The sequence below is a fragment of the Leuciscus leuciscus genome (genome assembly GCF_965113295.1).
Source record: "Leuciscus leuciscus genome assembly, chromosome: 19".
Taxonomy (NCBI): Eukaryota; Metazoa; Chordata; class Actinopteri; order Cypriniformes; family Leuciscidae; genus Leuciscus; species Leuciscus leuciscus.
The window spans coordinates 17,512,099-17,633,889 of record NC_138743.1 but is presented as its reverse complement, the minus strand read 5'-3'; the positions used below and the strand labels follow the sequence as shown (position 1 = coordinate 17,633,889).

The 121,791-nt window shown below is 38.3% G+C and overlaps 3 protein-coding genes and 1 long non-coding RNA gene across 12 annotated transcripts; 2 read left to right on the top strand and 2 right to left on the bottom strand.

Moving 5' to 3' along the window:
- Positions 1–1,257: 1,257 nt before the first annotated feature.
- Positions 1,258–26,729, bottom strand: zdhhc14 (zDHHC palmitoyltransferase 14). Of its 3 annotated transcripts, XR_014200416.1 has the most exons (10): positions 26,466–26,729; positions 18,743–18,903; positions 15,360–15,518; positions 15,115–15,252; positions 11,740–11,788; positions 9,535–9,637; positions 8,108–8,217; positions 6,281–6,383; positions 3,139–4,052; positions 1,258–3,099 (listed from the first exon to the last, which is right to left on the bottom strand). XR_014200416.1 is itself a non-coding variant. In XM_082148491.1 (9 exons), exons 1-9 carry the CDS (start codon positions 26,717–26,719, stop codon positions 3,636–3,638), a joined length of 1,494 nt encoding a protein of 497 aa, XP_082004617.1. In that variant the 5' UTR covers positions 26,720–26,729; the 3' UTR covers positions 1,258–3,635. The 3 variants fall into 3 exon arrangements, 2 of the variants coding, with proteins under 2 accessions (XP_082004617.1, XP_082004618.1); XM_082148491.1 differs by having other exon boundaries at positions 1,258–4,052; XM_082148492.1 differs by having other exon boundaries at positions 1,258–4,007.
- A 228-nt stretch (positions 26,730–26,957) lies between these two features.
- On the top strand, positions 26,958–36,461 carry tmem242 (transmembrane protein 242). Of its 2 annotated transcripts, none has more exons than XM_082148537.1 (4): positions 26,958–27,090; positions 29,280–29,380; positions 35,231–35,368; positions 35,477–36,461. In XM_082148537.1, the coding sequence occupies exons 1-4, from the start codon at positions 27,018–27,020 to the stop codon at positions 35,582–35,584; spliced, it is 420 nt and encodes a 139-aa protein (XP_082004663.1). In that variant the 5' UTR covers positions 26,958–27,017; the 3' UTR covers positions 35,585–36,461. The 2 variants fall into 2 exon arrangements, with proteins under 2 accessions (XP_082004663.1, XP_082004662.1); XM_082148536.1 differs by lacking the exon at positions 26,958–27,090 and adding an exon at positions 28,146–28,274.
- A 2-nt stretch (positions 36,462–36,463) lies between these two features.
- On the bottom strand, positions 36,464–116,682 carry arid1b (AT-rich interactive domain 1B). 6 transcript variants are annotated; one of them, XM_082148431.1, is made up of 22 exons: positions 115,457–116,682; positions 109,702–109,890; positions 100,432–100,569; positions 90,784–90,882; positions 70,138–70,381; positions 68,058–68,147; positions 66,622–66,792; positions 59,891–60,233; positions 58,695–58,835; positions 56,862–56,989; positions 55,806–55,912; positions 51,122–51,262; positions 47,987–48,193; positions 45,877–46,090; positions 43,255–43,393; positions 42,335–42,474; positions 41,940–42,072; positions 41,723–41,842; positions 41,560–41,638; positions 40,212–40,971; positions 39,992–40,122; positions 36,464–39,818 (listed from the first exon to the last, which is right to left on the bottom strand). In XM_082148431.1, exons 1-22 carry the CDS (start codon positions 116,468–116,470, stop codon positions 38,070–38,072), a joined length of 6,477 nt encoding a protein of 2,158 aa, XP_082004557.1. In that variant the 5' UTR covers positions 116,471–116,682; the 3' UTR covers positions 36,464–38,069. The 6 variants fall into 6 exon arrangements, with proteins under 6 accessions (XP_082004557.1, XP_082004556.1, XP_082004558.1 ...); XM_082148430.1 differs by having other exon boundaries at positions 47,987–48,196; positions 115,457–116,681; XM_082148432.1 differs by lacking the exon at positions 90,784–90,882 and having other exon boundaries at positions 47,987–48,196.
- LOC309482935 lies at positions 74,930–90,620 on the top strand. Its single transcript, XR_014200445.1, has 2 exons — positions 74,930–88,053; positions 88,088–90,620. It is a non-coding gene; the product is annotated as an uncharacterized lncRNA (long non-coding RNA).
- Positions 116,683–121,791: the final 5,109 nt, after the last annotated feature.

Genomic DNA, 121,791 nt, shown 5'->3' with positions numbered 1-121,791 from the left:
GAGCGGACTAATCCCTTTTGACCTTAAAGTCCCCCTGTAGTCAATAAATGAAACTGAGAGTTCCCTATCCCTTTAAAACGTATTCTTTGATCACCAAAATTAAATTAAATAAAAATTGAAAAAAAATTCTTCATGCCTTAAAATAGCTTGAATGTAACTCTACACCCTTGCCTCATTTAGTATGCGCGGTTCTATGAATATGCAAACTAGCCCCGCCTCCACTCACCCACACCAGCTCAGAGATCCACTCGTTGACGATCACTCATTGAACTGATTGGTTACAAGGTAGTTTGTGACGTCAGAAACACCAGCTTTGGTTCACTGCAGTTTTAAGGAGAAAATACTATTTGTACATGATTTGTCTTAAAGCACATCAAACACACCACATAGACATATAAACAACATTAAAAGGTTGATTTTCACCACAGGGGGACTTTAAATTTAACTCTATACAGCCTCTTCTGCACACACATATAACTCAGCAACACTCTCCAGCAAAACACTTATACTGGGTGAATACTTTAACACTTCATACAAATGTTATATTCATTGTATTATGAATAAAAGACCTATGTATCAGGTATATCATTGCCCATATAAGGCCTTTCCAGGAAATAAACAAAATAATAAACTATTATCAAAATATATTAACTAAATATGTCAAATAATGAAGCAGGGTAATTGTATTCTTACGCAAATTACACAACCTATATATATATAAATAGTTTTTTTTTTTTTGAGTATCATATTTGATACATCAGGCTTTTATTTATGGATCATACAGTATGATATAGTTAGATTTTTCACCTCAATTTTATTCAAAAGCAAAATATGCAATTTGGTGCATTTGCTGATATTTATTTGGCCAAAAGTATATCCGACAAAATTCTGATAGCTCGCAATATAAAATCAACGAGTTCTTTATAGCAGACAACTTAAAATACATTTAATATCAGTTGTTACTCTATGTCTTGGTAAGATGAAATTGAAAAAGCTTAGTTTTATGATTTTTAAACACAATGTTTAAACAATACAATGATAACTGAGAAATGTACAAATAAATGTTCCTCAAAAGCCTGATATTTGATACTCACATTTAACATTATACAACATTTAAACGATGTACGGATAATCAAGTAAACCTAAAATGCTTCAGTCCAGTAAGTTTTCATATTGAAATCTTCAATTTTACATTTACTTAATAACAATCAGTAAAGATTGCACAAAGCACAAGTAAATAAAGACCAATCAGAGCTCTTTTTGAAAAAAGTTGTGAATTTATTAACATCCACAATAATCCACTTTTGTAGCTGAAAACCAGTAAACTGCATTTTGGCACATAATCACATGACCATATTGTGGTGACACCTGGTTTAAATGTGATGCAATATATAACCAAATATATAACCAAAGCATAATTATCATAGATAATACCACTAATATTGTCGACAGAACCCCCGAGAGAGATAAAGGCAGTGACGTCGCATTAAAGTTTGTCTGTCTCTATCACTGTATGACCAAACGTGTCAGACTTTGGGACAGATGGGTTTGTGTGAGTCTGAATCACAGGCTGTACAAACAGACGAAAACCGAACTGATTCTCTGTCGTCTCACCAGTTCAGGGAATACTTGACCACAAATGAACTGATCACGAAATGATCCCGCTTATGGGCTGACTGACACCTCAAGAACACAACAATCAGCTTCCAAAAGTAAAACTCCCATTTATTTTCTCCATAGAGGAAGTGAATTCTAACCCTAATAGCACAAAAACCTTTTAAGAGCCTTTCAAATGTCAAGACATGCTGCTGTAGGAGCCATTAGTCTGTGATTTCAATGTCTTTTTAAAAGATATTTTTAATAGCCGAATCCCACTACACTGTAATCTTGAATAGAAAGAAACCAACCAGAGGAGTCATTGTTACTATGGAAACGTAAATCACTGCAAAAGAGCTCAGCAACGATCGGTCACTGCAATGCAGCATTGTGAATTACAACAGAGTCAGAATATTTTGCATTGAGCTTAAAAGGTGTTGTTTTATATTATACCGTAGTTTATTTTTTTATTGTGTTGTTCACTATGCTTCATGCTCTCTTGTACCTTTCCATTTTTTCTTCAAATCTAAATTTGTAATGATTCATGTCAGAGCTGGTTGGTTTGGTTTAAGGCTTATTTATTTATTTAAATCTTAATGGAGAAATGAATGGGAAAAATACTTGAAAAAGGTTATGTCAATAGCAGCCACTTAAGGGTGGCTGCTATTGAAAAAAACATGGAAGCTTATTTCTGCCACTGAATATAAATAAGGTTATCGTGACTTTCTCATAATTATGACTTTTTTTATGAGTTCACACCTCTCAATTTAGACTTTTCTCGGAATTCTCAGACTTTTTTTCTTGGAATTAGGAGTTTACATCTCTCAATTTAGACTTTTCTCGGAATTCTAAGTTTACATCACGCAATTTAGATTTTTTCTCGAATTCTGAGTTTACATCTCGCAATTCAGACTTTTTTTCACAGAATTCTGAGTTTACATCACGCAGTTCAGACTTTTTTCCTCGGAATTCTGAGTTTACATCTCGCAGTTCAGACTTTTTTTCTCGGAATTCTGAGTTTACATCTCGCAATTCACACTTTTTTCCCCTCAGAATTCTGTTTACATCTCTCAATTCTGACTTTCTCGGAATTCTGAGTTTACATCTCGTAATTCAGACTTTCTTTGGAATTCTGAGTTTACATCTGGCAGTTCAGACTTTTTTCTTGGAATTATGAGTTTACATCTCTCAATTCAGACTTTTCTCTGAATTCTGAGTTTACATCTCGCAGTTCAGATTTTTTTTTCCCTCAGAATTACGAGTTTACATCTCGCAATTCAGACTTTTCTCGGAATTCTGAGTTTACATCTCTCAATTTAGACTTTCTTGGAATTATGAGTTTACATCTCGCAATTCAGACTTTTCTCGGAATTCTGAGTTTAAATCTCGCAATTCAGATTTTTTCCCCTCAGAATTCTGTTTATATCTTGCAGTTCAGACTTTTGGAATTCTAAGTTTACATCTCGCACATCAGACTTTTTCCTCTGAATTCTGAGTTTACATCTCGCAATTCAGACGTTTTTCTTGGAATTCTGAGTTTACATCTCAATTCAGACGTTTTTCTTGGAATTCTGAGTTTACATCTCGCAATTCAAACTTTTTTCTTGGAATTCTGAGTTTACATATCGCAATTCTTACTTTTTCCTTGAAATTCTGAGTTTCCATCTCCCAATTAAAAAAAAAAATTCTTGGAATTCTGAGATTACATCTCGCAAAGCTGAATTTTTTTCCGAATTTTGAGTTTACATCTCGCAATTCAAAAAAGTCTGAATTGTGAGAAAGTTGCAATTACCTTTTTTTATATTTTTATTCTGTGGCGGAAATAAGCTTCCATTACAAAAAAACAAACAAAAAAAACAGCTCAGTTGAGTAATAATACAGCTGGAAGACTAGCTTTGGTCCTCACTTGTAACTCAGGAAGTTGTTCGGGGCGGCCTGCCTCCATTAAAGTATCAGAAACGTCCAGTAGAAGCTGTTGTTCGTGTGTGAAGTACCGTATGGCTTGTGGTCCAGTTCAGCAGGACGGCATTAAAAACAGCTCACACTGAACTCAGCTTCACCAAACCCCGCACTGAGTCTTCATGAAGTGAGTCCTGGCTGACCGGGTTGAAGAGCTGTGCCGGGTGAACATGGTGACCCAGATGGGTGGCGCAGGGCAGAGCTGCGGGTGGGGAGGGCGTCTCCTCCGGGCTGATGAAATGTTGATGGTGTAGGTGATGGTGACAGTGGATCTCAGAGTCCCGCAGGGCCAACAGCTCTCCTCCACAGCTGAGGCCAGGGATAGAGGAGGGCAGCGAGGGCTGAGAGGGGGTCAGAGTGGAGCACGGGCCGCCCAGAGAGCTCTTGGCCTGCAGGGTCGGGCCGCCGCCCAGAATGATGGGCTGACTGTGGAGCAGCGGGTTGGTGGCGGCCTGCAAAACGAATTTGGTACTCTGAATGCACTGGTCTTGAGCACACTAGGAGGAAGGATGAAGGACAGAGAGAGAAAAGGGAAAGCCAGGAGGAAGTCAGACCCAACAAAGAATAATTTTTTTTTTACAGAAAAACAAGTCACAGGGTTCCAAACTGTTATGTATATGAATGGTACCTCAAATTGTGCATATTGTTGAGAAGAGGTGTGTGATTACTATGGTTTCACCTGGCAGATGATAGAGTTTCATAAAGACTTCCCTGTTTAGCATATGTTGTGTTTTAGATGCTGGTGTCATTTTGTTCATGGTCAACCAGTCAAGCAACCAGTCCATTTTGGCATTGTGTATTTTGGATACCCTCTACTTAGTAACGAATGTATGTGTGCAAAAATACCATTTGTATTTTTTTATATAGGTATTTTGTTGTTTTGGAGCCCTGGGTCAGATAAGACTAGTTACAACAAAATAATTATTAGAAGGTCAAGATTTAAAAGGTTAGAGAGTGTGCTGACCAAAAGTAGAAAGAAAGACAGAAAAAGAATATAGAAGTTAAGTTAGTAATATCTGGGAGAATAAGAACATGTTGAGGTCATATTTCACCTCAATCAAAAGTAAGAAGACAGACATAATATTTTTCTTAATGGAAAAAGCCTATTTTTGGACCATTAAAGACAAGGTTTTTTTTTTTTTCATGAAAATGAAGCATGGAAATTCTATCAAGATTTTTTTGTGTGTTTTGGTGCTTGTTTTTGAAGTTTCTTATGCTCACCAAAAAAAAAAACCTATCAATATGATTAAATAACATTATGATCAAAAATCAGGATCCTTCAATGAATAGAAAGTTCGAAAGAACAGAATTTATTAGAATTTTAAATACCCCAAAACTTTTGAATAGTGTGTGTGTGTGTGTGTGTGTCTAACTGTCATGTAAAGCCACAGTGGGGAAAAAAGGTCCATAAAAGTCCATAAAATAGGCTTTATTTTCTTCATTGATTAAGGTGAAATGTGACCAGGATCCATTTTTGTGAGATACACCCACCTAATCTTCTCTACAGATGATGGATGAATCTTTCCATAGATACAAGTATTATTTTTGAAAATGTCACACAGATTTATGCTATAAAAATAAATTTTCAAACCTAAAATTGAAAGCTTACACGACGCAAACACTGGATCCCTCAAGGGATTGAATAATTGCCATCAAATCAGTGGCTGATTTGATATGGCTGATGAAACTGAATCCAGACAGTGAGCCATCAGTATTCATAAGCGCTGATCTGTTCACACCAGCCCACACTGTCTCCAAATCACATTAATGCTGCTGTCAATGCATGTATAAATGGATCAGAGAATTACGTCACTGATCACCTCTGTGCCAAAAACACGGGTGTTTCATGATCAGTGCGTTATGTTGAGCAGATTCAAGTCTCCCAACCACTGAGGTTGCGCAACTAGTGCAACCTGTCCGGGAGGGTTACATCAGGGAGGGCATCTGGCGTAAACCTGTGCCAAATAAACTTTGATTTCATGAGAGATTCATGTCCGAATACACAGTTTGGGTTGAGCAAACCAGTTGGGTCCATAAATCTGAGACCACTAATGAAAATGCTTGTATTTAGCATTTTTAAATTAAAACATTTATTTCATAATGTCAAAATTAAACCGACGTAATGTTACTTGAAGGCATTATAGCCTACTATTCCTGCCAAACTTCCATGGTTGCAGTTAGTGTTACTACAGTAAATCCATGGTGAATGTTGCTGATCTGTGGACACTGTTCATTCATAGCACAATGTTTCTTCCTGGTTTCCACGTCAGCGCTGTTTGATCCGTTAATAACGGAGAAATGTGAATGTTTCTCACTAGATCTCGCAGCGATGTTATTATTTCTGTGGCGAATTCAAATGCTTTCTTTACTGGATCTCTTATTAGCGCTGTGTAGTAACAGTGTCGCATGATTACGATCGGCGTCTCTTACATTATGAGCGCGCTTGCCACGCGCCTACATTTGAAATAACGAAATTTTGGTCGGCAGGAAAAAATGGAACGAACCGTTCGGTTTGAAAATGCGTACCGAACCGAAAGCCTCGTACCGAACGGTTCAATACGAATACGTGTATCGTTACACCCCTAAATATATATATATATATATTATGTAAACTCAGTATATTAAAATTTGGAATATATGAAGTACAACAGACTGGACGCACACGCGTGCACACACACACACACACACACACACACACACACAGGTCAGAGTACGGCCGGCCTACCATGTGACTCTGGACCTGATTGGGGGGGCAGGCGCCAGTGCCGTTTGTCTGGGCCGCGGGCTGCGGGGTGTCTGGTTGTACAAAACCTCTTCTGTCAATCAAACTGCAAAGAGAAAGGAAGTGGATGATACATTCCAACTGTGAGTCAGGGAACGTGGGTAAAGGAGGCGGAGAGAAGAGAATCTGCGTGTGTGTGTGTGGAGTCCTCCTCCAACTCAACATGCCCACACACACAGAGCAGATGGCAGCCAGTGATGCTGTGCCCACTTCATGAGAAACTCATTAATGGCGTGCAGAACTGTGGGTGAGTGAGCAGGTTTCGACGTCAGCAGGCCTCCTCACGCACCATCTGAACCCATTCAGGAACGTTTCTCGGTTATCTAAGATATTCGCATTTCCTGGAGCGGGAATGCTGATTGGTTTTTACCTCTCATATTTAAATGAATGAGTGAGAAACCTGCTGAGTTCACCAATCTTTTTACAAGATCAGCAGGAATCGCATGACTGATATCTTGCCTGCATAATGATTTTCTAAGGAAGTTGATGACTCTCTTATTTGAAATGAGTTTTTCTGTCGACTGGCAATTAAATTCTCTGATACAGAGATATGAATGATGTAAAGAACACAAAGCTTTGTAGGGATGTAGAAAGAACAACGTAGCAGATCGGATAAGAACGTACAAATGAGATTGTACAAATTACCCACCAATTCACTAGTACCTAAAGTAGTTATGAACTTCCATTAGATTGTGTTGGAATTGAGCTGTTTAACCTCACTGGTTCTTGCGTGTCAAGCACTCTGAACCAAATGTAAAAGACTATAGTCTTCACTGTATAAATTAAATATAATTAATGTAATTAATACAATTTATCTGTGTTAAAGCTATACAAGTGATTTTCTCTTTCTCTTTTGTTGTTTGATTAACATTGGATTAACAAACAGCTGCAGTTATATTAAGCTGCTATCATTTTATGACAAATGCACAGATCCAATGATATGCATCCGGTTTTCTTTCTCAATTGTTTACAGCACATAACCGACTGTGTTTATGAGGATACTAGGCCAAGACAGGCATTTTGACTTAATTTTGTGTGCACGTGTCTGTTCAAGCCAAGGTTCAAGCTCAAAAGAAGCAAAAGAGGCCAGAATTTAGCATTCATGTGCTGTCTGCGTGGCTCTGTGTGCACATACAAAACAGCGCGCGAGTTCCAGTCCTGTTCTTGCACTTAAAGTTTAAACTGACAGGACTTTAAAAACACATGCAAATGATAAACTTTAACTCTATGATGGGTAAACATGCGTTCCGAACCGAAACTGATCAACTAAGATCCCTATACGTGCATGACATCCTGCGATGTGACTATTTTGCGGATACGCACATCGCGATCGATGCTAAAACGTTCTGCTAACTGCTAAAACGTTCTAAAACGCTCTATCGTGCTGCCCTAATCATGATTGCTATCTTCCCAGAGATGGAGAAAAATCCTACTCCGGCAAGTAAACGTGTCCGTGTCCCCAAAAATGCTGGTACTCAAAAGCGCTTCCCTCAATGTTTTCTGGTGCGCATCGTTCATTTTTACCAAGCATGCGCACCAGGCTTTTAAAAAAAATCCCTATCATAGAATTAATGAAAAATATACTTCCAGAATTAACAATTGAAAAAGTGGAAGGGCACTGTTAGTGTAGTGGCACTACATAGCATACTACTTTTAGAAAAGTTGGTCACTGCATACTGTCAAAAAAAAAAAAAAAAAACTGTGTACAGTATATGCTGTGCAGTATGAAGTAAACAGTATACTATAAAATAGCCTAGTTGATGTATTCACCTTGGCGGTAGAGGTCCGCACAGTGCAGCGCAGCAGTTGGTGATGAAGTTTCCGTAGCTGTAGGGGTTGTAGTTGCCTTTGCCTCGTTTGGATGACCATGAACCTTTGATCTGAAACAGTGATGTGACCGTTGAGAACTACAGTAGCTGAGAGGGACAAGCTGCCAACATCAGAGCAGACAGCGAGACACTGAGAGAGACGACAGGCAGCCTTAATGAACTCAGGGATGAACCGGGGTGAGGATGGAAAGGAGGATCTTTTGCTACGGTGAGAAATACCCACTGATCTTCAAAACCAAGTCTTTTGAAGTGCTCATTAATTGTCTTCCCTTTAACTTTCCCAGTGTCTCGTTTGATCTGGGTTTATATCCAGAGGGACAGATTTAAATAAACTTTATATTCAGGGTCCAAAATTAACCTGCCGGTGGGTAAGTGAGAAAATGTACAGGACATAAATATTTCCCTAGTGAAAAATAAATATACTAAAATGTATTTGAAATACATTTACTTTATGCTAAGTCTACTACAAATACATTTACATATTTATGTACTTAATATAAATACCCTGCAATTGCAGTTTTGGTATACTAAACTGCTATACTTAAAGTCTGCTAAATTGGAACAACTTAAGATATACTTGATATAAGTATATTTGATTGTGTTAAAATGAAAATATTGCAAGTATATTTTAGGTACACTTTAAATATCTTTCATTTAAAGACTGATATTATACAGAGAGGCACAGTGTAATGAAGAGTTTGCAAATAAACTTTCAAAAATGTGTTGAAAGATGAAGCAGCCGACTGTATTGGATCGGACAGCAGCTGCATCACAAACCATAATCAAATGATTTCATAATGCTTTGTCTGTAAATTACAGTTTTATATGGATAATGTTTTTAAAACATTTACTCGCGTGCGATAGCGAGTGGGCGTTGATACTGTTTCCTATGCAATGACGTTAGCCAATCATAACAGTGGCCGTTTACTGACCAGTCTTAAAGAAGCCACCTCTTAAAAAAGATCATTTCAGACAGAGAATGAGGGTTGAAAATAATTGTTTTTCCATATATATATATATATATTTTAGTTTATTTTTTATTTTTTTTATAAAAAATCTATTGTAGTAAATTTTAACCGCGATTGGTTCAAGGACACCTCAGTCATTTCCTGCCGGTGTTGAGAATCGAATCCGCGACCTTTGGGTTACCAGTGTGACTCTCTAACCATTAGGCCATGACTGCCCAATACACTTTTGCAGGCTTGGCAGGTGTTAATTTTGGATCCTGTTTGTATGACTGGTTTTGTCTACTGTCAGGTCATTATGATCAATGCAGTTTTGGGTGTATTGTTATGAAATGGACTATCACAGCGACATGTTTATTTCATTAATGAATACTGGAGATAAAGCATAAAGAGAGGTACTCACATCTTCGTTGGTGGTCTGATTGGAGCTGATCAGGTAGGTATGGAAACCTGACAGTCCCACGATGGACCAGACGGAGAAAAAGCACACCACCACTTCCAGAACAGTACAGCCGTCAAGGAAAACACAAATCTACACATGCATTACAACAACCACTGATTATAAACACTGACTGACAGCTTCAGAAATGGACTCGCATTAAAGGCCTCAAGTATGCTGGATATACTGGGTCTGTATAGCATCATTCAACCACTGCACTTCTGGATAGATGCCCGGGTATAAGCTCTTTTCTTTGTCATTTGATGAATTTCTATTGATCAGCAGCAGTATATGTACACAAAAGTTTTATAGAAAAAAAAGTTATGTTAAGCACCTGCTTTCCGCAATAAGGCGCATCTGTGATGAGCTTAATATACACCAGCATTCAAAAGTTTGGGGTCGGTAAGATTTTTAATGTTTCTGAAATATAAATGTTCTTATGCTCACCAAGGCTGCATTTATTGGATCAAAAAGACAGTAAAACAGTAAAATATTAGACAACTGTTTTCTATTTCAGTATATTTTATAATGCAATTTATTCCTGTGATACAAAGCTGAACTTTCAGCATCATTACTCCAGTCTTCAGTGTCACACGATCCTTCAGAGACTTCAATGCTCAAGAAACATTTATTGAAGAAACAAGCTGAACAAGAAACAAGTTGAACATGTAACTAGCATGAATAAGCACCTGGCTAACATGTTTCTAACATGATTTAACACTTTGCTAGCAAATATTAGTATGTTGCTATCATGTTCCTTGCATGTTTTAACATGTTGCGAGCATGAATTACTACATTGCTAATGTTTTAACATGTTTGCTTACATGTTTTAACACATGACTAGCATGTTTTAGTATGTTTTCTTAGGCTAGTTTTTAAGCTTTGCTAGAGACAGACAGCTTAAATACTCTATAAAGGCCCATTCACACCAAGAACGATAACTATAAAGCTATATATAACTATATTTGCATCCACTCTAGCGGATGATATCGTTTTGTTTATTCTAGGCGTGTGCTTTTCTGTCACTTTAAATGCTCGAGCTCGTTACAGCAGGATGGATTCTGATTGGCTGTCAATGTTTTTATCGTTCATCAGCTGGATTAAAAACTGATGAAAGTGATTCCAACTATATTGTTTCTCTGTGGCGTTATCATTATAGCTCTGGTGTGGACTCTACTTTTCTTTAATATTGAGAACGATTTTTAAAACTATATCTTTATCTTTATAGTTATCATCATTGGTGTGAACAGGCCTTTAGAGTTATTGTAAAAGTTTTGACCCCCTCAATAAAAGTCAATGGGAATTTGGGATTGTTCGGAAGTCTGATATGGGAATTCCCAAAGTCGGATCAGTTAGAAAAGATATAGTAAGGCAAGTCAGAGAAGTCTAAAGGTCTCACCCGACTTTGGTAGTTTTAGCATGAAAGCTCTAGGACGAGCAAGAAGTCTGAGTAGAAGAAAAGCTTAACTAGCATTTCAGTATTTTAGCTTTCTCAAGAAAACAATTAAATTGATTAGCAAAAAAATACTTAGATTATTTTGCTTGAAGCATAAATCTCACAAAATGTATATGCTTAAAACAAGGGAAAAAGAAACTCAGAATATATTCCTGAAAATAATTATTTACTTAACAACTAAATCTAGTTAAACTACATTTAGATATTTTACTGGAAAAATAGACAAAAATAGGCTACTTAAGATAACAATTAGCAGTTGTACCCTGCAATGGTTGTTTTTGCTAGCACTAGCATGTGTTGACATTCTTGCTTATGAGTGAGTCTATCATGAAGCAGTAAATGATGCATGACCAGCTAATAATTGACCGTGAGCAGGAAGCAGGTCTCGCTAATGAAGACGACAGCGAGACCATGTCCCCTCGCTAATTCAAATCACTGTTCTCTTCGGTTTCGCAGTTTTCCTTCTCAAGCTAATCGCAGATATGAAAAGACTTCCCACTGACCGTATTTAATAACACATTTCTTTCCATTGAAAAGAGAGAGGTGCAGACGCATAGCAATGAAGATGTGGAGAAAGTCAGTGTGGGCTGCTTTTCTGCAATTGTGTTCTAGAGGTGTGAAAACCAGAAATAGACTCCTATTGCACAGCCTCTTCCCACACACACACACACACACACACACACACGAACGCACACACTTTAGTGAAAGGATATCTAGCAGGGCTGTCTTTGAGAGCACTAAGAAAGCCAGTCCTGTTGGATCCTGCAGGAAAAGCACTGGTTATGTAACAAAGAAAAGCTGTCACAGGAACATGAAACACGTCTCGAATGAAAAAGCAGGCGGCATATTGAGAGCAGAGTCACTGCAATAAGAAATTATCCAGCTGCTGTCTTCCAGACGTCTGCAGACACACTAAATCCTACAGTTTTGTGGAATACCTACATGCCACATTAGCAATTATCGCTAATTAAAGCAATGTGGCAAAGCATTCCTTGTCCCCTCTTTTAACTCTTTCCCCGACATTGACGGAAATTTCCGCGTTTTCATTGTTATACTGTACGCTGTAGGGGGTGCTATTACACATCTTCTGAAAAAAGTACAGAATCTCCTGATCAAAACATGCGAAGCAGCAGCAGAAACAAGTGATAGCATATGCATATGTAAAATAACAGGATCATCAACATTAAATAGCATATAAATCAAAACTGCCTAATGTTACTGAAATGTGGACCCAGACGAGCTATAGGACTGTGAAGCTTTGGGGTGTTGATAGACTCAATCTACTCCATCTGTGTTTTTTGATCATCGTTCTGAATCCGATCTGGATGTAGTCTTCGACAAAAACGAGATTTTCTCAGCTTTTTGCTCAAAATTAGCTTTTTTAGGAAACTTTCCAACATTCGAGTATTGATATAAAAGGAATGCATGAAGATAGAATAAAACTTTTTTTTGTTAGTTTTTTTGTAATTTTTGTGAAAATGATCAAATGCTGGTGCTGGCTAGCAACTTTTCTTTTTTTTTTTTTTACGCTGGCGGGGAAAGAGTTAAGAGTACTTATTATGAAAATAATATACTTTAATAGATTATACTTAAGTGTGAACTGAATGTAAGGTTTTTGGACAATTGTATGTTATTTATAATTAAATGAAATTGTATTATAGTTTAAATTCTTATCGAATACAATTAATTAACTGTGCCTTTTGGCTTTTGATGATATTAATCATGTCATATAATAAAACATCATATTTATTTGTTTTAACTATAAAGCTTTATGAAATATTATGGAATCTCATTCAATGATTTCAGAATCTTTTCTTTTTTTCTGTATTTTTAAAATGAACAATTTAATGAGTAAAGTAAACAGAATTTATTGAACAAAAATGAATTCTTTTATTTATCAAAATAAACCGAAAATAGTACAAACTCTGCTAAAGTGATTGTTCTGAACAAGTATTAACTTAGCTAAAATAATGTTTTTAATAATCTAAGTATTTGTGTAAATACTGTGTGCCTTTTACCCCGTGCTGGTTTTACAAAGTATGTGGGGTAAAAGGCCAACCTTGCCATCTCATACATTCATAAGATTTTTAAACAAAACACCACGTCTTCTTCTAAATCTGTTGCTCAATCAATGTTTAATAAAAGCGTATTTTTTCCCTGCAATCATACGCTATGGGAATAGTGAAAAGCAAATTTTTCTTAGGGTGTGCCTTTAGCCCCATTGTACCCTACATAATAATACCATGTTTTCTGAACTACCTTGGAGAACCACAGTATATGGATATGTAATATGAGTATCTGTAAGTATATGAAAATCCTTCAGTATCACTCTAATTTCACAGTACGGTGATATCCCAATTTAATGTCATCACTGGTGCACCAGAGAGACTAAAACAATCCCTACGCCACTGTCCTGACACTCCCAATGCAATCACTTTCTGGACCGCTTCAAAGTCAGTCACTGTGTTTAATGCTAATGGTTTCCAGAGGGCATCTGAGGAGAGATTTCGTTGGTAAATAAAGCAGCACTGAGTGCGCCCTGTCCAATAAACATCTTACAGGAGCCATTTGTCACTCCGGTGTCCCTGCCCTCACGGCCTGATTGATCAGTTGTGTGCAGTAAACAGCGCTGAGCTCAGGCTTACAGTCTCTCCATCACTTCACCCAGGGAAGAAACTGCACTGTCAGCAGACTCACGCTTTCCTCCCGCCAGTCAACAGCCCAGATCAGAGCCGATCGATAGGCATATATATTACAGTGATGAAGCACCAGTACTACAGGCATTTTGGTGCAAATAATTCACCAAAAATAAAATTCTGAAATGTTTTGAATATGACTGGTATTCAACGCCTCTGCACTCTCAAGTTTTATGCCCCCAACTTCCCGGGAAATAATCAACATATTTAATCATTTAACCCTCTGGTGCACTTTATTCACGTGTCGGTCAAAAATGACCAATTTGTATTTTTTTTTTTGGTCAATGAAATGAATGTACTATATTTTAGTTTTGTTTTTTATTAATTTTTTAGGGGATTTTTTTATACTAAATTATATTTACTCTATATTTATAATCCATTTATTCACTTTTTGAGCATTGACCTGAAAATAACATTTCCAACTTAAACTGTCGTAAATCTTGAAAATCTTGTCGTAAAAGTTTGATCCCTTTTCAAAGACGACACTTGGCAGATTATTGCTGAAGTGAAAAAAAGTGAACAAAAAGAGTAACAGAATTTTATGTGTATTAGTCTGAAAAATGCACAAAAAAACTATTTTCAATTTTTATATGAAATATATATTTTCTAAATCATATTTTACTCTAAAACTTGAAGAAAATCAAAGCCATAAATCTAAACAAGTTGTGTTCCAAATTTGGGCTGGATATCTAAAAAAAATGAGCTTTCAGTAAGATTTTGTTTGTCTGCAGTACCAAGAGTTATCACTTGTTAAAATTCGTCTCTCATTCATTTCCAATACGGTCATTTTGTCAAGTGTGACTATTTTTTACAGGACCATTTAACCTGTTCGAATCATGCCCATGACTTATTTATTTATTTTTTGTTACCATAGCAAGTGCCAAAACCTTTACCAAGTTTCGTACCATTCCAATGAGGTAAAAAATTAGAGCACACTAAAAAAAATTTGCAGGGTTCATTCTGCTTAATCGCGAGGAAAAAACTAAACTTGTTTCTGCGATACAATAAAAATGTTTTAACCCTGTCATTTATTTGCATAACCATCTACTATCACTGAAAAGTAATTAGGCTTGTCACTACACAAAATTGTTATAAATTGAACACAACCTCACAGACTTCATAATTCTCAATATCACCACATAATTAATCTATAACTAATTATACCACTACTATAAGTCTACAAACTAAGTTCTTGAGATTTGCTATATCGCTCTGCGCAAGTAAGCAGAAAAAGTTACACACTTATATTTCCAACTGCATATGAAGCGCCTGCTAAGTCACGGGTTTGTTCTGCTGAACACTGCTAAATGAATAAGGTAAGATAAGATCGGTCATGTGTTCTGGCTCTGAAGGCTGAAGTTATATAAGGAAGTAGGCGGTCGGCACTCTTACTCAGTATTACGTGCGTGATGACAAAGGCGAAGATGAAGAGAGTGAGGAAGGAGAGTGAGAGGATGAACAGGTAGAAGAAGCGATAGTTCCTCCTCCCCACACAGTTGCCCACCCACGGGCAGTGGTGATCGAATCTCTCTGAGGAGAAACGCACAATGTTAGCACTTCTTTACATGATGCTGACTATTATATAAAGATATTTGCAGACACATACAGTACATACACACACACACACGCACGCTTACCCACGCAGTTGTCACACAGGCTGCAGTGTGAGGCCCGCGGCGGGCGGAAGATCTTGCAGGTGAAACAGTATTTGAGCTTGACTGTCTGACCGTTGATGAGCACCTCTCTGGTTCGGGGGGGCGGTCTGTAGCCTGGGCCGCTCGGGCCGTTGGTCGCATCTGTGAAACCAGAACAGACCCGAGACCCATTCAGAGATCCATTCTGGCAGAAAAGATGAGGAAGTCCTCTATGGTGTGTCAGTATAAAGGAAAGAACTCAACTTCTGTGTCATGCTGTTGGTCACCACTACTAAGTCTATGGGACAAGGTGTTTTGGAGCATGAATTATCTAAATCACATTATTTATTGTAAATATGTGTAATGCTTATGCAATCTTTTGTATAATGACTAGTGGCTGTACTTTCCAAATTGTGTTTAAAAAAAAAAAATGTTTTATCCATTGGTCATTTTGTCTTGCACCATAGATGTCCAACATGCAAGTAGAGATGCACGATATATCGGTCAGCATATCGGTATCGGCCGATATATGTAAATTTTTTATGTTATCGTTATCAGCCCGATATAAAAATTTGGCCGATATATCAAAGATATTTTTTTTTTTGTTGAATTGCTTGAAATATGATTAGAATCACTTCTGTCATATAGGCTACATTCAATTATAATGAGAACGTTATAATTGTGTGCTTGGGTCATGGCTTTTAATGGTGAGACTTTTGTCTTTGTGATCAGGCGCTCAAAAATTATTAAAAAATTTGGATTTAGATTTATCGGGCAATATATCGGTTATCGGCTTTTAAATGTAAAAAAAATTATCGGTATCGGCCATTATTCCTATCGGTGAATCCCTACATGCAGGCATTACTGTACATTCATATATTTACAAAATGAAGGGCGTTATCAAAAATCTAAATTATTGCCTGATGCCTATGGTAATCGACCGCATGTCACAGATGCTGAATCTGAGCAATTAGTCATCCTAAAATTAAGATCTTTTTTTTTTTTTTTTTTTTACCCTTTATTCAAAACCTTTATATGAAAGTGAAAGGTGCTAATATCACACACACACTAATGTACATTAATGTACAAACACCATTAATGTTAAACTAAATGATCAAAATTATAATTTATATTATATAAGTTAAACAACTTACATTGAGTGTTAAGCCAAGTCACATTTATTTATATAGCGCTTTTTACAATACAGATTGTTTCAAAGCAGCTTTACAGAGATAACAGGAAAAATAATGCAACAAAGTTTGTTTCCAGAAGAAAATAGCGCTTAAGCCAAATGATAGCTTTGTGAGAGAAAATGTCTGAGATTGAAACCGTTATTCACTGAAAATGTTTCTCAGCACTTAAGCCCTCAAATCATATACACTGCCGTAAAAGTTTTTTTTTTTTTTTTTTTGGAAAACATTAATACTCGTTTTGTGTTAAGCAGGGATTCTTTAATTGATCAAAAATTACAAAAAGTAAAGACTTTTACCTTATTACAAAAGAAATTCATTTCAAATAAATGAAAAAGTGAGGAGATTCCTCCTTCCATATGTAAAGCGCTTTGAGTACCAAGAAAAGCGCTATATACATGTAACTGATTATTATTAAATGTTGTCCTGATCAATCCTGTAAAAAAATTTGTTTTCACAAAAATATTAAAGTCCCCCTGTGGTTAATATCAAGCTTTTAATGTTGTTTATGTGTCTATGTGGTGTTATTAATCTGCTTTAAGACAAACCATGTGTAAATTCATAAGTCAGCACCATTGCTGAGTATTTTCTCCTTAAATCTGCAGTGAACCAAAGACAGTCTCAAAAACGCAGTTTGAAATCGCTGGTGTTTGTGACATCACAAACTACCTTGTAACCAATCAGGTCAACGTGTGATCGTCAACGACTGGTGTGAGTGAGTGGAGGCGGGGCTCATTTGCATATTCATAGAACCGCGTATACTAAATGAGGCAAGGGAGTTGCATTCAAGCTATTTTAAGGCATGAAGTTTTTTTTTTTTCAAGGAAAAACGTTTATATGTAATTTTGGTGATCAAACATGAGTTTTAAGGGATAAAATTATTGACTACAGGGGGACTTTAAGAAGCACAACCGTTTCTTGAGCACAAAATGATTCTGAAGTGACAATGAAGACTGGAGTACTGATGCTGAAAATTCAGCTTTGATCACAGGAATAAATTACATTTTAACATGTATTAATAGAAATCAGTTATTTTAAATGGTAATCATTTTTCACAGTCTTACTGTTTTTACTTGATACTTGATTAAATAAATGCAGCTCATAGGAGACTTCTTTTCAAAACATTAAAATCAATGTCAATGATGTTTGGTCACAAGATAGACACATATGTCATCAGTGGTGTCAGCTAGTCCATTTCAGAGCTTCAGTGGAAGAAGAAGAAGCAGCTAATAACTTCATTTTCAGTCAGTCTCTCCCTCACACAAAGCTATCACATGACTTCAGAATCCTGCACTACTTTTATGGAGCTTTTATTATCATTTCGCAGCTCGACGGACATTCTTCAAAACTTCCCATTTGTGTTCCATAGAAGAAGAAGAATCGCTTGGATTTTAAAGGGGTGAGAAGATTGTGACTGAAATGTCATCTTTGAGCAAACTATTGCTTTAATGGCGTCACATCTTATGTGACCCTCAACACGCTATGCATCTTCTGAGCAGCACACAGCGCCACCGGGGCTCACAGCAGTGTTTACTTCCTACTGTATTATTCATACGAACAGCATGGACACATAACTCAATATCCCGAGATAACAAACCTGAGCTAAAGTGCACTTCCTGGCTCAGCCCAGTGATTTCAGTTCCTCACCACTGGGGTCTCAACGAAAGACCAGATAACTCATTATAGCAGTGACTGCATTCAATTATAACCAGCGATTCATATGCAAGCGAATTAAATCAATCCAGTAATTTATGTTATGGCATAAAAATGGCTTGGCCTGCAGTGATTCCATGTACAATTCTGAATACAGTAAGAAATTAATGTTCAATCTTCCAGTGCGGTCCTTTCTGGCCCTTTACCCAAAGCAACTTATGAACCACCATTAACTCGTGACTGATTAAACTATCAGACTGAATAACATGAACAAATACTTTAAGGGAGCATGAATCTTTGCTAGGGATGAATATTTCAGCAGATTTCATATTACTCTGAGTGTGCTGACAGCAAACCTGAGAGCGAGCAGCATGCATTATTCATATTAAATGAGAAAAGAGAATAACATCAAATGTCTTCTGTCTCCTTTAACCGAGAGCATTCCCTCAGACCTGCAACCGGCATCTGCAAACTCAGCTCAGTGTGAAAAGAACAGAACCAGGAAAGACAGAGGAAGAGTGATGATCTTGTCTTTCCTCGCACCTATCTGCCTCTCGATGTCTGCCGCCTCCTCCGGTGTGGCCCGGGGCAGGACGCCCGGGTCGCTGAAGCTCGCCCGCAGGAGCATCCCCATCACAAACACGAACAGCACTCCTCCGATGGCCGGGATGGCAGGAGTCAGGTTTGATGCCAGGAATGGGCAGCTGGAAGAGGGAATGGAAAAACTGGCTGTGAGTTTTTTTATGCGGTGTTGCTAGTAAATCCCACCAGTAGTAAATACATGAGATATGAAGGGGCCACAGCAATTAAACCCCAAAGTTACAGACCGCCCGTATGCTCATGACCGTGCAAAAGTGTCAAGGTCCTGTTTTTTGGCTATAGCAAAATGCAAAACCACTTAGTAGGTTGACTGTATCTAATAACATTATAACTGTGTTATTACAATGTAATTAATACTTAAGTTGTGTAATAACGTGATTAATTGTGAATATAGTTATGTTGGTAGGCATTAGCGTCAACAAAACAGCACTGCAAAAATAAAGACTGGTTCAAAAAACGGTGCCGTTTACACGACAACGTTTTCAAAGTTTTGGCCGTTCATTTACATTACAAACGTGCAAGTTTTTGCAAACGGTCTCCGTGTAAACAACAAAAACGCAAATCTCTGAAGACGATGACGTCATGCACATGCGTATTACGTGTTCAGTCTATAGTGTTTCATCGCCATCTAATGGCCTGGCAGCAGAATACAGCGTTTTTAACCGTTTCCGCGGATCTGTGTGAACATCGTTTTGACGATGGACTGTACGCGGAAAACTCAAAGGAAAAACTTCTCAGTTTTAAGCACATCGTTGTCGTGCAAACATACCCATAGACTAATGCAATTTATTAAAGCAGTCGAGACTGTTATTTCTTCTGTTATAGACTTCTGATATTGAACTTTTTTTTTTTTGTATTACAGAATATTTTATGAAAATGTAAAAAAAATATATATATATTTGACACACAAATTGTGCATTATTATTTTATAGGGATATTAGTATATTCTGGAGCCAAATATGGGCTGATTTATTGCCAATCTATCTTATTTTATTTAGTCATTTTATGTTTCCTCTAGAAATATAGTTCCTGATGCCTACAATTTTTTTTATAGTTGTGCAGGGGTGCTGTGCAGTTATGCGGTAAAAAGGTGTTTTACTTTTTTGTATTTATTTTGTATTTAAGCACTGCTGGAATGCAGTTGACTATAATAAGCATAGACATCCTGTTTTATCATAAATAATAGACAAGAATCAGAACACAGGACTGTTCAAATAAAATCTGAACCTCATCAATGAATAATCTAAATGAGAATAACCTGAATCTAATGTGTTCTTTGTGACAAAAAATAAATCCAATCTAGCTTCTTTGTACACTTAGAAGTTAAATGAAATGTACCACCATCTGTTTCAAAGCATTAGCAAATGGTCTGTGGTACAATGCCCAAAAAATTGCCTGCCATAATATATAATGGTATTCAGACTCCAGGACACAAACATTTTAAATGACTTGCACTGCAATCTGATGGCTGCTAAATTGGCTAAGCACAACTAGGCATCGCAACTGAATTAGCCAAATTGGTCAGATGCTATCGACTAGCATGTTAAAATAGCAATCCCCTAAGGGACCCTTTAAGAACGCCATATTGTGTTTACCACTGATTCTAGAAGTCACTGTCAGCTTTACAGCTCTGAAGATTACTTGTCTCAAAGGAGCAGTTCTGAGGTTGTTGTGACGGACAGAAAGGTTGTACAGGGTCACTACATCTCAACACACAAGGACTTGCACTGTGGCAAGAGTTGAAGTCCATTATCAAGTTACACTTTCTACATGGAGATTAAAGTTGCTGAACTCAAAAGTCTAAAGTCTAGACTATAGAAACAGTGCTGTTGTGCTGAATTTGGAGTCAATACTAAAAATAGAAAAACTACTGCAGTCTATGTTTTTTCATGTGTATTTTCATCGGCCCATTTATCAAGAGAAAAATTATTAGAGAATTTTCCTTTAAAGGAATCTTCGAGTATTTGTGATGATTACTAGTGGTGCAACGGATCATCATCGATCCGTGATCCGTTCGGATCAATATCTTCGGTTCGGCACTCACGTGATCCGCGGATTGATTGATGAAAAAAAAGTTGTGCGCATGTTCAGTCCACACACAGCGTGGTCATGGCAAGCGTTATGAACCGCAGAGAGCGTGACGCCTCATTCGCGCCTCAAAACCTCCAGACGTGCGTAAACGCGTCTTTACATTGACTTCACATTGAAATCACTCGCGCCAGACGCTCTATTCGCGTTTGGTGTGAACGCAGCATGGGTGACGGCGAGAGAGAGAGAGAAAGAGTGCCTGCGAGTGCGAGCGAGCAAGGTAATACGTTGTCAAATATGTTTAAACTTAAATGAACTACACAAGTAGTTTTGTCTCTTTGTATTAATTTGTCCTGTTATTGACATAGGCCTAATGCGCGTCATTGACAAAATGCGCAACCAGATGTTCGAATAATTCGAATATGTGTTTTTTAGAGGGAATATTCGAACGTAATTTTTGAGCAATTTTGACAGCCCTATATGACAGTGGAAACACATAAAGCATTGGTCCATGTTTAAAGGAAGGAGATGCCTTTTTATGTTGCACTTTAAGTTGTTTTTCATTAATTATGTTAAAAAGAAGATATTATGCCTTGTGCACTTTAAGTTGATTTTATATATTTTAATTTAACAATTTAAAAGTGTTAATAAAAAAATAAAATAAAATTTTGCTGATCCGAAAAATGATCCGATCCGTGACTCTGATCCGAGAAACGATCCGAACCGTGAGTTTTTTGATCCGTTGCACCCCTAATGATTACCACAGACAAACCTTTTGAAAAATAAATATACCAAAATGTGTTTGAAATGCAATTATTTTATGCCAAGACTACCACAAATACATTTACATATTTATGTACTTAATATAAATACCCTGCAGTTGTACTGTTGGTATACTAAACTGATACATTTAAAATGTGCTAAATTGGATCTACTAATTTTGTACTTGCACTTAGTTATCCCGAAATAGTGATGAGGTCCAACTAAAGATATACTTAAGTACTTGATTATGCTAAAATAGAAATATTGCAAGTATATTTTAGGTACACTTTACATATCTTGCATTTAAAGACTGATATTATATAGAGATTATACTATTGTCACTTGGTGGTTGCTTGGTGGTCTTTATTATAATCCACCAACTAAGAACGCAGGACAAGAACAGAACAATCACCTTCACAATGACCATAGCGGACAACTAAACTTAGACTTAAAGGGCTTATACATGGAACAAACAAAGGGCACTAATTAGGAAACAGTTGAACAGAATGACTAATCAATGAGTAACCAAGGAGACTAATGAGAAATCAGGCAGGCAAGAAACAGAGACAAAGAGCAAACTAGACGTAAACTGAACATCACTGGTTTACAACTATTCTTACTGATAGTGATATTAAAACACATTTTAGGCTTAATATTAAGAAATGTGCTCTGTGCAAAAAAGAAATACTCCAAATAAAGACTAATTATAATATTTATATCAGCAAGTCTCAAGCGATATGTCAGTAAATACGTTAATGGATTTGTAGTATACTGAGTATGAAATAAATGTGTTGTGATTGGCACCGCGTAGCACGTGTTTGGGAAATGTCCCGCCCCTCCATAACTGCGAGTTCTTCACTAGCGTAAATATTAATGATGGCATCAATTGCAAACTATTTCAAACCCGATTCAGACCCTGACAATGTTAACAAACAAGAGGATAGTGCAGAACGGATTTCAAGCACAGACTTAGCAAGCACGGATTTCACAGGACGTTTCAGAGTGGTATGTTTTTTTGTAATTTTATTATACATTATAAATATGATATTATCCACCATTTAATCGTGATATTTGTTGGAAAACTATGGTTATACAAACAGTAATCGAACACAAAACCATGGTTCATTTTCCTAAGGAGCGGTGAACAGCCTTACAAAAATGAAAACAAACTGTTCTCCATAAAATTTGCAGCACAAAGATAAACATTTGGGTTTTAATGTTCAGGAGCAGTGTTTCAAATAAATTAACCACTCTAAATTCGTCAGCATTAGGAAGGTCAAACAAATGAGTTTAGGAAACTTTGTGGGGGGAAAAAAAGTAGTGTCTCTTTGACATAACGACAACACTGTCTTCCAATGCAGCTCAACCAGGCCTCGTTCCTTCTTTCTGCACCTTGGTCGGGGATTATTTAAACGAGTAACATTGTGACTTCATAAGATCCAGAAAAATCACATTGTAGTCCAAATGAGCCGTTCATTGTAGTTCTTGAAAAGTGGATTCTGTTAAATAAAATATCTTCCTTTTGAGAGGAATTTAGCTTTGTAACCTTGCAGATCTTTTTAATGCTCAAACAGCAACATTACACACTAACTAAAGTTGAAAAAGTGAAAAAGCATAATAGGACCCCTTTAGTTAAAACAGCTCAAACATGCATTTTAGTCTGGGACTAGGCATTAAATCTCCAGTCCAAAGCATGGAAAATTAAATCTGTAACTTATTCAGTTTGAGTTATGCTTAATTTGATCAGTTACTGATTTAACTTTCTTCTACAAGTACAATGTAGGCTACTTGTTTTCAGTAGTACTTGAGTAAAATGAACTTGTTTCATTTAGTAAATTAGGCAACACTTTACAACAAGGTCTCATTTGTTAACATTAGTTAATGCATTGCCTAACATGAACAATACATTTGTTACAGTATTTATTAATATTTGTAAATGTTAATCAATAAAAATCTAGCTGTTCATTGTTTGCTCGTGTTACTTCACAGTGTATTAACTAATGTTAACAAATACAACTTTTGATTTCAATAATGTAGTAAATGCTGAAATTAATATTAACAAAGATTAATAAATGCTGTAGAAGTATTGTTCATTCTTAGTTCAAAATCAACTTTTGATTTTAATAATGTAAATGCTGAAACTAATATTAACAAAGAAATAAATGCTGTAGAAGTATTGTTCATTCTTAGTTCATGTTAAAGTTAACTAATGAAACCTAATTGTAAAGTGTTACCATAAATTTAGACTGTAATATTTTATAGTTTTCATTTTCACATGATCCTACAGAAATCATTCTAACGTAGTTTTTTTTTTTTTACTAACATTAACAAAGATTAATAAATGCTGAAACAAATGTATTGCTCATGGTTAGTTCATGTTAGTTAATACATTAACTAATGTTAACTAATGAGACCTTATTGTAAAGTGTCACCAAATTTTCTTTCAAAACACTGAACTGTAGTTGTATGTGTTCACATATAAGGCTAGTTTGATAAAATCGCTTAGCCATGCAAAGCTCTACAAGTTACATATCAAACTTCATTACAAAGTTAAGCTGGTAAACATGAAAGTACAGTTTAGAGTATTGACTGGGCAAACTGTGCCCAGTCAAAAGTATTGTTGGTAGCACATAACCAGACTTTCATCTGGCAAAAAAAGTAGTTCAAATACATTTCTGTACTGAAGAATTAATGTGTGTTTTAACAAAAATACAAGCTGCACATTTCTGTTCTTAAACACTCTGGAATGTCTTGCCCCACAAAGTTATTTCCTGTGGTAAAAATGTCAAGGACGCTAGTGTTAATAGATCGTAACTGGTGGTTTTAAACTGAATATTGCTTTAATTTTAGTTATTTTTACTGCTTGCCCTACACTGATCCATCCTGTCCGTTGTCAACAAGTCTGACTGAATACTATTTCCTGTTTTTATTCCTGCCCATGACACAACCTAACCATTATTAACTGCTTAAAATGATTTACGAGTAAACGGCTTGCTTTGAACTGCGCAACAGACCAATGCAACTGCCTTTCACCAACATTTTCATCTGTAGCTTCAGCTAACTGGGTTAAATGGCTCACAAAAACATCTGTAATGACTTTATAATCGTTTCAAAAAAGCATGACAGGACTAACCCTAAAGCACAGAACATACAACCGTGGGCTGGGCCGTCCTGTTGTTTCCTAGGAGACACGGGGCTGCTCCAAAAGCACACAAAGATCGGGAAAAGGGAAACCGTTGCCATGGAAACAGGACCGCACCACGTCTGTGTTTTGGAAGTTGTGGTATGGAATGTATGGGCTTGGAGAGGTGGGGGATGGGACTGGAAAATCTCTGCTCCACACATCTCTCATCCACAGGATCCCACTGAGAGAGTCTTTAACACCCGTCCGAGGGTTACAGGCAAACATGCTTCGAGTGTGCAGGAAAAAAATTGCATTTTCATACCACCTGATATAGGTTTTTAACTGCAAACTCCCCCAAATACTCTGAGGAAAAGGCTCTCTTGTCTAAAAATCTTCATAAAATGTCAGGAATCCAAATGTCATACGTCAATAGTTTCTACTCTAGGTTGGTTAAGCTTCATACAAGGAGTTCCTCACAGCCTGCAGTGTGTTTGGAAGTTACGTGGACTGAAGTAATTTAATTACACTATATTTTCCTCTTGTAAATGTGTGAATTACTGCACTGGCTTGAGTGGAGCTGCACTTCAGAATAACAGACCACATACAATTCTGCTGAAATGCCCAGGAATAAATGAAGCCCAGAACTCACTTCATCAAGAGTAATGGAGAAAAATACAACAGAAGGGACTAGGCTATACTACTGATCTGTTTACATAAAGTCTACTTCCATGAATGTGGAAGTCTACACGTTTTGAAAGCACAGCCTATTTTTGGACTTAATCGACGAAAATCATAATGATCACCTCAAACTCAAATACTGAGTGATTTCCATATTCATATACCATGGTATTTACGTACTGCGCTGAGGTCCTTCAAAGAACCCTATGGAAGATTCAAAAAGGCCATTAAAGAATCTTTCATGTTTTTAACAATTTTTCTTAGTGTGAAGAACTTAATTTGAAGAACATTTCTCTGAACATTGTGTGCATTAAAAAGGTTATATGGATGTTTAAAGAGATAGTTCACCCCAAAATGATATACAGTTCATTAATACTCACCCTCATGTCGTTCCAAACCCATAAGACTTTTGTTCATCTTTGGAACACCAATGAAGATCTTTTTGATGAAATCTGAGAGCTTTCTGTCCCTCCATGACAGTCACAACTACCACTTTGACACGTCAAAAAGTTGTAAAACGAATCCATATGAATCGAGTGGTTTAGTCCAAATTTTCTGAAGAGACTCAATCGCTTTATATGATGAGCAGACTGAATTTAGGCTTTTATTCACATAAAACATTCATCAACTCACACATCAGTTGTGGTAAACAGAAGCTCGAGCATTCATTCTCGTGTTACGCAGCACGTTTGAGCTTCAGCAAGAGGTTTGTTCTCACGCGTCAAGCAGGTTCGGTTCTGTTTATGTTCACTGATCAATGTTTATATGTGAATGTAGTATGCAATGTACATATCTGTTAATGGAGGGACAGAAAGCTCTTAGATTTCATCAAAAAAGATTTTCATTTGTATTCAGATGATGAACGAAAGTCTTAAGGGTTTGGGACGACATGAGGGTGAGTAAATAATGACAGAATTTTCATTTTTGGGTGAACTATCCCTTTAAGGTTCCTTATGAAACTATACATGCCAATAACAAACCTTTATTTTTAAGAGTGTACGTGGCCTACAAACATTTTGGTAGCGTCTGGGGAAGAGAAAAGATATGAGAACTCCAGTGGGTCAAAGTACTTACTCAAAGGCAAAGAAGAGGCCACTGGTCACCAAAATGAGAACCATGGTAAGGTAGAAGACCCCGGTCTGCTTGGCCATCATGATCCGCCCGTTGCAGTAAAACCTATTTCGACCAGGAAAAACCTGCCATTTCCTTTTGCTCTTCCTCTTCTTGGTGTGTGGGGTGTCCATTGGTGAGGAGTTGTGTGTGCAGATCTGGTTGTACTGGCACTCACGGATGGGCTCCTCAACCCCAAGATGCATGTTGCCTGTCATTTAGCTACACACCAGTAATAAAACAAAACTTTAAAACAACACAAGTGAATCAGTAATTGAAATGTCCTCAAGGAACTAACGAGACAGCTGGGTCTTTAAGAAACATCTCTGATCTGATGGAGGAAGCATTAGCCTAGACAACCCAGTCAAGGAAAAGCGTGGGACTGGAATCAAGGAACCATTTTCGCAGCTCCATGTTTTATTGAGATCTTCAATTATTGAATTGCATTACATTAAAAATGCTAATATTTACATCCGAAACGATGGGCATGAAATAAGATCCGAGTGTTTGGTTCGCATGTTTGTTTGGATAACTCCTTCATTGCAGATGTCTATCCTCAACACAACAGGATGCGCTCCAGGACACAGAGGCATGTGGACATCATGCCCAGAAATGCAGCTTTGTCAAAGATTGTTACTCCTTTGATGCGGTTCTAAATCCACTCAAAAGATTTGGAAAATAACGTCAGAAAAACGTCCTTCCGATGTCCTCGTAATCCCGTTCGCGAGAGGGTCTTTATTGCATGAACGCAATCTAAATATCTAGTTCTGCCGCCGCGCGCTTGATATTACAACAGCAAACAAGCAAAGGTGGGCGTTTAATAATCTATATCCATAACGATGAAGGAGAGAGAGACTATCGCAGGATGTGGATGGAGTAGATCACCGCGTGAACTGCATGAGCTCACGGCACACGATGACCCTATAAACAGCGGCGCGTCTCAAATCATAACGAGCTGTCTATGTAGGCAGCATATTCGCGTGCACTCGCTCACAACCAAGTGAGCTGCCTTTATACAGTATTTGAGGGTAGGTCTCAAAACCTTTTGATCTACACCGCATTTTTGAGTACGTGTCTTAAAATCTACAAAAATCAACAACAAAAAAACAAACTACATTCATACCTACAGCATTTTATTTATTTATTTTTTATTTTTATTTTTTTGCAATCATATGCAGGTTTCGAATGTATCCAGCTTGTAGTATCAATAAAAACTATGTAAGCAAAATAAATATGTACTGTAACAAGACATTACTAGACAGCTCTCTGTCCGCGATGCCCCGAATGCTGTCTAGGTAGGCAGCTCACTCAGTTTTGAAACAGCCGATCTGATCCGCAGAATCTCAGTCCTCCTCTCACAGAAACATCTAGTTCCATAACATTATGTTATATTTTGATTATATATTATTTATATACACACAAATAAACACACACAACTGTATCTACATCAGCACAACACAACCGTTGGTCATTCATACATTTCTGAAGCATTATTGTTACCCTGCCTTTATTTTTATTTTTATTTATTCTTGTTTAAGTGAATAATCAGAATGTAACAGTGCGCGCGTTTATAAGGACATTTTTGTCCAGTGAAATGCTGTAAATCAAATCAACTTTTTAATGCTAGTCGCTGTAATGTGAAAGGTTCCGCCTGACGTGTTTCCACCGGACTCGTGTGTGAGTCGCACCCGTTCAAGATGTCAGTGGAGCAGGCGAGCGCGAGCGGGAGTGTCAATGACACTCTTGAAGACGACAAATCACAATTGATTAAAGGTTTGATATATTGATATTGATAGCATATGCGAGCATTGTTATGAACACGCAGATGCTTTATGAATTATTCGTTGACTTCACTCATGAAGTAGCAATTTGGTTAACTTATCTTAGTCTGATAAGTCACATAATATTAAATCAAAAACTTAGATATACATGTTAAATGTCGTATGATGTATGACGACGGTAATGGTCCATATATTCGCTACATTCTGCATTTCTGGCACTTTTGATTCGCAAAATGATTCGTGATGTAGGATTCGTGAACAAATCTTTCTTTGAATCGATTCTTTTCAATGAACTGGTTAACGAGCCATGTTTTTTATTTATTTTATTTTTTATGAAACATTACAAAGCATTAAATCAATACAGATAAACATGAAAAAATAAAAAGATAAACAGACGCAAATAAGTTGCCAGGGTGAGCCATGTCCTAACGGTTCGTTCACGAATCGAACTGAATCGGTCCGAGCGATTCTCGAGTCAACAACTCATTGAACTGAGAACCGTCTGTTTCAAGCCGAACCGTTGATTGTCCGAATGAAAAGATGATTAATAGACAAACAGCAGAAATGTTACAAATTACAAACTACTGGAAATATGCTTAATGACCAGGGTTAAGCGAGAATTTTATTAAACATTTGTATCAATCTTTTACACAGATGTCATTTTTTTATGTTGTTTAATGTAAATGCAAACTATATTTTTGGATTTGGCACATTAAATTAATATTTAATTAACACCATTAAACATTTGATCAAATAATAGTAATAATACAATTCAGAGGCATTTCTGTAATCATAAAAAACAAAAATGTATCAGCATTTATGTCTTAAATTATTAAATTCCTACATATTTCAAAATTATGGCAAATTTGAAAATTTTTATTTTCAGTGCTTTTTTACGCAAATGTTTGGTTAATTTGTTATTATTATTATTATTATTATTATTATTATTAGATTGACTACACTATTATTATTATTAATCTGAGTGTGTTGCGTTCAGGTGGTGTGTTCCTGGCTAGCGTCGGCACAGCGGGTGTGATCGCAGGCTTCGGCTCCAGTCTGGCCATGGCTAAGAAGAAGTGTCCGGAGTGGTTCAGTAAGGTATCGGGATTTCTCAACTGGAAAAACTTCCTTCACTTTTACACCAGAATGCCATATAAAAAGTGGAAAAATATTAATTAAATATATTTCTGTCGTAAGATTTTATTATTATTGTTATCAACAGTAATGTTCATGATTAAGGGGAATATTTTTTTTAAATCATATAATTATTTATCATTCTATTATTAGTATCAGCAATAATTTAATACAACCGTGTTCCAAAAAAGTGTAAATAAAAAATGACTCTGTCATAATTAAGTGGAATAAAAAAATTATATTATTATTATTAATCATATTATTGTTTTTATTAATATTATTGTTCTTAACAATAACAACAACTATAATATTCAACTAAACATTGTTCCAACAAAAGTGTACCCTGTTATAATTAGGTGGGATAAAAAATCCTATTATTATTATTAATCATGTTATTATTGTTGTTATTAAAATTATTGTTATTAACAATAACATCAACTATAATATTCAACTCAACAGTGTTCCAACAAAAGTGTAAATGAAAAAGGACCCTGTCATAATTAAGTAGAATAAAATATCATTATTATTATTAATAATAATATTTATTATAATTATTAACAACAACTATAATATTTTACTCGACAGTGTTCCAACAAAAATGAAAAGTGACCCTGTCATAATAAAAAAAAAAATATTCTTGTTATTGTAATTATTACTTTTAACAATAATATTATACTCAAGCCTGTCACAATTAAGTAGACTAAAATTCACTTTTAAGTGCAGATTCAATGTGAATGCAAAGAAAACTGAGATCTTAGTTCAGCAGAGTGGGCAAAACATGAGATGCTAATCATACAATATCCATATTTCATAAAACAATCACAGGATGGTTCAAAATAATCACAATTGGATTTTTGGCCAAATTGTTGGGTCCCATTTAATATTGTGTTATATTCAGTCATAATTCTGAAATATTTTGAAAATGTGCCATCATAGTGCTCCTCTGTTTCCAGTGAAATCTAGTTCTTTGAAAGCTGTTTTGTGCTCTGGTTATTCCTGGAATCAGCAGAGCACGCCAGGCTCACGTCGGTTAACTTAACACAATTAGACATTGCGTAAATGCTGACATCAATTCCGTTTTATCACTTGTTTTGAGCATATACCTCGAAATGAACAGACTCTTTTTGTCTGCTTTTTGCATTCCTATTTTTAGGCCATTATCCCACATCAGTAAACACGCGTCTTGCCAAAAATGTTTTTTAAGTGGCTAAATCCAATATAAGGGCGGTGAGGAGACCGATCATATGTCTTGTCCAGTTGCATTAATGACAGATCACTTGACTAGATCTGTCCTGCTCTATAGCTCTGGTTCCAGGGCAGTGTCAGCATGGATGAAATCTCAAAATATGCAGCTTGTTGAGGATAAATGTGGTATTACTTTATATTAGATTTCCAGTTTTCACCAGGCAGACAATAAAAGGGTGAAAGATCTCACATATAAATATAAATATATATATATATATATATATAAAATGTGTGTATACATATATATATATATATATATAGGGGCCAGAATATAATTTGAGGGTGGGCATAGTAGCACCATATCATTGTACTACTCATTTTCTTCAGGAAGTGAAAAGAAAATTATATTAACATTTATTAAGAATAATTTCATTACAAATAATTTAAAATGGCTATAAGGATTTTATCCATATCTATCAAATCTGTATTACATTATTATAATAAAAAAACAACAACTGTAAAATACGACTGCATATTCTCAGTCGTAAAGCGCGTTCCTCGATGGCTGCAACATGCAAAGCTCTAATAACAGCTTATGTAATATGTAGAGCAGTAAAAACACTCAGTTACATTAAAGCAGTCATTGTAGTTAACGATGACTGTCGGAAACATCAGTTTTGTTTTGTGTACACAAACTAGTTAGCTGTTACAGCCAACATGAAATAAAAAAATTAACCCCATTTAATTTCTTAAAATATGTTCCTGATCTTATGCACAATTCATAAATACATGTCTAAAAAGTCTTTGTAATATTTCGTCAAAATATAATAACTTGCTTTTTGAAACGACTCCCCATTTCGGTTGGAAGATAGCTAAAAATAGCTAAAGATGCTTCAATCACTACCAGTCTGTTGCTTGCTGTGACCATCAACTCCCAAAAGAAATATTAGAGCAGTTGTAGTTGTCAACTGGGTTTGGTGAAGCTCAGTCCTTGAAATCAAAATTGACCCTATTTTGCACGTTTTAATACTGGTTTGGTTGTGAAAAATCAATCAGCGTCTGCTATTCCTAAGAAAGTGTTTACCAAAACACAGCAGCGTGTTCTTCCTCTGAAATGACTTCCGGATGTTGTTATGAATCAATTATCGCTGTTTCCATGATCCATTTATTGCCTGATAGATAAAACTGAGGCCCTTATTACTTTTGTAATCTGATTCATTATGAATGAAACAGGAAAAAGTCAAATGGGTTGTGAACAGTTTTACATGTCGTACTTTGTGGTAGCATACTAGGGCTGCGCGATATTGAAGAGAAAATGCAATAACACATTAAATAATGCTATATTCGATATGCGATACGATAATGCTTTAATATACTCAACATGCATGTTTCACATTCTTTTTTGTGAGAAGAAAGCATCCCTACAACTTCTGAGACTGAACATCAGTGTTTTACTGTAGCATTACATAAAACGCAAGTGTCATTTAAACATCAGTGTGATCCAGGGGTTCATGTAGACAATCATGTAAAAATTAAGTACCGCTTAGTCTTCACTGTATGAATTAAATGTATAATAATTCTTATTAAAGCTACAAAAGTTATTCAGTTAAGAGCCGTGATTGATTTTCTTTCTTTTAATTAATAAAGCACACAGATGCAAGCAGGTTTATTAGGCTGCTGTCACTTTAAGATCTACACAGATCCAATATATTGTTACACATGCACTTTCTTTCTCAACTGTTTAGTCCACATAACTGAATGTGTTGAGGTGAATACTCACCAAGAATATTTTAACTTAATTTAGTGTGTATAATATTGGCCATATATCTGCGGAAGAGAACTGAATTCGGGATCACTTGCTGTGCGAGAGGCGGCTTTCTGTGCGCATGAGTACTTCACTTATTGCATTCAATAACCTTAATGGGACAGTTTAACCAAAAATGAAAATTCTGTCATTAATCACTCACCTTCATGCCATTCCAAACCTGTAAGACTTGCGTTTATCTTCTGAACACAAATGAAGTTTTTAATGAAATCTGAGAACTTTCTGTCCCTCCATTGACAGCTACACAACTGACCCTTTGATGCTTCAAAAAGTTAATGAGATCGTAAAACTAATCCATATTGAGCGGTTTAGTCCACATTTTCTGAAGAGACTCGATCGCTTTATATGATGAACAGACTGAATTTAGGCTTTTATTCACATATAAACATTGTAAGTATGTAATGCCTGGCTCACACTACAGGAGTTTTAAAATCCTAACCGATTTTGAAATCTGGTTGCAGCACACACTTAAGGAGAATCTTTGCAGATTTTCGTCCCTCAAATCTTAAACATGCTCACACTACAAGGTTTGAAAATCGCGGTGCACCACACACTACAAAATGTTATTAAGATTATCGTGCCAGAGGAAGCGCCTCACGTGATCTCAAGCAGCAGATCTGAAGTGGAAAAGCATGGAAACATATGGGACATGCATTGCCATGAGACACACACACACACACACACACGCACAAAGAACCTACCGGTACTTTGAGTTAAGAGCTTAGATCGGGCCCAAAAAAATCAAGCCCGACCCTACCCGAGCCCATATTACAAAAATTGGCCACTTAATATTTAATATTCAATTATTTTAATTGTCACAATTAAAGTATTAATTTTATTAAATTGACCAAAGCACAGCATTCAGCATTCAATCAAATATTGATTAAAGATTTATTATTATTAGGCTAATAATGTTATTTCAACATAATATCTCGTTATTTCGACAACAAGCGTGCAACAAGCTAGATGTGCATTTGTAAATCCGGTGACGCGTGCATTGATTTTATTAATAAACTAGTGTTTTCTGTCGGCTGCAAAGATGAAGTTGACGATCGCCATCTCCGTAGTGAACGCGCCTATATAGAGAGAAATGCACATGGATTACATAATCAGAGAGTAGCCTATTTCTTTTCGTTTTGAATTGTTTCTTTTAAAGACATTTAAAGATTCGATGTATTTCTCATGTCTGTGAGGCATACACTGAGTTTCGGTAAATTTATGATGAGATGCGCTCCAGTTCACGAGCAATGCAAGTGACAGCGCAGGCGCCTCTATGTCATGTTGCATGATTATTGTCTGCTATATTTGCTTCCAGGCAATTGGCAATTGGTTGATAAAAAAATTATATAAATTAAGAAACAATTTATACAAAACGAAATTCACTTTAAAGAAAGGCTTTCTACAAAGCAAAACGTAATGAAGTGGTCAAAATCATGTCTGACCCACTCTATGTCTCCCGATACATTGCACATCATATCTTACTCGTGCTGTTCACTTTTCATAATCAACATGGAAAAAAATAACATTATAATATTTTAACAAATAGCACAAAAAAACACAAGCATTTTTGGGGGCGGCCACAGCCCCCTGGCCGCCCAAAACGACGGGTGTGCCTTCATATCAAGTCATATTGGTGAAAAGGTAGCCCTGACCAAGGAAAGCGAAATCTTTCAAAAATCATCCTTTTAAGGATATTTCTCATGAATGGCGTCAGCGCTGGTCAATACAATAAATCAATGCCGGCGTTGATCATGGAGTGACGCATCAGCTTTAGCGTTGTCCTGCTCAGAGTCTTGTAAAGTGGAGCTCAAAGTTTAAATTAAATATTAAAATAATTAACAGCTTGTTTCATTACATCTAGCACCTATCTGTGAATGCATCCGCATTTTTACATTTCCGTTGAAAGAACAGTTTAATGACTGAGTGACAGTCTCTAATGCGCAGAGACTTTCAATGTCAATACTGGTAAAAATATCAGCAGAAAGCCTCTCGTAAAGTGAGATTCAAGGAATTAACTGTTATATAACAATGGTCTAACAAGCTCATTGTCATGTTTATGTTGTGTTTATTATATTATGTGGACCCCCGACCCTTATTTTGACGTGTTGTATCTTCATTTTAATCCACTTCGTTTTAACGCGCTTTTTACTTTCGGTTTCATGAACATGTACTCGTCTTTGTGCCTGCTGACCACAGTGTAACACTCATTTATTTAGCAATAAATAAATGGAGATAAAAACGCATATCGAGTTGAGTCACTCAAAATGATCTCAAGGGAAATTCCTTCAGCACAACAGCCCTACTTGTTTCCTGGCTATTTTGACAGCACTGACGTAATCACAGACTTGCTCATCCCGATTTAAAATCTTAAATATCAAACATGTTTGATATGATCGGGGCGAGCCCGATTTGTGTGAGAGCAGATCGGGAGGTGCAAGATTCGATCTGTGAACACCTCACATTACCAGATAATCTGCGCCGAACATCGGAACCGATCAAGGTCCTCGACAAGATTTTTTCTCCGATTCTCGGGAGGGGGAAATCGGGCATAAATCGGCCTAAAACTCCTGTAGTGTGAGCCAGGCATAACAGTCATGTGTCCAGTCTACTCTCAGCATCAACCTAAAACTTTTGGAGTATTAAAATCATGCAGTTATCTAAAGCTGTTGCGATATGCAAATCGTGATATGTACATTTGCGATATTTTGATCAATTGTGCAAAGCATACTGAACAAAATATTTGAGTACAATGCGACAACAGATCTCTGGCGTAAATGCGGCTCTTTTGCTGTGGATGTTCTCAGGGTGTAGCGGGAACTGCTGCGGTGCCGGAGAGTGGAGCGTCGCTAGCGCTGCGGGCGTTGGGATGGGGTTCGCTTTACGCCTGGTGTGGAGTCGGCCTCCTCAGCCTCACCATTTGGAAGGCCCTGGGTGTCCACAGTGTACGTACCTGATAAAAGTGATGGCTTTAAATGCCATGTGCCCACTTTCATTTATTTCCCACTATAATCTGCAACCTTTGTTTGATGTATATAATTTCTCTATTGCAGCTGAAAGATTTTCGCCAGAAAATGCAATCCATTTTCCCCACTATCCCCAAAAATGAAGAGACGAATTCTGCTCCATTTGACTGGAATTCCATCTTCAAGTCAAAATGAGTAGAAATTGCAGTGTATTATCAAGAATGCGCAGCCTTAGCTGACTGTCTGGAAATACCGTTTATCAGATGGTCAGTCCTGGTCAAGTGTGAGGCAACGAGTCAGTTCAATCAGACATTTTTGACCCAGCAACTGGAGAACGCCTCTCTGAAGGCCTGAAGGACTCGGCGTGGTTGTGTTTGCCTTTGTTTCTTGTGCCACACTGGATTTACAAGACCTGAGCCAAAAGATTTGGTAGTATTATGTTTGTACATACTGCAATCCCAATTATGAGTTATTTAATTCACATCTGCCTGGTCAATTGTTTGCAGTCCAACTTAAAAGCGTTGGCCTTGTCTTTTTTGTTTTGGTAACCATACTTTTGAAGCATTTGTGTGGTCCTTGCAAATAACATTACTGTCCTTTGGCTGGTGGTGTTTATACTTTAAACGTATCGAATTAAAGCAGCTATTGTGTTAAATTGGGGTCATGTGATTGCAAGGTCTAATAAAAGCATCTCTTAATAATCTTTGAAAGATGTTTCCAGGCTGTCCCTGAAAAAGCAAATTTTTCTAGAAAAGAGAGGCAAAGGACAAAAACATGTGCCCTGCAGCGACTAAAGAAAAGCTACAAAACGGCCCTCCCTTAGAGTACGCCAATGTAAGAGTGTTTTGTGCTGCTGCTTTTTTTAGGGCATGTAATCTGGTTAAAATGTGGATGTGACAAATGCAGCATTGAGCACGGGGTTGGTAGACCGGCCAAAAATATACCCATCAACCTTAACTGCCAGGAATTTCGTTTTTTGCTTCTAAATAGTACAATATTGATGATGTACATACTTGTGACTTTTTTGGCCTCTCTGTGACACGAAAAAAATAAAAACAACACTGAAGAACAACGTTCACAGTGCTCGACCAAATTTCATGTACATTTACTTTTAACATGTGGAACATGTATAAAGACTTTATACTGAATAAACAATGGTCATCAAATCATATGGAGCAAAAAGAGCTTACATAAAGAGTTGTACATATTTTTTGTTAAAATCATTAAGTAATTTTGGGGTAACTTTCACATTGAATTACATTTATGCCATCAGACCTCTTTCAGTTAGCCTGTAATTTAAAAAATCTAAGGCCATTAGAGGGAGCCATTGCTATCTCTTGTCACACAGCACTTCATTATAGGACATACAGGAAAGTCTTTGGGGGCGTTCACACAGAATACATTCTTGAATTAAAAACTGAACTGAACAAGTGCGTTTACAGGCGCATTAAATCCCATACACAATTGCTAATGTACATGCTTTAATCCACTGGAAATGCTTTTCCAGCCCCCAAATTCATCTGATTGGTCCATTGTTGTAAAACCGACATTGATCTGCTGTGTACCCATTCAAAATACTATTTTCAACTTGAAAATAGCCGAAAACAACAAGGTGCAGCACAATGACCAAATGTGTCTGTTTGGCATGTGCACATATGACCAACAATTCAAAAAACGGCGCAGATCGAATGCAAGAACTCACCCTGTGTGAACGGCCCCTTACATGTTTGAAGACTATCCTCACCTGAAAACAATGACTTAATATTCATTTGCAAATGTCAATAGCATGTAGCATTAACTACTCACTTTGTATAATACCACATCTCTTGGAGGAAACAAAAATGTGAAAGGGGGCCCATTTAATGTACAGTTTCTATATACAAATTGACCCGTGGATATAGTATAGAGAAGAGGGGTAACCGAAGCACTTTTGAGTTTGCCGTCAGGGAGAGGAGCCTCTGCGGCTGCACTTATATGGAAGCAAGTCAGTTTAGAAACCAACACTCGCTTGACCCTCAGATACTGGTGTGGTGAAACAGTGCAACACTGGTGGTCAGATCAGAACATTGCCTGTGGTCATTCACATTTCATCATCTCCCCTCTGAGCCAGCTAAATCTATTGCACAATGCTTTTTTCAGAGCTGTATACATGTATGTCTTAAAATCAGTGTGTTTTTTTTTTCCTTTTTTGTTTTCCTTTATCGCAACACTTTGCAAGAGAAGTTCTATCTACAACATGTCTCACAATTTAAATAAATCTGCATTCCCCGAATAAACAAAGTCCCACAAGAAAACAAACAAAACACTGCATCAAAACAATTAAAAACATTCTGAGAGCAAAATACTCTAAAAACGTGTATCAGATGCCAACTTTGGTTAAAACAAATGAAAGAAAATACACAGATGAAACGAAACAAAACAAATAAAAAAAGAATAGAAAAAACAAAAAGACCAAGTATTAAATATCTGTATTAAAATCATTTAAAAATCCAAAATGAAAACTGGGAAATGGGGCAGAGGAGCTATATATATTCTCTATATATTCATTTGTATGTAAAAACAATTTTTGTTTGTGTTCTTTTCCTTAAATAAAAATATAACACCAACAGTTGTGTGTGATCTCTGTGGCTCAGCTCAGCCGCGCGTTCCCATGATGGCACTCTAGGCTCCTTTGTGCGTGTCACGAGCGGCCAAGCTTAAACAGTACCTCACACAGGATGGCCGCCACGCCAGAGTTCAGCACGGAGGACAGCGAGATATCAAGAAGCCTGCTCTCGAAGAGCACAAACTCAGGCCTGTTCTCCTCCACTTGGGCCATGGCCAGCAGGGCTTTGGCGGCTCGGCACATCATGTTGATGCTGGGCGGCTCAGGATGGGTGGAGTGTCCCATGTGCAAGAGACTGTGAGAGCTCTGCTGATACTGTGCCATGGAAACACTGTCCTCTAGGAAGCCTATCAAGGCTCCCACGCTGCCCTTCTGCAGGGCTACGGCTCGGGCAGCTGTCGGGTCACCCTGTGCAAGATTGGAGAGAACAGCTACGGCCATCTCACGGCACACCTGACTCTTTCGCTCGCCGACATGCCGCACTAACGTGGCAAAGAGGCGCTCCTGTCTGCTAAAAGGAGGAGTGGCAAGCAGAAGGTCAACATTAGAGTCTTGGATGCTCAGTTTGCACAGGCACTCCAGCACAAGCCTCTGCGGCGTAAGCGAGGAGAAGCCGTTCGCCGTGCAAAAGGGGTCCTGGGCCTCTGCTGAAGGGCACACCATCCAGTGGAGCAGCCCGTCCAGAATCGGAAGGCAGATACTTTCTGGATAAATAGACAGGTCTAGCTGTCCGGAAATGTTGGCAAGGGTGACCAAGGTGTTCTCACGCAAGGCACCAAGGCAGTCCCACCACCATTCATCCTTGCTGCAAGCCAGACCTCGCTCTTCCTCTCTCTGGTAGGTAGGCGCCATCCTTTTTCTTTTAGGGTGCTCATGGTGCAGAAGCACAAGTTTTCCAAGAATGAGCACTAAACCTGGGTGCCGAGCCATTTCGCTGTCATTGCCAGGGACAAAGGAGAGTCCACGAATGATATTGGACACACAGATGCAGCGCTTGGCCAACTCATCTTGCCAGCCCTCGGCTACTGAAAGAGGGGCTTCATCCCAGCATCGGGGCTCATCTTCCAGTAAAGTAATGCTGCTGTTGTTCTCTCTGTTGCGGAAGAGGAATGTCTGAGTTTCACCTCCTGATAGCAACCCTGGACGAGAACTTAGCATGTCATCTACAGTGGCTGTCAAGTTTTCCTCTGAAGGGCCTGGAAGTTCTCTTTTCAGTTCCTCTTTCCTTCTGGGCTCCTCTTCAACCGTTTCCTGCACTCCTTCCTGATTCTCTAAGGGCTTCTGTTCTTCCTCTTCCCCACGACTCTCTAAATGGGTCTGGATGTGGGCAGTGGAGTCCCCTCCACCTGCTTTCCAATGTAGCAGACCACTGGTGAACTCCCCGGCCAGGCCTAGCAGCTCTGATCGATCCTCCACAGAATCAGCCACAGCCTCTCTCTCCTCAACTTTCACTGGGAGCTTGTCAAACTTACTGGCTTGCTTAGGTCTGGGCTCCACTGGAGGACATGGCTCTGTACCAATTTTGTTCTCTTCTTCATCAGCCTTACCCTCTGCCAACTCTTCCTTTTTCTCTATAATGAGTGCTGCCGAGCTGCTGGGCTGAGGTTTCTCAGGCTCTGTATCTAATTGCTTCTCCACTTGTTCTGTAAGGGATTGGCTTTTTAGGTCTTGATTCGAAGGTTGCTCTTTTTCTGTAGCTTCTGAACATGAGCCGAGGAGAGTTTTCTGACCCTCTGATCCAACTTCGTATTCCTCAAGGATCCCAAAGATCTCTATTAAGCACCTTCTGAAATATTCAACAATGAGCTCCAAGAAACCGGGCATCTAGAAAAGCAAAAGACACAAAATCTATTACATTATTATAACCTATTATTTATCATAAAGTGCTATTAAATATTACCACAAAATTGCAAAAAGGGATACAAGACTTCTGCAATAATTTCCTACCCTTTTTACTTTTAAGCCTAAAAACCCAACAGTGCCTGGTCCATACTTACCTGAGATAGGCCAAAGGAAGACACAGTGTTGTCATCATAGAGCAATATGTTTATAGTATCTAGAGCCCATGTACTCTCTGCAAGCAACCCAGACTTCAGGGACATCATCACACGCCAAGCCTCTGGTGTGCCTACAAGATTTACAAGCATGTTTAAGAACATTGCCATAACCAGGCCAATTAAATAAAAAAAATATTATCATTGGAAAAGGATTTCATACCAATGTCTTTGGAAGTTAACCTTCGGCGGGGTTTAAGCTGTGGCTGTGTGGCCTCCACAGAGTCCAATGGGTAATCCCGATGGATTGTTGGGAAGCCTTGCCCAGGAATACCACCACTTTGAGTACTTGGCATGGACCCTGGGCCACCCGGCTTTTGCATCTGCTTCATAGAGGCCATCATGTGAGCCTTATTGGGTGACATAGAGCCACCCACAGACCGAGGGAATGGTGCAGGGCTTGGGACACGAGAGATGTGGTTTGGCATTGCTGGAGGAGACTGGTAGGAGGAAGATGGTTGCCGGCTAACCATGGGGGGCATGGAGCTGGAAGCGGATGAAGAGTGTGGTGGGTATGGTGATTGACGCTGACCAGGCCACTGACTGTCCTGACTAGCCCTGACTTCTGGATCATCTCCACGGCTCATGGAGGGATAGGGGGCCCCATGACCCTGCCGGCCGGGGTAAGGATAGCTCATGTCATGCCTGGTGTGCCACATGTTCCCCTGATGCCCACCGCTGGAGTTAGAGGATGGGGGTGGTCCACCACTCATCATGCTATGCTGAGGAGGTCCCTGTCCACCTGGCTGCATGCGATCACGTCCATATGGATAGGGGAACGGGCTTTGCATGGGCCTACGTTCTGGGTAACCATATTGGTTATACATGTCAGGCTGCTGGCCCCCGTACTGCATACCATAAGCTTCACTCTCATGCCGCTTAGGTGGAGGGCCATACATCCCTTCTCCAGGCCGCTTATAACCCTGCAACAGCCAATAAACAAAGTGTCAAAATAAAGTATTAATATAGCATAAATAATTACCACATTTAGGGGTGGGAATCACAGGGTTCCTCACCGATAAAATCATGAAAAAGCAATTCTGCGATAATCAATATATTGGTAGACAAACCTATAATGATACATCACGATATCTGTCTAACTATGAAAACAAAATGCAAGTGAAAAGGTTAAGTGCAAGTTTTCTAGACTCTGGACTTAAACGTGGCAGGAGCATCTATTATTTTACTCACACTGCTGTCCGGCTAGTTAACTTATGTTCTAGTTTCCCTCATTCATGTGTTGAGTGCCACCTCGGGGAGCCATGAAGTAGCGACGCTGGGAGCAGGGGAATCTATTTAGAGCGCCTTATTTTATTAATGAAAATATCGATATTTGGCGCCAGCGTATCAATTCTCGTATAGCACGGAGAAGGACAACGATATATTTCCCTATCGATATTTTGTCCCAGCCCAAACCACAATGAAATGAAAAATCATAAAGACTTATCACAAACTCTCTCTAACTCTCAGCATAAAAGAGGGATCAATTCTGATCACATTTGATGGCTGACCTGCTGTTGGGGGTAAATCCCATGTGCACCATATGGCATGCTGTGAGGGTACTGCTGCCCATAGCCGTCATGTCCATGTCTACAGTAAAACATATAATAATAAACTACAGCTCTATACACCATATGCATTCATATAAACTAGTCAACAATAGCCACTTCTTACCTCTGATGAGAGGCATATCTACTGCCAGAGAACATGCTGGGATCACTGTTGGAATGTACCAGGTTGTTCTGGTTTCCAGGGGGGGCAATTCCCCCATCTTGTCCCATGATATGGTCTGGCCTGTGAACATAAACATAAAATAAAGTTGGCATATTGATTTTGATGTTTGCATTGTTTTTATGCAGTTATGAACTGACACCAAGGTGTTCTGTCTTACCTCCTCTCAAAAGCAGGGTTGTAGGAGTACTGGGGTCGTGGACCCATACCCATTCCTGAGGGCGGGCCACGTGGATACATATCTTGCATGCCGCTGCCTGGCATCTGCCCTGGCATGAAGGACTCAGAGCCACCTGAAAACAAATTAACACTTTTTAACTGCAAGGAAGATAAAGAACATGAAAGAGTATTTACATATCTAAAGAATATTCTATGAAACGTAATATTCAGGTCATTTTTAATTTCATGCTGGCTTTAACCTGCAGACACTAGATGGCAGCAATGTCCAAGAAAATAATGAATATGCAGCTCTAGTAAATGGAGCACAGGGAGGCAGCAGTGAGCAGAAATGTGAAACCAGCCCCATGCGCAGTAATTACAGCAGCAACAACACACCTTTCCTGGGAGCTCCATAGGGATCCTTACTGGTGTCAAACTGCATTCTAGAGGTGGCATCTCCATGCATGGGGACTCGCTTTTGGAAGGCTGGGTCACTGCCTTCGGAGAACGGATCTTGCACACTAACACCACTGTTTCTAAAGAAGTGTGGGTGAAACAAGGACAACAAATCAATACATGCACATACTTGAGTATCAAACACCAGTGTTGGGCAGTAGCGTTGCTAAAAGTAGTTTAACTACATTTCTCAGTAGCGTGGTGGTAGCTCTTTTTGTTGATCAAGTAGTGCGGTAGCGTCCACACAAGCTACATTTCCCCCAAGCATTTCTGAAGCTCAAGCTCAAATAGCTCTAAGGATCACTGATCCTGGATCAGTAAGTGACGCCACCGCCATACACAGATGTGTGCTCCGGACGGTGACATCACGTACCAATCCTTGGGCTGACGCAAGAAATGTACTTGATGGAAAGATGCACACACTCTCGACACCTGGTTTTGTTATAGTTATGGTTTTCTATAGTTATCTGGTTTTCTATAGTTATGGTTTTGTTATTGTTCTTGTTTTCAAATTGGTTTGGAACAGTTTTTGAATAAACAATTGAACTGAAAAATGATTCCTGCCTATCTGTTTGCCTGAGTTTTATTGATCACTGAGATAGCATTGACTTGGAATGGTTGGTTTAATATAAACATTTTAATAACAAAAAAACTTTTTAAATGTAGTCTATAGTTTATCTATATGTGGTAAAATAGTTTATACTTTTGCCATGGAGCTTATCTTGCTACATTTCCCAGGGGGGTTGCTTCAGTGTAGAGAGGCTTCATTTAATGTAGAGTAACTGCTAGCTTAGCTCACTACATTTTCCAAGTGCCCAACACTGACAGACACTAAAATATAATACATCAATTTAGCCCACCTGGCAGTTGGTAGTGGGGTCACCTGTCCATGGGGGGTGGTGGCCGGTGTTGGTGGCTTTAGGTCCCCTGGCATCTCTGTCATGGTGCTGCTGCCTGTAGATTGAGGAGTCTGTGGCCCTTGAAGAGAGCCTGAGTTTGCTGTTGAACAGAGTAGAAAAGGGCTACGTTATGTGAAAGAATTATTGTACGCAAAAATGAGTGTCCTCTATTGATCACTTTCATTTGTTTAGGGAGTGAAAAGTAAGGCTTGGAAACTTTTTTATACACATTTCAATGCTCTCAAACTATTTTACAAAGATGCAATTTTGCGATACGATTTTTAAATGTATTTATAGAATGATAAATGGTGTTCATAACAACATAGTGATTCCCTGAATCAAAATTGTTTCCCACCATCGTGAAACAAAGATCTACATATTACCAAAATTTAAATAATATGAAAGCCTCATTAAAATAAATATTTTATTATTATAATATTCTGATTGTGCTTTAATGGTATTTTACAAATCTACAAGCAAATGACAATGTCCTAATCAGTTCCTCCAAGCTCCAGGGAAAGAAACCCAAATCTTACAATCCCCAGACTGCATTTCCATAATCCAATAACATTTGAATACACTAGTTATTAATTTCCATAGAAATGCAATGGCATAAAAGGACACCGTCCTAATAACGTCTGAAATGTCTACGGTTCAGTTGATGCAAAGTAATAAAACCAATTTGCATTTTCCTCCGCAGCTCAGAGCAGTAAAATGTACTTCAAAAGATTTCAGCGCAGGGAACTAAAAGAATTGGGTTAGAATGAAAAAACGAGGGAATGAAAGAGTGTCTGCTTTACATGTCCTTGATCTGCTGCCAGCCACAAAACCATCTTTCAGCACTGAAAGTAAACAATACATGGTGCTATGCTGTAACACTTCCAGTCTGTGTGACCGCCAATGACCTTACGCATATTCCGGGAGTCGGAGAGGGCGGGAGAAAGAGGGAGAGAGATGGAAAAAAGCGCTGGCTCACTGGTCTGCATTGAGCGAGGGGTCAGGCTGAGGTCACTTTTGTTTTTATCCCACACTCCTCCCCCATTAATCTACTTGGAGGGAATCCCTCCCCTGCTGTTTGACAGCTCTCTCTCTCTCTTTCTCTTTTCCTGTGACGTCATCAGTCATTAGCCTCAGGAAGAGGGGGAACGGGAATCCTTAAGCCAGCAGCTTGGCAGCTCTCTTTCTTTCTCACCCCTTCCGCCCCTCCGTCTCAGTTTGACTCAATCACCTGTCAGATATTTATAGCTCTGTCTAGAGCTGCTCTGAATTCATTATGTGAATTCATTATATATCACATCACATGTGAGTGATGCAGATGAATCTAAGAATTTAATGAAGATTATAGTGGACTCCAATAACATCACTATCACAGCTAAGTAATAGCTAAAAAAATGGAAAAACTTTTAATGAAAAATTGGCCACTAAGTTGCTAGGATGGTTGATATTTGGGTTGTTGTTTTTAATCAGTGAATTGTCCTTCAAGATTACAGTAAGGTTTTCAGTCAAGAAATGACTGAAAAAAAAACAACATTTGTTCACAAATCTAGCTTTTCCATGGATTGCAAGCATGTAGCTTTACATGCGTTTCCACCACAGGAAACCGGGTCTAAATGAAGTTGCAGGTAAAAATGTCCCCCTCAGAAAGTCCCTGCTCACGAGGTAGTACTTTATCAAAGTTCAGGAACTTTCAAGGGTGGGACTTTGGCGCTGAACATGCTGATTGGTTGAGTTCAGGTAATTTCGGTGGAAACGCGGCTTTTGAATGTTCTTCAACAAGATTGTTACTGACAACTTTGATGGGTTAAATGCCTAGAACAAATACTCTACAAAATACTCCCCAATACTCCCATACTCAGCTTTCACATGTAACTTTTTTTTCACTTTCACGTTCTCAAACACTAATGATTGAGTTTCTAATCAAATAATCTCAAACAAAAAGGCTAAATAAAGGGTTACACCTGAATAAACGACATACAGTCAAACCAAAATTTGGTCAGACACCTTCATTTCTCACATTATCAGTTTATTCACTATAGTTTAAAAAATGGTAATAAAATATGTCAAGAACTCAGTTGATATTTCACTGGTTTTGGCCATCCTTCTGTTAGACTGTCTCACAAATGAATTAGGTTAAATAGCTGTCAGCTGTTAAATTTAAGTACACAATTAGATAATACCAATTTAGGTCAACAAATTGCTAAGCAATGATTAATTTTGTACAGTATGTGGCGTAAAAAGTTTGCATTAGCAATTAAAGAAAAAACACTTAAGCAAAACAAGTGTCTGAATAATTTTTGGTCCCAAATTTTTGTGGTACAAACTTTTACTGGTAGTCCACTGTATGAAGAATTTTTGGGTATAATATGTCACAGCTTACTTATTATTCTATCCTCACTTACATAAATTAACTATAGTGTCCTGCACCCACTAGTAGAAAAATATCAAAAAATGTATCTGGTGTCTGAATAATTTTTGGTTTGACTAGTCCATAAAACATGGAGCATAGTGATTTGATGGCTATAAGCCTTCAGTCTACAGTCTAGCAGTCTGTTCTCCCCACAGTAATCCTGTAAAGTTGTTCACCAGGTGAGGGTGGCTGGATCTTCGCCTGCTGTGTCTGCTTCTTGCCATCTCCCATGTTGAACGCATCAGGTGGGGGTTCCTCTCCACGCTCCACCTTGCACTCATAGGCAAACAGGTATTGGATGTACTGCTTCTTGAGGGAGCTGGCAGAGCTGCTGGATGTTCCCACATTCAGGTGGGTGGACAGCTCTCTCCATTTCTTGTTCTTATTTACCTGTTCAAGGAGAGATTTTCAATCAAAACCATTCGAGAAACAATCAATTCACTAAGTGGTTCAACGATCTAAATCTGTGACTGATTTGCACGCCACCCCCAGTTTAGTTTATCTAGGCGCTATATGTGTCTACATTTTTTTATAATTGTTCTTTTTTTAGGGGGGGGGATAAACATACCTATTTCCTATGTAAATGAGGCTCATTATAGAATGCGCAGGATTCACAAACATCATCACTGTTAGCCAGAAATAATTAGCATTGTGCGATTACCGCCCACAGAAAGCTGGCGGTAAACAAAAGCTTTATTTAAAGCAGGGGTCTTTAACAGGGGGTCTGTGGCAGTTCTGCTGGGGGACTTACAAATATTAGTTGATCTCTTTTTTTAAAATAAAAAAAACACAACAACATTTGTTAACCTTAAAGATAAAGCTAGAGAAGCAAAAGTTTAGCTAAATGTTTCATTGTCCCCCTAAATTAAAACGTAATAGTAAATAGTGCATTTAAAATGTACAAGTATGACTAACAGTGTACGTTAATAAAGACTGATTTAATTGCAAGTTAAAGCTATGTTTTTCATAAACTTTTTTTTTTTGTAATACTGGATGAAAGTCTCTTCACATCCTGATAGCAATCAATAATTAAAGTGTTCTTCATCATTCTCATAATTAGTCATTTCGTCATGCTGTAAACAATTTTTTTAGTTCTAACAATAACCGTAAATAAGTTGTTTACGTTCATTATTATTGTACTATTATGTGGTACTCATAGACATGAGGTAATTTGAAAGCGTTTGTTCCACCAACGCGAACAATGGTAACACTAACAATAAGATTTCATTTGTTAACAATAGTTAACTACATTAGTTAACATGAACAGCATTGAATAATTTTAAATTTTCAAAAAACAGCATTTTTAAATCTAAAGTTGTATCTGTTAACATTAATTAATGCATAGTGAACTTGCATGAATAAACAATGAACATTAAAAAAACACCTTATTATATATTAGGTCATGTTAGCTAATGCATTTACTAATATTAACAAATGAGACCTTATTGTAAATTTTGTAAAAATAATAATTCATATTTAAGATTTTAACATATTACATTTGAGATTACATTTAACAGTTATTAAAATATTAAAGATTATTGGAATCACAAAAAAAATCACCTAAATGTAAAAAGAGAAAATGAGCATGCACAGTTAAATATTCAAAATAAGCCAATGTGGTACTTATTCAATGTGCATCAATAATGTAAATATGTTTATGTAGTCCTCGTTACAATGTAATTAGACAAATAAAGTGATATTAAAAAACATGTACTTACTATAGGTTTGCTTCGGGTTAGATTTAGCCTTTGGTTTAGTGTTAGTTGCTTGTAATTATGTATAATTTGCTGTTATTACAATAGTACATACATGTAAAGTGTAACAAGGACAAATTACTAAATACATGTTATTATCTAGACCAGGCTTCAAATGTAACACTCAGTTTTATAAAAATATTAAAAAAATTATCCACCAATGTGGCCTGAAAAAGGTTGAAGACCCCTGATATAAAAGGATGTTTGTGTACTTTGTAACAATCTTGTCAGCGGTAAATTTTTTTGTCTTTTCTGGAATATTGTCTTCCATGAACCTTGTACGAGATCCTAGGCGCAAACCCAATGCAGAGAGCGCATGTGCAAATAAAGAACACCATCAGCAGGTGCAATGTATTCTTAGCCAATTCCCTTCTCTGTTTCTTTGATGTCTGTGATTGATGGTTGAGGCAGATATGAGGAAGAATATGAGAGCTTTCGCCGTTCTTTAACATGCATTTCACAGCTCTGCTCCTTTAAAACCCCAGCACGAACAGACGGCAGCACTCTCACAGAAACCAAAAGAACTGCTCACCATAGCCAAGCCTCCGATTTCTCGAACACAGAGGTAGAGGCGGCACAGATCCAGCGGCTTCTTGCCCACTGAAGGCAGGTTCGGGACCGGCGTGCCCCTCTCCTCCATGAAGGAGATGTAGCGATCCACCCATGCCCTCCTCTCAGGCTCACAGCCCATGTCGTACAGTCGTGTTATCTTCTCATTCGTCATGTTCCCCGTGCTGAGCTTCTGGGGTGGATGGATACAGAACAGAGTGAGATATATATCGCCACCGACACACCCATACTGTGAAGCCCATCGCTCTTTGTCCTGAGTATAAGTGTTATCCACATTACTCAATATGTCCTATTCTGACGGTCTCATGCAAGTAAAGTTCACCATTTAACCATTTCGGACAGGTATGAGTATTGATGCATGGCCAGGGCCGTGCACAAACATTAGAGGGCAGGTGCTCAAGTCTCTCATAATTACTATAAAAAAATTACATTTCATACTTTAGAACATCTTTAAATGATTTGCACATTTAAATAAATATGTCCTCTGTTGGTATTATGCTGGAATTGGTAAATGAGCAAAATCAATGTTGTGCATTACAGACAAAGATTACTATATTTTATGCTATTATTATTTAGATGTATTTACACTGCATTACAGTTGCATGAACAATGTTATGAGATTACTGTTTTAAATCGTAAATATTTTGAATATATATGAAATGTTGGGAAATTTGAAATGGTACACTCTTAATTGTAATGGTGGCGACAGCCAGGATAACAATTAAAATCAAATTAGAAAAACTGACCTAAAGTGTTCGGGCTCCAGACATGGATAAACCTTCAAAACTTCAATAAACCCAAGATAGCTCTAAAAGCCACCGGTTACATACAAAATATTTTTCTCTTCACATCAACAATAAATGCACAAGAAAGGGTTTTTGTGAGGCAAAGAAACATGAATTCACAGATTCGTTCATTTACTCTGAGTTGCGGGGAGACGCAACTTCTTTGTTCGGAACTACTGTCATTGGTTAAATAGAGCAAAAAGTCAAAATTGACATTACTGTGTTAAGAATTTTAAATGAATATTGTTTATTGAACTGTTTTATTAAAATGAATCTCACATTTGCAATCGTGCTGATATTCAGGAAAATAACACTTTTTCTCGTGTGACATTGCCTAGACATATATGGTATAAAAGACAAAAATCTCATACAGGGACAATTCATATCTTAAATTTTGCAGCCATTTTGATTAATTTTGGTGGCATTTCAAACCCTGCACAATGCTATTTTACACCAGACTCGCTTACTTCTTATAAAGCTTAATGGAGGGCTATTGTCTACGTTAGACTGGCACTATGTAGATTGTAATAGTGGTTTAATTTGACAGCAGTGACAAACAACGCAGAAGCTTAGGGTAAAAACGATCATAATCTGGTTGTCACCAGTGAATGCAGGTCAGTGAGACGTGAATGCTGCTCCGCTCGATCTGCGTGGCGGCTTGTGACCACAGATGTAGCAGAGATGCCATGCGGCAAATTTAAATAAAAAATAAATATAAAATGCTAAAAAAAAATTTGCGAAAAGGGCACTTATCAAGTCAGAGAGCAAAAGGGCAGGTGCTTGAGCAGCACTATCTGTGCCTGTGCATGACATGGTTTGCTCAAAAACACTGCTAATACAATGTAAGGTAGATGTACTCAAGTTCAGAGGCCAAGAGGGCCACATTTAAAACACAAAAAAAATTATTGAAATACTTGAAATAAATTTGGAATACTTTCCGATTATGTTTATGCATTTAGGAATCAGAATAAGTTTTACCGGACAAATGTGCTCACGTATTTAAGGAATGTGTTTGTTGTTTGAATTAGTGTTGTCAAAACTAGTGGTACATTTCGATACTGAAATTGTAAAAATGTGATAATATCAGCCTTTCTGTATAGTAGGACACCAAGTATCGACTTTCTGCTTTCAACCGGTACAGTGTTTATCTGTGTTTATATTTGCGCTACTTTTTGGCCACAAATTATAATAAAAATATGAATATTTAGCCACAATGAGTACAAGACTGTGACTGGAGTTACTATTTTACTGTAAACACAGCGAAATGTTAAAAACTTTAAACAGATTTAAAGGGTTAGTTCACCCAAGAAAGTCCCCCTCATGATACTTTATGTAACACTGTAGCTTGCCATTTTGTTCGAGTTACCAGTTGCCACGAATCACAAAACCAAGAACTTACTTTCTCATTAAAACTTTTGTGAAAAGCTGATTTGCCATGTACAAGTTAGCTGTGAACTCTTCCCCAATCCCTCTTCTTAAATATGTTTTAATAAGGATTTTTTTTTTTTTTTTTTTTTTTTACAGTGGTGTTCGCTGTCAAACGCAAAATTAATTGAGTTTGAATTATTTAAATTTAAACACTTTGGCACTATTACACAAAAAAAACGCTACCTGTGTTGGAAAATAGCTAATTACTGAAATATTTGTAGCTCAGCAGTTCTCAAAATAGAGTAGCTTTTCCAGTGACAAGCTACTTTCTCTCAATTGTTGTCACATTATATTGACAGCCATGCAATAATTAAATCAAGATGTAATAAACTGTCCCGTACCCTCATATGTAGCATTGCAAAGTCTGGTTTGCTGCAGTCAATCAGTTTGCTTATTTATTTCTTGAACCAACAGCTGATGGTTTTTGTGCCTTTTTATGGCAAAATTTTTATTGTTTATAATGTTATTACCTAATAATGCCTAATATAATGCTGTTACCTAAATTAATATTTTCAACCATTCAAAAATAAAATAAAAATCTGGGCCAGAAAAATACTAGTCTGATTAAAGTATAATTTATATCATTGTATATATTTAAAAACATCCTTATGTAGTTTCAATGCAGTAGCTTGTAGTTGATTCTTATGAGCAGCTTAGCAAGAGACAGTTTTAAAGTCGCTTCCCCAACACAGAATATAACTGAAAAGAAACTGGGGAAAGTATAACAATCTTGTGGTAGAGTGTCATAATGAGAAAGTCTAATTACATTATATCTGCGGTCAAAACAGCTCACACCATCAAACAGGAGACCTAAATAACCACAGAAAGAAGAAAGAGAAGCAGGAAAATAAAGAGAAGAGAGTAAAAGTGCATGAGGCACTTACAGGGCTGCTGGGGTTCTTTGGCCAGGCAGGGCTGCTAATGCTATCGCTGTCGTCCCCCTGATAAGAGGACAGACTAGCTGGGCTGGGGGACAGAGGGGAAGGGGTGGGAGGCTGGGACACACACTGAGAACCGTAGTTGTCCTGTGATGGGAGAACACATAGGGAAGAAAGAGAAACCCACACACATGGTGAATGGTGAGAGACAGCTTTCAAATCACCTTTACTTCTTGTCCACCGAAACGATGCGCAATACTCTCCCAGAACTGGCCCATGTTTTTTTTACTAAGAAGTAATTTGCAAAGTCATTTGAATCAGCTTTATGCCATCGCAAACTAGCTTTGAAGTTATATAAACGAATAAAGATTTGCAGGGAATGTACAGATTACACAAGCAAGTGGGAATTGGTGGTAGGTAATCACAGCTGTGCTGATAATCAGACCAAAAGCATGATTTCAAGTGGGATCCTGGTTTTATACAAAGATTCAATAAATAAGAAGTTTAAGGATTAGTTCACTTCAGAATTAAAATGTCCTGATAATTTACTCGCCCTCATGTCATCCATGATAATCATGTCTGTCTTTTTTCAGTTGAAAAGAAATTAAGGTTTTTGAGCAAAACATTCCAGGATTGTTCTCGATATAGTGGACTTCACCGGGAATCAATGAGTTGAAGGTCCAAATTGCAGTTTCAGTGCAGCTTCAAATGACTCTACACGATCTTATAAGGGTCTTATCTAGAGAAACCATCGGTCATTTTATAATAAAAAAATAAACATTTAAATACTTTTTAACCACAAATGCTTGTCTTGCACTAGCTGTGATGCGCCACACATTACGCCCTAACGTTGAAAGGTTACGCATGTTCCAGTTCAAAAATGTAGTGTAGGGTGAAAAACTCTGTCTCATTTTCTCCTCCAACTTCAAAATCATCCGACATAGTTTCGTTTACCTTTTATTTTTTTTGTAAAGGGTGTTTGACTTTGTTTTTGCACGTTCGCTTTGTAAACACTAGGTCGGTACTTACAAGCATGTTTCGCCTAACGTGACCTTTCAACGTGATGGCATAATGTGTGGCGCATCACAGCGAGTGCAAGACGAGCATTTGTGGTTAAAAAGTATATAAATGTTTATTTCTTTTATAAAATGATAAAGATAAAACCTAGATAAAACCCTTATTCCTCGGCTGGGATCGTGTAGAGTCATTTGAAGTAATATACCGGCAGACACGACTAACCGGTAGGAATTTGTCAACCGGTAGAGATTTTGGACTATCGTATCTTATCGCGGTCATGCTCACATGAAGTTGCTGTGCTACACAGTCTAAAGCTTATTGTTTGCAGGCGTTCTTAAGTTTTGGGGTTTAAAAACAAGTGATTTTAAAACCTTGAAGCGTCCTAAGCAATGAAAGACAACTCATTTCGCTATATGCACGTGCTGTCAGAAAGACTGTTTCTCAGCGCTGTCAAACTGAGTGCTTTTTGCCAACTAATTGGGCTTAAACGGTTAAATACACATACTTGTGAGTCAAAAAAAATAAATAATAATAATTGGACAACTGTTGTTGTGCGAATGAGCAGGCCGGAGCGTGTTGAGGGTTTTCTGTTAGAACGGTGTCGTGTAAGCGGCTCCTAAGTTAGTAACTAATGATCTCTGCAACGGAAGTGAACCAATCAATCAAAACTAACTTTAGCTGGACAATAACTTTATTCTAGAGCTGCTGTAAAGCCTAAACAATCTGTTATGGTAATTTCCTATTATCACCATAAAGCTGCTTTGAAACAATCCATATTGTTAAAAGCACTATATAAATGAAGGTGACTTGACTTGACTTGACAAAGTGACCATGCATTTGATAGTGAACACAGTCATTTATGTCTTAATTGAACGTAAACAGTTGAGAAAGAAAACGCATGAGTATATTGGATCCATGCAGTCGTTCTTAAAGTGACAGCATCCAAATATACCTGCTGTCGTTATTAATGTTAATCAAACAACAAAAAAGAGAAAATATCTCATTGCTCTTGACTGTGTCAAGGACTAAACGTGGTTTAAACTAGTGTGTCAAATGCAAACACAAGCATTAACACAATTAACAATCGACAACTGAAGGAATAACAGAGCAAACTTAAACACTGGCTAAATGAGGGGGAAAAAATGAAAAACACCAGTGATAATTACATGAATGTCCATGACAGCAAATGAGACACTGAAACAAGGAACACAATAACTACTGAATACAAAAGTCCATAAAAACACACAACTGAATATCTGTAACATACTGAATCACTTTTGTAACTTTAATAAGAATACATGTATATTTAATTTACACAGTGAAGACTATGCAGTGGTTTTTTTTTTTAATACATTTCATTATAGAATTTATTTCTTATTTCTAGTGCTTGGAAGTTTTTCCAGATTGGTCTATTTCATTTGTGTCGTTCTTCTATTGTAGCTTGTTTTCCTTTATGCTATAATTAGTTTCTTTGTTCTTTCTGTATCACCGTTTATTTGTCTTCAGTGTCTAACCTGATTGATTGCAGACTATTTATCATATATATTAACACCCTCCCGTCTCTCTACATTATGAAAACAGGTAAGACAAAAAAAATTCTCAAAAAATGAAACCGTGAAATTCCTTATAGTAATTCCAATAATTGCAAATTACATGAATGTTCTTTTTCTATTAAAACAACAGCAAATTTAGTTACCACAAACAATATAGTCGAGATTCATGTTGGATTTATTAGTTCATCACAGAGAAGGCAGTATGTAATATTTTGTGTCCTCTTTTTTTTCCGACAAAAATAAAGAGAGATTTTGGTAAAGTTTTATTTTTTAATTACATTTTAGTCTCGTCTTTTTTCGTCAACGATATCGCATGTTGATATAGTAACAGTTATCGTTAAATTACCTCGGCGTTGTCTCGTCATCGGAAAAAGCTCGTTAAAGAAATTAACACTAATCAGCAGGGGTACTGGCACCCTGTCAGTGGAATAGGATAGCTTGATCTACAATAGGTCGAAAACATTCTCCAGAAATTCACGGTCCAAAAAACCTTCCATGCAAAGCCTACTGTCTTTATCATGAGAAACATTCAGAAAGTTTGGCAAAAAACTGGCAAACTTTGTGTATAACACTTCAAATCTTTGTCTGACACACTCTTTTTGTACTCTGGCTCTTGTTCTGGCTGAAGTTGGCACCACTCTGAGCTGGACTCAATTCATACCTTTCAAGTAGCTCTGTGTTATATTGCATGACTTGTTATACTTGTTACAGGATTACACACACACACACACACACACACACACACACACACACACACACACACACACACACACACACACACACACACACACACACACACACATACACAGAAAGTCAGCAGAAATAGGGAGAGCAACACAACACAGCTTGTAACACAGCCAGCTGGACAAGACATAAAGGTTAACGTTTGAAGGCACTTTTGTTAGTTGTGAAGTTTTCTACACGTTAAATTAAAAAGCCGTGCTCTACTGCCGACTGATGCCATGAGGTGAAAAAAAGTACAAAGATTATCATGAGCTAGCAAGAAAACAAAGGAAATTTTTTGAGAATTATTTAAAGTGACATAACTACTTCCCCCTCTGATCAGTAAGGGGACAAAACAAAACATCACATCGAATTACAAATAAAAAAAATACAAAAAATGACACATAAGCAAGAATGGAAAGATGAGTTCAGAGAGAGAATGCTCTGCTACTGCGCCATATCTCAGCCAATCAAATGAAAGCTGAACTTAATGACACAATGAAGTTCTGATGAAAGTAAGGGCAATGACTGAGAAAGAACAAGTTAACACAAGAAAGATTTGAAGCAAGGTCTTCCAAGAGCTTAGATGTGCGCTCATTAGGACACATGAGAGAATTATATTCCTTGGGTTATTGAATAACACAGTGAAATTGAACAATATTCAAGAACAACATACTTTCAGTATTCAGTTTAGGGAGTGTAAACAACAGAATGATAAACTAGAAGAGCTACAAGCAGTAGGATGTAAATATTTACCATGACAACAATTTGATTACGACTGGCAAATTATTTGGGGAAAAAAGTAAATTTGATCAAAATCTGATTCTATTTCAATGCTCTGATGCAAACTGTAGTTATTTAAAACAATATGTTAAAGTTTCATTTTCGGGCAGTGCTCCACTGAACATGTCTGTGCTGGAAGCAAATTGGTGATCTAGATTTGGTGGATTTGGTAATGGGTATTATTATAATAATCAGGCTATAACCAATTATTAAATTCCATAATTATGGTGTTTAATTTTCACTCTCACACCGTGTCCCAAGTACAATGCAAGATTCCAGCAGCAAAAAATAGATGAAAGTTAAAATGCAAGTTAAAACACAATCACAGCCAAAGATGTTTAATTTACAAGAATGTGAAGCAGGAGATTGAACCAATGACATTTCAAAGTGAACTAAGACTTTTATCACTGGTTAGGACACGGTGTCAGACCAATGCACTCATTTTTACACCTTTACTGAGCAGATATTAACAAAGTTATGGTTGAAGCAAAGGTCAGAGACCTTGTTTGTAGGCTGTAACAGAGAAGGTTTTGGAGTAATGTTACCATTTACAGGGATTTAGAGTTTTCTGTTAGCATCTTCAATGAGTCAGAGAGAGAAAGATGTCTTCATACCTTTGGCTTAGGGGGATCTGTGGCGGGTGTACTGCCCTCCTCCTTGTGATCAGCTCTCTGTTTGGGATCGGTGGGCATCATGGTGTCCCCTGAGCCTGTCATTGGCCCTACAGGAAATTCAGACCCTTAGACCTCACCTTGCCAAACATCTGATCACACCCTCCAAACAAAGGTATATATTCAAACTAGTCAAGTAATAACTTTGTACTGAAAGAAAAATACTGCATTAAACTCCGGCTTTATTGAATATTCTCAATATACACCACCATTCAACAATTTGGGGTCAGTAAGATCCCAGTAAGATAAGAGTAAAAAAAATAAAAATAATAATAATTTAAAGAAATACTTTTATTCAGCAAGGAAGCTACACGATAAACCGTATTTTAATCGTGATCCCAATTTCTGCTTCTCTCGATTAATTAAAGTCCCCCTGTGGTGAAAATCCATCTTTTAATGTTGTTTATATGTCTATGTGGTGTTTTTAATATGCTTTAAGTCAACACCATTGCTGAGTATTTTCTCTTTAAAACTGCAGTGAACCAAAAACAGTCTTAAAAACGCGGTTTGAAATTGCTGGTGTTTCTGACATCACAAACTACCTTGTAACCAATCAGATCAACGTGTGATCGTCAACGAGTGGATCTCTGAGCTGGTGTGAGTGAGTGGAGGCGGGACTCATTTGCATATTCATAGAACCGCGTACACTAAATGAGGCAAGGGTAGAGTTACATTCAAGCTATTTTAAGGCATGAATAAAACAATTTTTTAAGGAAAAAAATTTCTAATATGTCATTTTGGTGATCAAAGATAAGTTTTAAGTGATGAAATTATTGACTACAGGGGGACTTTAAGCATAATCGTCTGCAGTATTTGCCCGCTGATTATTTATCCTAAAAACATTTCCTTTTTATTTTACATTTGCGTTGGTATGGTAATGAGTTTGCACAAGTTTTCATGCATTAAAACATTTGGAACATTTCTTGCATTAAATATTTGGAATCTTGGAATCTTGTCGCATTGAAACACTGAGACATCAATGAAAACTCTCACGCTTACCGGTGGGCATTGTGTTGTAGGAGGGTCCTTGAGGGGTCATCCTGGCTGAGCTGTTGCTCGGTGGATGGTTGTAGGGGCCTCCAGGAGCCATTCCAAGCATGTGGGACCCAGCCTGGTACCCGCTTGGCCTATGGATAACAGGACACAAACATAAGGACACAGGCATTTATAAAGAGCCTGTTTAAGATGTGAAGATTTCAATGATAAGTTGTTAGTACACTTATTTTCTTTTCTTCTTTACTTCTAATAGCTGGCAAGCAACAAATATGCAGGGACAGTAGAGAGGGTTAAGACATTCAGGATTAATACACAAAGGAAAAGGAAGTGCTGTTGCTTTGTGCTGTGTTGTTTGTAGTCCATATTACACTTTAAGTCTTAAATGAGGTACAATCTACAATCCATTGGTCAAAGTTGTACACTGCTGCTACCAAAACAACCAACAATTTTGCGAATCACACCTCGACTCGAACTAGAAACTGCACTAGGGCTACCCAATTATTAATTAGAATAATATAGCCTTATGAGATTATTAAAATGGCTGTGACACCATGCACACGTAGGGCCAAGATAAACAGTTTTTACACTTGATTAATTTCTGTCTCAACAAAATGTCCACTTTTAAATCCAGAAACAGAAAATAAGTGAGCGAAACATGCTTAGTTTGGAGACCAAAGGCATTGTTATAATTTGAAGTATTTACACACCCTGTTGAACATGAGAGCTGCTGTTTCAATATGCCTTTTAGCCTTTAAAAGCAGAAATGAAAAGTTAAATGTTTATGTCAGCACTTGCAATATTTGTAGAAGTAATTGCAATATGATTTGTTTTAAGGTGTAGTAAGCAGTTATAAAAAAAAGAAGTTAATCTGATCAGAAAAAAAAAACCTCTTTGATTATATCTTAAAGGACAAGTTCACAAAACTGAATCCATGTTTCTCCAAACCCATATCCTGTTACATTTTTTCATGGAACACAAGTAGAATTGGTAACACTTTATTTTAGTGTCCCTGTCCCTGTTAAACTTCGTATATATACTTAATTATGACAGCATATTATGCATAATCACAAGCAACTAACCCTAACCCAAAGCTTATTATATAATAGCACATGTAGTTAATTAATATTACTCTGTATTCTTTGTATAATTACACTGTAACAAAGTGTAAAAAGTCTTAAAATAAAGTGAAACTGTATAATTGTATGTAGCAGAATCTTCACACAGATTTTCTCCAGTATATTCCAAGTTTTGTGAAAAACCTCACATAAGTAACAGACCAAAATATAAGTCATTATTCACTGAAAATATTCCCTTCTACTATAGTTTCTCAACATGTGATAATCAATGCGGTATTGCTTGTCAATGCGTCAATTTTAAATCTGAATGTAAACCGTTGTTATTTTAATGGAAAAAAGCTGCGTTAACATTCTTCAAAAATTCACCTTTTGCGTTCCACAGAAGAAGAAAAAACAGTTTACAGATTTTGGAAAAGACAAGTATTAGTACATAAAGAACAATATATATATTTTTATTCTTGGGTGAACGATTCCTTTAAAACTTTTTAGTCTTCCACTCCACTTTATCTCTGAGCTATACAAGCTGCTGCTTCAGTTCTCCAATCTACAGAACATTTTGCTGTTTTCTCCAGAGGATTCTTCTCCTGTCTTTGTGAAAGCTATATGATTAGTCTTCTTAAATTCTCAGAATAAAACATAGCCGTGGTGGAGAAGAAAGGAGAAGCTAATGCATAGCACTTGGCTTGTGCCGTTTCTAGCGGATGCGAGCAGACTCAAGCAGAGTGAAGCCATCCAGCCAGGGGTCCAATCTTAAACCTACCCAAACAGCTCAGTGTGAGGCTGGCCCTGGCCTTGCGCAGGACTGTAGTGAGAGTGATGGGGGTGAGGGATAGGGAAGGAGGCTGGCCGCCCCCCAGGCCCAGACAGGCCGGGGTACACAGGGGACCTGCCAAAGGGAGGCCTGAAGCAGGGGGAAGAGCATAAAGGTCTCCTTGGTGCCTGTTCACTTTCAATACAAATGAAAACTCAAAGGTGCACTGAATAATATCATGTTTGGCCCTGTCCCAAATCCTGCCCTTAGCATAATTTGGTGACATCAAATCGGCACTGACTGTCCAGTAGAGGCCAACCAGTGAGGGATATGCAAAATGACAAATTGAGGGAGCATAAAAGTTACAAAGCAGTACCGTTCTGAATCATAAATGCTTCTGGAGGGTATAGGGAATATGACTAAATAAATATCTATCTGAATAAATGGCATTAACAGCACTCGACCACACACATTTGCTGTTCTCTCTCCTCTCTTGCCTCACATGAGAACGCGTTCCCCTTATTGAATCACAGGAAAACAAATAAAAGGGGTTATCAATATTAACAACATCCAGTGAAAAGGTGGTGAATGCTATTGTAAATTAAATGATTGAATATGCAGTATTTAGGCATTTTAAGCTCCATGAGCAGAGAGCTTGCATAATTGGTTATGACAGAGCTCCTGATAAAAGCAGAATCGGTATCAATCGGCAATAAATTGGTATTGGCAATAAGAATCTATTTGGAGCGCTACTAATAATTTATTTATTTTTTTAAAATTACAAATTAAAAGAAAAATAGGTTTTTTTCATTAATGCCAGATTTCCCCAACTGGAATTGAATTGGATTTAATTTGTTTTTAACTCAGGGATTATTTTGTAACCTTAAAGGGGTTGTTTACCCCAAAATAAAACCTGTATGACTGTATTTCCTCTGTGAAATATTTTAAGAAATGTCTCAGTTATTTTTGTTGTACATACAATGGAAGTCAATAGTAACCAAATCTGTTTGGCTACCAAGATCATTCAAAATATCTTTTTTTGTGCTCCGCAGAAGATAATAAGTCATACAGGTTTTGTAATGGCAATTTTCATTTTTGGGTGAACTATCCATTTAATTATGGATGAAATCTAGACCAAACATGACCAAAACATCTTGTTCTAGTGAAGCAAAAAGGCAGTTAAAATGAATGAAGGCTCTTATTACCTGGCCTGGCCCGAGGGGACTGGGTTCTGCTGGGCAGATGCAGGGCTACTCTCATGGGGTTTGCGGCTGACGTTGAGAGGAGGTGGGCCCATCCCTGGGCCAGCCGACTGAGGCATGTTGGGAGAGGTCGGAGCCACACTGCTGGAGCCTGCGGTGTAAGGCCGGCCACCGGCTGCATGCCCTGGTCCTCGAGCCGTAGTCATAGAGCCACAGGGTTGCCCTGGACCCTGCCCATGCATTGGACTGCTGGCATTCATGCCAAGACTGTTGCTCATGCCAGGGCCGGGGCCACTGTAGTTGGCACCTGGTGCTCCGCCATAGTTAGGAGGCCGTGGGTAATTACCTGGAGATAAACCAGACAGTTTTTATGTAAAAGTCCTAATACCATCAAGTACATCTCAGGAAATATAAAAGAAAAAATGCAATGCATGACCTTGATGCAAAACACATCTTAAGAGCTCTGCACTCTTTTGATAACATTCCATATTCGCTTCCTATAGGTGTTTTTTTAAATGCAAAAAAATAGGTTGTGTGTGTTTCCAAACTGAGTGCTATTGCTGTGCTGAATTTACAGTTACCTTTCCCTTCTCTTATTCTTACAGACAACCAAGCAATCGTATTCACAATGTGCTTCAGTAATGTTATCAATCTTGGCTTTGGTCAATTTCAAATTTTGGATCCCTAATGAATGGCAATCATTTTACTGGATTTTTTCTTTGATGCACTGGATGCCAACATGGGAACACGGACGGAAGCCACAATTTTAACATAAAAATTGCTTAAATATCAGGTTGCTTTTCACCAAACCTGATCGGAACACTTAAGCGAGCCCTATGCAATGTTTTGCTCACACTCTTGGGAGCTTCATTAACGGCAAAGTGATTCACAATGTAATAGATATTCATGAAATTATACAGATGGAATAATTTCATTAGGATTGGAATGACATGAGGATGTGTAAATAACAGATTTTTTGGGTCCATTTTCTCTTCTCTTTGAAGTCTAAATTCTGCATACATCATTCTTTTCTTTCTCTGTTCCTACTCAGGAAGTCAAATGATCAGATCTTTGAGGGAGAGTATTGGAAGCCAGTGAAGGCTGGACACATTTCAGCCAAATTGACATTCTTCAAAACTAGTGTGGGACCAAAGCCCCAGCAAGCCATCAGAGAGCCCGTTGTTAATGAAGTATGTCTCCTCATGACATGTTTCAAGATCAACAGTCTGAGGACATTCAACCTGGCACCCACTGGACGCCAAGTTTCTCTCGTCAAGTTTCTCAGGGGACGAGACATCATGTCCACCACGTGGAGTTCCGTCTAATATGCTGATGTGCATAATGGGTATAAATTTAATCGTGCCCAGATCGCTGCTTGGCAGGAGGAGCTTGCCAAGCAATGTTTCAGTCACAATTAGAACTGGGATTTCCATTCCTCAAGCTGTCGAAACATTGAGATCTCTGGCTCATTCAGGTTTCAAGAGTTCCCTGTGGAAATCAGAGAGTCTTGGCATGTTTTACACTTTCCCAGTGTAAAAAAAGGGGAGCTAAAAATGTATTCCAAAATCACATTAAACAGGTTGAGGGGAAAGGAAGGGGGATGCTGGCTTTTTGCCCCTGTTCTGTAGTTACACTGAGACCCTTAACAAGCTCCTTCACGGTGGGGAGGACGGACACTCCAGTCTGCAAGGATGTAGAAGTGGACCTGGAGCAATGCCAATTACACAGAAATGCCGTACTGCTGTCAGACACTCTGCGGTGACTTTCCTCCAGCCCTGTTAATCCCAACATTCCCTCAGGTGAAAAAGAGGGAAAGATGCCATGAATCTGAAGGATACAGGCGGATGCCCTTCTGACAGTGCCGTGAGCGATGCATAGATGACAGAGGGTTTGGGACATGGCAACACAATTTGATGCCTACTGTGAGCTACAAAGATGTGCATCTCACCTTGTTTTAAAGACCCATGTTTCTGTAATTCAGCTACACAAAATGCCAAAGCTTGTTCTGACACAACAGGACTTCCCACTTTCCCTGCCTTCAACTCAATTCACATCAACAACTAAGCTTCGAGTCAATGACAATTCACTATTTAAAAGGGAATGTTTAATGGAAAGGGGGATTTTCCTTGAATCTCTGCAGATCAAATACACTTTAAAATCCATAAGCCCAGCCTAATGCTAAAATGCTTTTAATTTACAATTTGCAATCCATACCTCGTAATGACAAAGCAAAAACTAGATTTGTGCTAACTTTACAAATGTAATAAAAAAGAAAATAAAAAACTGAAATATCACACTGACTAAAGTATTCAAATCATGTGCTATGAAAATTTTACTTGGGTACATCACATTTCTCCAGATCATCTTTGAGGATGTATCTACCCTCTGATTGAAGTCCACCTGTGACAAATTCATTCGATGGGACATGATTTGGAAAGGCACACACCTGTATGTGTATATATATGTCATATAAACTGACAAGACTGTGTTGAGGCACAGATCTGGGGAAGGCTACAAATAATTCTGCTGTATTAAAGGGTTCTTTAATTTTTCAAAATTTTCTTAATTAAATAATCTTCCTAAAGCTTGCAGCCCAGCCAAACTGTGCAATCGGGGAGAAGGACCTTGGTGACCAAGAAACTGATGGTCACTCTGATTGAGACAGGAGAAAGACAACCATCACTACACCAATATGCTTGGAATTTGCAAAAAGGACACCTAAAAGACTGTGAGAAACAAGATTCTCTGGTCTGATGAATCTCGATTACAAGCGTCATGTCTGGAGGAAACCAGGCACCACTCAACCTAGGCAATACCATTCCAACCACAGTGGTTGTAGTATCATGCTAAGAGGGTGTTCATGAGTGGCAGGGACTGGGGGAATGGTCAGGGTAAAAGGAAAGCTAAACACAACAAAATACAAAAGATATCTTTAAGAGTCCTAAGGAGCACAGATGGGTCAAAGGTTCACCTTCCAGCAAGGCAATGACCCTAAGCACACAGCCAAGACATGCAAGAGTGGCTTAGGAGCAACTCTGTAAATGTCTGGCCCAGCCAGATCCCGGACTTGAACGTTCCCCATCCAACTTAAGAGCGTTTAAGAGGATCTTCAGGGAAGAATGACAGAAAATCCCTCAAATCCAGGTGTCTTGAGGCTTAAGTGCATTAAGGGTCTGAATACTTGCAATGAATACAATGCAATGTGATATGTCAGGTTTTTCTTTGTAATACATTTTCAGTTATCACAAATCTGGGTTTAACCTTGTCATTATGGTAGTATGGAGTGTAGAATGTTGTGATAAAAATGAAGGAGTCTGAATACTTTCTGAATGCACTGTATGACTGCCAATGTTTACACCAGCTGATTTTTCAGCAGATTTTCAATCATAATCCTCATTTACATAGTTGATGGAGAATCGGCTCTCAGCAGGGGAGCCTTAACAGCCGCAGTGACTCAACTCCCTGCTGAGTTAATGGACTTACTGACTAGAAATCAACTTCTGTTTCGGTTGAAATGATCGTTCAGTCGGTGGGGTGATCATTTGGCCATGGCAGTGACCAATGAGCCTCTGAAGAAGCAACAATATATTGTCCTGCTTGAGTCTGAGAGAGAAACTGTTGTCAACAAACTGTCAACAAGTAACAATCAGTTGTCCTGCTTCTTGGAGAGAAAACTCAAAGGGTGTCATCCCTCTGCCATTTCTAATCGCAGTGTGTGACAGACCTCCAACAGAAGAGGGCGAGATTTCATCAAATACAGTCGGCAGGTGAGACAACCCTGACCAAAATCTAGTTGTTTTGGGTTGGCTAGTGAGACGTTGTCTTTACACATCAACCCACTATTCAACAAAATGAGTGTCCCTGATGAATGTAAGTGTGACTTACATAAGTCAGTTTCATATGTGAACAGGTTAGCCAAAATTATTTATGTAAGATGGGGGTCCACATATCCATCCATTTTCCAAACTGCTTGTCCTATTGGGGTTGTGGTGATGCTGAACTCTACCCCAGTGTCTTGGGTCATAAGCAGGGTAACACCCTGGATGGATGGCCAGTTCATCACAGGGCTTACACACATGCTTTCACACCTATAGACAACTTAGGCTAAATCTGATTTTTGTGCATATCCGATTGAAATCCGATCAGATTTAGCTAGTGTGAAAGGCAAAAAAATCATGTGAAATGCGATTTTTACAAATCCGTTTCAAGCTACATCCATATGTGGTTTGAAATCCAGTCTGACTGCTCTGATCGGATTTTGCGTGGTTTATGTGACTTCCTCACGCCATGTAAACATCAGATGTTGTTACAGGAAACATGCTGAAAGTCGCTGCAGAACCAAGGCTGTGTTGTTCCAAAGTGCCGGACGAGCAGAAAATGACAATATAACAGAGCAATGTTTGTAAACCGACGGCGACGACAGCATGGGAAAAAGCTGTGCATACCAGCCTCCTACGGTTCTGCCGCTGCCTCAGAAGACGCAGTAGACCAGTGTGGCGGCGGCTACACATTGTCATGTTGTACAATTTAAATAAGACAACATCTCTCTTGCAAACCCCTCCATGTTGCAGTTATTATTGTATTTGGCGTATTCAATCATTTTAGATCAGATTCCAATCGGATACACAAATAATCGGATTTGGACTGAAAGTGTGAACATAGCCTTAGGGCCCGTCCACACGGAGACGCGTTTCGCTGTATACGTATACATTTTTTATCGTATTGGTGTTTCGTCCACACGGATCCAACGTTTTCGGAGACTGAAACCGCTATTTTTTTAAACCGGGTCCCAAGGTGGATAAATCTGAAAACGCCGCCCTTGCATTTTCGTGTGTACGGCCAATCCATATATTTTGTGAAACGATGATGTCATCACACCAAGTGTCAACTAGTCAGACACCGTTAAGTCACAGCAACTACATTTATGGTTTTTCATATTGTTCAACAAAGTTCTTGATTAAAAAAGAAAAAAGAAAAGAAAAAAAGAAGCTACTGTGCCTAATATTATTGTTGTATACAGCGCGCAAGGTTTATGCGCGAGCTCCAAGTCTTCTTCTCCGTTTTTAGTGTATTTAGTAATTACAGCGCCACATACTGGTCTGGCATGTATACTACATCGTTTTGAGTCGGTTTCAGTGGTTTCGTGTGTATGCAGATATTTCTTGAGACGACGCCGTGTTTACGGAATTTTTTTTTTGAACGGGAAAAAAAAATATCGGATAGGGAAAGCTCTGGCTTCGTGTGGATGTGGCCTTAGAATCACCTCTCATTCAGCTCTTGTCTTTGAATTGTGTTATACAAAGAAAGGCCTTCTGGCTCAGCCAGAACTCAAACCGAGGACCTTCTTGCTGTGGCCACAGCGCTATCCACTGAGCCACTATGCCCCTGGGTTATAAGAGCATTTCCACCAAGTTTGTCTGAGTTCAGGTTGTAATTCGCAGCAAAAATAGGCCTAGCACCGCAAACTCTTGCATGCAGTGCTACTCCTGTTAAGCAGCACCAGGCTACTGATGAACGCAGTGCAAGCCCTGCTGCCTGTTAGTATAGGCGGCAAAATGAATCAATGTAAAACAAGATGTATGAAACAAGTCTAAGGGTGAGAAAGAGAGAGAGAGAGAGAGAGAGAGAGAGAGAGAGAGAGAGAGAGAGAGAGAGAGAGAGAGAGAGAGAGTGGAAAATGGTTTTAAAAAAACACAATTATTAATGTTTGCATTATAAGTAGACTTCAGGAAACAATAAAATGCTTAATTTTATGTTCTTCCAAACTATGAATTGACTGAGGCATCTTTTCATGGATCCCATCAATCTGTGTAAACAATTCTGCGGTCGACTGCCGCTATAGCTCAGTCAGTGTCAGGCCTGCAACAGCGGCAGCACGATGCACCCCTGTTGTCTTGAGCTGGCTGTCAGTCATTTGAATTAGAGTACAGGACAACAGGGACTATCAATCAGGCAGAGTGGAGGCCATGACATTATAAAGGCATGCTTAGCAGCTATTCATTTATTACATCTGCACACCATAACATTCATGATGAATTACTGCTGAGCCCTGTTAATGGGGTCTCTTGCACAGACGCACACAGCTGAAACAACAACAGACACTTTCCCCCGTTTTCACAGACGAGGCTTAAAGCCTGGTCCCAGACTAAAATGCATGTTTGAGTTGTCTTAACTGAAAGCAACTTGCACTGACATATCTTAAAATATGTCATTGTTTTATCTCCAGTAATGTTTTTTTCTGAGGCATGTTTATAAAAGCTACTTAAATGTCCTAATTGAACTAAGGCCAAATCCTGGCAAATCCAAGCCCTGTTTGTGAAACCACAAGTATTAGTTTCCGTCATTTACTCACTCACTCATGTCATTCCAAACCCAGATTACATTCTTTCTTCCGTGGAACACAAAAGGAGAGTCATATATTTACCTTTGGTGCCTTAAACTATTGCACTAGGCTTGTCGTCAATGATGTACTGTATAACAACATTGGCTCTCGCATGTCTTATCAGTATGTGTGAATGTATGTCGAAGCGATGACAAAAATTACATTTATATGTGAATACAAATTTTTTTGTATGTTCATCACATAAAACTATCGAAGACTTGTAATATAGTGCACAAGATTTATGGACCATTTTAGTGCATATTCACACCAGACAATTAGAGGAAGAAATCCTCACCTAAACAAAAATTTCAAAAGTTTGCAAGCAGAAGAACTGGGAATGTGAGTGTGTTACCTGAAGGGCCATACTGGCCACTCTGGGGCCCATAAGAGGGGCCCAGCTGATAAGAGCCCACATTATGCTGCATAGGGCCAGTGGGACAGGAGTGTGGGGACATAGAAGGTCCAGCCTGCTGGCCTCCAAACTGGGGACCAGGTGCATTCCGCTGCATGTTAGGTGCAAATCCTAAAAAGTAAAACCGGAAAAAGATTACTCATGACAACAAAAACAAGGGTTTTCTGTAAATAGTTTAAAGATAAGTGTTCAAATTAATATAACTACTTTGCATAGTGTATGGTTTTTATTCAGTATTATTAGTATATATACGTTTTTCAGTATGAATCACCCATATGCAGTATGTTATAATAAATGCTACTTCGAACTTACCAGTATATATATATATATATATATATATATATATATATATATATATATATATATATATATATGTATGTATGTATGTATGTATGTATGTATAAATATATATATATATATATATGTATATATATGTATATATGTATGTATATATATATATATATATATATATATATATATATATATATATATATATACATACATACATACATACATATACATATATATATATATGTATATATATATTAAAATCTATGACGGTCTTGCAATTATTAGTCAACAACAGCCTGTAAATGTATTCAGATTTGACTTTTTTTGTTTTAATGTATTTGCCTTTGTATAGACAGAAAAAGCAAAACCGTGACAGGGAATTGGGGTTAAAGCTGGGGGGTTTTAATCGTCTGCTAAAATGTCTGATCATTAAGTCAGCCAATGTTTTGTTTTTTGTTGTTTTTTTATTATATATATTTAAAGGGGTATTTGCAACCCATTTTATTTCTGCAATTTGTTATATATCTAAACGAAACAAAAAAAACGAAGTTTTGGATGACTACTGCCCTCCTGAAACACTGCCAGCACCAACTCATTTGACCTGGACAGGGAGACAGGTCAAAATCTTCATTTGCCATCACAAGTTTACAAGGATTTTCTTTAGCACAAGGTGCACTGGTAAATTGTGCACAATAAGATGGGACAATGTTTTCACAAAGTATAAATTAGGTCAACTTTGATTTCATGTTGACCTTCTGGTGTCAGTAAATCTTATTGTGATTCACTTGCATAGGTGAAAATAACTGAAATTACAATAACAGTTATTGCTTACAGCTCTGAACAAGCACATTTTCATACTTGAGCTCTCAATCAAAGCACCAGCACTCTCATAACTCCTCATATCAATGGAGGAGGAAAATATATAGCAGGTGTTAATATACATCACACAATTGAGTTTATTCCTCTGAAGTGAATGCTGGAAAGCAAGCGGACAGATGTCGGATATTAGTAAAAAATCTCATTTTCTTGATAGCTGTAAATAGAGTCAGAGTGAGCCGCAATGTCACAGCGGGAAATCAGCTCACCTCTCTCCTGAGACATGGGCGACTGACTGTGAGAGGAATGGGAGCCCACGTCTGGAACATTCCCCGGGGTCTGAGGGGCCATCTGTGTACCTGTGTGTGAGGGGGGGGGGGGGGGGGGGGATGTACATGTGTGCGTAAACCCAAAATCTTTTAATGTACACTCATTATTTCCTTAATCAGTATTTTTGTCTAGTTTAAGTTTAAAATATCTAATTATCAAAACAAAATAAATTTACTTCAAAAGTTGTTTTCAGATTTTCAAGATACTGTTTCTAATGTTTTTTATTATTATTATTATATATACAATTAAATGTCAATTTTGTTGGATTTATTGTCTAAAACCATTTTAAAAAGTGATAAACTTACCTCATGATATATTCTCTAAAAAAGAATCTTAACATCTTTATCTTGTTTTAAGGATATTTTAATGGGAAGCAAGACACAAATACTGATCAAGACATATTTTTGCAGTGCACATGCACAAAACCACAAACACAGTTAGTGGTCTCATAAAAGAGCTGCTTTTCACGATAAATATCAGACAAATTAGCATTGAGGGCAGCATATCTAACCAAACGTCCCATGGGAGGTGTTTAAGGCTCATTGTTTCTCTCCCGGGAGCAACTTTGTGCGCCTGTATGTACAGAACGCGTATGTGTGTAAATGCGGAGATATTCATTCTCCAGTAATGGCACACAAATCACATGTCAGGGCCAGCCTTGTATGCGGTTAATGGCCAATGGTGCTCCCAGTAGAGATGAGGCAGTTTTGTGTGCAGCGGGGTAAACGCTCTCCTGTGGACCTTGTTAGTGACATTCAGAACGGAAAGGAAAAACAGCAGTTTCAGCTGCACAAAGCCCTGCGCTGCCCGGCTATCAAAGAAGCCAGGCTAACAATGCAGCGCACAGCAGGACGGTAATTGTGTCAAAGTGACTCCAAACTGCTAACAGACTTTCAAAACTATTTTAATGATGGAGCGACTTGTTTTAAAGCCAGCTTGAATCCTGCCGCTGACCCACTGCTGAATGGAGCTCAAACAACTCACCCTCCGACTGCTCCACAGTGGAAGGAATTAAACGAGAAGCATGTGACGGCTGCAGCTAATGGGTATGTCAAAGTTAGCATAACAATAATATGTTTTTCCCAAAATAGCCACAACAGAATATTCAATAATATGTGCCTAGTTAGAGAGAGAATTTTAGTCTGTATTTAAAGCGATTTTAGCAGCTAATTTTCAGAAGACTTTGCTAAAGCAATGTCAGCAAACCAAATCATGCACAGTGAAAAATAACTCACAAAATAAAAAATAATTAAAATATTAAATATAAACATAATACTTTATTTTGATTTATAATGTTTTTAAAATAAATAATCTTAACTATATATAAATGACAGTAACCCTTTCACACTTAAGTTTATATTTATAATATAATATTTATTTACATATCACATTTACAACACTGGCACCAGCCGAAGCACTAAATAACATTTGAATTTAGCAGTTGATCACTTGACTCACTGAACGTTATAATCACACTGGTGTGATCGTACGCGTCAAAGGGTTAATACAATTCAAATGAATTAATTTTAAACAGCTATTAAAGATTCTACTTCTCCCAATTAGTTTAAGGGAACAAACCAAATAAAAACATCATTCTACAGATTAGTATTGGCATTATTAATTTTATTGATTAAGCTTATTGATTGACGATTAATACATTTGTTAATCTTTAGTATATCTATTGTATCTGTTCAGTTCGATACGAATACATGTACCGTTGCTGTTGCCACTATGTGACCATGATATTTGGAGTTCTCCACGTGTTTTAGTAACGATTAACAGTACTAACAGTAACGATTAATCGATTAATTGGTTGTTGATTTTAATAAAAAAATTGATTAAAAATATTCCTGAAAATTCACGTCCCTACTACAGAATAATCTCATACAATTCAAACATAACATACATTCAAATAAATGAAACAACATAAAAACAGAGAGTTTCAAACAGCAGATATCCTCCCTGAAATATTTATGAAAAAACAAATCAAAAAATTATATCTCACACAGAATCTTTTACCTGGCCCACTGGCAGGTGATATGGGCCCAGATCGTGATTGGCTAGAACCCACTGGTGAACCGACCGGCGAGGGCGAGGGCCCGCTGCGCATGCTGGGGACTCTGGGCGAGGCATGGGGCGAGAAGGGCGACTGGGCAGGGTTACTCTGCTCGCCCTGGCTACTGGTGGACCCGGAAGCGCTGACAGCCGAACTGAGACCCGCCTCTGTTCCAGTGGGGAGGTCATCTATAGAGCCAGATAGATCCTGAAGTACACAAACAGAAATAGGGAGAGTTGAAGTTCAGGCCATTTTCATACTTATCAAGACTCCAAAAGACTCCAATAAGGAGCAAAAAAACATTACTGGTTAATGGACTTGATGCCATGTCTCATTTGAAAGTGAGCAAATGAATGGATAAAATGACATCAGCTCTGAAGCAGCGAACCAGTAGAGACTCTAGTAAAAAAAAAGTTTACGGTTGTCATTTAAAAAGTTTCGTCACTTCCGTCTCCTCGTAAACTTGACTCTCATTGGCTATTGTGGAAGTACTGACGTAATCATAGTCGTAAACATCCCGATTTAAAATCCTAAATATCAAACATGTTTAATATTGTCGGGGCGGCCCCAATGTTTCTACGAGCAGATGGGGAGGTTCAAGATTTGATCTGTAAACGCCTCACATTACCAGATAATCTGGACCGAACATCGGAACAGACCGATGCCCTGGACACGATTTTTTTCTCAGAATGTCGGAATGGGTAAATCGGCCTGAAAGTCCTGCAGCCTGAGCCCGGCTTTAGGACGCTATAGGGGCCCCAGTCGAAGTTCTTTACCCTACAGGTGATCTTGCATGCAGCCAATACCACAGTCAGGCCTCTGAGTTAATGTCTGCAAATAACCATAATCAACAGTGGAACTGGCATTCGTTTCCCAGCGCTGAGGTGATAACAACTCCTGGCCTGGATTGCAGCAAAAGAACTTTGGTAGAGTGGTTGTTTTATGAGCTCGCGACGATCACTCATCATTATTCCCCGTGGTCTCAAATGCAATGATGATACTGGAATACACAGCATCAGAAGTACCAACAATTTTCTGTAACTAATAAGCATCATGGCAAATAAGGGGAAAATAAAACTGATTTCCTTTGTCGTGTAGTACAACAGGCCCAGTGGTGCTGAAGGACTATGGAACAAAACTTTCCAATGAGGCCTTAAATTCCACTACAAATGAGCCTGTGGTTCCAGCTCGAGCAGTGTCATGGAGTTCAATGAATGATTGTGATGGAAACTCACACAGTTTTCAGAAAAGACTAACTTCATGTTGCAGGCTTAGCGGTTGATGACCTAGTTGAGGATGAAGAGGAACATATGCTCAGCTTTACGCAATACCACATATCGGTCTCGATGACGGAGTGTCATGAAGACTGTGGGTCAACTACTTCCAGCAGTTACTTTCTCCACTGGAAAGTCTCGACTTTTCCAGATACACTAGACAGCTTGATGGTGTTATCATAGATTCTTTTTCCAGATGACTCAAAGGAGTGGGATGGCTCACATTTCGTAAAAAGTTCACTATGAAGCCAACATGTTTAATCTCAGTTTGCAACGTAATTCCAGTTTTAAAGGGATAGTTCATCCACCAAAAATCTAAACCCCGTTATTATTCATCATTACTAATCTCATCATGACCATACAAAAGATGTTCACACTCTATTTCAACTATATAATAGTGACCAAGGGATGTTAAGCTCCAAAAAGGACCAAATACAGATCATAACTAGTCCATAATAGCTAAAGTAATATGGACCAAATTTGAAGTAGTTTTTCATTGAAAATATTTTACACCACTCTCAAATCTCAGAGCAATATGAATATGTTCCTATTTAAATATGGCATGTTATGACTGGTTCCAAGCCACTGCAAAAGGCACTGACATTATTGAAGTAAAACCTAGTGTGACACATTTTGACGAGCCATATTTGAATGCAAGTTGAAAAAAGAGGTAGAGAAAAACATTTTTAGTGAATAATGACTCACCATCTTTTCCTCACAAAAAAACTATAGAATGGCTTCAGAAAACTTCAGGTGTAACGCAAAAGTCACTTTTATTTTATGGTGCTTTGTTATTTTTGGAGCTGGTCACCATTAATTTTAACTGCGTGAAAAAAAGCTGCATGAACATTCTTTCAAATGTCTCTGTGTTCGGCAGAAGAAAGCAAGTCATTTGGGTTTGGAAAGTGGAGTGAATGATGACAATATTTTTAGGATAACCATTCTAAATTGTAGCATAGGTGACTTCTCTTGTTTTAATTTTATACATTGTAGACACAATCAAGGTTTTTTTTTTTTTTTGCAAAACTCCTAGTGGTATAAGTCAAATCACTTCAACCTTGTACAAATTAGTCAAGGCTGGAGCTTGCTTGATTTATGTCCATAATTAGTTATATTCGTTAAGTCTCTGACTTCTTTAATTGATGAACGCAATTATTCAGGCTCATTGGCCATTCAAAGTTCCTCTCTTTCCATCTCTCACACTCCAAATCTCAGCAGAGGAGAAAAGACAGAGAACAAAAAAGTGTCTCTCTCTCTCTCTCTTCTGATTGGAGAAACTGAGTAATGCTCATCCTTCATCATTTCACATGACAGCCCCCATACTACCCAATTAAAACATGGAGGAATTATGAGAGGAAAATTGGGGAGCCAGGCATGGCCATCTGAAGCCTGGACTCTTTAAAACAGCTCAGAATTCAAAACCTAGATTTATGGACTTTGTTGAGGCAGGATTGTTTTTTATAAAAAAATTATAATTAAATGTTTTTTTATATTATTGCATATGCATACTTAATACATACATATACATATATACACATATATACATACATTATATATATATATATATATATATATATATATATATATATATATATATATATATATATATATAAATAATATTGGGATAGTACCTATAATTTCTATTTAAACTATCTATAGGCGGACCTACATATAAGTATAAGTTTGTCAGACAATATGGTGGACTGTAAAGGCCCCAATATACTTCAAGCTAAATCGAAGAACGAACTGATATGACGTCAATTTGAAAAAAAATCTGGCCAAAACAAAGTTCGTCTTCTGTTCATTTCAGGAGTTCAAAGCAGCCTGCCAAATCGAATTTTCCGGAAAGTTTTACTCTGGCTGATAAACACCTTTGAACTCCCATTGGTCCGTGGCAATTATGTGATAGCTAGCTGTGGCTCTGAGGCTCCGCCCTCTTTGGCGTGGAAATCTTCATCGGTTTATTTCTTCTGTTCCATCCGTCGAGGTCGGACATACGCAAGTAAAAACATGAACACACTGGAGAGCTGCTTTATAATAGAAATTGAAGTTGTAATTCTAATTTACAGAGACACTGACACTGTTTTTTCATGTTTACTACTGTAAAGCGGCTTGCTTTAAAAACAGTCTATTGTATAAGGTAGTATATAAATAAACGTGACGTGACGTGACTTTGCTGGAGTGCCGAATTGCAGAGCTGGTGCAAACATATCCACAACGATATGATCAGATGCTTTATTTATTGTTTTCTCATTGCTGTCATTTTTGTAGTGTGTATATTTTATTGAAACGAAAGCGTGCAGCACATATTTACATATTCATCTAACCGCTGGTCTCAGTATTTGTTCATAGCGTGGGTGGCGTCAGGATGTTCGCTAACAGTATACCACTGTTCACGTATTTCGATTTTACCCCAAAGCGAAGAACGAAAAAGAACTTCGCTGTGAGTATATTGGATCCTTAACAGATGCTATAGTACGATTGCATATTAGGGTTCGTTTACACGACAACGATATGCTTAAAACGGAGAAGTTTTTCCTTTGAGTTTTTCTGTGTACAGACGACACCATTGTCAAAACATGATCCCCATTCACACGTATCCGCGAAAACGACTAAAAACCCTGTATTCTGCTACCCTGCCATTAGATGGCGATGTAACACTATAGACTGAACACAAACTCCTTTTGTTCCAAAAATAAAAGTGGCACAGAAATCAACCATGATGTTTGTCTTCTGATGATGTTGAAACCACAGAAGAAGAAATCCCAAAAATGGATGCTAGAGCACTTTAGGGCTTTGTGCTCCAGCCAGTCATGAGAAGAGACAATAGATAGTCACACATCAGTGAGAGAGTGGGGCCGTAAGGCAATACGGGTACACACACACGCACACACACACACACACACAATGCGCTGACGGAGGAATTCTCTTCCCCTGTTGTGATGCCTGACAATCTGAAAAGAGGCTGACATATTGGGTTTGACGAGAGCGTTCCCCAGACACAGAGCGTGCTGGAGCCGGGAGTGGAGGTGGATTAGGCAACCGCAAGGGAAATGGAGGAAAATATATGTATCTTTCTGACAGGAGCAGCAACAATAATAAGTCTTCATACTAAAAATCATTGTGACACAGATAGGCTCTATACTTCTGATGTAAAAAAGCTCTACTATATTTCACACAACTGGTGAGCTGGTGGAAGAAGTCTGTAGTTACTCTATGTGCTTGGAAGACAGAACAACAAAGTGGCGCTTGCCTATGCGTGAATGGCAAAGACTTTAACCACAGTGGGTGTGATCACACCAGCAGAGAAACACAGCAGGGTTCAGGAAATAAAAAGGTCATTCTAAATCTCCATAGTGAAATTGATTTTCAGTGATAAAGTTTAAACCTTTCAAGATAGACCTACCCTGAGCTCAGAGATTAAGTGATGATGCACTACCATTCAAAAGTTTGGGGTAAAAAAGAGTGATAAAAAGTAGCACAAAATGTTAAATATTAAAAGAGTGGTAAGATGGCCCCTACTGCGGTAAGATTACTTTAATTTACTTTTGATATGATTCTTATTAATATGTACATATTTTTTAAACTGTCATTAAAGTAAAATACTAAAACTATTGTTTTTAAAACTTTATTTTGACAATTTATTTGAATAATTGAATAACCAATGACAGACAAAGCAGAAGCCCAGTAAAAGAGATTCAAATTAAATTCTTATTCAAGTTTTTCTTATTATTCAGTAAAATTATTCTATGACTTCTATACAGGCATATGAATATTTACTTTATTTACCCATATTTCAATTGAAGATATGTCATAACAGAAAGACTATAAATGCAAATTGAATTTCACTCAACTAACCTAGAGGTTTTTAATGAAAGCAAAGATGTATCTAATTCATGGAAATATTGAATAATAACCCCAATAATTACAATAAGTATTACATTTGAAAAATAATACCAAATTAATAATGCGTAACAAGATTCCACTCGGGGCCTTCTGGGCCAATTCTGGGTGACTCATCTTACCCCAAGGGTCTAATTTGATCTTTTTTACTTCAAAACAAAAAGTATAACTTTTACTTTTTTTCCTCAATAATAAATAGACCAAAAAGTGCTAAAGTGCTACACTGTAAAAAAATTCTAACCTCTCCAAGTCAAAATTTTCTAGTGACTGGTCACATCTAAATTTTTAAATTGGCCCAAGTGCAATTCTTGTTGCTATTCTGTTAACATTGGCTCAATGAGAAATAATACGTCAGACTAATTGAAAAATTTAGATGTGACCAGTCACTAGAAATTTTTGACTTGGGGATGTAATTTTTTTTTACATTGTAAAGAAACATTTCTTATTATCATCAATGTTGGAAACGGTTGTGATGCTTAATATTTTTGTGGAAAATGTGATATATTAATTGCAGAATTTCTGATACTATACAACCAACAAGTGAATCAGATCCAAAAATTCGAGAACTGCTACCAGTTAAACAGGAATCATGGTGTCATGAACAGTTTGGTAAATAAAAACGTATAATTACACTTTTCTTAGGGATTAGGCTAAGCGGTACGCTCAACAATTAGTTGACAAAATGTAAGCTAACAAAAAAAAATGCAAAGAATGAGAAATGTTTATTGTTATGATCTATAGATTCGATTGTATACTATTATATATATAACAATTAGAGAAGATTAATGGTCATAATTACGTAGCTACAAAACATTTTTTTTTGTATTTCTAATCAGCCCTGAAAAAACCATTACCAGTTCTTCAGCAATAACAAAGTACTGACAATAGAACAGAGAAATTGGTAAAGTTGCCCATTTTGTCTTTATACTACAGCTTTGAGACTCGATTAACAGAACGTTTTATTGTCTGCAGTCATAGATATAAAGTATCCGATACGTGAAGATACGATTTTGAAAGAGGTGAAAGAGTATAAAAAGGGTGAAAATTAAGTAATTCTTTATAACAGAAGTAGTTCATTCATTCAGTAAGTACATAGTTCCTCTGTGCATTCTGTCTTCCTTTGTTTCCAATGAAATGTTGTAATGTGATAAATTTTGGAGCTGGTTGGTTTGGATCAAGTATTTATTGATTGTTTTGAAATCCTTATGGGGAAAATTTATGAGAAAAATACTTCCAAAACCAAGGCCGAAGAACAAGAGCGCGGGCACTGTTGAGCTTCATGCGCTGTTTACTTTAAAACCCTCTTTAAACAAATCATTGCAGTATAATCAAACATTTGACATGTTTAATGACACCATAACAAAGGCACTGGCTGAACACTGCATGACTCCATTTACATTCTGGACCAGATCTACTTTCTTACATAATTGGGATGTGCAATTAAACAATGAAATAGACCAACTGCCTTATTGTCTCAAAGGGATAGTTTACCCAAAAATGAAAATTCTGTCATTAATTAAAGCTGCAGTCCATAACTTTTTTGGGTTAAAAATTATCCAAAGCAAATTTGAGCAAGTACATAACCAGCCAGTGTTCAAAACTATCTGCTTGCCTTAGCTAGATTCAAAACGGTAAGATTGTAATAATGTTTTTAATTCCAGTGGTACTAGTGGATTTCTGCAGGGAAATTCGAGCAGGTCTTTGCGTCATTACGTCACATCTGTACACATAAAGAAGGAGTCTCGGCTAGTAGGCTATATTGCGTGTGAGGATGTTGGAGGTGGAGATTTATAGCCTTTTCTCACAGCACTTGATATAATTAAACTTGATGGTGGATCCAGAAAGGTTCAAACGACAATCACCAGTGACAACTGGAGATTCACCCGTTGTAAAATGCAAAAGACTTCGGACTTTGGAGTGGCTACAGAAAAAAAGAGACTGCAACCGGCCAATGCGAAAACAAGGATAAATATCGGAAGGGCATAAAATGTAGTCACGCAATGCTGATGTTGTTAACATTAACAATTTGAGAACAAAGTATAATTTGGACAGTTTAACATGATATGATAACAAGCGATCGTTAGATTTAATCAGCGCAATTTACTGCAATGCTTTTTTTCCCTTAGTTGGTCAGAACAAAAGTGGATGTTACTTGTTCAGATGACATTTTTCCGGTGTAAACTCTTATGCTGGTCATACTTCCAAAAAGTATAATCTGTGATTGCGATTTTGCGAATGACAGTATCCATACCAGCGACTGACAGCCGCACATTCTCCTCAAACCATTGGATTCATCCGCGCTATGCCGTGCCGAGGCACAACCCGCGTAAAGTTGATAATTCCGCGAATAACTGCAATTGCAGATTTCGAACAGACAAAGAGGAAAAACTATGGACTGCAGCTTTAATTAATGATCATGTTACGCAGCACGTTTGAGCTTCAGCAAGAGGTTTGTTCTTGTGCGTCAAGAAGGTTCGGTTGAGCTTCTGTTTATGTTCGCTGATCAATGTTTATATGTGACTAAAAGCTTAAATTCAATCTGTTCAACATATAAAGCGATCGAGTCTCTTCAGAAAATTTAGACTAAACCACTCGATTCATATGGATTAGTTTTACGATCTCTCTATTAACTTTTTGAAGCATCAAAGTGTCAGTGGCGTAGCTGTCAATAGAGGGACAGAAAGATCATCAAAATTTGACCTTCATTTGTGTTCAGAAGATCAACAACATGAGGGTGAACTATTTTCCTTTAAAGAACCCATGAATAATTAGGCTGGTTCTGAGATCACCTAACCAGATTCTGCACGTTTCTTAGTAAGCGCTTACATAATGCATGTTTCTGCGTTTAAACTAACAGTAAAAACTAGCAGCAGATTGAAACAGAATGCAAGGTTCTTTATAAAAAAAAACTACTTTTTACTTAACGGTATAAAAATGCAACACTCATGGTGGGACGCTAAAGAAACAACAAAAGACAGGATGCAATGGCCGGAGATATCTAAATGATTGAAAGGGGCTTTGCAATTTAAAGATGCAAATTTTCCCAAGAGGGTTTAACTGTGCAAACTGTCTTCCATCTAAAGAACAGCATGCCGGCGGCACGCTAATTAAAGCACCGCTGCTTAAAACGTCAAAACTAAAAATATATATTTAAGAAAAAAACATGTCAAACTCAATCTATTAGTCGCTTGTTGGACAACTAGTCAATTAGTCGAACATTGTGATGCATCTCTATTACATAATGTTAAAACTGTGAAGGACATCTATAGAAAAGTAGCGACATAGAGACAGTCAGATCATTACAGCAAGAGTGTGTGCCTCTGTGTGTGTGTGTTTAGAAGGAGGAATGAATGAAGCTGCCTCCCTTTTAAGACACACAGATAAAACGAAACAACAAAAAAGGACGGACAACAAAAGATTACTTTATCCGCACAGCGTGATAATGAGAAATGCTCTGTGTGTCTGTACGAGGAACCGAACTGACAGAAGTGTGTGAGAGAGTATATGTCAGATCTCCCGTCACCTCATCATATCTCATCTTGTCAGTGGTAGCATCAAAGAGCTGTCTGATAGAGCATGTAAAATTGCAACCATCACGTCACTGTGTGCGGATCCCATTCGCAGCCCATTAAACACTGAAGTGTGACAGTGGCTTTCTGTTGTGGCTGATGTCAGTGCTTCAGTTGACAGCAGTGATAGGAGACGTCTATGGCGGATCAGACTCGCTCAGCAGGTGGCCTGTCAAACTCGTCCCTGCCATCATTTCTCACCCAGAACGTCTGAGAGCTCCACTCTCACATGCAGGGTTTCAACTTGTATAACTGAGCTCTGTGGTGAAGGAAATGGGCTTTCATCACACAGTACCCAATGTGAGGAGGTCCATAGGAATGCATTGTTTCAATTTAATTTGTGTTCTAGTGGCACAAAATGGAATTGCAATTGCATTTGTTTAAAGGGATACTCCACTTTTTTTGGAAATAGGCTCATTTTACAACTCCCCCAGAGTTAAACAGTTGAGTTTTACCGTTTTCGAATCCATTCAGCCGATCTCCGGGTCTGGCGGTACCACTTTTAGCATAGCTTAGCATAGATCATTGAATCGGACAGGACCATTAGCATCTCTCTCAAAAAAATGACCAAAGAGTTTCTATATTTTTCCTATTTAAAACTTGACTCTTCTGTAGTTATATCGTGTACTGAGACCGACGGAAAATGTAAAGTTGCGATTTTCTAGGCTGATATGGCTAGGAACTATACTCTCATTCCTGCGTAATAATCAAGAAACTTTGCTGCCGTACCATGGGTGCAGCAGGCGTAATGATATGACGCAGCGCCTGAAAATAGGTCTAATAGGTTAGACAAACTTAGTCCCGGTCACGTTGGAAGTTACCGAGCTGGGGACTATTTTCAGGTGCTGTGTCATATCATTACGCTTAAAATTTTTTAAAAAGATCCTATTCACACATTACATCTAAATAGTAGTTTACCATTAATTTACCAGTAAAAACTGTATGTGTGAAAAGGCTATTGGCAATTGTCCAAGGTGTCTGCTGAGTTAAGAATTTCGTTTTTTTTTTTTATGGAGAAGCTGCATTTATTTGATTTAAAATAGTTTTTTTTTTTTTTTTTTACTGATCACACCCACCCTCTACAGTTGGAGATGGCATCATGCCGGATTGGGCGTCGTCTGCTGTCTGGTAACAATTGCCGGGAGTCTAGTGATGGGAGTCACTCACTGATGAGCTACATCCTGGACTGCACATGCTCCATTCTTCAACCGAATCAAAGGTGGAAGCACCATCTGTCTTCAAAATATGTTTTGACTTGTATACACATAACAACCATATTCTAGGTTTCAAGAGCTCTAAAAAGCCAGTGTATACTTCATTTTCTGTGTTTCGCTTCATTTCTTACGCATGGGTGAGCATGCAAAACTTTCAAATACTGTGTAGATCATGAGCGTGGATGGACGACACTGGACCTTTTTTTTTTTGCACATGCACAGACACAAAAGCAGGACAGTGTGAATGGACATCAACGGAGTGTGCTGATGATGTAAATTACATCACACTGACTTCTGCAAGCTTCCCAGTAAGGGGAGTTTGATTCTTGCTTAATCCTGGATAAAAATATCAGTTACAGCAGGTTCCTCAGATACAATAAGAAAATGTATTAAATGAGCATTAACTTTTATCACTGAGGGGATTTACACAAATGAAGCAAAGCTTGTGTTTCTTTGGTCTCTGATGTGGATTTGACAAATAAACTCGATCTTCATTTGGTGAAGTGCGCATCTGCTCACTTGTGTAGCTTTCACACTAAGGGTTTTGATGAGGACCTGTGTTCGATAAGTGGCTTAATGATGATGCTCCTTTTTTGGTCTGGATTTACTCATTTACTTGGAAAAAAAACTGCAACTCATACTAACACATGTGTGTAACATGTTTTTGATTTCAGAAATAAAATGTTAAAAACTTTCCCTTTTTTTGAGACTGGTGTTTACTATGCTAATATCATAATGGGGGGGAAGCCTTATTAAAATGGTGCATTCAAGTCCTCCTGGGAAGTTCGTACTTACGAGGTGGGAAGTCGTGTTTATGACGGCATGTGCGTTCAAGTCACTTTCGTCGGAGTAAGATGGCGGTGTAATTTCTCTTAATTAATTACACAAAAATAGAGCACGTTTTTTAAACTCTAGTTCTAGAAAATGAAGAACAAAGAAATGTGCATCAGGTGTGCTTTGTTTTTTTAATGTTTTTAATTAATTTATGAAGCCACGTGCAAACTTTATCGTTACATATTACATTGTATAATAATGCCATCATATTTTGTGCAGGCAATTAGCTTACTTCGCTGTAAATAGAAAAGTCTAGCAATATCACTGCTAAATACCTTTAAGTTCTGTGGTATTCCGCCATGTTTCTCAGTGACACGCACCCAACTCGTAAAGATCGGGGCTTAAAGAAAATCCGCGCTTCCCAGTTGTATTTACGACATTGTGGTGGCATTCATGTGCGCTCAACTCGTAAACATGATCTTAACCAGATGACTTGAACGCACCAAAAGAGTGCAGTTCTTAAAAGGTAAAAAAGTAGTCTGGCATAAAGTAGTGTACACTGTGAAGACCCTTATGATTGTATGTCAAGGTCAACTTGAAAGTATCTTAAAACATTAGATCATTTGACATTTATATGACATGGTTAGTTTAGTCATGACTCATGATTTGTACACATTTTAAATATGTTTTTACTTTATACTTTGTTATATCCAGGCCCTGTGATGAGAGGAGCCCACTAAGGTGCTCTAAGGCAGTGGTTCCCAAACCCCCTCCAACAGTGTCTCCTTTATCTGACACACCCATTTCAAATTTTGGAGTCTACTAACAAGCTGATGACCTGAATAAGGAGTGTTTGATTAAGTAAGGCGTACAAAATGTGCACTGTTGGGGGCGCTTCAGGAACGGGTTTGGAAACCACTGCTCTAAAATATACCCCACTCATCGGGCTCAGGGGAGACGGGGCCGACTCAAACCAATTTTGGCCTCTGAGAATTTTAGCGACAGTACTGTATCATAGTCATCTGAAGCACATGCATAATCCTGAGAGGCTACATTTTATTCTGCCCCAGAGCAACACAGAAATAAACGGATGAAAGAATACAGAGATGAAGGAGGCGAGCACACTTCACCTCAACTGCATGGCGCACTCCAGCTCGGCTGCTCTGAGACTCGATACTACAACGAAAGGGGGCTTTTGTGTGCACACTAACATTCGAGAGCTTTCCCTCTGTGGCCCTCAAATCCGATCTTTGTTAAAAGCAGACATTAATCTTTCATTTCCTGTCAAAAGTCAAGAGGTCCGCAGAGTAAAGCTACAGCAAGACAAAGCTCCAACGTCTCGCTGGCTGAACGACTTCTTGTCAAGGTCTTGGCTTGAGAAAGCGACTAGGGTTTGGGGTTCAAGCAACCGTACAAGGAACGATTGCCTGTTGGTTTTATATCTCCCCAGACAGTCTGAAGAAGGTCACAGCTGGGGCATGTTTCCATTGGCATTTTAGCTTCAGTGGTGTTCTCGTTGACAGAGAGTCATCCATCTACAGCAGACCACAATTCCCTTATCATCAATTAACAAAACAAGACTGTTTGAAACCCAAATTAAAAAAAGAATTGGATCCACTGAACCAATTAGCATTGTTAATATGGGCAATGAGAGTGCCTGAAGGCACGAAACAGCTTTCAGATTATCTTTCCTTATTGACAAGCTGTAATGGGACAGCTCGTCATTTATGTGGAAAGTAGGGATGGGTCAACTAATAATTGATTAGTGAGATTCACTAGTTTTTGTTTTGCATATATTTTTAATTTAGCTGATATTTAGGCAGTAGGGCGTGGCCGCTGCAGAAATACACTTTAATATTCAGCGATTACATCTCATGTTGTTTTTTGACCAGTTAAAAATAGTCCAACTTCCACATTGTTTCATTTCATTGTGCTCCACCTAGCTAGCTTTGTACGCAAAGCAGGACTTACGTATATGCCTCAGAATAAAAAGTGTACGACTGGGGTTGAAACCAGCCTTCTATCACTGATGGAGAATTATTTAAGACAAATGGGTCGACTAGCCGTTCAGACAATGCACTGACTAGTTGAATTTGAAACTATGTCGTTTTGCACATCTCCAAAGAAGGAGAATGGAAGGACAGATAAAAGATTTCGACAAAACATAAAAGGGCTTCGTCTTTCATCTCTCACGCAAGCAGTGACTAATGTATGCGCCTGCAGAGCGAGTGAGACACAGTAGACAACGGCAAGGCTGTGCTTGATTTGATGAGCTGTTGATGAGAGCAGCCTGGATCCCTGTAGAGGCTTCAGAGAGAAAATGAGTGCGAGACGCACACACACAGCTGAGTTAGGCCTCAATCTATGCTTTACTTCCTCCCCGAAGAGCAACTTCAGCCAATCGCGGTGCAGATTCCCATCCCCCCCTTACGTCCCCTGCCAACGGCTCAGCCAATCAGACGGCTCGCTCGTCTGCCTCATCAGCACGGCCCTGGCGCCTCTCTCCCCTCCCTCATTTTCCATCCCCTACGTGCTCGTTCTAATTATGGAGAACAAGTTGTGGAGCACGGAGAGAGGGAGTGGAATCAAAGGAGCACGGGAAGAGAGAAAGGAGTGAAGGAGGAACGTCGGAATGGAGGGGGAGAGGGGGAGAGGGGCCGCATTGACAGGATACAGATCAGCCTGCAGGGCTCGGGGATAAACAACAATTCTTTCAAGCTCTCAGTAAATTAGAGCGCTGCAGAACGGCGGTGAGAGTGAGTCGGCCGTGTGTGTCTCACTGCAGCTGTGTTATTGCGGGAAAGACACAATCCTCCCCTTCCAGCCGGTCTGTGACAAGAGGACAGGCAAAAACGAATGAAGGGTAGACAGCAGGACTTAAATGAGAAAGGGTAAAGCAAGAGAGGACAGAAAGAGAGCTGCTCTTTAGATGTGGAAATGATCAAACCAAGCAGAGATCAGTGAAGCACCAAAGTGATACAGCAAAAGCTTTTGTGAATCCCCAAAACCTTGTGAGTTGCCTACGTAGGCAGAATTTTAAGGCATCAGTCATGCCCCCAATACAAAGGCTCTTCCAAAAAGTAGATACCTTCTTTTGGACAAATTGTAAGACAGCATGTCTCCTTTGTGGAGACGGCAATCAAACAATGCACTGCGTCAAACTCAGTGAAAAAAATCTACTCAAGATGGCAGACGCGTGAAGCACAATTTACAAATTGCTGTCTATGTAGAGCATATCAAAATGGTCACTTAGCCTATGTTATGAGGTTACATTTTAATTCGGATGCTGCCATAGAAGGCAGCTCATTAGGTTTTTTTTTTCCATCACAAGGAACAAACCTTTTCCTTTTTTTCTTCCAACCCAGATTCAGTCGTGCTCTGCCTTCCTCTTATTTATGGTTCTTAATATTCAGCTTCTCTCATCTGTCTTCCCAGCTTTTTCTCATTAACCGCTTCAAATTCTCCACTCCGACACTTATATAAACATTTGTTGGCTAGACTGTGTGCAATTCAGAGGCATATCTCTGGTCTCAAAAAAGCTCAGGACACAGAAAAGGTCAATAAAGGAAAAGACACACACCGAGGATGAGAACACACACTGAGTGCCTGAGTCCTTGAATCAGATCTTTCCATCTTATTTCATCCTGGAATTGGGACTTGTCTAGAATCTGTGATTTTGACACTTTGGTGTTGATTGATTTTCAACAACTGCACACTAATTAAGTGATTGGACCACCCAAGACAGATGTTAGTACCATGAGAAAAAGGACCATAAGGAGCACCAGGTGAGTTTACTATGCAAACCCTCCACTGGATCCATTCCTTGAGAATGAGATATAAATGGGAAGCCCTCAAATATTTTATGACACCAACAAGTATCCTTAAATAAACGCTCTTTCTAACAATCCTGGGCATTTACAACACTACAGCTGGTAGTGGAATGTATTAGTAGTGTAGTTCAACAGCAAGGAAACAAGATAAAAACCATTAGCTGAACAACTGAATCCACAACAAAAAGAATCACAATCATTAAAATTCCCACCCACTGTTCCTTGTGATATGAGGCAGGCTAAGATTTTGAATAAATCTGACTACCACAGAGGAAGCAAAATGTATTTACTACAAATCCAAATGGTTAGTGATTGTTAATGTTACCATGGTGAAACGACTCCAAAAGGGCACACCGTATGCATAACAAGAGGGGTTTCCTGTTGCTACCTGAGTTTGGCAAGATGAGACTAGTTGTTTTACTAGATTTATTACGTTCAGCCGTACACCGATTACATTACTTGCCCACCGCGGCACTGTTGTTTTGCTTTTTTATAGAGATATAAAAATCATTTCGTTCAGTTGGACAACAGACACTACAATTAAAAACAGAAAGCATCTGCTCTGCTCCACACAGCACGAGCTGCAGAGTCGCAGCAGAGATTTCACTTATTAAGTGACAAGTATAGGAGAAATGAGATGACTGACAAGGATATTGGCGGAAGATTTGGTGCATAACAGATCCTGAGCATCATTGACAAATATGTAATCTTGTAAAATGTACAGTCACTACCACTGCTCCCTATACACATAGGCCTAGCACTTGTGATTGCAAACTCAAATTTAAAAGCGATTTCAATACCCCACACATAGATAGCGGCTCCCTGATGTCCGCAAGTTATAGGCCCATAAACAGAGTGCCATTGTAAAATCAAATGCGGAAGTGAAAAGCGAGCGCCCATTTATAAGCATCCCCACTGTTATCTGTAATACCGATGTTGTTACAAGTATATATATATATATATATATGTGTGAAAATTTCCTCACCATGACATCCCTAAGCATCAGTACAAATTAATATAAAATATTAAAATATAAAATCTAGGTCAACCTCAGTCACCTGGTCACTTCATCAGGGTGAATAACCATCTCATAAATTTACAATTCATAAGTCAAAAGACACACAAGTCCTCGGTCACCTTCACTGTCATGGTAAATAGAGGGACAAACCTGTGATCCCATGGTTCTACTAGCTAGAGAAGAGCATCTTTAACAGAAAAGGCAAAAAGAAGGAAGAATTGACTAGGAAAGACCAAAAGGGGTCTAATTACGTCTGCAAGGTCCAGCACATGTTTATTTGATTCGTCTTTTAAAGGAAGTGCTTGATTAAATAAATAGAGGCCAGGAAGCGCATTTTAAATTCTCTTTAATGGAAGATGATGAAAAAGCCCACGGCTCGAAGCAGAGTGCGCAAAACCCACCACGAGAGAAACCCAGGCCATCAATCTCGCTCTCGCTCATACGCACTTTACCTCTTAATGTTTTTCCCCAACTGCAATGCATTGAAGATCAGAACGCAGGCAAAGAGAGACTTTGAAATCGTCAGGTAAAAAAGGGATAAACTGTAGAGATTCCCGCCAGCCCATAATACCCTAGGCACGTACAAGAGGTTTAAAAAATAAAGCAGAACACCAAAGCAATACTTGTCTAGAAAGATGACACAGGGGGAGACATGAATAAAATGTGTGTGAGTGTGTGTACGCAGCTCTGCTGCTGAGACAAAGCCATTTACGATTACAGCAACACAAGGGCTGCCAAAAAAACAGCGTTTTACCCTTCACAGAGGTGAGCGTTGAGCAAACTGCAGGTGACAGAAGCTTTGATACACAGATAAACAGCACTGAGGTTGTTCTTATAACCTCCCTCTCTCTCCAACACGAAAGATAAGCCAGCTGTGATGAGCTCTTACAAACGTGAAATCCTTTTCTCATAGACACATCTTGGCGGCTGACACACTTCATCATACTAACAGAAAGGGTTGTGTGTAGATGGCAATCCATTCAAGTCAATGGACATAAAGGGTTTATTTCCTTCAAACAAAAAATTATTTTTACTGGTATTCATAAAAAATAGCTACAATCAACAGTATTCACAAGTAACTTATTTAATGTACTGTTTGGAGAAATACTTTTCTTTCTTTTTTATTATTATTTAGCATCACTGAACATCAAAGATAATTTGTTACTCCTAAATAACAGTCAAGTCTATTCAAATGTATTTATATTACAAAAGTCTTTTCATTGTCTGTATCACTCTACTTGTCTGTGTTTGCGCCATTCTATTCTAGACAGGCTCACCGTCTGTGGGTTAGTGGTTAGTGCAGTCAACAGTGTTACTTAAGTGAGTCATTTTAATCATTCACTCAACCAGTTTGTTCAAATACACCGATTTAAGAACAAAATATCTTCTGAAAGAGTACCAAATCTCCGGATCAAAAAACAGGCGAAGAAGAAGCAGAAACAAGTGATGTCATATGTTAATAAGATGCATATGTAAAATAACGCGATCATCAGCATTAAACAGCATATAAATCAAAACTGCCTAATGTTACTGATTGAAATGTTACTGATTGAAATCGACCCAGGAATCTAAGCTAGAATTCGATTTTTTTTTTTTTTGTCTGTTTAAAAGCAGTCTATGTTCTTTGTTTAGATATATTGCATGTTCAGATATTCATACAACAATATATTCTGGGGGCCATTCAACTTTTGTGAAAATGATAAAAAATGGTGGCTGGCAAAAAAACAACAGCAACAACATGCTGGTGGGGAAAGAGTTAAGATACATACTGAACAACCTACACAGTACATGTGAGATGTTTTTAGAGTTATGGATGTAGCACACACATTTTCAAGGCTGTTTCCCATTTCAGAGGGTTCTTTATATGAGATGTCAGGAGCTCCAGATCTCCAAGGGTAAATGTAGCCACGTTTGAGGCCATGTCAGCTTACACCATCATACCTTACTTCAAATGTTGCACAAATAATTTTCAAGGACTTTCTGCAGTCAGGAAGCATGCCAGCGGATTAACGCCGTGCAAAGCTCACGCCGTTTTGATGCCAGCAAGGTGGATTACATTATGCTTTCATAAAAAAAGACAATGAGCAAAATGTGTTTAAAAATCACGTCAGATTTCATGGGGATTCCGCAATTAGGATCACGACCCGGTGGAGAAGACCAAAGGGCAAGTTTCCTCAACCGTTTGATACGTGGAGCTCCAAAACATTCTTCATTGATTTTCTATTTTACATAAATTTCATCATAGGAACAATTCTGTGAAACATCAGTTCATATTTACAGTCAATATGTCGAGTTTAGTAGTTCACCGTCTTCCAATTGTTAACCAAAGAGTTAGTTCCAGTCCAAACTTGCACCATTGTAAGGCACTTTTTTCTTCTTTTTTTTTTGAATTGAGGTTGTGAAGAATACCAGCACAGCCTGATCCATAGGTTCTCTTCAAGTCTTGGGAACTAATTTTCAACCCATGTTTTCTGACATTTTTCTGTGTAGTTCAGGCTACACTGGTCTGTGCTCATTTGTACTTTTCTTCCGCTGATCTGGTGTAGACCTTTACTGTGCGAGAGACACTTTGACATAATTATTCAAACACACACACGGTGGAGACTGGCCGTTCATTGTGCTGTTATTCTCTTTGTCCTTGGCTGGGAGTTCACTGGGCCATTGTGTCAGACACATCTAAAAATAGGTCTGCCGGCATGAAACCAGCAGCCGCCTGGGGCTTTTAAACAACATTACCTCAGTCATCAAACCCCTGCGGGAAACCTATCATGACAGCACCAGAGGCTGCAGCTCCACTCGTTTAAATACCCATGCAGCGTCTTCTAGAAACACTATGAGCTTTTTATGGGGGCAGCAGGGCTGGGTGACTATTTTTAGGAAATGGATGGTAACTGGAATTCTTTTCCTCATAAATCATTAGAGCCTTGTGAATATCTTCACGGATCACTGAGGGAAGGACAATATCGCAACTTTAAGGAGTAGTTTACCAAATTGAAATGAGTCACCCTCATGTTCCTCCAAACCCATATGACCTCACTCTTCCATGGAGCAAAAAGCAAATGGTTCCTACTTGGTGAGTGAAGTTTCATATCATTTCACTGGTTCCCATGTATTTTGTAACCTAAACTGTATGGAAAAAAGCAACGTGAACATTAAAGTCCCTGTGAACCGGAAGTTGCAACCGACTTTACGCCAGTGTTGTGACGTATTTCCAAGTGAAACGGAATTTTAAATCGAGGGCAGGGTTTTATTTTAGCGCACCTCCTCTCCATCCCTCGCTGGAGTCGTAGCAGACCAAGCGTGCTGCACAAGTGCTGAGAAGTGAAGCCAAAGGTGGAAAAAAAAGCTCACCCCCCAGGCGGTTGGTCCCAGTACAGGTCGTAAACCCCAACCTCTCCATGAAGTCTAATGGAGGCGATGGAAACTAAACAATCAAATTACACTTCAAATAAATATTTTCCAAAGATGTTTTCTGTCATTTTAGGTTGTTTTTATCATGCTGATTTAAGTTTAAGTGTTAGTTTTTTTAAATAAGTTTGATGTTAGTTCATTATTTGATGCTATAAAAATGGGAATGTGACATCATGATTGACAGCTGTGATTGACAGCTTCTCTAAACGAAGTAGTCACTGAGGCACCGACAGACTTTTTTTTTTTTTTTTTTGGGAGGAGATTGGAGCTTCAACTTTAATTTCTACATGTCCATAACTGTTTATTTCACACAGTAAACTTTGTACTAACCGTTTCTATGTAGTCTAAGTAGCAGATTGACTGATGGAGGGAAGCGGTTAAGGATATTCAAACCAAGTCGTCAAACTGACGTCATCAGAGAAGGAACGTCATTCCAGAGCGGAAGCAAATTTTCTGATTAACGGGTTATTTGTTTTCTGATTGTTTTCTTTGTTATTGATTTCTGACGGGTTAATTGTTCAACACAAGATCAGTCGCCTTTGGCTTTTGGCTTGCTTAGTTGGGGACACTTAATATTCAACAATATTATTGATCTGTTGCATTGACACCAATATATGACACTGAGCACTGAGATGGACGATGACATCACTGTTTTCTCCAGAGCTGCTATATAGATAAATTAACTAAATTAACAACTTTTTACAACAAAAATTAACCATCACTGAACTCACTTAAGCTGGACTATGATGCTATTTTTGCACTATTTTATCATTGGATTATTTTTCTGTTATCACTGTAAAGCTGATTTGAAACAATCTGTATTGTAAAAAGCGCTATATAAATAAAAGGTGACTTGACTTGACTAGTAATGTGCGCTAACGAAGTAAATAGTGTCAATTTTGATTCCATGATGACTTTAACAGCTCTTTATTTAATGTTCCTAAGAAAAAAGAAAGTCATTCAGGTTTAGAATGACATGAGGGTGAATAATTAACTTTCTTTTTGGGTGAACTATTTCTTTAATAGGAGGTCAAAAGTTTTTACAAAATAAAGTCAAATATACATTTTATGAATCTAAAGAAAATTTTATAAAAATGTAAATCAACAAAAACCTTTTTATTTTATTTTAATAACCATCTGGTAATGCCTATTTATAATCCAGTGAATTTGGTTGGAGATGCGGCCATCAACAACAAAAAAGGTATTGAAAGCATTTTCTCTCCCCTTTTAAAATATGATAAGCCCAGTTATTTTTTATATGGTAAGTTTCATTATATCATTTGCATTTAGCATTTTTTCCCCCAAATGTCCAGGACTCCATCAGAAAAGACCTGCAACCAATTTTTGGTCAAGACCCACCAGTAGAGAATAAGTGATGCAGATCATTTGAGTGAAACAGCAAGAGAGGGTTCTGGAAAAGTGTTTCCAATTCCGATAAACAACCAGAACGCTGAAGCTTTGAGAAGGCCAGAAGATATCTCTTAAACTACTATATTCACTTGAGCATCATCTATAGGGAACTCATAGCAGCATTTCTAGAAAAGCAAGGCATTATCCAACACCTAGGGCAGACAGTCGCTAAAATCTCTGACTAATTTTGGATTGTAATGTCTCACCGGCAGGCTGGACGGGCGGTCCTGCTGTGTAAGGCCCATGTCATCGTGGTTTGGTTTCCCAGACTGGACCCTGTTGCCATATCCCTCCTGCAGAGTGTCCTATAGAGAAAAACATAGTGACAGAGAAAGAGGGAAAGACTGATAAAGAAGAAACATGCAGCCATTGAAGGGCTCAAACAGCCCAGAGAGTCTGTGTTGTGGTTCTATACACTAACAGGCCTTTATTCACACGGAATAAGGTAATTAGACAGTTGAGGACAGCGTGATGATGACGCCATCCCATAATTGTGCTTCATCCACAGACTCTGATTCACACGAGCAGAACGGCTGTTCATGCAGAAATGCTGAGGCATGTCTGACGGCTAAAAAGCAGACTGTGCACTGATATCAACCATAAATTATGCAATCTGCATAAGGGGATAAAAAAAAAAAAACATTTAAGGAATAGTTCACCCAAAAACTATTTGCTGGCCTATTTATGTTTGGCTGAATGTCCAGATAAAAGAACTGGATAATAGTTCTGCGAGGCGTGATTCTACCGAACTTCAAGAAAGATGGCACAATCTTTATACATTTATAATCATATTTACATTTGTATTATGTTTTAATTGTTAAATAATTATTCTAATCTGTGGGGTAAGTACTTTTTTTTTCTTTTCTTTTTTTTTCTTTTTTGAATGAAGCCTCTTAAGGCCAATTCACACTGCACAGACACGTTTGTTGGGTTTTGTCAGATCAGTGTGTTACCCTGTTGGTGTTGGTCGGGGTTTGTTTTCACCCGACTGAACATGTTCAATCAGCGTTCGTCAGTGTCTGTTGGGGCACTTTCATCATGACAGTTATTTTCAACAGCCGACTTGTTTGTTGGTATTTGTTGCCGTTTTTAATATACAAAAGTTATTTTGTGAATTATTGTTTTCTATACAAGGAAATTTGAAAATTTTCAGCAGCCATTACTCCAGTCTTCAGTGTCACATGATCCATTAGAAATTCTAATTGCTGATTTGGTGTTTAAGAATCATCATTATCAAAGTATAGTGTATATTATAAATATATTGTGGAAACCGACCCGTGCTACATTATTTTATTTTTTTCAGGTTTCTTTGATAAATAGAATGTTTAAAAAATATATATTACAAATGTAAATGTAAAGCGTCACTTTTGATAAATTGAATACTATACTTGCCAAATAAAAGTATAAATTTTATTAAAACTAAATCGGTAATGTATATTTTCACAAATCCATATATATTAATATTTGTTATAATGTCAATCGATTACAAAAAATTACTAATTAATTACACTTTTTTTAATATACATTTTTATATTGTATTACTTTCACATCAAATCTTCACACTATCGGGTCAATCCGGTACCCGCTGATAGGCAGTTACTTTCAAACGCTTCCATGCGTATTTGTGTGAGAGATCTGTGAAGAGCGTCAAAGGTTTCTATTTACAACGTGCTTTTTGCAGCACTGAGCACTGTAGCCTATCACAGACATGTTTTAGGTAGACAGAATCAGAGTGTGTTCAGAGTGTTCTCCACACTTACAAATCACTTAGTTATAACCAACTAAGTGTAAAAACGATGTAAATAAGAGATTCATTATGTAAATGCTTAATGGTGTGAGATTCGCAGCAGACTCATTACATCATGAAATTGCGGACTCGTAGGAAGACCACAAGTGTTTAGGGTGCCATTTTGGATAGGGCATGTGTTAGTCAATTTCAACTGCAGAATTCACAACTAAATGTTACAACAACATAAAAAGAAAAACAATTAATCTCATTTTGTGTTCCACAGAAGAAGAAGAAAAATCATACAGGTCTGAACCATCCTTTTTTTTGCAGCAATATACCAATAACACTGTGGGTCTCAAGCCAAAAGAAAATTAATTACAGCATCTTTTCTGTAAGTGGATACTTGACTTTCCAAAGCAAATACACTTCAGAAAAGGAAAACCGGAAAGAATTTTGAAAGTGTGGCAACTAAGGTTGCCCTGCCTGCAATTCACTCATGTATACAAACATCACCCAGAACTCCCTTCCGCTCACTTCATTCAACTGTGGGAAAAAACACTGGGCAAAAAAAAGGAAAAAAGAAGGGGGGCATTCCCAAACCAGACGGAGCTGTATGTGTGTGTGTGCGTATTGACTCTGGGTCATGGCCAGGCCACACACACAGACGGCTGTTTACAGTTGGGCCATTACATCAGCGCTCAGGCATGTGCTGATTCAGAGCCGTAACAGCTGCTCCACTGCGATAACGGACAGAGAGACCTCCAATATTCACAGCAGAACAATGTGATACCTCCCGAGTGACACGCTTTTCCTCTCAAATACTCAAAATTCACTTCCACCATGCTGTGTAGGGTTGTCAATACAAATACTGGGGAATTTTACTACACATGATATAATGATTTCAATACCACCGCAAAAATGAATGTGTCCATTAAATGCACTCCTTTATTTATTAAAGTTAAATATTAATATATGTTAAAGTCCCCCTGTGGTGACAATCAGGCTTTTAATGTTGTTAATGTGTCTATGTGGTACTACGTGGTTTTTCTCCCTAAAACTGCAGTGAACCAAAGACGGTCTCAAAAACGCGGTTTGAAATCGCTGATGTTTCTGACGTCACGAACTACCTTGTAACCAATCAGATCAACGTGTGATCATCAACGAGTGGATCTCTGAGCTGGTGTGAGTGAGTGGAGGCGGGGCTCATTTGCATATTCATAGAACCGCATATACTAAATGAGGCAAGGGTGTAGAGTTACATTCAAGTTATTTTGAGGCCTGAAAGGAAAAAACTTTTAAATATGTCATTTTGGTGATCAAAGATGAGTTTTAAGTGATACAATTATTGACTACAGGGGGACTTTCAATATCAATTTAAAAATTACACTTAACTTTCATCCGTTTGAAATGCGACAGTGCTAAAATACAGGTGTAAAGAAGGGTCCAAAATGTTATGAAATTTTCCCTCTTCAATCACAAATCAAAAACACGTGACCAGACTGCATTCTGTACAATTGTGGAGTGGCAGGGTTTAACCGGAACAAAATAATTGGAGAAGTCCGGCATATGTCACCGAAGATCTGTTATTTTCACTGGAAACTCGAGCTGTGGAATTCTGATTAAACATCACAATGTATATTTAAAAAGAAACAAACAAACAAACAAAAATGCATGAATGAATTGTTCACAGTAAGATCTATACCATTTGCTAACAAAATAGACAGGGTGAAAATTCATATTATGCTGACTATCCTCATTTAACATATTATGGTCTATATTATATAGAAGGATGTATTTGCTTAAAAAAAATACCATTTTAATAATAATAATAAAAATAATAATGAGTAAACAATGTTTATTAATAGAGGGGGTTGAAAAAATCTTCAATTAGCCACAAAACCTACATATAGAGAATGTAGGTTTTGTGGCTAATTGAAGATTTTTTCAACCCCCTCTATTGCTTTTTATGGATGTTTGATGGGATTAAAAATATATATATATAAAAAAATAAAAATAAAAACATCAATGGAGTAGCTCCAATTGCCTGAGGAAAGAGTTTTGAGGTCAATACGTTCTGATTCGAGTCAGAGCTCAATTTTATTTCTTCATTTCTTCCTGTTTTCTCTCAACCGAGGGGCCGTGCTGAACAAGACGTGTTTACACAGGGTGTGTCTAGATGAAAACGTCGCTGTAAGAAGACAAATGCATCTGAGACTCGTAAAACTCAACATGTCCATGAAAAAAATCAAATCCATTTCTTTATGGTTTTTTGAGTCCCTTGTGCCTCTACGGTTTCAGCACAATGATTAACGGATCGTTCTTTGAGCTACAGATAAAACGAAAAACATCCCTTCAGTGTGATTAATGCCCTATTGTAATGGCTTGTCTGAAATTGCATCATGCCTGCACAGTTTTGATGTTTAGTTGGCGCGTGAGGGACATAATGTCTCTTTAAAAGATGCAATGAAACCTAAATTGACAGTATTTACTTTCGAAATTGTTTTTTTGCTGATTGTCACCAAGTCCATACGGGCAGGGAACAACAAAATTAACCAATAATATCGTAGTAAGCCAATATTGAGGCAATCAAATCTTAAACTGGTCTACCAGTAATTGTGAATGCTGTTTTCATGTTGTCTTTAAAACACACACTCATCCTGAAGTCAACGTGACTTTTTATTAATGGTATGGTCAGCAGATGCTCTGAGACTGGGTCAGCTAAATGTACCTTTCATGGCCAGCACATGGTGCTAATTGACGATATACACCAAACAGAGGAGAACGTCAGGTTAGGGGTCATGAAGAGACCACTCTGAGAAGCTCTAATGAAAGCCAGAGCTTTGATTTAGCGGTTGATTTTAACCAGACCAAGTATGGGGACTCCGGGGATGATGAGGAAAGCTTGTTCCCAAGCTAACATTAAACAGTCTTCAGGCACTGATGATGAACCATCATTTTCAGAATATCACGCCGTGTCCTAATTCACGTACTACATTTTATTAGTGTTGTCACGATACTGGAATTTTCAAATTCGATACGATACCTTGAAAAATATTGATATTCAATACCATTTTCGATACCGTGGGGGGAAAACTGATACAGATAAGTTTGTTATTATCTCACAATTTTTTTTATAATTTGGGTAATTTCTTACACAGCACAGGGAGGCTTTATTTGAATCATTGAACTACATTTACAAAAAAAGACAGTAAACAGTCAGTAATAAAATAAGAGGAAATAAACAAATCGCAACCGATAGCACAAATAAATACAATAGAATAAAGACACAAATTAAATAAACATGGCTTAAAGTTTTTCAGGTGGGTATTCAGGAAAGAAATAGTACAGAAATGAAAGTAATCAAATGTAAAATAACACTGGATTTTTCATTGTAAATATTAAATACAGATTAATGCTTACAATTAAAGTTACAAAAGTTGTTCAGTCAAGAGACTCGAGTGATTTTCTCTAGGTCTTTTGTTCTTTGATTAACATGACCGACAGCAGCAGGTTTATTAGGCTACTGTCACTTTAAGAGCTTATGCACAGATCCAATATACTGTTAAACATGCGTTTTTCTCTCAACTATTTACGTTCCAAAACTGACTGTATTCACCTGAATACTCTGCAAGACGGGCATTTTAACAATTTTGGCAATAAGCATCGGGGAAAAAAAGTCACTTTTGTACCCGCAAGCTGTTTGTGTGAGCGTGAATCCTGCGGGAATGACAAACAATGAGACTCGTGAGTGAGAGGAGGCGGGTGTGTGTGTCAATTCGCTGTCGGAGAGAAGAGAGAGTGATAGCGTGCAGCTGGTATCAGTGTATCGATACAGCAGAAATGAGTATTGGAACCGTTTCAGATATTTCAGTATCGATACATATCGAAATATCCTAAACTACATCCTAAGTAGTATGTGAGATAAGAATTAGTGTGTCACAAAGTGTTACGCTGAAAAATGTATGCAAACTTTAAGTATGCATTTGAGACTTCCGTAAATATATAGTTTATATACGTTTCAACTAAGTTTAATTGTGCAACGCAAAAATATTTAATAATGTGTACGTTTTAACTTAGTGCGCCTTTACGTCAAAACTAGGCTAAGTTGTAACTTACACACAGCTGGTGCAATTGGCCCCAAATGCCTATGAGTGTACAGTTGCATAACGCAGCCTTACTTTTACAATCCTTTGCGTTTTTTTCTCTATGTCCTTGTAACACCCCAAAGATCGTAACAGTTTTATTGTGCTCCCACTCTTTTTAAATGTATAAACCTCAAAGTCAAGTAATACTGAATTTATATCAAATAAATTTAGATGGGTCTTGGGTATGGAATTTTGTGACATTGCAGTTATCCTAATATAGACATACTAACATCTGACTACACACCAAGTTATCACATTTAGCACCAGAACAATGAAAAAATTCACCTGATGCACTTCCAGTGGCAAATTTTGTATCAAGTTCCGTGCCGACCAATAGCAAGCCTCTTGATTCAGCAGTATGGTTGGTTTGTTTGCTAGCTGGCAATAGCTTGGGATGTTTATTATACATTATATCGTCACTACTCCCGTATTTCATTCATCGTATTTTGTCAAGCCCAGTTCCGCTTTCTTTCGGCTGTGAAATTTTGATAAGCAATGGTAAATGTGACTGCAGCTTTAAAAGAATGTACTTTCCCATCACCAGTGAATAACAGCGTAGTGCCTAATATTAGTATGCAAATTGAGACACAGCCAAGTTCTTAACAATTTGAAGTTCAAAGTTCTGCCTGAAGAAAAAGACCTGAAAATACAGCGGCTCTAAAACTCTGAGACCAAAGGGAAAATGTCTTTCATTCTTTTCTAATTTAAAAAATATATAAAAATAATTTACAAATGATTTCTTTTAGCATAACAATCCGAAAAGTTGTCCCCTTCTTGCTTCAATGACAGCAACACTCGAGCTGCATGAACATCCTTTTGACCAAAGGAGTTCATATGATCAGTGTCACAAATACATTTCACCCTCATTTTAAGTAACTTTTCTTTGTTTAAAATGAAAATCCTAAAACTTTCTCAGACATTTGGAGGCCACTGTATCTCCCACTTGCTGCAGTTTTCCTCCTCCCCACAATCTCTCCTGTCAGAGACACTGGAAGCAACGGCACAGAGGAAGAAAATGAAACCGTTTTTCTCAATCAGCCTCAGTGTCATATAAGAGAAAATGAAAATAATGCCTTTAAGGTCCAGGGAATAAACAGAGTGTGATAGCAATATGAGGCGCATGGCAGTGCTGTCCTCACTGATATTACACACACACCCGTGAGACATCCACTCAAGGCCAGTTTCTTTTACCGCTTTCTCCAAACTATTTGAGTGTGTGTGCGTGTGCTGCAGCCCGTTAAGAACAAGCTGTTTGTTTCTCTAGATACTCAACTGTGTGTGTGTGTGTGTGTGTGTGTGTGTGTGTGTGTGTGTGTGTGTGTGTGTGTGTGTGTGTGTGTGTGTGTGTGTGTGTGTGAGAGAGAGAGAGAGAGAGAGAAAGAGAGGGAGAGGAGAGAGAGAGAGAGAGAGAGAGAGAGAGAGAGAGAGAGAGAGAGAGAGAGAGAGAGAGAGAGAGAGAGTGTAAAGGGGGTGGAGCTAATTGTTGTAATGTGATTTGGGAAAAATATAAACTGCCAGAAAAATCTCATTCTCATTATAATGTGAAAAAGCAATTGTATTGTTTATTTGCATACTTAACTGTCATGAAAATAATGCCCCAATAAAAAATTAAATAAACATAGGCTTCTTTTTCTTTATAATCTTTTTTTTTCTTTTTTTTGTTGTAAAATATGACCTTCAAGAGATTCTACCAATGATATCAAAGGCTCGACGTATATCAGGAATATTGGTTAGGAACACACAACTCAAAAGTTGATATCTTATTGGTTGGAGAGTTTTTTTATGAAGGTGTTTTGCAACAACATAAAAAAAAAAAACATGACTTAAGAGTAAAATGTAGGGTTGCCACGGTACCAAAATTCCAGCAGTCTGTACCAATACCTGTAAAATTTCACGGTTCTTGGTAAAAAATTTTGGTACCATAGCGAAAACTGTTGGAACTATTTTACTTAATATTATTTAACTATTTGAAAATAAAAATATCCATTAAATTAAATGAGTTTATCATTTATGATGATAATAATTATAGTAAATAATACATTTAAACAGCATGTAGCATTTAAATGTTTATAAGTAAAAATTATTTATAACAAGTGAAATACTTGTAATAAAATAACAGACAAAGAAACACATGCACATTACATGGAATAAGTAGCAGATCTCTCCCGCTCTTATCAAAAAAAGCTGTGTGACTGCACAATGAATCTCTTATTTACATCATATTTACACTTTGTTGGAAATAATGAAGGATTCACGAGTGTGCACAACTCCAAAGCATGTGGTGAAAGAAACTCTGTGTTGCGCGGATTCTGACTAACTTAAACACATCTGATTGGCCATTGCATTCACGTGCTCAACAGAAATGTCTGTGATTGGCTACAATGATACACGCTTTAAAAAACACATTGTTATATAGAAATCTTTGACGCTCTTTACAAAGCGCTTACACAGATACACACAGGAGCATTTGAAAGCAGGGTACCCGGTACTCTGTACTACAGAAATGCTGGCATCGTCACATTTTTAACATTTCAGTGCTGACTTAGTACCAAAGTACTTTTGACTTCATTTCGAAAAGGCAGCGGCTATTTGCACTAAATGAAAATAGCGATGGATTCTATTTACACTATGTAAAAACAGCAGTATTTTCTTTGCAATAAGTGTTAATAGTATTAAGATGATATTTATACTTATAAATAGTGGCAGACACTATTTGCGCCTCAGTGTTGTTGTACATTAAACGGTATGCAATAATAATAATAATAATAATAAATGAAAGAGTGTAAATTATTATATTTATCACAATTATTAAATGGATGCTGCCTTATCGGGACAATAAAGCCCTCCGTTCACCAAATCGATAAACACTTTGGGCCCTATCTTACATCCGGCGCAATGCAGCGCCAAGCGTGACGCAAGTGTTTTTTGCTAGTTTGTGCGCCCATGCGCTGGTCTGAAAACGAGGTGTGTTCTGGCACATTGTTGGCGCGTTGCTATTTTGAGGTAACAGAAATAGACTGCGCCATTGACCAACTGAAACCTGGTCTAAAGTCAATATTTTTTGTTAATAATGTGCGCCTATAGGTGGGTCCACAACGCGCGTACACTCTGCTTATTAAACACACAGTGTGCAGCAGCACACAAACATGCCAAATCTTAAAAATAAAATGATTACAATGTAAAAGATTATTATTGTGTACATAAAGATATGGTGGAATCCTGCTTGTCCCGTAGATGGTCTGCTTGCACACTTTTACCTCGCGCACGAGCAGTTCCGTTTGCGCTCTGGAGACATGTTCGGTCTTTCCACTATCAAATTCCGTCATGTAAATAGCGAATCCGCCATGGCGTGAGCGCAACTGTCATTTAAAGGGAATGGGAGATGAGACCCTGATTGTTTTAACGTAAATCCCAAAACACACCCATTACTCATTAAGAGAATAGGGACAACCCTTTTAGACCATGCGGCGGGAGCGCCAACCATTTTTCCCGGTGTTAAACTAGCAAAAGTGAATTCGGACACGCCCTAAGTGAACTTGCGCCGTGCGCTTTAGACCATGCGTTAAGATCATTAAAATAGGGCCCTTTATCGTTAAACAAACATTAGACTTTTCGCATATTATATTCATTTTTATTGCAAATAAATGCCTTTCCGATCTGATATGTGATGGGAAAAGGGAGTAGAGTGAGTTCGGCAAAAGGCAGATTTGCATCAAAACTTTCTGCCACGCGTCTTACCCCTACACTATAGCTATTGTATAGCGTCTTCCGTCATTTTGGAGTTATTGTAAATAGCCTCTGCCAACAAGGCGGTTATCTGCACTTAGTGTAAATAGGCACTCCGTTTAAAAAAAAAAAAAAAAAAAAAAAAAATTATATATATATATATATATATATATATATATATGTAGCAAAAATCTAAATAAAACAAGGTGAGAACAAGGACACTTTGGTAGCCATATAGTAGTGTAAATGCTTACCTGTTGTGTTGGAGGGCGCTGCTGCATGTAGGGGGGTTGCGAGGGGGCCGCGGACTGCTGTTGTGGAGGACTGAAGTACGGGGGCTGCCCCTGCTGACAGTAGCCGCCCATCCCCTGTGGCCCGTACTGAGCAGGCATCTGGACACAAACATGAGAGTCAGCACTCGTTCACAGACCAACCATCTCAAACGCTTCTCAAACGCTTCACAGGGCATGTCACGGCAGGGAGGACGATTATTATTCATCTCTGAAGCATTTAAAATGGTGATCCGCCCCGGAACATTAACCGACTACTTTACAATGCTAATCCGTTCTGAAATTTCTGCGTCTGGGGCGTGACGTCTCAAGTCAGGAGTAAATGATTCTCACAGTGCTGGAACAGGCTGTGTTTTGGATTAACAGACATATTTATTAACAGGTGTGGAGAACACGCTCAAATTGCCCTGTACTACATGCAGAACAGGAGAGGATCGCATTACACCTGCATGAACAGAAGGTCTAGACAATATAGCTTAAAAAAAACATATTTTGTGCTTTTTGGTCAATATATCGCTCATTTTCTAAATTCTAAGTTCGCCAGAGGAACCAAAAATGAAAAATCTTAGTCAAGGGAAAAAAGGTTGTTGACACATTTTTGTGGTTGGGCTATTTTGGAATTGCGCTCTCACAGTAATTTGCCCTGTTTAGTAAATCTGGTCCTATCAGAATAATTTTACAGTTTTCCATTAGTAGTATTATTATAATGAAATACAAATTTTTTTATTTTACAATAATATTATTATTGCACTATATTTCTTATTTTGTTTATTACATTTAATTATAATCACAACAAAATTCATATTTCAAAATTTAATTTAATTGTGTCTAAGGATTTTATTTATTCAATCAATATTTTTTTTGACAAGTCCTGCTCTTTTTTTTTTTTTTTTTTGCTCTCAGATATTCAGTCAAAAACTCTCTGGATCTCTACCAATTGTGATTTTTCCACCGAAACACTTAACAGGTGTTATGTTTTGCTCTCCGACCACACTATGCTGCTATTTTCTGTCATTTTTCAGCCTGAGAGAGGTTGACAGATATAGCATTAGTGACTGACAGCAAATAATATCCCACTAAGTGCTCACATCAGGCAACAGACAACTATTGTCCACAGAATTGCTGTTAATACACCCTATATAAACCAAACATGCCCTCAAAATTCAGTTGCGAGTCCTGTAACATAAATAATACTACTACTAATAATAATAATAATAAAATATTAAAATGATAAAATATTAAAATAATAATAATAAATAATAATAAATGATAATTGATAATGAAAAAAAATAAAAAATTACAGTTGATAGTTTCACGTGTATGATGGGTTAAATAATGGATTAAAATGAATTAAATGATATTTGCATTTTTGGATTCTCATCCGATTAATCGACTAATCAAAGAAATAATCGACAGATTAATCGATTATCAAAATAATCGATAGTCGTGAACCTAGTTGTGAGTCACTTTGGTTATAGAATGCGGTCAGTCTCTTTTAAAACCGAACTGTGGATGAACACAACACCCCAAACAGGACCGACAACCGTATTCTGCTGCAGTGAGGGATGATGGGAGACATCTGATCACCGAGGGTCCCCGTGGGTGTGTTAGTGCTTTAGTAATGCACAACTGTTCCCCCTCCTTTGATTCACGACAAGCTGTTATTGTGACGCTCTTATGTAAGAGTTTTTCAAGGCAACAGCTGCTATTGGCACGCTGTCCTCCCATCTGAGCCCCCCGTTACCCGCTCCCTTCATCCGCTGTAATTCTCATTTGTCATTCATACCAAACAGAAAACAAATCCACGAACCATGATGATGTGTTTTTCCCGCTCATCTCTCTAATACATGCAAAAGTATGTCAGCGACGGTACGTGCGCATACACTCACGAGGCTCGGATGGGAATTGTGTTGAGAGCCGTGTTCTCTGAGCTTCTTTAATGAGGAAACGGAAGTCAAGCAAGGACAAACCCTAATCTAGACTGCAAAAATAATTTTCTCAATCAAGTTTTTTTTGGTCTCATTTTACATTAGAAAGTAAGTTGAAGCCATAGCCTTGTGGACAGCAATGCCTCGGATGACCCGAGTTTGAGATCCTTTCCTAATCCTGTTCCCCTTTATCTTCTCCCGTTGCTTCCTTCTCTCTCGTCACTTTCAGTGTGCAATAAAGCGGAAAAAAGCCACACAAAAAAAACTATATAATATTATACATTATTATATTCTAGGGATGCACCGATTTGAACATTTTGGCCGATACCGATAATGAACGATAAATCTTTATATTTGAAAGCCGATAACTGATATATTGGCTGATAAATCTGAATCAAAAAATGTATATAATTTTTGAGAGCCTGATTACAAAAAAAGTCCCAATGTCCCAAGCACACAATTATAATGTTCTCATAATTTTATGTAGCCTATTCATGGATTTCATCCGGTCCCTTTCCACAGGTGTATTAATCAAGCACAATGCAGTCTGCATTCATAATCTAGGTGCTTGATTTTATACACCTGTGGAAAGGGACTGGATGAAACCCATGAATATGACAGACTTGCACTGCACATGCTGCACTTAACTGCATTTTCCTTTATTTAAGTGATTCCAATCATATTTCAAGCAATTTCGTCAGTGCGCATCTGAAGTGTCTCAGCTGAAGGAAATAATCCATTATTTATCGAAGCCAAATTTTCTTATCGGGCTGATAATGATAACATAAAAAATGAACATATATGGGTTAATACCGATATGGTGGCCAATATATCATGCATCCCTATTATATTCAATGTGTGAATATATATAAATATATATATATCCCCATTTTAACAACTGCACGTACAAAATTGAGACAGCTTTTCTTTAGGATTTGTACCCGTCTGTGTCATTTGAGGGAAATGTCAAAGGATAACAGCCATGCATTTCCAGTCTTTCCATCACTGAAATAAAACAGCAGGATTTAACAGGACAGTGCGGAATTGCTCCAAAATCCCACTAAGAGATTGTGTCCAAACACAAAGAGCACATTTAATCCGTTTCTCTGCCATGTACGGTGCTTGTCAGAAATGTGGACAGCAGGGCAGGTGAGTGTCGGTCAGATGGTCAGAGGCAGTGCCTCAGGGGGAGATGGCTTCTGCTGATTGTGTTGTGATAGGACCTGTCCTCTTACAGAACCCTCAAAATGCCTGTCAGGACCAGCGGCCCCTGCCACGCACCTGCTCCTCATCCACCTGAGCTCACACACGCTCATTAAACACACCTAACGCCATCATCATGCTCTGCAATGTCTGACTGGACAAAAGAGCGGTCACTAACGATTATTTTGATGAATAATCGAGAAATTGGTTGATTATTTTGATGAATAATCGGCAGATTATTTTGATGAATAATCAACAGATTATTTTGATGAATAACCGAGTAATTGGTCGATTATTTTTAATGAATAATCGGCAGATTATTTTGATGAATAGTCGAGTAACTAATCGGTCAATTATTTTGATGAATAATCGAGTAATCCGATTTTTGGTGGTAATAAAAATAGACCTAAGCAAAGACCTAAGCCTTTCAAATGACATAAAATACATATATAATAACATTGAGGCAATAATACTTGGTTCAAATAAAGTATCAAAAGCAAGTAAACATATGGTTTCAGCAAAACTGTTAAAATACATAATGTAAATGATGATTGTTTAGAGTATGTATATTATGTATTGTAATAAGCCGCTCTGAGACGCACGCAAGTAACCTACACGCATGTAAATAAACCGCATGTCAAACCCACTGGGCAAATATGTCTTTGTGAATTCAAAATAGCACAACTGTTTTATAGTATGATGTATTGAAAATGGTTTTAAAGCCTTAGAAACCACACCAATGTCTATGGAAACATGATTTAAACAACTTAAATCACATTTTTATAAAATGACAAGTCTAACATTTCAGCCTAAAATGGTTATGTATAACAAAAATGTCAGAATAAAAAACAAAATCAATTAAATGATTTTCAATTTCAATGTTAGAACAACAAATTTCACCCGAAAGGCGATGAGTTTGATACACAGTTCTTCATAAGTATATTTGACATTGTCTCCATTTTCCTCTGCCTTACAATGGTGCTTTTCCTCTGAGTTTTAATCTTTGTCTTCTTCTATTTTTTTGTACAGAAGATCAATATAAATAACACAGCAGGATTCCCCTGGTATCAGACCAGATGAACATCCAATTTCAGGTATGGTTGTAAAAACACACACACACACACACACACACACACACACACACACACACACACACACACACACACACACACACACACACACAGACACACACACACACAGACACACACACACACACACACACACACACACACACACACACACACACACACACACACACACACACACACACACACACACACACACACACACACACACACACACACACACACACACACACACACACACACACACACACACACACACACAATCCTTGGGTCATCTTGGGTCTCCTGGTATATAAAAGTCATTACAGGATCCCTTTCGGTCGAGAACACCGACAACTAACAGCTGCACAAATGCATGGCGCACCCCTCGGGTTAGAGATTACCCCAAAACTCTCTCCTGTAATGATCTCATTATGTGCTGGCCGCGTTCGGTGATGTCTTCCTTGATTAGTGCCTCTCCTACATTCCTCCGTGCCAGGAGGAGATTGCTGATTCTGATCTTTCGTTCTAAAAAGGTCACGTCCGTACCCAGGGGCAATCACAGGAGGAAACTGCTCACGACTGCTGTCCTGCTGATCTTGTGTCAGTATAGCTGACCAAAGATCAGTGTAATGGATCTGCAGGTAATGAAAAGAAAGTGGCTGAGAGCTGAAATAGCAGTTTGTGTTTCTAAGGTCCAAAAAGACGCTCAAGTATGTGAACTCAAACACTCGATTTCACGCATCGCTGTTTTCCCAATTTGTGTCAAAACAAGGAGGTATACAATAGCTGGAGAAGTCTATCTGTTATCATCACCATTCATCTCGATGGCAGTTGCTAAACTAGTGCCGTAGTTAATAATCTGTCAACCTGTTAATAGCTACCTGAATAATAGTACAAATTGATCACTTTCTTTCTTCAAATAATACTGAGTAAAAAAACGAATGTATGCGTAACTGCTATAACTAGGCCTGGAATTGCTACATTGCTATAGACAAGCAGTCAATAACATTGGCTAGTTAACAGGCTAGCATAATGCTAACAAAGCCATGCTAGCGATAGTGGTTTAGGTTAAAAAGCTAGAAATGTCAGATTTAAATAAATACAAATCAAATCTTGTATTCAGATTCAGATTGCAATCTCAAGCCTTCAACAATAAATTATTTTACCATGGCATTACAGTTTCAGTGGCTTGCCAAGCATTCACACCTGCGTTTACGTGAAGTGTGTTACTTGCTTAAGCCTTCACATTTTGCCAAAAGTTAAACAAACGAAAAGATTAGGTTAGAGTAATACTTTAAAGACAACATGAAACAGCATTCACAGTAATGTGGTAGAGAATTAAACATGTTTGGTTACAATACTACTGGTTTAATTCCCGACATTTCAGAGGCAATGGTGCTGAACTTAACACAGTCCAGCTTTCCAGTCTAAATTTAGAAGGGCAGTCTGTACCCAGAATAGGACGGCCCAGCCCAGCCAGACTGCCTGCCAAGCTCTTCTGACAGACACGCGCCGCATTAGACTGTCAACATCTCTGCTACACTGGGAGTGCTGTGGCTCCACGCTGACAGGCACAACAGAGTCGTTCCTTCTGCACCACACTCTGCGTTTCCCCTCGGGCCGTCACTATTCAGACCGTCGGCCTGTGGGACACTTCAGTTTCCTGTGGACTCAACAGCATGAAGAGCACCGTTGCTTTATCTTTTTGAGAGCTATGAGTCAGTGTTGCTAATTCTGGTAGTTGAAGGTAGCTGTGCATTGAAAGTAGATATCATAGAAGAATAGTGGAAAACCTCATGTGGCAGCCAGCTTGGGGAGTGTAAAAACATTCTGGTATGGTAAAAAATGAAGTATTGCCATCAGACAAGAAACACTTCTAGGCCCAAGCACTTTTTCTTTTATTTTTTTTTTATTTTTTTTGCCGATTGTGATGAAAGTATGTTGAATTCTGTGTTAAAAGGAGCTGGGATATGAGAGAGCATACACATTATTATTTAAAGACCCCATGATATTATTCCCATTCATTTCCTATTGCGGCCATTTTTGACCGCAAACAACACAAGTGACTTTTTTTAACAACAATTGTTTTGTTTTTTTTGTGGTCACATAGCAACTGCCGCAAAAGGCATGGAGTTTAATACTATTTCATTGAAAAAGCGATTTTTAATTTTAAGCTGTGGATTTTACCCAGAATAGGATTTACCCAATTGAAACAGATAATATTAATTGGTTCCAGGTCAACAACTCAAGTAGTTGGAGCAGCTTCATTTATCATCAACTTATCAACTTAATTTGATTTGTTATCAACTTAATTTGTGTTTGTTACAAATGATTAAATTCCTCTAACTAATATTGTTTGTTGGTTAAACAATTTCATTCAAAGTTGTCCTAACTCAAAAAAATGTGTTACGGTATCATTAAAAAAATCAATTCCCCTATAGAAAATATTAACTGAATTTTTACTTCCAGAGTTCTGGCTGTTGCACTTTGTTATTTGCTCTATTACTGGCCAAACTGGCCTTAAACAAACAAAAAAATAACGGAATCCATTTGAAATTAGCATTTTAATCACAATCCAAACAAAGATGCTACATATGTAGCATGAGCAGTTGTTTTTGATTTCAATTAGATTGTATAATTTCGAGATTTAAAGCAAAAACAGAATGGTCACACTTCAGCTTTGTGAAATGATGCTACATAAACAATACCTGCACAAAGCAAACAGCAGACGGACTGAATGGAAATGCACATTCACTCTCTGAGAGTAGACAGATGATCGTGTGTTTGAAGCAAAACCCAGCCGGTTCCGATCGATGGCCGGTCGACCGGTGCATCTCTAGACAAGGCCCTTCAAAATGTCATCCCACAACTTCCTGTTTCCATTGAAAATCTTTCAACACAGGACTAAAACTGTGCCTGTCAAGCCATTTATTTGGGTCCAGGGCTCGTCGTTAACGCTTGTCTGCTTGACCGGGACAAGTGGATTTTTTTGAAGGGGCAAGTGAAAGAGAATTTATAACATTTTCAACATATGATACAGTTAAGCAACATCACACGACCAAGAGTGGTCTTCCTGAATACCATCACGATTGAAAATGTGACAATGATTTCATACGACAGTTCAATTAACAAGTAGTTAATATTAAGTCACTTACATTTTAGATGTAATATTGACTGTTTTTGTACTATTTCAGCAGTGAAAATTGTTCCAATAAAAGATTACAGCAGAACCATTGCACATCTCACAGCAACACTCAGCTGTCTTTCATTACTGAACGATTCAGTGTTTTGAATGAATTGGTTGATTCAAATATTCAATGACCCATTCATAAACAACTGCCTCATTCTTGAACAAATCAGCTGTTTGAACGACTTAATGACTTGCCACCACCTACTAGCCAAATTTCTTATTTATATTTAAAAAAACAAAATTAAAAAAAAATATTTAATGTAGTTGTAATTTGTAAATGTTTGAATTTGATTGGTAACAGCCCTGTAGTGTCTTGTTCTTATTGAATTTATTGATCCAATTTAAGAATTAAAATTAAAGATGAAAAATAATAAGATTAGATAAAAATGCGCACAGGGTAAATATCACACAAATGCAGATTTAAATATGTCAAAGCTAGGGGTGCAACGGTACAGATAGCCCACGGTACGGTCCGTACCTCGGTTTTTGGGCCACGGTCTCGGTTCGGTTTCGGTACATGCTTTGTGCAGAAAGAGACTGCTATTTCATCCCAAAAATATGTTTTATTTTTCTTATGAACATAAACAGAATGTCACAATAGGAAGAACATCAATGTATGGAATAAATTAACACTCTAGTCTGTACTGAACAACACTAAGTAATACAACCTCTTCAACTATCACTTATATGAAATACAAAATGTAAACAAACACACTTCAAAATATTCAAGTGGATCCCAATTCCAAACCTTGATAACTGGTATATGAAGTGATCAATGTGAAAGAAAAAGTGCACTTTTACCTTTAACAAACATAAATTAGCTTGTGCTTTGAATAAAAAAAAGCAGAGCAAAATAATATAATAAAAAAAATACTGCATTCAGGATACAAAGTGCAATGTTATTTACTCATCCACTATTGAGAGATTCTTGTGCAAAACGATGAGTCTATCAACACTGTCTGGTGCAAGGCGAGACCGGTTGGCACTAACGATGTCCCCAGCAGTGGAGAAAATTCTCAACTTTTCAGAATGCCGCAAGCGCACCGTAGGTCACGTGACAAGAACCAACCAGAGCGCAGCTGATGGTTGCTTTAGCAACGACAGACGCCTCCGGAGCGCAACCGCCCTAGCGCTTTGGAAAAAGGAGAACGCGGCGCGCCTAGCGTTTTCTACGCGTTTTTAGGCGCGATATGTGAACGGCGCCTAAAGCAAAAACTAAAAGGATCAGCGCGAACTCAATGGCAAAACCGAAGTCCCGCGGGACACGAGGGTAGATTGTCCCGTGCAGGGCTGACCGAAGTCACCGAACGGTCCGGGATTTTACCGTGTACCGTTGCATCCCTAGTCAAAGCTGATAGAACACTGATAGGAATATGGTTTCAGAATAAATTATATTTACACCAAAAAAACAAGTATTTTTTCCAGACAAGCAACTTTTTTACTTGGACAAGTGAATGACTGATTTACTTGTCCGAAGGACAAGCACATGACAAGTCTTAATGTCGGGGGACACACTATAAGTGTAGATGTTTTTAAATTGTTAAATCTGTGGCACATTCAGCAGAATTATCCACAGGCCTGGTTATAAGTGATTTATTGTGCATTTAAAAATACCAACAAAGACCCTTTTTCACATAATTCGTTTCAACATTTCCTAATGCACGGAGCTCTACGGACTGAAGCACCAAGCGCATGACATTACGAGGGTGGTTCAATCAACCATGTAAAATAGCCTTTCCATGATGGTATCTGCAAAGCTTTTCAAGTGGAAGTCAAAGCTGCATGTGACAGTTGCATCTAAAAGGGACTTAACATTTCTTCTGCAACTGAAAATCATTAATTCTACCTGTTGCTGAGGGTACTGCATCCCTCCCATGCCAACTTGGCCACGCCCCTGCATTCCCATTGGGTATCGGTGAGGAGTGGGTGATCCGTATGGCTGTCCTGGATAAGATCCGCCCGGCTGAGAGTAGGGACTGTTGCCCATCCCGTACATCTGTGAACGCTTCATGGCCATAGGGTCCATTGGTGACACCTGTTGAGAAGGGTGTCAACACTTTACCATGAAGAACAGCAATAGTCATTTCCAACGTACGGTAGTCTGTCACACATTTATACGACTATTATGCCTGAGCAGACTGGAATACAAATAGCAATCATAAGGTTGAGCAGTTCAGTAAATGGAGAGATTCAGGGCAATGTGCCATCGACTGATATGGGGGGGGGTCAGGTTTTCTCTCAAGTGTCTCATCTTTGCCAGAAAGACTGAGAGCCATCCAAGCTAATCTTCTCATGCCACTGCCAAATTCAGGCCAATTGAAGCAGCACTTACAGAAAATGTGACCAATTTGAGAAAGCCTGGGAGGCCACTATAAATGAACATTTTGAGCGTCAGCAGTCATGCCAGAGTGCTGTGCTGTCACACACACACAGGCACACACACACACACACACACAATTTTCTCTGACTAGACAACTATATTGCCAAATTAGAGTTGCTCTAGTTTAGAGCAGAAGGAGTTTGTGCACCATTAGGCCATAGTGGAACATTGTTTCCAGGTCATTCTTACTCAAGATGCAGTTTACGGCATCAATGACAAGTCTACTATTTGATATGGTTATAAACCACTTTCTTCTATAATTTATTCTACATTGATGCACTAAAATCAAGTCCATCATTAAATCAGCAATCAAGAACAAGGTCATGCTATACTGTGTAAAAAAATTATTTAAAAAAGTCACAGCTAAATGACTTTGTTGGCATAATGTGCACAAAACAGTACAGCCCAGAGTGCTTTCTTGCTTTATAAAATGTTTAATACATAATTAATATTTTATTTAGTGACTAGAATTTCAACTCTGGAAAATTGCACAAGAATTGGAAATACTGCAAATAAATGATCACGAAATATACAAATTTTAAATACGTACACAACCATTCAAACTTTTGGAGTACCTTTTTTTTACTTTGAATCAGCAAGGATGCATTCAATTGACCAAATGCAGCTTTTGCTGTTATTTTGACATTTCTATTCCATCAAAGAATGTTGAAAAAAAATCATCACGGTTTCCGCAAAAATATTTAGCAGTACAACTATTTTTACCTTTGATAATAATAAGAAATGTTTACTGACCACCAAATCAGCATAAAGAATTGATTTCCGTAGGATCGTGTTACACTACACAGGAATAAATTACATTTTAAAATATATTAATATAAAAAGGTTATTTTAAACATATCACTGTATTTTTGGTCAAATCAATGCAGCATTGGGACTTTTCAAAACGTAAAAAAATCTTGCTGATGCCAAAGTTTTGAACAATAGTGTAAATGATAACAAACCATGTGTAAATGCATAAGGGGCAGTAAATAGCCAAAATACTAATAGTATTCTGGAAATGATATGTGTGTGTGTGTGTGTGTGTGTGTGTGTGTGTGTGTGTGTGTGTGTGTGTGTGTGTGTGTGTGTGTGTGTGTGTGTGTGTGTGTGTGTGTGTGTGTGTGTGTGTGTGTGTGTGTGTGTGTGTGTGTGTGTGTGTGTGTGTGTGTGTGTGTGTGTGTGTGTTAAAACCAGGAACACACCAAGTTAATATTTTAAAAAAATGTCACAGTGCTTGTAAAACCTTTCAGACAAATTAACATACTGGATTGGTGAATTTCTGTCACTAATTACATTTTGCATGGAGCCAGTGGCAGAGCAACGCACACTTGGAGTCCTGGGGAAAGTGCACCGCTTAAATGGGCTTCATGCTGAAGATAAGCCATTAACAATTCAAGTTATTCTCATAATGCCCTTTCTCTGAAAATGCAAATGAGTATAAATGTCAACATCATCCTCATGTATGTCTAAAGAATTGAAATCTGTCACACAAAACACAAACTCATTTATGTAATTCAACCAGTCTGCCATTTTATTTCAACCGCTGTTCCTGATCGAAGGCTTCTGTAAACATTCAGATTATATGCGTTTCAAAAAATTTGTGTCGCAACACTTAATATCATATTATATTAGATATTTGCACAAATGCAAAAAATTCACCAATCAGCAAGAAAAACAGGAACTATCCGTTTTATAAAATAGCATTTTAAGGAAGGTTATAACAACTACCGTAAAATTCCTTTAAAAATCATGCAACAATTTCATTCGGTAAGAAAAAAAGTTCTAACTAACACTAAAACGGTGTGGCTACATTGCTGGAGGTTATGTGATGAGGTTGACAAAAAAGTGACGAGTACAAACTACTCATAAGTTAAAGAAGTTAAGATACACGCTGCATCCAAAAGCGAATACTTCCCTACTATAGGCCTATAGTATGCGAAAAACAGTACGCCAACAGAGTAGTTAGTATGTTCGAATACATGGTAATTAAAAAAACAGTAGGCGAAATGTCCCCGGATGACCTACTACTTCTAAAGTGTGCATTCGATGGACACTTCACTACCCCCATGAGGCCACAAGAGAGGATTTATGAATGGAATTGAAGCGACGCAACTAACGCTGGTAGGTTACGAGACAGTAACAACATGGCGGATGTAGTACGTCCGAATTTCATTAATTTAATAATTAATTAATTGAATTACCCATATTCACATTTTCAATGTCCAATTTAGTCCAATTTTCAATGGCATTGTATATTACAAATAACTGAATAATTGTTAATAATTTGTGGTTTAAAACAACGTAATGCAATACAATTGTGATTTCAAAGAGTATTGTTTTGTAAACTACCCAAAGATAGCCTACACTAATACTCAAATATATATCTCAAACTGATTGTTTGTCAAAGTCAAGTAAGAAGTGTAAGAATGTATGCAACTTAAATTGGACACACGGGAGTAGTCGAAAATGTACGTTAAATTCACAGCACATGCAGTGATGGAGCTTGCAGCATTTACTGTGAACGGAGCCGCTCTGAGACACGACTCGTGAGCACAGTGCGCTTCGCTCTGAAACCCGCCAAAACAAACTAAACTATATACCTTATTTAAATAAATCATAGCTTTGCCGTGTGATAAGCAGCGCACTAAGTTATATCGCAAATTGGTTTTCTGTTAGATTGACAGATGCTTTGCCAAAGCAATGGTGCAAAACACAATGTTTGTGATCTTTAGGTTCATTACGGAATTGTGGCGGGACAGATTAGTCCAAGTAATTAATGGGAAACACTGATTGATCATTGTAATTAAAACAGAAATAGATATTTTATAGAGTGCAATAAAGCAAGACAATTAGTCAATTTAAAATCCATTTGTGCTTGAAGTCTTCGCTGCAAACAGCGTTTAATCTTTGGTTTACATAGATTATACAAAAATGTAACCTTTACTAGTCGATTCATGTGAAAAATTAACCCACCCGTCCTTTACGTAATCATCAGGCGATCCTTTCTCAGGAATTATTTTCCTGTTATCACTGTAAAGCCGCTTTGAAAATCTGTACTGTAAAAAGCGTTATATAAATAAAGGTGACTTGATTTAACTGTAAGCTGCAAGATGCGTGATATAAGCTAACAATAGATGGCAGTAATGCACAATTTTAGTTTGCGATATAATAAGAAGACACTGCGCTGCTTCAATACATTGCAGGTTCCTCAAAACGCAAAACTGAATGTCATGCTACACCGCTATTTGCTGGAAAAAGTAGTTAGCTACTGGAAAAGCTACTGGAAAAGCTACTAACAAAATTTTTTAGTTAAGTTAGTTGCATCACTACTTGCAGTTAGCTACTCCCCAACACTGGTTATTAACTGATTTCATTAACCTTTATTCCAAACTGTAGATTTATTTAAACTGTATAATTTGCCAAGGTAGATCCAAAATGCTCTCAGGGTGTTGTACAAAATTGGTCAAGAATGAATGGAAGGCGTGAGGGCTATCAGGTGTCTTGGCATCTCTTCCAGTCATGTTGCCTGTGCTCGCCTTGGGATTACCCTGGGCAATCCAGCACAAATGTTCTTCATGTGCCACTATGAAAGCATGGCTAATCTGCATGTGTGAAGGTCAGGACTGCTCATCCATACAGAGAAGGGCCCGCGGCCAAAAAGCATCTGATCGCATAAGATGCTGGAGAACTGAAAGCAGACAGCTTTTGCCACTTGCATATGATAAACTATAAACTCGAGTATTTAACCAGTCTTTTGTCAACAAATACAGATTTAGAAATGAATGAGTAGTACAAAATAGACAATATACATCAATTGCCACATATTGGTTATAAACAGCTAAACCCCCCCAAAAAACTTTCATCAATTTAATACATTTACACCAAACAAAACATTACAAGTGTTCATTGTTTAACTAAGACAAAACCTACAGCATTTAGCAAGATGAATATTAATATATGCTAAACTATTCCAATAGATTCGTCAGCTTTCCCTCTAGACCTGCATAAAAACATATTAAGCAGGAAAGTCAATTTATCACTGAAATCGAACGTGAAAAACTGTGATTTGGCCAGCTGGACTTTGAAACCCAAGGTTGTATCTGAAAACCAAGTTTGTTGCACAGCTAGACAACATTTTTCAATATTATAGTCTCAAAACTTAGTGAGCTGCAACCAGGACGGGATTTTAGAGCAGTAGGCTATATTCTCAAAACGTAGTGAGCTTCCTACTTAGAAAGCAATTACGGGTCTCAAAAACAGTCTCAAAACATAATAAGCAGCCTAAATAGTCAGCATTCTACCTAGACAAATACTATGACATTATATCTCAAAACCTAACGAGCTGTCTAGGTTTTGAGATACAGCTTTTCTATTCCGCCGTATAATATCTTTACACTTCAATGGTTTGCGTTTAGGAAAACCAGTAACGTTACATATAATGTTTTAAAAAATATAGCTAGAGAATGTGAGGTGAATGCGAAAACATTTATTAATTCCTGCATAATGAAGTGAAGACAGACGGGCGCAATGGCGCTAACACCAGCTAACAATGCTAATCAGTAGCGCTCTGCGCTGAAAACACCGTCTAGCTCTTCGTTTCAGACAGACAGTTCTTACTGGCAAACATACGTTGAAAACGACAACGAAATTTCATCCGGGCAGTATAACTAAATCACACAATCGCTTTATTCCACTTGACATCTGGAAGAAAACGCGCTAGCAGCGTATTTGTATTTAGCAGCGGCGCAATGCTAGAACGTTCCGTAAATTTGAATGGCACCGAACGAGCTCTTATTCGAAACCACGGCTAATAATTTATTCAATAGCATGACATTAATTTCTCGGTAATGCTTCTGTGATATTATACTGTGCGTATGAATACAAGCAGCCCAGTATATGTGATCGTTGTATCGGGAATCTCTTGTAACAGAAATGAAGCCTCGGCGCAGGCTAACTCATGCTAACACCGTTAGCACAGTCACCTTGGGCAGAACTTGACATGTTCTGCTGCCTGTCAACATCCACATACAAGACCAAACCCCGGGATAATCTTACCTACACTAGGAGACCACAAACCCGGCATGTTATTTCACCATTCATATACATACAGTGCGTTCAATAAATATAAAAGCAGGACATTGAAAGCTAATGTTCTGGATAGCATCAGGCCACAGCTAGACCTGATGCAAAGCTTGACACATACGTATGCTAAAACGCTCACCTGAGCTCTGCTGTTCCCGTTATTCCCAGGACTCATGGACGGGATGCTTCTTTGTTGTGCCCCCCAGCTGTGGCTGGCAGCGGGGCTGTACGGGGAGCTCATGTCTTTGCCCAAACCCATCCCAGACTGCTGCTGCTGTGGCGGCGGGTTACTGTAGTCTTGATAGCCGCTGCCATATGCCCGCATCATCGGGCTCGGAGATGTCAGGAGCTGGTTTAGCGTGGGTGTCGCTCCAGAAGGGTGCTGTTGGTTCTGTCCGGGAAACCTCTGAAAGCCCCCAACATTGGCACCGGGAGCCGGGGCAACAGAGGCCATAGCAGCCTTGCCATGACTAGCAGCAGCAGTGGGCGAATTGGTACCAGGGCCCATCATGTTCCCCTGCCGCGATGGGCTCATCATACCGTATCCAGCGCCACCGTACCCCGGCCGGTAGTTGGGATAGTGGTTGTATGGATTATTATGGTACCCTTCGTGGGAGTTTTGCACTTGATCCATGTTGCTCGGTGCCTGATGCATTAAAGCCGTCCTAGGGCTTTGTTGTCCGCCATGTTGATCAAAGCAAGGCCCTCCTCTTCCATTCCCGTAATAATGATTCAACTCAGAAACTGAGCTGCTCCCGCTTTGGGACGCGTTGCCGCCGCCGCCGCTGTTGTTGTTATTGTTATTGTTGCTCGTTGGTCCAAAGTTGGAGTGCTCGTACCTGCTGCCCATCCGTTCCCCCCCGGGTTTGGACGAGCGATCTTCCTCGTCACTTGTATTCAGCAAACGCGGATGGCGATCGACCTGCGTCTCCAAAGCGTTTTCTTCCCCTCCATCCTGTCGATTCCCCAAATCTCCGCGCACGGGTGTGGGTTTGATGCTGTTGTTGTTGTGGCTGACGGCTCGCTGCTGCTGCTGGGAATGAGGGAATGCGTGTGACTGTTGCTGTGGAGGTGTGCGATGGAGAGGCGAAGGAGGGGGATCTCCGCTTCCAACATTTTTCACTTGATGATTCGCGACCAGACCCGTTTCCATGCTCAGAGTCGCGGTTAAATAAGCTGAAAAGGTTGTAGGTTGATTTCCAGCGTTCGTGTTTTCGCAGAGGCTAGAGACGCATGCTGATGCCCATCTACATTATTCATTGAGGTAGCGCTGCTGTACCCATCCACTGCCCCACATCACACCGATTCCTCCTCATTCATTAACACCGTTAGATTTGGGCTTGGAGGAGCCCTTTCCACGGCTGTCCTGTCATGTCAGTGGAAGGCTGTGTGTGTGTGTGTGTGTGTGTGTGTGTGTGTGTGTGTGTGTGTGTGTGCTGGGCAAGTGGGCACGAGCTGTGAAAACGATTACTGAGGCATTGAAAGAGAGAAATGTGACGACAGTTCGTCTTTAACTGGTGATGTTTGGTGACCACAGACATTAATATACTTTGGTATTACAAATAAACTTTTAAATAAAGTCAAAGTTCCAATTCCCACGGAGGCCAATGTGACCGTGCGCAAATGTGCACTAGACCCCTACCGGAGCCCCTTTGCTCCAGCATGGCATTATAAGCGTCTCCTCCAGCTCTCCACTGCTCTGCGCCGAGGCTGCTGGAAAACACGGACTGGGCCATTCAGAAATTTGGGATTTATATATTCACATTTTCACAAAAAATGAGTTAGATTAAAGTAAAAGTCGGTAATGCGTCTGCTGCAATGCAAGGGCGGAAGCTGCACGCCTGCACCTGACATAGCTTAAATTCCACAAAAAAGGTGCATAGCCTAATATTTAATACTGTCAGAAAGCAGACAACAAAAATACTGAAATAATGTTGGGTTGTAAATATCAAATTATGGATACAGAAACATGAAATTACAAAGGCAAATATGAAATTACAAAGTATAAATATGTAATAATAGTTGCAATGTTTAGGTTTTTCCAAAGAGACTTTTGTATTTTCAGGATATACATTTTGTCCATGCATATAATAAATAAAACTCATTATTTTGGGGTTGCTCCAACCCTAATCAAACACAACTGAACCAGCTCTTTTTTTATTCAATTTTTTTATTAAACAATATGTCATGTACAAACAACATGGCAACGAAAATAAATAATTACACTATGACAGCAGGATCAGGTGCAAAAGTGCATTACAGAAAAGAAAGAAAAATAGCTTTTCATAATTTTAAGGGCATTTGTATAAGAAAGAAACTCATTGTTAAATACACAGAACTTAGGTTTCACTTTCAGAAATTTAGATTTGTGTACATAAAATTGAACTAGAATAAGGAATAAGAATACAAAAAATCGTCTTTGTTGTTTTCCATAACGAGCCCATAAATAATGTCCTTGTGAGAGAAAAATTTGAGATGAGGACAACTGAACCAGCTAATCAATGGGTGCTTCTCAATTCTTATTTGTGCATCCTCGTTTCCTTTCCTTGCGTCTCAGCTGGTGGAGCTGCACCCTGTAGGATGTGAAATTTGGTTTGGTTTGGTTATTTAAGAAATTGATAAATAATAAAGATAAATCAAGATGCCCCACTGATATGTGTGATATATGATTAATCTAAACTGCAAAGGTAAAGCATAAATTTAAATTATTGTGACAGATGTGAGAAGGGGGAGGAGAATTTGAGACGTCCTTCAAGATGGCTGAGCTTGATCGGTTTCCAGGTCATAGGATGGAGGACGGAGGAGCAAGGAAACGAGGAGGGATATTGAGAAGCACCCAATCTCTTTAGGATTATACTTTGCCCATCCAGCCGGATCCAGGGGTACATGCATAAATATGATGTACTAAAAAAACTTTTTGCAATTTTGAAAAGTTTCACATACAGACGACAACGTTGTCAAAACGAACCCCTTTCACAAAGATTCGCGACAACGATTAAAAATGCTGTATTATTCATGCCAGGCCAATAGTTGGCAATGTCACTTTGTAAAAAAACTCTACACATCTGTAGACCAATTTGGAGTCGACGTCATGGTTGGTTACGTCATTTGCAGGTGCCCGCACATTGTGGTGGCGGACAACCAGTGGTATCTATGGTGGTAACAAGTGGAGGAAAATAGGCAAAATCCACGGAATAAGAGAAAAAATGTCTTGTTGTGCCTTTGGATTTCAGAAACGGAATGCAGAATCTTCATATTTATAGAATACCGTCATCGAAGACGCTCTGTGAAGCTAAACATAGACATTTATGGTTGCAAGCCACAGACTGATTTGATGTAAACAATAGATCTACATAATATTCACATATGCAGTTCATAGGGGCATAATAGCTTTACAGTTACAGCATGAAAATAATATTTAAACCTATAACGTTTTATATAGTTAACATTTTTAGGCCTATCTCACAATTCTGACTTTTTTCTCTCAAAATTGCAAGATTTAAACTGGCAATTGGAAGTTATAAAGCCAGAATTGCGTGATATAATGCAGCAATTGTGAGTTATAAAGTCAGAATTGCGTGATATAAAGTCGCAATTGTGAGTTATTAAGTGAGAATTGTGTGATATAAAGTCGCAATTGTGTGAAATAAAGTCGCAATTGTGTTATAAAGTCAGAATTGCATGACAAAGTCAGAATTGCGTGAAAGTCACAATTTTGAGATAAAAAATCAATTACCTTTTTTAATTTTAATTCTGTGGCGGAAACAGCTTCATAGATACACATTGCCTTTAAATAGCAGAAATATTTTACACAGACATTGGATTCTGACATTCATTGCTGCCCTTCTATATGGTATACTGCTGGAAAGGCAGTATTTCTCAGATTTCTTACGGACATAAACACTATATCAACAATCAGCTCCCCTATTCTAGATAACAGCAATTCCATGCCAGATTTTGTGAAGCACCCTGCAGTTGGTCTCCATTTCTCCACAGCCCAACACATCACACAGATATGCTCTGAATAACAGGATATAGCGTTCCGTGCACAGAAAAAAATATTATACAGTGCTATCACTATTTTATACTGTTGTTAATGACGTTTTATGGTGTTTTTATTTAAATGGCACCAGCAGCTAGTTTCTGTTACCTGCATATTTGTATCTCACCATTAACAATACATGCTTGAGGCTTCTCCCTCAAGCAACAAATTGCTGTAATATTGCTTAAACTGCTATATCTTTAAAATGACACCTCTTAATGGGGTGATATGTGTATGGTGGAGAGCTAGGCCTACTCTGGGGATGGCTCGGCCCGTTCAGCGTGAGCTGGATGAGAAAGGACCTCCCCCGGCAGCAGTGGCATCAGCTCAAGCACAGAAACTGGGTCAGACAAAAAAAAAAACCCACTCAGGCAGTCAGGCTTAGCTCCAGAGTGATGCTGTGACACTGCAAGCGGTTTCTCCACAATAGAAAAGCAACACATTCTAATACAAAGTAGTAAGTCTTACGCTTTCATGGGTCACGCAAATGATGGACTGAATTATTTTGAATGGACTGGAAACAGCCATGTTATAGCTATTAGTTTTATTATTACTATTTGTGATAGAATTGTGCATTATGTATGCAAACAGACACGCCAGGTTTCAAAATGAGATCTTGTCATGGCAGTTTAAATTGAAAAAGTTGATTTTAAACGGCTATGACTCCAGGTCTTAAACCCTAGACCTATCTTAGGGGCTGTTTACATGGAAATGGAAAACTTTTTATGCATTTTAGCCGATTATTTACACGACAACAGCGTTTTGGGGGCCTGAAAACGCAAACTTTTGAAATGGGGTTTCAAAGTGCAAGTTTTGGAAAATGATACCGTTATTGTAAACTAAAATGCGAATAAGTGAAAACGATGACGTCTTTCGGTCTATAGGCGTATAGTGTTTCTTCACAAAGTGACATCGCCAACTACTGGCCTGGCATGAATAATACAGCGTTTTTCATCACTTTCGAGATCATTTTTGACAATGATAACGTCTGCATGCAAAAAATGTTAAGGGAAAAACGTTAACGTTTTTGGTACATCGTTGTCGTGTAACATACCCTTAAAAATACACTCCATAAGATGTTATTTTATACTAATCCATTAAAGAGGAGGAAGTATAAGGTTTATTAAATGCACTGTAGAGGATCTTCACATCCACTGAAGGGTATCTCTAGATAGATAAAAAAAAATGACATGCATAACAAAAGGTTAAAAAAAAAATTGTATCAATATCTTTTTTTCAAAAACTTTTCAGAGGCTCCAGGGGCATATGGCAGACGCAGCCGCATATAAGTCAGCTTCCCCATATGAAGACCGCTTCAGCACTGGCTTCATGGCCGAGTCCCAAGGTGGCCGTGGCTGATCGGCACACTCCGTGTGACAAACGCCCGGCCTGCCGCCAAACTCTCAGCCGTGTTCAGACCTTTGCTTCTCCTGGCCAGACGCTCCTAGAACAAGTATCTGCTAACACCACCTGAGGGGGCACATATAACGGGCATGCAGTAACGGGGGTCTGAGAAAACCTTACTGAACTGTTAGCAGTTCACCTTGCTTGATGCCGCTGCTCAGCAAGCCTGCACTGCTCAGTACAGCGACCGTTGCACTTCCTTTGCATGTCGCAACTCGCCCGCCACCTCCTCCTGTGGAGTCAGAAGCTTCTGATGTCGCTTCTTCCACTTTAAGTTCTGGCCTGCACAATCGTGCCGCCACAGAGGCCTCACGACAGCCTGTGGCCGAGGAGAATGGAGACTCCATCTCCAGGCGGTCCAGCTGTTTTGGGATCACTTCGGGGCCACACAGTTAAATCTGTTTGCCTCTCCGAACTCATCCCCTTGCCAGTTGTTTACTCCCTGACCGAGTGGAAGACCCTCAACACGGAGACACTGGCATACAGCTGGCCCTGCGGTCTACGCAAAAATGCGTTTCCCCAATTAGCCTTCTTGCACAATACTGTGCTAAGTCAGGAAGGAGAAGGAGCAGGTCTTCTTAGTTGCCCCTTAATGGCCCAACTGGACCTTGTTCCCCTAAACTTTTGCTACTATCGACAGCCACTTCCTGACCCTTTCCTCTGAGACATCTCAGGGACGGGGCACCGTTGGCACCCGCACCAGACCTCTGGAAATTCCATGTCTCGATGCGGAGGTTCAGTTTTCTACCTCAAAATGATCGTAGATACCATCACTTCTCCCTCTAAAAAGTGAGGCTTGCTTAAGACCTGAAGTAGAACCAGTTTGTTGTTGGTGTTCTTCTCACGGGAAGACCCCTGAAGGTGTTCGATCACTTCTGTGCTTTCTTTCCTGCAAGATGGGTCAGAGCGAGGGCTGTCTCCCTCCACCCTCAAAATGTATGTTGCCTTTGTATTAACGCACATCATGATGTAGTGGATCTAATCCTGGGAAGCACAACTTGAGCATCCCCTTAGCATAGCAGAGAACT

Excerpts from the sequence above, each read along its gene's own strand:
- zdhhc14 (XM_082148491.1), bottom strand. The coding sequence starts at position 26,719 with ATGACAGGCAACATGCATCTTGGGGTTGAGGAGCCCATCCGTGAGTGC. Across the intron at positions 15,519-18,742 it reads AGACATCGAGAGGCAGATAG|ATGCGACCAACGGCCCGAGC; the intron begins GTGCGAGGAAAG and ends CTGGTTTCACAG. Across the intron at positions 9,638-11,739 it reads CTCAAAGACAGCCCTGCTAG|TGTTCTGGAAGTGGTGGTGT; the intron begins ATATCCTTTCAC and ends TGACGGCTGTAC.
- tmem242 (XM_082148536.1), top strand. The coding sequence starts at position 28,199 with ATGTCAGTGGAGCAGGCGAGCGCGAGCGGGAGTGTCAATGACACTCTT. Across the intron at positions 29,381-35,230 it reads GTCCGGAGTGGTTCAGTAAG|GGTGTAGCGGGAACTGCTGC; the intron begins GTATCGGGATTT and ends GGATGTTCTCAG. Across the intron at positions 35,369-35,476 it reads AGGCCCTGGGTGTCCACAGT|CTGAAAGATTTTCGCCAGAA; the intron begins GTACGTACCTGA and ends TCTCTATTGCAG.
- arid1b (XM_082148430.1), bottom strand. The coding sequence starts at position 116,470 with ATGGAAACGGGTCTGGTCGCGAATCATCAAGTGAAAAATGTTGGAAGC. Across the intron at positions 90,883-100,431 it reads AGCGCCCTCCAACACAACAG|GACACTCTGCAGGAGGGATA; the intron begins GTAAGCATTTAC and ends TTTTCTCTATAG. Across the intron at positions 68,148-70,137 it reads ATCACCTGCCAGTGGGCCAG|GTACACAGATGGCCCCTCAG; the intron begins GTAAAAGATTCT and ends CCTCACACACAG.